The sequence below is a fragment of the Azolla caroliniana genome, unplaced genomic scaffold, assembly GCF_043228905.1.
Source record: "Azolla caroliniana isolate FFs.n. ecotype wild unplaced genomic scaffold, voAzoCaro1.0.p SCAF_16, whole genome shotgun sequence".
NCBI classification, from domain to species: domain Eukaryota; kingdom Viridiplantae; phylum Streptophyta; class Polypodiopsida; order Salviniales; family Salviniaceae; genus Azolla; species Azolla caroliniana.
Window position 1 is genome coordinate 3218227 of NW_028230451.1, and position 144179 is coordinate 3362405.

The following is a 144179-nucleotide window of genomic DNA, read 5'->3' on the forward strand; positions in this document are numbered from 1 at the left end:
ATGGCAAACTTCAACCGCATTTGCCAAACGAGTTCGGTGAGCTCTCTGGCATGCCGACCGGAGAGTAGCATGTTGTCCACGTAGATGATGAGGAAGACGGGAGACCCGACTTGAGTTGTTTTGGTGAAGAGACAGTGGTCCTCATCGCTCTTGGAGAAGCCGACCGATTGGATGAAGTCGTCGAACTTCTTGTACCACATGTCGGGGTGCCTGTTTCAGGCCGTATAAACTCTTCATGAGTCGGCAGACTAGATGTTCCTGGCCGGATACCACAAAGCCTTTCGGCTGCTCCATATAGATTTCCTCCTGTAGGTCACCATGGAGGAATTCCATTTTTACATCTAGCTAAATCAGCTCTAAGTCGTCGGCAGCCACGACGCCGAGCGTGAAACGGAGGGTCATCATTTTCACCACTAGTGAAAAGATTTCGTCGAAGTCGACGCCATATTCTTGTCTAAATCCCTTCGCAACTAATCTGGCCTTGTACTTTGGGGTGGTCGAGTCGGAAGTCTCTTTTAGTCAATAGACCCACTTACATGGAAGAGCACGTCGATTCTTCGGTAATTCGACCAAGTCCCAAGTCTTGTTTGCCCGAATGGAGTGCATTTCTGACTCCATCGCCAGATGCCATGTGGCTAAATCGGCAGATGCCGATGCTTCTTCGTAAGACGTCGGTTCGCCGACTTTGGTAAAGAAAATTCCGGGAGAATACCTCTCCGGAGGTTGCGACAGTCTCTCAGATTTGCGAGGTATGACTGGACTAGTCGCACCGGGTAGATGGTCGGGAGCCGAGCCATTCGGTTGTGCCGAATTGGTGGATTCGGTGCGAGAGTTGTCGGTTACTCGTGAAACCGATCTCGTGTTGTGGGTTGGGCCGTCATGAAGGGTTGGCACTTCAGAAAATATTACCCTTCGGACTTCAATAGGCCTTTTGGCCGTTTTATGCATAGTTGACTCGTTGAACACGACGTCCGAACTTCGGATGATTTGTCTGTGCACGGGGTCCCAGAGTCGGTATCCGATCTCGTTGTCGGGTCCATATCCAAGAAAAACACATTTCCTTGACCTTGGTTCGAGTTTCCAGCGGTCGTCTTTCGGTATGAGAGCATACGCCTCGCAACCGAAGATCCTCAGTTTGTCATAATTCGGCTTACTACCGGTCCATATTTCCTGAGGTATTTGAAGTCCTAGAGGTCTACTTGGCGACATATTTATTATGTGTACTGTCGTAAGTAGAGCCTCCGCCTAGAAGCCATCCAACAGTCCAGAGTGTTGGAGCATGGATACTACGCGTTCTTGAATCGTCTAATTCATGCGTTCAACAATTCCATTTTGCTCCAGACTATAGGGTGCCGTATATTCACATCGAATGCCGCATTCCCGGTAGAATTTGACGAATTCTTCAGACTTGAATTCTCCTCCATTGTCAGTTCAGAGACATTTCAGTTTCCGACCGGTCTGATTTTCGATCATTGCAAGCCATTCGGAGAAGATCGAGAACACCCGATCTTTGGTTCGGATGGGATAAGCCCACACCTTCCGAGTCGAGTCGTCAATGAAATTGACAAAGTACGAAGCACCACCGAGAGACTGATGTGGCATCGGGCCACAAACGTCCGAGTGGACTAAATCAAGGAGGCTCGATTCTCTTGGTGTTGATGTCGGGTGTGATGTGGCTACCTGTTTGCCGTATTGGCAATGCTTCAGAATTGGTGATCTGAGAAGGAGAGCTTGGGGATGTAACCGGCTCTGGATAGGTGCGTTATGCCGGCCTTGCTAAGGTGTCCAAGTCGTCCATGCCATAACGATGACACGGGGATATCAACCAGAAATAAGTCACCCTCTTTGAGCGTGACATATAAAGGATACAAAGAGTGTACCTTGGGTCCTCGAGCAAGTAGGAGGTTCCCTTTATGGAGTGTTCACCCTCCTGATGAGAACCAAGCACGGATGCCGGCTTCGTCAAGTTGTCTGACAGAGATCAAGGGGCTTGACAGCTCAGGAACGTGTCGGACGTTGTGTAGTACGAGTGTAGAGCAACCCGGAAGGTTGAACTCTACGGTGCCGATTCCGATTATGGCACAGTGTTGCGCGTTTCCGACTCGAACTGAGTCAGAGTGCCGGTCCGAGTATTGCCGAAACTGAGATCGGTGAGGTGTCACATGATACGATGCGCCCGAGTCCAGGAGCCATGTGCTCGATTCCTTAGTCGTATGCAGAACTTCTGATTCGATTGGGTTCTCTATGGACAGTATGTTCGGTTCGGTCATCAAAATTTCGGCTGAAGAGCCGACGTAGTTGACCTCCTCATGTCGGCTACTCTTCTGATCCGCTCTCTGAGCTTTGTCAAGTTTTTGCTTTGAGTGCCTAGCAGTCGGCTTTGATGTGTCTCGGTTTCTTGCAGTAGTTGCAGATTTGGTTGTCCCGGGACTTGCTCCGGCGTTGGATCAGATACATCTTCGTTGCAGCAACCTTCTTTTCATAAGTTTCCGACAATGTTTTCCAAAGTTCAAACGATGTCGTGCATGATTGCACTGTGAAGTACACTGACCCCGACAAGTGCATCTGAATCGTGGCACGGACGATTTTGTCCAGCTTTAGCCACTTGTTTCCCTTGTATGCTTCTGGAGGATTTTCATTCTCAATCGGGTCTATTTGACCCTTAACTATGAGATAGTCCTGCATTTGTTCCTTCTAGAAGTTGAAGTTCAAACCATCGAACCTCCTTAGACTCATCTCCAATGAGCCGGATGTTGATGCCATCTGCTTCAGTTTCGGTTGGTAAGACTCGGTTCGGAGTTGACCACGAACCTTAGTGGGGTGCAGCCGGTCGGCTCACCGGATATCGTTCTAGTCGGTTTTGAACCCGAGTCGGTTTGGTTTCGGATACTTGTTGTTGAACTTGCTCGAAGTGACTCCGGTAACTTGAGGGACAGAACTGGCTAGTCTTCCCAAATGTTGCCGAGTCGGAGTGAGCCCGGTTAGCTTCCGATTGTATGCCGAATACCGATTACACGAAACCGATTGTTTGGGCCAATTCTGGTTCGGATGACTGCAGCGATGAGAGGGACGGATCCAACTGATCCTCCCGAATGTCGATCAACCGATTGAAGCACGAAGTGGTTGTTGCCAAGAGACCAATCTGCAGCGGGTGGTTACAGCAAGCGGATGAATAGCGTTGGGTGACCTATTCGGATGTTGTTTAACCGAATGAAGCACGATTGGGTCGGTTGTTGCTCAAGGAGCTCCCCTCAAGCGGTTACAATCACAGGAATAGAGTACAACCGACTAGCTTACTCCAATTTGTGATTTAACACAGTGAGATGCGAGTTTTTTGTTTTTCTTCTCCCTTCTTTGTTCTTCAAAGAAAACGAAAACAGAATGTTGTGTTGTACGATGACGGTCGGCAGCGGGTTGAAGAACCTCCAACGCTCTGATACCAAATGTTGGGGACAAGGCCATCAATGCGGAAGTGCAAGCAACATTCGTGATGAAGAAGAACCTGTGTATGCATGAGCAAGATAGACACAGAGGGGGAGAGAGAGAGAGAGAGAGAGAGAGGCACAAAGGAAACGATATATTCTAATAGCAACAGTTACAAATGACAACCAACCTTCACTAAAGGTTACAAAGTCACTTTATATAGTGACTATCCTAGGGCAACTGCCCTTTATGCTATTTACAGAAATGGCCCAAACTTGGGTTGTCCAAAGGGACAATGTGAATTCGGCCATTATATATTCGTATTCGACATCTACGGTTTACGTTAATAAAGTGATGAAACAGAATGACAGAGGGAAAGAGATGGATACCTGGAGGAGTGGATGTTGCAGGTCGATGATGACACGAAGAGAGGCGAAAAGAAAGAAATATCGGAACCGAGTATGTAGTATGTACATACATGTTTGAGAGCCTCTACATGGAGGAGGGTATTTTGGAAATCAAGGGGGGGGGGGGGGGGGGGGGGGGTCGGTACATATAAATGCTAGAGAAATTGCTACCAGTTTCTGCACTAGTAATAGGGCCAACATCCTAATAATAATGCGAAGATGCAATAGTCTTCAATCAACTAGAGGCAACGTGTATTTAGCTATGAGTTGTCTCGATTGAAACACACATACATACACATATCAAATATATCCAAAGGCTATCCACACATGCATCAAACATATTTAAAGGCTCATGCCACACATCCATTACAAGTTGAAGACACAGGCATGGAAGCCGGCACCAAAATGCTTTATAATATATAACAAAGAAAGGTATCCCAATTGTATACGAGGTGTGTACATTAGGATGCTTTATACATGACAAAAGGTATCCCAGATGTATACGAGATGTATACAGGAGGATACGAACCAACAAGGTATGTGGTAACTAACCCACGAGATACAACAATACGATAGCAAGCCGAGACGGTATACGGTCCGTGTATATACCTTGGGCAAATATATTTTATTATGGAGTGGCCCTCCCCCTTTGAGAAGAAGTGTATGTGTAAGGGAGGGTATAAATGCTAGGAGTGAGTGAGGATAGTGTGAGGGTATAAATACTCTAGTACCGTATGGTATAGTATACGGAAGTATAGTATATATATGTATATATACTAGACGCTAGACGGTGGCTATGGTGGGAGCAGGTGCAGGAGGGGGTCCGCGGCGGAAGATGGAGCGTATCTTGTCTGAGACAGACTTGGGCGTGATGTCAGGGAGGCAGAAGAGGATGTGAATCCCCAGCGAGAAGAGGAAGCCGATGGCAGCGCTGGAGGTAGCGATGGACATGGCGGCGGAGGAGATGACGACGAAGGAATCGGCTCTGTTGGTCTGGTCGCGGCAAGCCATGGCCAGCTCCAGGCCGGCGTAGAAGAGCAGGACCCCAAGGATCCCCACAGGGTATGCCTCCAAGAGGCGTACCATGGAGCTACCCAGGAGGAGGCCCAGGAAGAGCTTGAAGCCGCCCAGGAAGACGACGGCCGCCCCGCTCCGGGCGCCGAACCTCCATTGGCCGGCCAGGCCACCGGCGCCATGGCAGGCGGGCATGCCGCCGAACCAGCAGCCCACCAGATTCATGAGCCCCACCGACACCGACACCTTGGTGGGGCTCACCAAGCCGCTCTTCTCCGGGTAAAGATCGCCCGCGAGCTTGCACACGGCCACCACGGAGTTGAGCACGGAGAGCGGGATCTGGGGGATGGCCGCCCTCACGAACCCCTTCCGCCACTCGTGGGCACTAATATGAGAATACACGTGCGGCGTGGCCGGCCCGAATTTGAAGGACTTGAAGACGCTAGGTTTCCGGATGAAGGCGAGCACAAGGCCGATGATGAAGACGATGAAGGCGGTCGGCACACGTTGGAACCATCGCCTCCATTTCGACTCCCGTTGTTGTCCTTGTCCTTGTCCTTGTACTTGTCCGACCTCATCCTCGCCCGGCGGGGGAGGGCCCGACCCCCCGACCACCACGATGAAGCAGAAGGTGAGGAGCGCAACCAACATCCCATCCAACCCCATCCACTCCCTATTCCCCTTTGTCTTCCCCGTCGTGAAGTTCTGGATCTTGAGCACGTACTTCACCCCCGTGACCGCGAACGACAGCCCCTGCGAGAGCTGGATGCCCCTCACCACGGGCAGCGGCACGAGCTTCTGGACCACGTGCATGAGCCCCGTGATGCCGAGCCCCGTGAGGATCGCGGACGTCGTGATCCCCGCGGCCATGATCTCGGCCAGCGTGAGGCGCTCCGAGATGGCCACGGCCGCGATCGTCTTCATGGGCTGGACGGGCATCGGCACCCCGAAGCCAATGCCGGTGATGATGTTGTAGGCGCCCGTGAAGATGAGGGTGGTGCCAAGGTCGAGGTCGTTGGCGAGTGCCAGGGCCACCACGATGGGGATGAAGGTACCCAAATCACCCAATGCCCCGCTCATTTCCATCCACACCGACTTATACTTCATGTTAGTGCGCGCCTCAGCCACTATCGCCTTCTTGTCCCACCCCATGATGCTCAAAATAGGCCTATACCGTGGTTGGCTTGATTGATTTAACAAGAAGATCCAAGTCTACAAAGGCACTTCCTCTACTATCTTCTTCTTATGATTATCTACAAGGAGATCCTCACGCTTAAATAGATCCATCCATCTAGAGTTGACATTTTGTTAATAGATTTGTATATCAAGGGGAGGCCTATATCGGGGAAGGCTTACTTGGGATGTATCCTTCTTTATTTGTAGTACCATTGTCTCACGTCACTATTCACAACTCAGTATCTTGTACTACCATTCCTCTTAATCCTCCATCATGTGTATACCGAGTTACGACCACACAATTATAGGGTGGAACCATTGGCTTTGTCGTCGTCCATCATCTCACCCTTGGCTTTACCTAACAGATGACACATATTGAGCCTACATCTAATTGTGTCGTTGATAGTAAAATAGTAGGCTCTTATAATCAACAAGCACACCATGGAAAATGAGATACAATTACTTGCCCTAATGATTGCCTTGATCTTGTAATATAGAAGTATGTTTGCACGAATATGATACATGCATGGTTCGCCAGCTTTTTATTGTTACTAGCAAGACGACACAGATTGATATAATGCATATGCATGAGCTATAATTTCCATGCATACGGTTAGAGACCACATATAATTAGGTTTTATATAGTACTAGGATATTTTGAGGTGACAAAGGTTTGCATTAACCTAGTTATCTCTTTGTCTTAGTGTTTGAAAAAGCTTGCAACATCACAACACCAAATCTCCCTAATCATCTACCTCTTCGGAGCGCATTCCTTGCTACAAATTCCCTTAAGATTCCTAAGAGTTGCCACTACTTTTACTCGTGCAATAAACAACATAATGGACATGATATCATTGTCATCATATTCCTCACAAAATGATCATGAACATTGCACATTCGTCACTTTGTTTTGAGATTTTAAGACCCTTGCAAGCAAGTTAGACTATGAATATTCTAATAAGGAAGTGTGATGAGATTTTGAGGCTTCCCATTAAGAAAGTCAAACGAAGAATATTCCAAGAAGTAGGGTCCAATCAAAATGCTTTGTGTTTCTTACATTTGAATACTAGAATCATGTATGCGTGCATTCATGTTTCACCAACTTTTTATCGTTACTAGCAAGATGGCATGCCACAATAGTTACAATTTCCATGATGATGACACTATAACTAGGATATATATATTCCAAAACAACATTGCTTCTATAGGTAGGATATCGATTGGTAGGTGAGAAAGGTTTGCATTAACCTAGTAAAATGAATATCACGAGTCTATCTACTCGAGTACACTCCTTGTTATATTTTCCCACTACTCTTACACATGCAATATCTGCATCAAACAACAAAATTATGGACAAAGATTATTACATCATCTTCTTCATTGTATCCTCATGACGACAATCGTGGAGTTATCCATCAAGCACTTATTTTTGAGACCTCGCCATCACGTCAAACTAGGAATATACCAAGAAGGAGGGTTCAATCACACCACCTTATGTTTATTACATTTGAATATTCCAAAAATGAGGGAGTCACACCCTGGCTTTGACTTTCTTTCCACTAGAATATTCATGACCACTAAAATTATAAACATTTGAAATACATGTCCTCCACATTCCTATAAAAGAGCCCAACTTTATTCTTCAACTTGCCCTTTTCCCTCTAATTTAGCAAACTAATCTATAAAATATTCACATTATATAATGCTAATTATTCATATCCTATTAATGTTGTCACATGATTCTAGGGGAAGGGTGTGTAAGTCTTGAGCGGAACCACGTGGGTTCTTAACTAGGGAAGATAGTTTTTCATGGCATTGCCCTTGTATTTAGTTGTGGGAGATGAGTGTTGTAAGTGCAAACATGAGCATCCTCCCGACAAACCTTCCTCTGCAATGTGCGCGAGGATCTACCACGATAAATTCACGGGTTTTACTACATTTTGGAGCAACAACTTGTTTCATTGACATTGGCTTTTCCTAAAAACATAAAATCTTGGTGGTCTGAATATTGAAACCAATCAATCGAAAATATCAATGGGCAAATGTTTTCATCAGGTGTAGTTATAGAAGCGATTATGTATCATGTATCATGTATCATGTATCATGTATCATGTATCATGTATCATGTATCATGTATCATGTATGTCAATATATATTGTTTATTCTAATATGTATCATGTATCATGTATCATGTATCATGTATGTCAATATATATCGTTTATTCTAATATGTGCTTGTGTCTAACTATTACCAAATAATAAAGAGCACTGGCGAGGGAATCGCGACCATGGATAGTGCAGAGCGTTGGGTTGAGGGCACATGCGATCTACACCATCCGATGTGGATAAAAAAAGTGTGCCAGTGAAAAAGTTGTCACCAGCCACCCGACCCGTCATTATTCAAACACCGTGCTCTATTTTTAGACACCTTGCTAATAATTTTCAGATACACTGCTCTATTTTTAGACACCCTACTCAAATCAGGTGCCCTCGGCCAAGCGCCATGCACCGTCCATGGTCGTGATTCCCTTGCCAAGCTTCTTTATTATTTGTTAGTGGTACTAATATGTATATATCATGTATGCATCAGTATATATGGATATGTGTGCATGTATGTATATCTGTAATATGTAATGTACTTATGTATGTGTATGTATGTACGTATTTACATATGGTAACATATATTTGTACATATATTTATGGTTAGTCAATATGCATGTATGTATATGCATATTGATGGATGTAATGTTTGAACGCAAGTATATATGCATGCATGTATGAATGTATGTATGTATATATGATACTCTAAATTTGAATCATGTTTGCATAATATATTCTTTACTATCTCATTGAAATATATTATGGATGCATGTATGAATGAATGTATGTATATATGATACTCTAAATTTGAATCATGTTTGCATAATATATTCTTTACTATCACCAGACCCAGACTCGCTGAAATCGGCCAAGTGAAGTCCCAATTGTCGGATGCATTTGAAATGAAGGACTTGGGGGACCTTCATTACTTCCTCGGGATTGAAGTGATCCACACTCCCGATGGCATATTGTTGTCTTAGCAACATTATGTGTTGAATATGTTGTACAAGTTCGGCATGACCGATTGCCAACTAGTGTCCACACCCCTGGACCGAAACCTGAAGGTTCTTCCCGACTCCAGACTGGCCTGCAACGAGAAACAGTTCCAACAAATTGTCAGGAGCCTTATTTACTTAACGATCACCTGACCTGACTGTTGGAAGCGAGGTCGTCTTTGCGGAAGATCAAGTAGCATTCTTTCCTTTCCTGTACCTGCGTATGACAGTCTCTAGGTCGTTGCACAGAGAGAGAGAGAGAGAGAGAGAGAGAGAGAGGCACAAAAAAACTTCTTATTTCATAAAGCAATAATACAACATCCAACCTTACAAAGAGGTTACAAGGTCACTATATATAGTGACCGACTTAGGGCAACTACCCTTTATGCTAATTACATAAATGGCCAAAGACGAGATAGTGTGAATACGTCCATTATACACATGTATTCGACACTCCCCCGTAATGGGCGTATACATGGGTTATCTAAGATTACAGGTATAGACTTAGGTTCTCGGACATATCAGCTTTGTTCGGGTCGGCAGGGTCCGAAGGCAGAAGACCGAACTGGTCGGGTCGGAACAGTTGAAGCCGATCATTAAGGAACTGATGTCGGTTGTCGGGAACCATCCTGCTCTGTGTCCGGCTCTAACCGGACTGGTTTGTCGTTACGCCCATCTGATGCCGAAGAGACCGAAAACGGTCTGCCGAAAGACACTTGGTCATTCCATCTGCGACATTGTCGGTTGTGGATATTTTCTCTAGACCGATTTTCCCTGAAATGACGCAGTCCCGAACGAAGTGATATCGAACGTCGATATGTTTGGAGGCGTTGTGGTGAACCGGATTTTTTGACAAGGCAACAGCACCTTGACTGTCGCTGTAGACAACTGGAGCCGAGTCATGGTCGACTTGTCGAAACGTGTGCGCCAGCCGACCGAGCCACAAAGCTTCTTTTGCTGCGTCGGACGCAGCTACATATTCTGCTTCGGTCGTTGAGGTCGCTGTGCACTCCTGAAGTTTCGACTTCCACGAGATTGCTCCATTGCCGAATTTGAAGCAGTATCCGGTTGTTGATTTCCGACTGTCTATACAGTCGGCGAAGTCCGAGTCGGTGTAACCGACTACGCCTGAGGTTCGGTTCGGACCGAAAAGAATGCCGTGGTCTTTTGTGCCAACCAGATATCTGAACACATGCTTGACTGCGTTCCAATGCGATCGGCCAGGTTTGTGCATAAATCTGCTAACGACTCCTACGGCGTGAGAAATATCAGGCCGTGTCGCGACCATCAGGTACATAAGGGAGCCGACTGCCGGTGCATACGGTACCGACTTCATATCTTCCCCCTCCGGGCCGGATGTCGGGCAGTCTCGCTGAGAGAGCCGAAGATTCATTGGGAGCGGGGTTGAAGTAGATTTGGCGGATTGCATGTTGAAGCGTTCCAAGACACGTCCGATATAGTCGGTCTGAGACAAAAAAAGATGTCGTTTATCGCGATGCCGACTAATTTTCATGCCAAGGATGTGTCGTGCCGGACCGAGGTCCTTCATGGCAAACTTCAACCGCAGTTGCCGAACGAGATCGGCAAGTTCGCCCGCGTGGCGTCCAGAAATTAGCATGTCGTCCACGTAAATGATGAGGAAGATGGGTGATCCATCTTGAGCTGTGTTGGTGAAGAGACAATGGTCCTCATCGCTTTTGGAGAAGCCGATCGATTGGATGAAGTCGTCGAACTTCTTGTACCATTGTCGTGGTGCCTGTTTGAGGCCGTATAGACTCTTCCTGAGTCGGCAGACTAGATGTTCTTGGCCAGTTGCCACAAAGCCTTTTGGCTGCTCCATATAAATTTCCTCCTCGAGATCACCATGGAGGAAGGCTGTTTTGACATCTAGCTGAATCAGCTCCAAGTTGTCGGCTGCCACTACGCCGAGCAGAAAACGAAGGGTTGTCATTTTCACCACTGGTGAAAAAATCTCGTCGAAGTCGACGCCATATTCTTGTCGGAAGCCCTTCGCAACTAATCTGGCCTTGTACTTTGGGGTGGTCGAATCAGACGTCTCTTTTAGTCGATAAACCCACTTGCAAGGAAGAGCACGTCGGTTCCTAGGTAATTCGACCAGATCCCAAGTCTTGTTTGCTCGAATGGAGTGCATTTCCGACTCCATCGCCAGATGCCAGGTGGCTGAATCGACAGATGTCGATGCTTCTTCGTAAGACGTTGGTTCGCCGGCGTCGGTGAAGAAAATTCCAGGAGAATACCTCTCCGGAGGTTGCGACAGTCTCTCGGATCGTCGAGGTATGATTGGACTGGTTGCATCGGGTATCGTGGTCGGATGGTCCGAAAGCGGATTGTTCTGTTGTGCCGAGTCGGGGTTGTCCGAGTCGGTAGTGTAAGGTTCAGCTACCCGTGAAGCTGACCGTGTGTTGAGAGCGGGGCCTTCTTGAAGGGTCGGCACGTCGGAGAATGTTACCCTTCGGACTTCGATCGGTTTGTCGACTGATGGATTCATAGCCGACTCGTTGAACACAACGTCCGAACTTCGAACGATTTGTCTGCGTTCGGGGTCCCAGAGTCGGTATCCCATTTCGCCGTCTGATCCATATCCAAGGAAAATGCATTTCCTGGACCGAGGTGCAAGTTTTCGGCGATCATCTTTCGGAATAAGGGCGTACGCCTCGCATCCGAAGATCCTCAGCTTGTCGTAATTCGGCTTACTGCCGATCCATAGTTCCTGAGGAATTTGAAGTCCTAGAGGTCTACTTGGCGACATATTGATTATGTGTACTGCCGTGAGTAGAGCCTCTGCCCAGAAGCCATCCGACAGTCCGGAGTGTTGGAGCATGGAAACTATCCGTTCTTGGATCGTCCGATTCATTCGCTCTGCGATCCCGTTTTGCTCCGGACTGTGTGGTGCCGTAAATTCACGTCGGATGCCGCGTTGTCGGCAGAATTTGACGAATTCATCGGATTTGAACTCTCCCCCGTTGTCGGTCCGAAAGCATTTCAGCTTTCGATCGGTTTGAGTTTCTACCATAGCGAGCCAGTCTGAGAAGATCGAGAAGACCCGATCTTTGGTGCGAATCGGATAAGCCCACACCTTTCGAGTCGAATCGTCAATAAAAGTGACGAAGTAAGAGGCACCGCCGAGAGACTGATGCGGCATTGGGCCACAGACGTCCGAGTGGACTAAGTCGAGAGGTCTCGTGTCTCTTGGTGCTGATGTCGGGTGTGATGCGGCTGCTTGTTTGCCATACTGACAATGCTCGCAGAATTGATGGTCCGAGAAGGAGAGTTTGGGGATGTATCCGGCTCTAGATAGATGCGTGATGCCGGCCTTGCTGAGGTGTCCTAATCTTCTGTGCCATAGTGATGACACAGGAATATCCACCAAAAACAGGTTACCCTCTCTGAGCGTAACATGTAACGGATACAGTGAGTGTATCTTGGGTCCCCTAGCAAGCAGGAGGTTCCCCCTGTGGAGTGTCCACCCTCCCGAAGAAAAACCGGCACGAATGCCGTCTTCATCTAGTTGTCCGACTGAGATCAATGGCCTTGAGAGCTCGGGTACATGTCGGACATTGTGGAGTACAAGTGTAGAGCCACCTGCAAGGTTGAGCTCTACTGTGCCGATTCCGATGATGTCACAGTGTTGTGAGTTGCCGACCCGAACTGAGTCGGAGTGACGGATCGTATATTGCCGAAATTGGGACCGATGAGGAGTCACATGAAATGACGCGCCCGAATCCAAGAGCCATGTGCTCGATTCTTCAGTCGTGAGTAGAACTTCTGATCCGACTGGATTTTCGATTGATAGTATATTCGGGTCGTCTGGGAGCACATCGGCTGAGAAGCTGACGTAATTGATCTCCTCATGCCGGCCACTCTTCTTGTTGTTCTTGTTCTTGAGTGCGCGGCAGTCGGCTTTGATGTGTCCGGGTTTCTTGCAATAGTTGCAGATTCGGTTATCCCGTGACTGGCTCCGTCTTCGCTGATTGTTCGGCGGCCGTGAGGAATCTCTTCCTCGTATGTTCGATCGGTCTGTCGAACCTTGTACTACATAAGCGTCGTCTGTTGAGTCTTTGGCGAAAGACTTTCTCCGAGCTGCTTCGGTCAGGATTGCGCTCGTGACTTCGGAGTATTTAACAGTCGTGGTTGACGCGTTGCACACGGTTGTGACAAAAGTTTCCCATGATGAGGGAAGGCTACTCATGAGTATCATTGCTCTGAGTTCATCCTCGATTTCCGTCCCCTGAGATGAGATTTGGGAGCTTATGCTTTCGTACTCATTAAGGTGTGCTTGGACCGAATCGGATTCTTTCATCCGCAAGTTGTAGAGGCGCCGGATCAGAAACATCTTCGTTGCGGCTACCTTCTTTTCGTAAGTGTCCGACAGTGTTTTCCACAGTTCGAATGCTGTCGTACACGATTGCACCGTAAAATATACCGATTCCGATAGGTGCATCCGAATCGTGGCGCGGACGATTCTGTCCAGCTTCTGCCACTCAATTGGTTTGTATCCTTCTGGAGGTTCTTCATTTTCGATGGGATCGATTTGCCCCTTGACTATGAGATAGTCTTGCATTTGCTCCTTCCAGAAGTTAAAGTTCGATCCATCGAACTTTCGTAGACTCATTTCTGACGAGCCGGATGTTGATGCCATCAAATTCGGTTTCGGTTGACGAAGCTCGGTTCGGAGTTGACTACGAACCTTGTTGGAGTGCAGCCGGTTGGCTCACCCGATATCGTTCTAGTCGGATTTGAACCCGAGTCGGTTCGGCTTCGGATATATGTATTGTTGAACTTGCTCGAATTGACTCCGGTAACTTGAGGGACAGAACCGACTGGTCTTCCCGGATGTTGCCGAGTCGGAGTGAGCCCGGTTCGCTTCGGATATATATGCCGAATACCGATTATTGAAACCGATTATCTGGACCGATTCTGCTTCGGGTGGCTGCAGCGACGAGAGAGACAGATCCAACTGATCCTCTCGAATGTCGATCAGCCGGATGAAGCACGAATTGGGGTTGTTGTCTTGAGACCGATCTGCATCGAGTGGTTACAACGAGCGGCGAGCAGCGTTTGTTGACTACTTCGGATGCCGTTTAACCGAATGGAGCACGATCGTGTCAATGATACACAAGGGGATTTCACCTCGAGCGGTTACGATCACAAGGAACAGAGTACAACCTGATGGCTTACTCCAAGCAAGAGGATCTAACGCGATGAGGTGCAAAACCTCGTTTTTTTTTTCTTTTTGTTCTTCTTCTCTCTTTTTCGAATGACGCAGAAAACCGAATGCTGAGACGACGGCCGACAGCGGATTGAAGGACCGACTACTGTGCAGGCTCTGATACCAGATGTTGGAAGCGAGGTCGTCTTTGCGGAAGATCAAGTAGCATTCTTTCCTTTCCTGTACCTGCGTATGACAGTCTCTAGGTCGTTGCACAGAGAGAGAGAGAGAGAGAGAGAGAGGCACAAAAAAACTTCTTATTTCATAAAGCAATAATACAACATCCAACCTTACAAAGAGGTTACAAGGTCACTATATATAGTGACCGACTTAGGGCAACTACCCTTTATGCTAATTACATAAATGGCCAAAGACGAGATAGTGTGAATACGTCCATTATACACATGTATTCGACACCGACATCAGCTATCCGGTCGGGATGATAAGTCAATTTATATCGAAGCCGACCGTGGAGCACCTTCAATGCGCGCACTGAATACTAAGGTATGGTAGCGGCACTAAGGATCAAGGATTGTTATACCGACACAATATAACTGAAAAGCTAGTCAAATATACGGATGCCGATTGGGCCGGTGATGCGTTGGATCGTCGGTCCACTTCCGGTTACATGTTCTCTCTAGGTAGCGTGGTTGTTGCATGGAGCAGCAAAAAGCAGCCGACTATGGCTCTATCGAGCACTGAGGCTGAGTATCAGGGCGCTAATGTTGCCACCTGTGAAGCCATCTGGCTTTGGCAACTGCTACAAGACCTGGGAATCGAAGTCCCGACTCCGATCTCAATCTACGACGACAACATGAGCAGCATACAACTGGCCAAGAACGTCGTGTTCCATGCTCGGACAAAGCACATAGAAGTGCATTACCACTTTGGTGAAGTCGAATTCTGGTATGTTCTTACAAATCAACAGGTTGCTAACATCTTCTCCAAGGCACTTGGAACCGACAAGTTGCAACACTTTTTCGGAGATGTGTGGTCTTCAGCATCTTGACATCCTGCACTTAAGGGGGAGAAAGGAGGAAACCAGAACAAAAACCGGAAAGGCAGGTAATGGCACCGAACAAGGAGTCAGAGATAAGGAAACCGAAACAGGGGAGACAAGAAGAAAAACAGAGCCGAGTCAGCTGAAGAAGTCGGCACATCCGAACAAGTCGGAACAAGCGACGACGACGGCAGACTCAAGAAGGATAGAGCCGACCAAAAGGAGAAGGCCAAGACCTGAACGTGGTTTGATGTTGTGAAGGGCCTGAAGACTGAGGACGAATTGGAGACAACCAATTATGATAAGAGCTGGAACGAATCAGAGGCACCCTATTTGGAAGAGGTGTTTGATTCAGAGGAGCTAGATCAACTGAAGGCCAAATGGATTAGGAGGTAGCGGATGTCGACACCGATGCAGAGGAACTGACGGTTCAAGAATTGTCGGAGTCGCAACAATGAAGGAGCTGAGATGGGCCTTATGATCAGACAAGCCAACCAAGAAGGTCAAGGTGGGCGGGATCAGACGGGTCATGGAAAGCAAAACCAGACGGGTCAAGGAGCGCGAGCAAGGCGAGAAGAAGCCAGAAGAAGCCGACTGCAAGGCTTGACGGACACTAACACAATGATCCAACCTCAAGTTGAGCTTGAGGGGGAGTGTTGAGCGGACATGCTCAACCAGATCCACATCGGCTAAATAAGACGGAGACGGATTGGTATCCGGATCGGAGAGACAGATTCGTATCCGGATTGGAGAGATGGATCGCATTTTAGTCGGTACGTCGTTAGAGGCCTACAATCTCAGCCTAGTACGTAGGCATATTCCGTGGAGTTAGTGTTAGTCTCCCGTATGAGCATTGAAGTACTTGTCAGTACTTTTGTAGTCCTTTTAAGGACTTGTAAAAAAGTGTTCAGTAGGACATTTGTATACACAGAGTGTTATTATTTTGAGTTAAGTTTTACTGTTCTGCTCTCTCTGTCTATCCCGCGTACTGTGTATTCTCAAGCTTCCATTAAACCTTCATTCTCTATTTTACTGTTGTTATCCCGCTAAGCCAGTTTGTCTACAAGCTTTCGCACGCATTTCTTTACAAAAAGCAATCTACAACGTAATCACTCACACAAGATTAAGTAAAAACTTAACTTATCTAAGTTTGTATCGGGATTCCAGCACTTGATCGAAGATTAACACAACAAGAAATCACCAACATGGCTCTGCTCCCATTAATCCACATTTAGAATAATTACAAAGTTATGAGGATACAAAAGTACAAAAAATGCAAGTTTTACAATAAGTTGAGACTCTAGTTAAAGTGACGAGATTAGCGTGTCACAAGAGAGAGATTTCAATAACATAACAAGTTAGCGAGAGAGAAGTTTTAGAAACTCAAGAAGCTTACTCAATAAATGTGAAGGGAACACAAATTGTTATGAAGCGTGGAATGGTCCAATTAGACCATCATCTTTGTCATGGTAAGCTAGCACATAAAAGGCTATGTATGGGCAATTAATTTAGGGGAAAATAGAATGACATAAGAGAGGTTGAAGGTATGCCACATTAAGCAATAACCTAGCTACATTAGGATATTTATAACAATAGCTTGTAAAATATTTAAGGGCTTGAACTCCATTATGATATGATTGTATCATCCATTCCATATTCTGAATAAAGAATGAATGTATTTTCCATTTCATATTGTGAATATAATATTGGTGTTGTGGTATATGTTGTGTCAACTATATGTTTGTTTGAGAGTGTGAGGGAGGTATCATCTTGGGGAGCTTCATGAATATCCAATTTGTAAGGAGAGTGCACCATTCATGTCCATAGAGAGGCTTGTTAGTGATATCTCCTATCAAAGCCCCATAAGTGATCTGAAGTTGAAAGTGTTGGGTGATCAAGGAGACCAACACAAACCTTTAATTGGCGGCCTTTTCATGTCATATCTACATGAGTTCGAAATAAGTCACCATCATCAATATTTGATTTGAAGGATGCAACAGAATCAATTTGCCAAGTTTGAATAAAGCACCATTTATTTATTTTTTTCCAAAACAAAAGCACCACCTATTTTGAGTGATAATGACTATACTAACTCCGTTATATATATCGTTTTTCGTTTGAATTTTCAAATGATTGGTGTTGATATGCTTGTACACCAACAATACTTCTTTTTTTATTAAATATCATATGTTATTCATATATTTTAAGACTCAAGTTCATCGAGACATTTTGCTTTTATTAGCCAATCTCAAAGTAAAGAAAGGATTCAAAATCAATTACCGTAACAAGTGGTGATCAAATATTTAGGGATTGAAAATTGATCCATTGTTGATCCCATGCAAAACAAAACAAAATGTTGGTCCCTCAACATAAATTTCTATCAGATGGAAAATGTATGAAATTGAGTTATGGAATGCATCATATATGATGTTTTAGCCAATGATAACACCCTTCTTAAAGTTTTTTTTTTCATATCCATTTAAAGCAAGTTATGATCAATGTGAACGCAAACTTGTTGACATTACGTTTGTGGCCTAATGTCAACAGGTGAATGTGAATCCAACATGTGTGATAATGACGTTTATAAAGAATCAAGTATCTCGTCTTACACATTTGCTTTCATTGTTGTAATCTTAAAGCTCAAGATAAAGCACAGAAATTATGTGGACGCGTTATCTCACCAACCTCCTAATTTTAGTAGGATTCATTTAAATTGTCTTGTTTTTCCTTAAATGTGCTGAGAAAATATCGAAATTGAAGTATCCACATTGCACCAGCTCTTCCTTACTTAAAAGAGACCTCATGAATGAAGTGAGAAAAGGCATCACTCGTTCAAGTAGTCACTTTACACTAATTAGAAAATGAGAAAAAGTTGAAAGGGAAGAGAAGATTTTAATCAATCATTGTTTGAGTATCACAAACCAAAAGAAACCAAGAATATTAAAACTTTTAATTGTGGTTGCAATCATAGAATGAACCATACGTAACATACGTGCATTCGCGTTCAAGAATGATTCAATCAAATGTGTATGGTAAATCATCTCAAAGTTGGATTGGATTTATAAGTTGGAAAAAAATAAAGGTTGGAATTTCAAAAAATGACTATGGTCTATATTATATATTGATTGAATCAAATGTCAACACAATTGAAAGTTCAAAACTTAGGAATTACTTTACTAAACATTAGAAAGCACGAACATAAAAATCAAATAATTCAAAGCCATAATTGTATTGATGATGAGCTCATCTTGCAATTATCGATGTTCTCATCTCGCAACTAGTGAAGGTATCAATTTCTTCACTTTAGAACTTTAAAAAAAAATGAGTATGAACTATAGATATTGAATCAAAATATGTCATTATAAATTATAATCAAACGTTCAAAACCTCATAAAATGTATATTCGAGAATATGAAGAAAACATGACACTAAAATAAAATTTTACTATGACATGACACTAAAGAAAGAGAGCGAGAGAGGGAGGGAGGGAGGGAGGGAGAGAGAGGGAGAGAGAGAGAAAGAGGGAGAGGGAGAAGTGAGACAATTCAAATTCGAACCCAAGACATAAGCAATAGCACACAACAACTTCAACTAGGGTGAGCTAATTTCCAACAATAAAAAAAGAAAAAAAAAGAAAGGAAAACATATTTTTCCCTTTTCAAACGTATTTGTTTCCAAACATTTGCATACTTGCACAAACGCATTTATTACAATTCCGTTCAACTTGCAATATAGCACCATTGGTTTTTTGGATATAGGGTATGGTGTCAAACAAGTAAACAAATTGTCATTAAAGGCTTACCCTCTTAGAGCGAAGATAATAATGGTAAAATGTTCACATAACCCCCCAACCATGACATGCATTTCTAACAACAAAACAATACATTGCATTGCCTCTTATAATAGTTTAGTTTAAGGAGGGTATTTCCTCGACAAACTGTTCACATGAAAATATTGTATCAAAATGCAATACTTTCGTTTACAATTTCTGTATTGTAGAAATTGTGTCAAATTTCAATGTGGTAAAATAAAGTCTTTTTTATAGAGGTGAATTATTAGTCTATATACTCTCCCAAACTAAAAGTAGTGTTTATCTAGAGAACACAACATAAACCCATTTCCTGATGCTTGAGCCCCACAATCTTCAAGTTGCAAAATAAGTGCTTTATAATGTTATTAAGGTGACGTCATGAGCTTACAAGTAATCACGTCTAAGAGTTCTAAAGTCTCATAAATAATGTAGAAACGCTTTGCTTTCCAACTAGGTTGTAACAAGTCTTGTCTTGTTATAATTGTCTTTTTATATGTAGCAACATCATACCCCACCATTGGATTTTGGAAATCGATATTTCTAGGTGAAACGTGTCAATTAATAATCAATATGATGATATTAACACGAAAATAATTATAATAAACATAATTAGAGTCATTGTTTCATATTCGAACCCATAACCTAATGCTAATAATCATCTAGATGCTTCAACATTCTTATAATGTAATATATTATCACATGCAAGCACCTACTTTTGCTCCCTCATCGAACCTATGGAAGTATCTTCATTTGAAGCTAAGAAATAGTAATAACAATGGACTTAGAGTGACATATATATGTTATGGTTTTGATTTTGGAGCTTTTTGTTGACATATTACTTTATTGAAAGTGATCCTAGACAAGGGTTTTAATTAAAGACTACGACAAGGATCGGCATAGAAGTGCATGCTATTTGTTGATGAGGTACACCTATCCACGACGTGGAGTTATGTTATTGATGTAGTTGTTATTGTTTTGATGATGACGTGCATGGCATAAATGCAATACAAAAGTTGCCAAATTAGAAAATTCTCATCGGGATTAAATTACACCAATATGGACTTTTATAATGAGCTTCGTATTATTCCAAAAATAAGGTAACAATGACATAACGTAAATGTTGATGTTTATGATCTTTTAATTATTCATCTTTCAACACATTTTTCATTAAACTAAATTATGGAACATCTTTTGAATGGATTCATGCATGTTAAACGAAATAAGCATTGGCTAAAATATCATGATTAAGTTTAAATGATCTCATCATCGACTTATAGCCTCGTGCACTGAACAATTTTTAGTTAATTGGACAAAAGGTGATGGATTGAAGGCTTAAACAATGGGCCTAATGTGGCATGCATAATGGAAAATCATACAATTAGTTTATGTACACACTCACAATTTTCTCAAAAAATGTGGATAACTTCTTGAACCCGATGGTTTAATGCAAAGTCATTGCCGCTTTAGGATTGATAAACTCTTAAAGTCAAATATTAAGTTGGAGGTGCTCATTGGAACACTTCATGTAGACAAAGACGAGTGAAGGAATGACCTCTTCTCCAACCATATGTCTATGGTTGGGCTCCAACCTAAGGTTATAGGGTAAGAACCAAGAACCCCACCATTTACCAAGCAATTATTTCCAAGCGAGACAAATATTTTGAGTGATGAATGATAAAAAGGTGAAAACATTTAAATATCATCAATGTCTTCACATGTATACTTATAAGAAAAACTATGACGCCCATTTTGCTAGAAAAGCAATCCAATCTCTCTCTACAAGGAATTCATCTTGTCCGGTCCTCCTGAATTTCGGTTTCCAACTCCTATATGGCTTATATTTACCACAAAGGAGTAATTCATGATTCTATAATTAAAGATACTTTGTATTCTTTGCTTGACATAACGTCTCACTTATAAAAACTCACTCAATGAATGAGCATGATTCTTCAAGATATGCTCCACTAAGTATGTCACATTTACCATCACAAATGAATGAATTCTTGTAGTTGTAAAGACAAGTGCATTTTCACATGTGGAGATTAGGTGGTTTCTGGCAATTTCAATAGTGTTATCTAATGGTTAGATGACCAAGAGGCCTCCTCTACAAGCTACATGTTGTCTGATGAGATTGAACATCTCGTATCACCCGACACTTGGCTATCAATCTTAGAATTCAGGCACACTTGCTCATTGGAGACATAATGTGCCTAGGACGGTAAAGCCATGCATGGTTTGGACTTTGATGCCACTATAGATGGGGACGCATACAACTCTGCACATTTGCTAACGAGTTCGTGGAAATTGGTACAGTTGTAGGACCACCACACAAGCACTATCAAACAAAGGTTATCAATTCACATTAAAGTAGGACCCACAATAAGGACATAAAGCAGTAACACGTTGTGGGTTCGAACCAATACTTTCCACACATATTTTCTTACACCCATGTATTTGTTTATTTCTTTCTTGAATGGCATACCAACGTTGAGTCCTTACTTTCCACACATTTATCGCTTTTCCCGAACTACACATATCGAATCCTTCTCTTGAGCTACATCTACGGAATGGGGTGTATTGACCCGATGGCGTCTGGCCGGCCCGATACGCGCTTGCGCCCGGACACACCTAAAGAGAAGCATTTCAATAATAGCCTTTTTCTCTAGTAATCTCTTCTCATTCTTCTTCTTCTTCTTCTTCTTCTTCTTTTTACATGAACAAAAAATAAAATAAACAGCAGCTCTCCATGCTCAATTCTTCACAATATTTCATTGATAATGATCTAATATGGCCCCTGTCCCTGAAACGCATCAGGCGTCGAACCTCCAATCCGCCCTTCAGATTTCCATCGGCACCGATTTGATCTCTAATGCCAAATATCTTCTCGCTTTTCTAAAGAAAGCATCAAACCTGCAAGATGAAAGCTTTCTACTCCAAGCTATTAGAAGGTTAGTGCAATTTACGGTTATTTATCCATTTTCTCTCAGCTCTAAGAATTGAACAAGACTTTATTTCTACTGTTAAACAAACAGATAGAATTGTATGGCATTGCGATGATAGATATTGCGGTGATAGATATTCCATTTTTTATTTGATAGATTGTTGTATTTCTAAAAATCAATGAATAAAAATTTACTACCTCTCTATAATTTCACCGTTTTATACTTTTGTTGGATTTATGTGACATTTTGTGTGGGAAATAACATAGTCCTGTTGGTTTTATGAGAGAAATAGCATAGTCTTGCTGGATATTGTATGAAAAATAATGTAGTCATATTGGAATCGTGTGAGAAATAGCATAGCGTTGTCAGATTTTGAGAATTATAGAATTTTTAAAAGAAATAGGATACTCATGTTGGATTTTGTGTGAAATATGCCATAATCCTGATGGGTTTTGTATGATAAATAGACTTATTGAATTTGAGTGAAAAAGAGGACCAGGGGGAGAAACATTATAGATTTTGGTGGTTTCATTAGTAACTTTAGCATAGATTCAGAATGTTTGAATCTGTACATAACCTGTGTATTCATTGCGTTTACAGCATTAAATCATTGCTATGCATCTTACTAGTTGATTAGTTGATCACATTTCAAATAATAATCCTAAGCTAGAAAAAGTCTATTGGTTTGAAACTCAAGTATTTACTATGTGCATGATTGGATGCTACAGGTACAAAGTTTATTGGCTGCCACTTGCTGCAAGATCTCAAGATTTGTTGCCACCTTTTGATGTGCACTGGGTGTGGCTATGTCATTGTTTGAACCCGGTTAATTCCTCACTCTTGTTGTGTAATAAATTACGCATATCTACTTCCTGTTCACGTTGAACCGTTCTCCACTTTGGTCTCCAAAGTTCTCATTCAATATTATTTTCACTGGTAGAGAGAGAGAGAGAGCAGATATATAATAATTATTTCTGATCAACATAATTTTTTTTTCACAGAAGACTTATCAACGTTTTTGTGAACGTCATTACTCCAAAATCATAGATCTTCCCATACTCAATGATACTGCAAGCGAGTTTTCTGCTCATGAAAGATGCAGATTAGCTTGGAAGGAACGTTATCCAAATGAACCTTTTGACATAGAGATGCCAGAGATAAAAAGCCCAGCTAGGCATAGGAGACATGTCCGCCAAGCACATGCATCATATCTACCAGAAGAGAAAGAGCTCGTGGAAATTGTTTTGCAAGAGAGTAGATTCTATAAAAAGGTCTGACAAAACATTGGGTAATTCTTTTTTTTATGATTTGTGGTCTTACATCCCCTTGGTTTTCATCTTTTGGGGCCTAGTGATGATATTATCTACAGGCAAAACATTATAATTCTTTCTTTTATGTTTTATGCTCATATGTTCCCTTGATTTTCTTCTTTTGGGGTCTAGTAACGATCTCATCTATAAGTGAACTGTCACTCTCCAATGGTACTCTAAGCCATCACCACATCATTGAACAAGTTGTTTGTATAGGACCAACTTATATGCTTGGCAAGTTTAGCTATACCTGTGCAATAAACCAAAGAAAAGTGTGTCCTATGTGCTCAAAATAGGATTCTAGATAATAAACCCACTTTGCATTCATTTTCCTGTTAGTCACAGAAGATTGGTACATCACCATGCAGCAATATGTAGGTACATAAAGTATTTTTCATTCTTTCTATTCGAAATTTCGTATTAAATTTCATGGAGAGGCGATGTGAAAATTTGAAAGAAAATTCGTGATAAATTGTAAAATTTAAGCTTTCAGATTTGTTATGTGTGCAGGTTTCACGGCCATACATGTATCACGATGGTTTCCTAAAGGTTGCAGAAGAAAGATACAAGTGTTTTTTGTACATGTTATTCAAGCACAAAGGGAGGATAAATTATATGCCAACCTTTGACATTCAGCTGATGTGGAAAAGCCATCAGGTAAAATGATATAAAAAGTATGTCATTATTTTCATATTCAATGACATTATAGTGTTCTTAGTGGTGATTACCTACCCAGACAGTGAGTCTCAATTATTTCTTGATCATACAATTCCACAAAACTCTCTTTGGGTTTAGTTTCATATATATCATTGAGTTAAGCAACGACAGACATTATATAGATCTAGCTCCTCCAAACCTGAGATAGGATAGAGGATATATAGTCAAAATAGCACTCATCTCAATAGTACGAGGAATCACAAACTTCACAACATTAATCAAAGATGAAACCACTATCAAAGCCAGCTGTCATGTTATTACGAATTTGCCAAGAATTCAAACAAATTACAATCATTAACTTACTTCCTGGTACATTGTTTTTGTTCGGCACAAATTTTTTGTGGCTGGGCTAAGGAATTGAGCAGATCATAAAATACTTAAGCTGAACAAAATCAGTTTGTAGGGAAGTGCAGTTGTGAGTGTATTTTTTTATATTCTTGGTAAATAGTAGAAGACTTTAACAGAATTTGGCGAAATATATATATGTAGACATTCCATGCTCTTGTGAAAATGTGAAAATGTTTGCTAGCTCAGCATATAACGTCATGAACTTAGATGAACTGAAACCTCAATATTGATAAATAAGTCTGCTCAGAGTTCATGTAGACAATGGGGATGGGATTTCACATTCCAGGCCTCAGTTCCTCGTGATTGCGTTCACTTTCTATGTGAAAAATTTAACATTATGCATATAAGTTTAAAATCTATGGCATATTAAGCAATTTCATTGTGCATTTCAAGTTTTAACCAAAATAACCAACCCCAGATTATTTACGCTATCAGAAAACTAGTTTACAAGGTGAGTGAGGAATTCTTATGACACAAGCACTTGATTGTTAAAATGTCTCAAGGTGTAACATGCCTAAACAGACGAACTATTTGAAACAGGGAAGCTTGTGGGTGGCGTAAGTAAAGCAGAGTGATATAGCTTTAGAGAGAGAGAGAGAGAGAGAGAGAGAGAGAGAGAGAGAATTTGATTTTCTTTTGCAGATCTATCCTGCAGTGTACATCCTTGATATATCAAGACTGCATGGATATCCAGAAGAGATTGATGTTCAATCTCAGGAAGAAGAAAACACACTGCACAAGATTGAACACACATCAAGAACTTGGGAAGTATTGTTTGGGCAACCTTATGAAAGGGCAGGTGCAATGTGTCGAAGAACTAATATTGCTGGAAATGTAGACTCTGTGGATGCATTGCCTGAAATTATACCCCTGTCGATTAATTGGTATCATCAGACTATGGATATAAACTCCAAGCATAAGTCACTAACTCCCAGGTTCATTGTGGAGGTAGGTTCTGTTTTCTAACATACAATAAGTAGTTAGTTCCATGAGTGGCAGTAGGAAATGGCAAATAGTCATAACTTTTAATGTTATACAAAGACTTGAGAATAAAGTATAAAAAATAACAGAAAACAATTCAGAGCTTACATTGGGAAGTATGTTAGAAGGCATTATGAGAACTGAAAAAGAGAATAAAACTGATAACAATATACCATTTTGATATGTGCTGCAAAGAATTAAAAAAACGGATTCACAAAATGCAGTACGCTCAGATTGCATATCTGAAGTTTTGTCACTTATGCATGGATTATTAATTAACCTGTCATTGTAGAAAAGAGCATTTTACCTTGCTAGAAAGTATTCATTGGATCTTGTATGGGTGGTGTCTCTGACTAATATTTGCACATTGACTAGCATGGTCTGCTCTTTAATATTATTCTCTTTTGTTTTGAACCTACAGGTATGCATTCATGTGAAGGGTGCAAAAGCTCAGGCCAAGCTAGAGGCAGGTGCACATGAATTGGTTTTACGGTTGCGGATGATGGAAGCATGCAAATCATTGCAACAATGTGTGCCAGTCTCAAGCTACATGTTTGACAATGTGTGGCATCAAGCATTCTTGATGCAGTGTGAAGTTTCGTCCAATGGTTTGATCTTAGAGCTTCGTTCACATAGAGTAGCATGTCTTAAAGGAGTTTCTCAGCTATTAGGAAAAGTTGCATTGACTTGGAAAGAATTAGAAACTGAAGTGCTTTTTGCAAAGAAAAACTCCCTTTCTATCAAGAGGACTGGTATTATGGAGTCATTGATTACCTTGACTTCTATCACTCCTCCAGTGCAGGCACCATATCTCCTCAAGGCCTTGAATGATAGGGTTACTGATGATACAGGTGCCATGTTGTCAAAGAGGATAGGGAGATTGAACAAGTATAAACCACAATGTGGCCGCTGGATATCTTGGACAGTCTTGGATCATACTGGAAACGAATGCTTCATTATTCGTATCTGGTAAATGCATAAACTTATTATATTATGTCCTCGAGCTACTTCAATGCATGTAATATTAACAAGTAAATCTGACTGACATACCCTACATGCATTCATAATAGATTAATCATGAAATTCTGTGAGTTCCATTGACCAAATAGGAATCCATAAGCATGTAATATTTAGCATTGGTACAAGCATCTTCTTAGAGTCTACCTTTCTATGGTCGCATGCATGTCAGAGAGTCTCTCTAGGATTTCGTTTCACATCTATATTCTCTTGCATTTGTGTATGTAAGAGTTTAAAGGTCATAAGACAGATATTGCTCATAAGTCATGTGGGTGTATTAGTGACTTTCATAGCTGCTTTAAGGTTTCCTTATACCAGATTGATACAAAAAAATATACATTGTGCGTGACACATATGCAACTGTGTATTGTATTTTGGGTTATATCCTCCCCTCCCTAGCCATGTAAGGAAGCTCTGCGTGACTAAGCACATGTTAAATGCAATTTTTTTAGTTCGTTTCTTTTTCTTTTTCTTTTTATGGACATCTCATAAGCAGAACTTATTTATGCACATGCCTAATTATTATGCATACAGTGTTCATATGGCTCAAGATGGTGTATAGAGATAGGACTTGAAAGCACTTGCATACTGATGTATGAGACAGAGGCACATACTTCTCCACAGAACTGGTGAAAGTTTTCTTGCATTTGAGAAATAGTAGTAACACATTAAGCATTATATTCAAGTGGTTAACTTTCAAGAACATTTATTACTCTACGGGATCAACAGTGTAGCTGCTGGTGTATGGAGAAAAAATGAAAGACCTGTAGGGGTTGATTGGAATGAGAGGATAATTCAAGTCCATGGAGGAGGATGGAATTACATCAGGCGTTCTGTTGGAATCGCTCCAGGTAATTTTAAGATTTCCCTTTTTCCTTTGATTTTCTCTCTCCCAGATGTGATCATATCGTTCATGTATGCATACACACATACATAATGTTTGTCTGTAACAAACATGTATGCATTGATACATACATACATACATACATACATACATACATACATACATACATATATATATACAAGTGCTGACCTGTACTTGATGTATTGTATCAGAAAATATCCTGGCCACAGCTACACCTGTGGGTGATGAGCTGGAACAATATAAAATGAAATGGTCATTGTCAACTGGAGAGACATTAACAATACAGATGCCCATAGAGAATTCTCAATGGGAGAGAAACTTGGGATTCTCAGTGAAAGGGAGTTCACTTGGAATGGTAAGCATTTGCTGAATAATGGGTCATACTATGGTAGGGTCAATTAGTTTTCTTAACCTTCAGTAGAAATAATCAAAATTTGAATGTATACCATAGTTGGTATCATTTGCAGTTCTTTAACCTTCAATTGAAATCAAAATATTAACATAAAAGTTAGGACACGACATAGGTAGTATAAGTGCATGATAAGAGGAAACCTTCAATTCAAATAATAATCATGAATATTTGTTTCTCATCACATTTTTTGAAACATTCATTATATGGCCTAGCTGAAACTTAATAAAAGGTGAACTTTGAGTGGTCTTTATTGCCAACTGACGAGAAAAAGACTTTATCATTTGCATTGGTTGTTTAATAAACTGTTGCAAACAAACATGTATGTTGTCAGCCAAATTTGTTCTATGGATTATCTGGCATAGGAATGTATATACATTGGAAGCATAACTAACTGTGTGCCATAGAAATTTAAATGTTGTGAGCATAATTATAGTGGCATAAGAATGTATATCTTGTGAGCAAACTATAAGTTTATTTATGGCATAGAGATGTATACGTTGGGAGCAAAACTAACTGTATGTAGCATAGAAATGTATATGTTGTGAGCATAACAAACTATATGTGGCATAGAAATGTATATGCTATCTGATAAAAAGGTGCATACAAATATTTTAGGTCCGACTTCTTAATGGGCGTTGCATGCAATATGAGGTGCCATGTGCAGCTCCAGAGGAGGAAGAAGGTTATGTGACACTGGTAAGGTACACTACTGAATCACCACAAGGCCAAGCTACAGCTCTCTTTAACTGGAAGATGTCAGTTATGGAGATTCTACCAGAGGAGGATGTTGTTTTTGTCATACTTATATGCATAGCAACACAAAGGAGTGTGGGGGACCTTGGTGGGAAGATATTACACAATCTTTACAAGAGGAGAAAAGTGAGGCAACATCTGGGAAAGAGGGATTGGGGCTCAGTAGTGATGGGAGAAGGGAAAGGCGCACCTCCAGAGTATATGAGGTGGTATGTCAATCCAGAGGATGTATTAGGTGTGAACTTGGCAGATGCCAATAATGACGAGGTTTTGCCGAAAGGTGCAAGCTACCAAATGTATAGAGGTACAAGTTGGCTCTATGGGGGGAGCTCTAAAGGTCTTTATAACCTTCCTAGTAAGGGATCATTTGAATCCTTTGGGGTTGATGGAAGTGACCATTTTTTTGGTTTGCAGCACTTTGGCAGCCAAACAAAGTTTCCTGCATTCTCTCGCTAGTTACAGATTTTCAGCTGTATATTTTGTTTCATCACACTGTTACAGTTGTACATTTATAGAAGCTTGTATGCACATATTCATTATTCATATAAACTGTAGATTAAATGGTGAGAGGCTTGACTAGAAGCTTGTTACAATCTTTAACTGACATCATGTAATAATATAAAGGTTTTATATTTATTCATAGAACATCCAAATTTGCGATAATTTTTATTTATTGGCTCCAAACATTACAAATGTATTACAGTTTAAACTTGTCACAAAAAGTACAGTTTATTACAGGATAGTTAAGTCCCTCCTGATTTTTTCTATGATCCAAAATGTGACTACTTCTATCAAAGAGACTCTTCTTGGGTATTGATTGTAATATGAAATTTACCTTACACATTCGTACTTGTCTAGGTGTACCTATAGTCTGGATTTCCCCTTGAGTTACCTGTCTTCTAGGTGTACTCATAATAGAACTTACGTTTTCAAGGAAGGATTTGTAATTGTAATATTGGAAATTTTATGACGTTTTCCAATGAATTGCAAAATAGTCATCAATATTGGGAGGGCAATATCTTTGAGCAGATATCCAAGATTTTCTATGAAGTATATAACATGTCCTTAGTTTCTACACGAGGACTGAAATGTTTACATGCTATGGAACATTAGGTGAATGGCAATGTAAGCAACAAGACAATCTCTTGTCGCAGCATCATATAAGGTTCAAAATAGCACTCGAGTGCTTAAGAAAGCATTTAACTTCATTGATATTGTTTGCAAAATTTTAAAGAAATGATGTGTTGAGATATCATCCAAGATCATTGGTCCAATTGTTTGAATGTATACAGCCTATACAATCCATGTCATGTAACATCATAGCTAAGATATTTTATGATACAACCAAAGCATGTCAAGTGGTTGCAAGGTTCAAAAAAATTATATAGTATTTACAGCTTCAATCAAAGAATATTAATTTGGTTTGCATGATGGCGAGACACTCTGTAGGGAGAGTAAGGAAGGCATTCATGAACACGTCATTGACACGAACAATAGGGGCTACTCCAACAAGTTTGCAATTGCCATGTGAATCTAACCTTCTACCCTCTCCTTGTCGCATGCGACCCTTGGCTACCTCTGTAGTTAACAAAGTGTCAACCACAAGGGGAGGTGCTCTATACAAAGATCCAATTGAAAACATGAAATCAGCTGAGAACTCAAGTTCAACCTGCAGAACATCACCCACAAGCAAAAGTCTTCAATTAATATTCATAGAAACTCTAATATGCCATCCCATGCACATCTTAGGGTGCAAACTCCTCTAGGTTTTTCTTCTTGTGCCCTTGGTCAACCATCCCCTTAAATGTGCTATTTGCATAATTATATCGTCAATTTATGCCCTCATTGTTTGCGCAATTATATGGTCAATAAATAACCTTTCTTTGGAGTATTTTCAGAACTCCGTGAAAAATGAGGGACTTTTTGACAAATATGCCCATGTATATGAATATATATATTATCCCATGATTGTTGTTCATATAACATAAGCACATCATAGACAACAATATAATAATACCTTGCCTTCAGCCTTATCGATGAACCCCTTGAAATGCCGGGGAACAATTTGAATACAGATGAAAGGAGGCAATGGCAACCCCAAGAACCGTGTGGTTTTTGACTCCACTGGTGGTATATACAGGCTGGGTGTATCAAAAACCACTGCTAATTTATTACCACCCTCACACTTCTCTATAGTTCCAAGACCACCACCGCCATCTGCATTATAAACAAAATCAGGATACATGGCAATGCCCAATCTGCAGTCTTTTAGAGTCCTTATCTCAATGCGCGACACCTCATTTTTAAGAGAATTGATTCTTTTCCCTTCATCTTTTAGGCTTTCAGTTAGAGAAAATGTCATTCCAGATTTTAGGCAATGAGGCACGTTGCTCAATTTGTGTTTCTTTTGGACATGAAGAGAAAAAGGTTTATTCCCCCTTATTGCCATTTGTTTCCCTTGCCACACTTTATTATAAACTGGAAGACAAGGTTGAAGATGAAGAGTCAGCATTGTCTGTAATAAGAAGAAAGAGGTTCAAATTTCAGTTTTCAGGATTTTTTTTATTTTAAATAATGGTTTTTGACCTACTTATGGAGTTGCACAACTTCTTTCATACTTATGAGGCAATCTGAAATGGTTCTTTCAGAGAAGAGAACTATGTCTGTGCATATATATAAAAAATGGACAAATGCCAGAAGAAGCATTAAAGAAGAAATAAAATGATAACAATAACAACAGACAAACCAATACGGTACTTGCAAACTATTTCAACCATAACATACTCAATACAAGGACGAATTTCTGCTGCATAAGACTTCTCTGGTGGTGAAATTTAGCTAGATTGAGGTTTCACCATCTTCTAGAAGTTCCTCGGGCCAGTTTCAGGATGCCTATATGCCACATAAGTGGACATATAAAATTTACGACAACATTGATTGTAGACCTGACACATCGCTTTTGGCATTTTACACCTATAATTTCAACATCACGAGATTTTGTCGCGATATGCGGATCATCTTTACTTTTTTCAAAGTTATTATGCTGTACAAAGTCTCAAAAAATTTACCTGTCTAACAAAGAAACCAAAGAGATGGCACAAGTCCAAGGAGCCAAATCATCGTTGGTCATAAAACCCACAAGCATTAGAAGATTATTAAATAAAAACCAATGATGGATCATCACAAATACAACCTCGGCACGTGTGTGCATGTGTCTGTTATATACATCGTTGTATAAGAGAAATGCAACATGCTTGACAAAATCAACGGCAGTAGCAACATCTAACGCACATAAGCATTATATCATTACATGAGAAAAAAGGATCTAAATCATTGCATGTATAACTAGCCAGCAAAAAAAGACAATTTCTGACATCCTCGAATATAAATATTATCCAATGGACATAAATCTTAGACACTATAAACAAAAACAAGAGCATCACCATCTAATTGGATTAAGGTTGGATGGTTACATAAACCTAATATCAACAGCAAGAAAAACAGAAATAACAAAAACATTATCATCATCTAATGGACATAAGCTTATATGGGTTGATATAAGGTTATTGATGATGTTGCATCAGAAACACAACCTCTCTCTCTCTCACACACACACTCTCTCCCTCATTCCCATACCCTCATCGAATGTGGAAGAACTCCATACCTGAATACAAACGAGACGGTGGCTCCACGCTTCAATACCTGTTTATGGAGTGAAATTTGTCAGCCTAAGGGGAACAGGGGGAGCCAGGGGTCTATCTCTGGAGAGAATGTGAACCATTCAAAAACCTACAAACACAACAAACCACAAAAAAAAAGAGGTTCCCAAAGGACTCACGTGTGGTGGTCGAGACTTCCGAGACAACACTCTTGTGCGAGTTTCGTCGATCACAACACGAACCATTCTTCTTCTTCTTCTTGTTTGTCATTGATCATATGCATATGCGCCCACCCAATAATGCACATATGATGTATATGGATGCCTTCCCGAGACCACTTGCGGCAAGTGTTATCGTTCTTCTTCTTCTTGTTGTTTGTCTTCGTGTGTAGGCCATGATCTAGAAACCTATAATGGAAGGGAGCAAGCATTGACAGCCTCTGGCTCAAACAATCCAATCGCATCTTCGTGCTCTTCAATTGAAGATGAGGAGAATCTCGATGCTGGATGTTAACACTTTGCCACTATCACACGCCCAATGCACCAAATTCACACAACTTCTTCGAGTGTAACACGCACCACACCCAACACGCGCATATTCTCCACTCAAACATATGAACAACCTTAAGAACTGTATGCATTTGCCTACACCTTCTGGTTCATATCTATTGTAACACACATGTATGTTTTGGGCTTCGAGAGAAAGTTAACATTGAACTCACCCATGCTCTTGGGTTCAAATCTCACCAATTTACTACATACCATTCTAAAAACGTGAAATACATCATCATTTGGTCTCAACAAACAATTATATCAACTAAGCTACATCACTCCCTTTCTTGGTGTTATATAGTGATTATACAAAAAAAAACATTAGAAACGTTGGTGTGACCTAATTACGAGTCACACCAATTAGAATGGTGTGGGTTTAATTCTTGATGATGAAGCCATAGGTTTTAATGGATTAAATGGAATGATAATGACTCTAACAATTGAGGCTAAATAGTGAGATGGAATTGTATGAGATGATTATATACATACATACATAAAATACATCTATAGATAGAGAAAGGGAAAAGTAACACAATGAACGTCCTACTCAAAAGAGAGCTAAAATTCTAGCCTTTTTTTGAGCAATCAAGTTTCTATTAAACTCCTAATGTGCTTATGATTAAGTTTGTGTCTAGAAAGAATTCATGTGACAATGTTGAACATTTGATGCGCAATTTGGCTTGGGTTACACTCACTAAAGGATAAACTTTAATGCCACAATGATCATTGAACTTGCTACTAAAGTTACCAATACCTAATTTAATGACAAATTTCATAAGCTTTATTAAGGTATGCATCATATGGGCTGCTACCATAAGAAATGACAATGACATGTCATTTTATCTACTAAAGGGGATCCTCCATCCAACACTCAACAATATCATGTTCAAAATGAACCACTAAGGGCGACACCTTCACATTAAGTATATCCCAACTTATGAAGTCGTCATCAATCTCAACACCAAAGGTGAACCACCACATGTTTTTGTGCCTCCTTGACACTCAAACACAAAGTTGACATACTCAAGAAGATGCACCGAGTTTGCAAAAAGAGAAAATGGGTGATTTTTCATAACAATCATGTAATCATTCTACCTAAAATTCGTCATTCTTGGGTCTTACTTTTGTTTTTTTCCTTACTTTTTTTGTAGCCTTAGCTATCTTATGCCAACTAAACGAAGAAGTATACATTACTAATTCAAAATCAACATTGTTTTTTTGCATTCATGAGAAACATTGATTGACAACAAAATATGTAAAGTTTGTTCAGGATAAGAGTGATGAAAATTTCATAAAGCAAATCAATACAATGCACATGATAAGAACCTAATTGACATCAAAGTTGATGAATGTTAATAAAGTATGTGGAACGATGAATCCTTAAAGAGTGAGTCAAAATTCATGATTTGGACAAGTGATGTATGCATAGTACGTAAAATTCGTGTTCGTCTAGTATAACATTCGTTTTCCTACGTTGGAAAACGAATGCGAATGGTATCCAAACATTCTTGTGTTTTTTTTTTTGGTTTTTTTCCCATTATTTTAATATTTTTTTTTTTTCATATTTAGGCTTATCTACCTCATAATAAATAGTTAATCGAAAAGTATGGTATTTATCATTCTTTGAGGGTGTTTTCCTTTCGCGAATGATTGAACCATTCGCGAATGCGAATGCACGTATGGTACGTATGGTTCATACTATGGATGTATGTACATGCTTATTTGTTTTTAGTATCAAGTCTTAATGAGCAACAATAATTGTTAATATAAATATGTTTGAACTGTCGATTCCAGTTATGCAGATCAAGATGTTGATTGTGAGTGTACACATCGCACGACGTCCGTCGATAATACTATGGGGGTGCAATGTTGATATAAACCCCTAGTACAAGTTATATTGGGATAAAAAATTCCTCTCCCAAGAGAAAGCTACTTGGATTTTGTTATCACAAAGAATAATATTCGCCAAATTGCAAGGGGTGCTTGCGATAGATATTACAAGGGGAATTCGAAATCTTGGAGAAAACAAGAATGCATGTTAATGAAATCATAACATAACATAACATAACATAACATAACACAACACAACATAACATAACATAACATAACATAACATAACAAAAACATAGCATAGCATAACATACCATAACAAAAACATAGCATAACACAACATAACACAACACAACACAACATAACATAACATAACATAACATAACATAACATAACATAACATAACATAACATAACATAACATAACATAAACATAACATAACATAACATATGTATCATAGTATGAGCCATACGTATCATACGTGCATTCGCATTCGTCAACCATTCGAGCATTGTAAACACCCTCGAAGAATGGTAAATACCAACTATTTATTATGAGGTGTAAATAAAAACCTAAAAAAAGGGGAAAAAAAACTATAAAAAAGGGGGGAAGAAAACACAAGAATGTTGGATATAACATACGCATTCGTCTCCCAACGTAGGGAAACGAATGTTATGCTAGACGAACACGAAGTTTACGTACTACATTATACATATGATATGTATGTATGTAATATGTATACAGTACATATATATATGTATTGAGACGACGGCAGCTGGCGCCGTTGGATGGAGGAGAACGTGATCCGACGGTCAGGAGCGGCAGCATCATTTTTCTGTCCGTTAAATTAAAACAACACACGCAGAAAAAAAAAACCAAGCGGGAATTTGAAAACCCTACTCTCTCTCTCTCTCTCTCTCTCTCTCTCACTCAGAGACAGAGACAGAGAAACAGAGAAACAGAGACAGAAGCTCTCTCCGCCATAGCTCCCCCCCCCCCCCCCCCCCCACAAACACAGAAACCTTCTCGAATGGCTGACTTCGACTTCCACATCTCCCCCAAACCTTCTCGAATGCCTTCGTTCAAAGCCCCCATGGATCCCCCCCCTGCCTCCCCTTCCCCTTCCATCTCCCCTGCTTCTTCTTCTTCTTCCCCCAACCCTAAACCCATTCGCTGGCGGAAGGGCGAGCTCATCGGAGCAGGCGCGTTTGGTCGTGTGTACATGGGCATGAACCTCGACTCCGGCGAGCTTCTTGCCGTTAAACAGGTCCCTGCTTTTCCTTTCTTTTTGTTCAATTCCCAAAGTTCCGCACAAGGTCCTGGATTGGATTGGGGAATTCCACGGTACTCGATCGGCGCTAGGATCTTCAGATGATTAAGGTTAGGGATATGCTCAGGAAATTCCATAGAAGCAGTCCAAGTCTATGCTTTTCACACATCATTAGGGTTAAGTCTTGACCATTCTAGAGAAGAGGTCACGTACGTTTTCGGAGAAAATGTATCACATTATTAGGATTAGAGTTTAGCCATACCGCGTAAGGGTTAGGATTTTCACACTATTAAGGTCAGGTTTAGGTTTAATCATTTCCATAATTTAGGGCTAGGATAAATTCTGTGAAGATTTAAGGCAGACAGAATGAATTTTGGCTCCAAAGTACCGGAATACTTAATCCAGATTTGTGTTATGCCGGTGACAATTTCGACAGATTAATGTCAGGCTATTCCTTCGGAATATTAGGTTTAGATATACTATGGGTTGATGAATTCCTGAAAAATAATGCGAATGTTGATTGGTGGTTGTCTTGTGAGATGCTATTCCTGATTAAACACAACTTCACCAGATTAACGTCAGGCTAGTCCTTCGGAATATTAGGTGTAAACATACTGTGAGTGTTGAATACCTGCAAAATGATGCGAATGTTTCTTGGAGTTTGTCTTGTGATATGCTAATCCTGATTAATGATCTGTGCTCAGTGCTTCAAATCGAGAATTTCAATCATCAAATGCATTATATAATTCTTTTTTATTTGTTTATATATGTTTGTATGGTGTATCACTGCCCTTTAAATTTTAGGGACTGTCCTGTCAATCATTGACCGTTAATAAGAATCTGTTCAATCTAGGAAATGCTTTCAAGATATTTAAGCAGTCAAATATATATGAAAACGCCCTAGTTACGGTGTTGTGTTGGAAGTAGCTGAAGATAGTTTGCCGAGATTTTAGTGATGCATAGGAAGATTATCAAAATTGCATTTTTGTGCATGGAATAGTGTCACAAGATAACATTCTTGTGATTGATGTCCCTAGACATCCGGATGGGAGTGATGCCTATAGTATTTTGCCAGCTGCGAGGGACCTGTAATCAGAGACCTGTACATCATGAAGGCAGAAATCCCCAAGGGTTAGTCCATAATATCTTCAGTCATCGATTTGCTTTGTGAATTAAAATCGGTAGGAGAGAGGCCAAATATTAGATCGGCGTATCTTTTTATGATCATAATGATGGATAAGGAAAATTGTTTTAGAACATATTATAAAGCAAGATTAGTGACTTAGTTACAAACTGATCCTTGTTGGTGCTGAAAATGCCAGAAGATGAGATTCTCATGCCACATGACCAGTTTACTTGCCCAAAGACATTACACTAAACATTTAACTCACAAAGGAATTCTTTCCTTTTCCTGCTCAGGTTCTTATTGCAGCCAACAGTGTCACCAAGGAAAAAGCTCAGGTAATGCTCTCATTGTACTGAATTTGTCAGTTTTCACATCAATTGGACATCACTGACTCTCTCTTCTTGGCTTCAATCCAAGGCCCATGTGAAGGAACTCGAAGAAGAAGTAAAGCTTCTGCAGAACCTTTCACATCCTAACATTGTGGTGAGTATCATGATTCAGCTCATGCTTATTCGATTTGAATTGGATTGAATATTTTAACTTCAAATAGCTTACTTTAATATTTGCTCAAAATCAGAGATACTTGGGCACTGCAAGGGAAGATGATGCTCTTAACATTTTTTTGGAGTTTGTACCTGGAGGATCCATTGCTTCACTGCTTGGAAAGTTTGGGTCTTTTCCAGAGGCAGTAAGCATACTAAGTACACAAGCAAGATTCACAACGTATAGACTATAATAGAAGAATTATACATAACATTTGTATTCTCCATAGGTGATCCGGATGTATACAAGACAATTATTGCAAGGGCTTCAGTATCTTCACAACAATGGTATCATGCACAGGGATATCAAGGTTGGTTCACATGTTTGTTCATTTGAGTGTTTTTAAGTGGCCAGGAGTTTGTTCATTTGTAAATCATCATTTCATTGAGATTTTTCTTACTCCTGAATGCTTTGCAGGGTGCAAACATTTTGGTTGACAACAAAGGCTGCATCAAGCTTGCTGATTTTGGTGCTTCGAAACAAGTTGTCGAGCTGGTGAGTCTCTCTGACATATATGGTTTACATACTGATGGTTGATGTTTTAGTCACCTTTTCCCATAACTGCATTGTTTTCTGTAGGTCACACTATCAGGAGCAAAATCAATGAAGGGGACACCGTATTGGATGGCTCCTGAGGTTATCAGGCAAACAGGGCACAGTTTGTATGTAATCAATTTATGTTTTCCTTTTCTCTGCTGTTTCAGTTTCAATCATCATCATCATCATCAGGTGTGCTATATGGTATTCTGTGGCTTTCAGACCAGCAGATATTTGGAGTGTTGGTTGCACAATCATTGAAATGGCTACTGGGAAGCCACCTTGGAGTCAACAGTTTCAAGAGGTAACCACTTTATAAGCCCGCCTGAAATTTCTTTAGGTCTACTTGTGATTATTAAACGTACATTCATCTAAGACCAATCTGCTATGGATATTAAGGTATCTTATCTTTGCACGACTTCATATAATTGAAATGTATACACTACTTTGTCAATAGAAAATAATAAAGCTAGCTATGCATTTGTGTCCTCTCAGGTGGCAGCTCTGTTTCACATTGGGACAACCAAATCACATCCACCCATACCAGAGCATCTTTCACCTGAGGCAAAGGATTTCCTCTTGAAATGTCTAAAAAAGTAAGAATCTTTGTTATAAAATGTGGAATTGTTGTTATAGAGAATGCCAATCTCAATTAAGCTTCGAGTTTCGTGCTTTACCTCAGGGAACCCCACCTCCGCCCAACTGCAGTGGAACTTCTGAAGGTATGAATGTTTATAATCCTGTTTGGATGAGTTCAGATATTTTTGAAGATCGCTTCTGATAAATGAGCTTGAGTAATTGCAGCATCCATTTGCCAACCTTGATGAGTATCCTACCACTTCAGCTTCTGCCCTGGTAAATAAATCTGCCTTTTCATTGCAATTCATCACAGATAATCCACACTAGACTGACACTTAAATGGTCAGCACAGACCTCTCATGGTACAAGGGCATCTCAAACGATAGATTGCAGCAAGAGGCGACATCTGTGCGTATTTTTCCTTGCTGTAGTGACAGTTATTAATGCGACTACATATTTGTAGAAAATTTAACACTAAATGTTGTTCAGGGACGTTGGAAGCAAGCTTAATCCACTGGAGGACACAGATATCAGGCACTCACAAGCTTTTTTCCCCAAATCGTTTGAACCAGATCTTAATTGTTCAGTTGTACTAGATACAGACAGTTTCTCGGTAGACCTGTCTTCTTTGTTGTTGTGAATTAAATATTTTAAACCTTAAACATAAACCCTAAATTGGATCTTGTTTTGCTGATATTTCAGAGTTTCAAATCAACAACTGAACCCCCTAAATTCTATGATCCTGGATGGGAGCATTGCAATTTCAATCCAATGGCAGAGCCTACAAGTTATAACCCAATGTCCGAGCCATCGTATTTGAAAGACAGCTGGTGTAACATTGAAAGTAGTACCGAACAGATGAAGAATTCGGGCAATGCAAACGAGCTCGATGTGAAGGATGACTCTGGTTTCTCTTTTCATTGTGGATCTGCTGACGATGATGACGAGGTTACTGAGTCGAAGATAAAGGCATTTTTGGATGACAAGGTATGGAATGCTTCCACACCAAATTTGTTTTCATATCATACATCTGATGAAGCCTAACAGAGAAACTCATGTACATAATTGAAGGCCTTGGAACTTAAGAGATTGCAAACACCATTATACAAGGAGTACCAGAGCATTAGGAATGTGGCTACAGATATGACTAGTCTCAGAAGTGTGATGCAACCAAAAGGGTGCGGAGGCAATGACAGTTGCCTTGCACCTCTTAGTCCAGCAGCTGGGCGGCAGTTACTAACTGCTCCAACTAGCAGGTCACCAAGCAAAGTGAGTAGTCATAGTGTGGCCTCAATAGCTTGTAGCCGCGAAAGTGAAGCTGCTGTCAGCTTTGATAGCCCTGGCAGTGTGAACTTCTGCCCTCATACCGAGTCTCCAAGAGTGAATGAGTGGAAGGGGCTCCTGCTAGAAACTCAGCAGCCACTACCTAGTCCAAGGTAACTCAAAAGTCTCACACAATGTTTTTTTTGTGATCACACACAAATATATATTCATATCTTAATAGCAGCAATATATTGATGTTTTCCACCAATAATATATTGTGCCAGAAAAACAAAAGGATGATTTGTACATGCATGGATGCATTTGATTTTGATTTTCTTCTTGCTAATGCTAAGGACATTGCATGCTTGCTCGCAAATATAAAGGACCCTGCATGCGTTCATGCATGTATTTATATGTATGGCCCTCATCTTTTTCCCGTTGGAAAAATGTAGGACACTGAGTTCATCAGAACAGCAGAGGCTTTGGAAAGAAGAGCTTCAGAAAGAGCTTGAAATGAGAAGAGGTATACATATTTTTCTACAACGGAATGGATACTCATATACCCATTATGAAATATGTGTGTAATCTTCCATTGATACTTGCAGAGGAGAAAAAGATGCTATCACGACTTGCCGGAGGCAGTGCAAAGTCTTCACCAGTGAGCAAATCTGCATCACCTAGAGGAGCCATCAGCCATGCAGAATGTGGGGCATCATGAATATGAATGCCCATTATTCAAGTAGTAATTTGATGCAGTGCATTAATTACCAATTTACTATATATATATATATATATAAATACATATATATAGGAAATGTTTTTTTCATGTTGGATCAATTATGTTTGTATAAATAATTTTAGAGCCATCCATTCCATCTTAAAAGGGTTTGTTTGCTTTCTTTTATTCCCAACTTTTTTCTTTATCCAGATACTGTTCTTCACATACATTGTGACATAATTTCTATGTCCAGAGCTTGTTGAGATGCCACGAAAGCCACTTTTCTTCCCGAGAGAAATAAAATAAAGGAGCCACTTTTTTAATGTTGTGTTCTTCTTGTAAGAGTTGGGGGCTGCACAAGGCGTTTTTATGTTGTAAAAGAAAGGGCAAGAAAAGCATGTGGTAGCAAATTCATGGCTGGCCCTCGATTCCATCCATTCTGTAAAGAGGTCTCTGTATTTTTCCATTGATTGATTGATTCGTCATTGAATCCATTTGCAAAAATTTACGACATTAAATGGGGCTAATTCTACATCAGTGAATTATGAGCTATATTTGTCATGGGTGAACATTTATCTCAATTGCAAGATATATTAGTTATGTATGTATGTGTTACAATGCTAGTTGGGCTACTTTATCTCTTAATCGATTCTCAGTTTGATGCTTGCATCAAGAGTATGAGGTTTCCCACAGTGAGTTTGATTTTCCAAACTCTCTCAAAATGGGAGAAATACAACTAAGGCAAGGGAGCAAGACAGGCAAACTTGCCCCATTCCTGTTATATTGAAGATATGTTGGTAGGTGAGGTACAATTGAGATCTGATAGTAGGGTTATGACCCATGTTCAGCTTCTTCTTGAGTTTATACATTGCTTGGATAATCTCATCTTGGAGCAATCATGGTTCCAAGATCATCACACCTTGTGGTACACACTACAATTAAGGCATGGAATCAAGACAAGCAAGACTACCCCATTCTTGTTATATTGAAGATATGTTGGTATGGGAGGTACAAACGAGATCGTAGGGCTATGACTCATGGTCAGTTTCTTCTTGAGGCTATACATTGCTTGGATTATCTTATCTTTGATCAATCATGGTTCCAAGATCATCACACCTTGTGGTACATTGTTTTCTTTAGATATATGTATCCATGTCCACACCAAGAGTTTCCAAATACACTCTAAGAGCCATACCACCAGCACTCTTTTTACTTCTTATGTGGTCACGATTTTATTATTAATGGTTTTGAACCAATTAAATTGTTTTTGTACACACGCACACACGCACATGCATGCCCACATAATTGTTATATGAACATTTGTACACCACCCTTGCCATTTTAAGAGAATTTCCTCGGAAATTCTTTGACCTATCCATTTTCGTAAGTGCATAATTTTTTACTACATGTTTGAATTTACTTAGGTACCTTGTGTGTGAGCTTTTATTTGATCTTTGTACGTGTTTTACAACATGTTGCTTTAAATATATCTGCACACATTGCCATCTTAATAATGGTTTGAAATTCCCTTGATGAAGTTTGTTCTTGCATATTGCAAAATATCCATAAAGTGTAACCTAGTCAAGATTATGATTAGTTTCTTGAGTGTCTCCAAATTCAACCACTCTTAATTTTACATTAATTCAATCCTAGGAAAAAGTAACAATGCTCCATCAAACTTAAATGTATTACATCATCCACATACCTCTTTGCATATACAAATTGCATATTAGGCACATTTCTAACCTTAGAATTGGAGCAACATCTATTCGATAGTGTTGGAATCTATTTCTTAAAGATCATTGAAATGATAATAGGTACTATTTCACATTGGATACATATGACCTATGAACCAACACAAAACATTTCAAGTTGTATGTGTAACTATTAAGCAACTCTTGATGCTTGAGAGTATTACTAATGAACGCGACAATTGAGACTACTGATCTTAACCAAGAAATGGGTGCATGGATAGGTTAGGGTTAAAAAGGAGAAGAAACTAAGCTCCAATGTGACTGAAGGGGAGATCATGAAATATTATGTGTTACACATTCTCACAAACTTGTCCCAAGGAAACATCCATAATCAAGAGAGATATTGACATTTTAGCATCCTTGGGAGGGAAAAAATGTGGCAATACAAGAGAATATTCTAAACTCATAGAAAATGTGTACCTGTATGTGCGGCTCATGTATTTTCTTACGGTCACTCCTATTCGTAAGTAGAACGTATACATATGTGCCTAATAGGAAGTAGCTACTGTGCTTCATTGGAGAAGTTGTGTGAGGTTAGTGGATACGGTAATTGAAAGCATAAATGGTTGTATATCCTTGACATTGTAGTTTGGGATGATCTTTCAAATCGTGCTACTTCCTAATTGGTATATGCATAAACTAAATATAGGAACCACCCTTACTTTACCTCGAGATTGCTTCGAAACATACGATACCCTTGGTCAAAAAGTCGAACTACATCAAATTTGTATTTGTTGTGTATACAAAAGTTTTGCCATTTGTTTGCCAAGTTCCTTTTCAGGTAATGTCTTTGAAATCCACGTAGCAACAATAAATGGGTTCTCTTTTTTATTTGATTCTATTCCATTATGATGTAGATCGTAATGATATTCAAAGTCTTTATAGGTCTCATTTAAATGTTAAAACATTTAATTCTACCTATAAATATTATAACGTCAACATTACATTCTTAAGGTTTTCGATGAAACATGCATAACCTTTATATAAATGCTTCATAGCATCTGTCATTTTAATAAATTTAACGAAAACAACATGAACTTTAAGAAAATGAAAGAAATCATTTAGATCAATGTCATAATGTCTTGATAGAACTGCAAGGATGTTTACCCTTAACGAGTGAAGATAGAAGAGTGTATTTTTACAAGTAACCTCAATGGATACATTTATTATGACTTTGCTACATTTACGTATGAATAATTAGAAATAGAAGTGGCGACATCAGACTAATATTGATGTGTAATTTACACCCTTCTCACCAACTTCATTTTTCATTTAAGTTAATGAGAAGAGGCAATGCGATATATAACACGTTGCTTTCTAGTAGAAAAAGAAGCCAAAGATTGATGTAAAAAACCAAACAATAGACATCCTACACTAGTATAACTCCTGAACTTTAATATTCAAACAAAACCGTTGTAGCTTTTCCTTGATTTAGCCACAACTAAGTATGTATTCCTTTGATCTTCCTTCATCTCTACAAGAGAGAACGAGAAGGTCATGTGTTCAAACTACACATTCCACAATGGCATTTCGTAAACTTAAGAGAATATGTATGGAGTAAATTGTAATCGAGACGTGAGAAAGTCAAGTATTGAGAGTCGACGACCTACGAATATTAGTCTAACAACTTCACGATATTTACCACTAGGGCAAGCTACTATGGAAATGATTTTGAAATCATTTCCAAGAGGAAGAGGAAGAGGAAGAGGAATAGAGGAATAGCAGGGGTATATTTGAGAATTACAGAAAGCCAACACTCGAAAGGCTAAGCTATTATGGAAATGTTTTTGAAATCGTTTCCAAGAGGAAGAGGAATAGCAGGGGGTATATCAGAGAATTACAGAAACCCAATACTCGAAAGCACCCAAGTTTGCTCTTTTTATGGGCTTTTTTTTCGCTCCTTTTAATCTTTCATTTTCCTGGGGATTCTTGCTCCCATCTTTTGTCGCAGTTAATCCCTGAAACAGAAAAGGACAGAAAATAAAGAAGAACAATTCAAAAAGACTTGTTATTATTGTGTTTTGGGTTAAGGATTGCCACTAAAAGATTTATCAGCGAAGAATTTATTTTTGAACAGGATTATTTGTAAAGGATTTCTGACAGATTTGTGCAGAGATTATTCGTGAAAGATTATTGAGGAAAGGAGTTTTGGCCATGTCAGACGCTCTTGTCAATGGCCTTGCTGGAGCTGGTGGTGGTATTATCGCCCAAACCCTAACTTATCCACTACAAGCTGTAAGCACAAAAAAACCCCGTACTTTTATAAATATTTTTCAGTTCTAGTTTTCAAGCGTTTCTCAATATCTTGTTCTGGTTAAGTGTTAATTAAAAAAATTGATTAGTGAAACTTGAGTCATTGTTGACATTATACTCTGCCACTAACGAAAGTCCCAACCCTGCAGTTCGAGCTTTGAAGATGCGTTTCAAGAGACCAATGATAAAATATTCCTAAAACATGGATATCTTATAGGATTTTATAAGATTATTAATAAGAGGCTAATTATAAATATTGTTAATAAATTGATATTGTGTAAAATTCAAGAGCCTTATAATTTACAAGATACTGTTACTTCATTGGTGTTGTATCAACTTGAATAAGACTGTCAATAAGAGCCTGATCGGAAATCATAATAAGGCAATGTATTTCTAATGCATTGCTATTGTACGAGATTCAAGTATTTTAAGGATGGAGTAATTGTTAAAATTAATTTTAATGTATTAATAATGTTTTATCATATTTGTATTTGCAATAATGTATCAATAGGGATCTTGAATCTTCATCTCCAAACTCAAGCACTAAGGTGAAAGTTCAAGAGACTACTGATAAATTATTGTGAATGCAGTAACAATAAAATTTTGTTAATTACATTCCAGAGCCTACTTTTTGTGTAAAGGGAATGAATAATCATACGGTTTTGTAATGCTCTTGTTGGTGCTAGGTTAACACTAGACAACAAACTGAAAGGAAGGCCAAAAGTTCAGCTTTGCAACTTGCTGAAGGAAAACAATCTGCCGATTCAACACATAAGCAATCACTGAGTACATATAATGAGTTATGTAAGGTAAGCAAAATTGTGACTAAAAATCTCTCAATAATATTAACCTTCATGAAAAAATTAGGAAGCTTAATGCTCGTTCAGTGCGTTTTTCTATGATTCCTTAATTTGTTTTTTGTTATTGATGTGTTTCAATGAATTTGTTCAGTTTCTTGGATGATTTTTTTTCATTAGGTTCTTCAAGAAGAAGGATGGAAGGGTCTTTTCAGAGGTCTAACCCCATCATTAGTAGGAACAGCTGCCTCTCAGGTGCAGTTCTTCTTCTTCTTTGAATTATGATTTCTTGTCAAAATCTAATGAATTTGTAAGACATGGCAGGGAGTGTATTATTACTTCTATCAGCTCTTCAAGGATGAGGCGGATGCTGCAGCATTGCGAAGAAAAGATAGAGGCTTTGGAGACGGGACAACAGGGATGCTTTCTTCTCTGATTGTGGCATCTATGGCGGGGTATGAACCTTCTTGAGTATCACTGAGATCTGTTAATCCCTTTTTGCTGTAATCCATTGTACACACACAAACAAATAAAAGATACCAGTTTTTAGTTTTATGTGGGTACATGTCTGCCTACAAAATATATAACCAGATTTATGATATTTCTACTTCTCTATTGATTAGTCATTGGTTGAGGAAATATCTACTTATGCTCATAGACACAACTCTTAAAGAAGAAAAACTGCCGTTGTGGATATGGGTATATGTATATATTAATGTGTGATGTGCATATGTACGAGATGCTAGTTTTCAGAATTATGTGGTGATATGACCACTTAAAAAATATGTAAAATGTTTTTCAATATTTCTACTGCTCCATTGATTAGTAGTTGGCTGAAAAAATCTGGATGTACCTTATATACATTGTCCATATGTAAATATCGTCATGAAAAGAAAATAACCATGAAGAAACTAGAATGTGGTTATGGAGGGCTAGCCAGGTTGCAGTTGTAACATTTTTAGCTTATTCACAGTAAACCCATGTTGTTTATACATATGCAGATGCTTGAATGTGTTGTTGACAAATCCTATCTGGGTTGTGGTGACAAGGATGCAGGTAATTGATAGAAAGATAGCAGATGTACATCAAATCTTTTTCCAAATGTTTCTTAGGAAATGAGATTGTTTGATGAGAAATTCTAATGTCACATTATATTTTCTTGTCTCAGACTTACTCACAAGCAGCAGATGAAGTTGCTGAAAAGACAGAAAGCAGCACGGATGAAGAAAAAATCTCTTCTGAACATTCTCTTTGTCGTGGCAATATTTGTGGCAATAAATATGGCACCATAACTGCTGTAGGTGAAACAACGTGTTTTCCTTGAGTATTTTATCTAATTTTTGAAGTTGGAGTTTGAACTATTGATCACAAAATCTATTTCAATCAAAGAGTTTCTTTCGTATGATATGCCACTATTCATTTGATCACAAGAATCATAATGTGATATTCCCATAGCACATTCAATGACAAATAGACATGATAGTTTTAATAATTTCCATAGAGTATCCATCCATCCACCCTATCCTTTTCGTATGTTCAATTCAAAATATGTATACTTTGAATGATTCTGATATTTGGATCAAATATATGCAGATACATGATCTTTACAGCGAAGCAGGAATAAGGGGTTTCTGGAAGGGTGTTTTGCCAACATTGATTATGGTAAAGTAATTCTCACAGAACTAAAAGTTAATGTTATAGAATATGAGAAAAGAAGAGAATTTGCAATGTGATGTAATCAGATTTTGGCATTAGGTAAGCAACCCCTCGATACAGTTCATGTTGTATGAGGGAATGCTTAAATGATCAAAGAAAAGACATGCATCGAATAAGGAAGGCTCGGCAAATGTTACTGCTTCAGAGGTTAGGCACTCTGTTCTTCTCTTTATACAAATGTTATGAGGATTACTTTACTTAAATTGACATCTTATAGAACATGATAGGTATAGAGACTGAAACAAAAGTATGACATATGAAGTGCTAAACATTGCCAGCAAGGAGAATCAAAATACAATCAATATATTTTATGTTTGATACCGTATATAGCCGTTTTCTTTTTATGTGGGTATCTAGGTGTTTATATTGGGAGCTATTGCAAAACTTGGAGCTACAATTGCGACATATCCATTGCTTGTAGTGAAGGTGAAAATGACAAATTTCTCATTCACGCATGTGTCTTATAATCTGGTTAGAATTGTGGTATTTTTTTTGGCATTTAAAATCCAAAGCTTTTATGATTACCAGTCACGACTCCAAGCAAAGCAAGTATCAGGCGGAGATAACATCCACCAATATGCAGGTATTTATAGTATCGTATTTGCCCATACATCCCTATACATCATGGTGTGAAAATGGGCCAAAATAGTAAGTAACTAACACCAAATTAACAAAGGATTATTGGTGAAGTAGAGCCCAATGTGGATAAAATGAGGGCCCAAAACCCGTACAACTGGGGTTGTATTCCTCAGTAAAAATGGGTTAAATTGGAGTTTTTTCCTCAAGAGATCAAGTATCTGTGCTAAAGTTGTCCAATGGAAATACCAAGGTCTTACATTCAATCCCAAAATTATTCACTGTTGATAGCCTTGTAAATTTTGGTAGTGTTTGATAGCAATGGGCATGGTTTGGTTTCGGTTCGGTTCGGTTTCAAGGCAAAGAAACCAAACCAAACCGAAACCAAACCGTTTATGAACTCTCAGTATTTAAACCAAACCATTTAAGAAAAAGTTAAAACCAAACTGTTTAGGGAAAAGTTGAAACTAAACCGAACCATTTAATAAAAAATTTAAACCTAACCACTTAAGGCAAACTAGTTAAACATCTAAAGAAACAAAAATACATTAAATTAAATAAGTATTTAAGTTAAATTTATTAAATCAATGAAGGAAACTTTAATTGAACCATTAAATTAAATAAACATTTAAGTTAAATTAATGAAATCAATAAAAAACCATTACATCAATAAACTATTAAGGTAAAAAAAAAGTTAACCAAAAACCTATAAACCTTTAAACCAAACCTGTAAACCTATAAACCCGAGTTTTAAAACCGAACCGAACCAAAACCGAACCGTTTATCGAGAATCCAAACTAAACCAAACCATTAAATTTTTTTGGAGCCAATAAACCGTTAAACCATGGCTTAACGGTTCGGTTCGGTTCGAGCCGAAACCATGCCCATTGCTAGTGTTTGAGCTTATTTGTCAAATAGGTAGATGAATCTCCATTAGGGTATATAATCAAGGAACAAGGAAAGAGAGTGGAAGAAGATATATATTGCTATTACTTTGTAGGTACTATGGATGCCATCTTGAAGATGATCAGGTTTGAAGGTATAGGTGGCTTCTACAAGGGAATGGGAACCAAAATCTTGCAAAGTGTGTTTGCTGCTGCTGTTCTTTTTATGGTGAAAGAAGAGCTTGTCAAGGCTGCTCGGCTTCTGGTGTCTAGGAAGGTCCCGTTGCGGTATCTATCCAATGCGAAATGAATCTCTTACAGTACCTAGCCGGCATGACATGAATATGTTAGTGCTACATTGTCAATGTCTTTAGTCCATCACTTTAGTTCATTCATTGGTCTCACTCAAATTCATACCAATACAAATTGATCAATATAGAAAAGAAACTTCACTCTCGACATGGCTGATTTGAACTTTGTATAAAAGATTCTATATGAGAACATTTTCTTTTTACACAACCGTCATAATTTAAAAATTTGTTATTCTATTATTTTGAGTATCACAATTCTGATATTTTCAATGTTTGAGAATCAGCCACATGGTTGTATGATATAGTTTTGAAATTTGTCTGTATATTATGGCTTTCTTTTATTCGTAATTTAGATTGTATTCAAGTAATGATTTTGTTTCAATATTTAGTCACTATTAGGATGAGGTCAATGCCATAATTGACCAGCTTACTTATATTTCTATCGATTAGCAAGGATTTGATATAGCTGAGGAATTGGATTTGGGGCTTATTGAAGCTTGATGAGAGTGACTTATACAAGGAGGTGGATAAGAATATTGCTAGGAACAAAGCATATTTTTGTGGGACTTGACCAAATTAACCACATGGGTGAAGCTTGAACCTTTCTAACACAAGGGCAACCTATCTTAATTCTTTATATTGCACATATCCAGAGTTTTCTTAGGATTTGTCACATTGTGATGGAATGGGCATCAATGCCTAAGATGGAACAAGGGCCGTTGTGATGGAAGGGGTATTAAGGGTTTCGACGTCGATAATGTGAGAAACTAGAGATCTTGAATGTAAATGTACCTTGAAGCTTAGATATGATAAACAAGCCAAAAGCTTAGAATGCAAGTTTTGTCTAGGGAGGAAGAGAGCCTACTTTATTTTGATTGGTTGTTTATTATTGAGAGGAGGGTGAACAAAGTGAAGAAAGAATTCCCCATCTCTTTTGAGGTACAATCAACTTCTCAAGGAAAAGGTTAAAAAAGGTGATGTCCTCCTCTTCTATATTCCTCTGCATATGCCAATTCCTTCGATTTTCATTTCAAATTACCTAAATTTGGATGTACTGGCAACTTATGTGACACTTTCCTCGATTGCTTGAAGTTGCATACTTGTAAAACCAACAAAATTGGCCTCACTTTTCATCTCTCATGCAATTTATTATGACATACATTTGGGGAAAAAAAACTTAGGGTATAATACATTCAAAAAATGATGAACGCCGATGACACATCAAATTAATATATCCAATTCGTATGTTTTCAAATAGTAGTTGAATCGCCACTTACATATGAAATGAACAACAACGAGGTTCCACCATGGTGGAGACAAAGTAACGATGCAACGTGTCAAAAGGTGTGTATTAAAGGGAGATTGATCCAAAGGAAAGTGTATGATGTGAATGATGAAAAGGATTAGTCATGATGAAGTCGAAGTATAAACATCACCATCCGTATCCTCTTTTAGGGAAGCAATTGTGTCGAAGTGTGTGTATGCGTGGTGGGGGCATGTTACCAAGGGTCACTTAGAATGGTATACATACGTGGACGGAATAGAAGGGATGCGAATGATGAAAGGCGAAGGGTCGCAATGATGGCACATGCCCGAGCATGGTGGCAAGCAACACCATCTCTCTCTCTCTCTCTCTCTCTCTCTCTCTCTCTCTCTCTCTCTCTTTGTACATACAATATATGAATGAATCTCTCACCCACAAAGAAGAGGTGTAAAGTGATGGTGATGGTGGTGGTGTTGGGTGAGGGAATGGGGTTTGGTGGGCTCTAAATAATCAATCAATCACTCAATCCATCCATCCATCCATCTCCCTCCTTTCTTTTTTGTTTCTAAGATTTTGGTGGATGAAGCAACAAAGCATATACATAGCATGTCCCCACACCCACAACCCCCCCCCCCCCCCCCCACCCAAACAAAAGAAAAGTATTGTTGGGACAAAGTGAGCCTCATTATATGTGTATATATATATATATATATCCTTTTGTTTGGTGATGAGAAAGTTTAAGTAGATAGAAATCTTTGGACCTACCAATTTTTGCTAATTGCCTGCCTTATGCTTACTACATATTTGCTAAAACTACCCACTAAAACCACCACCAAAACTACCCACTAAAACTACCCACTAAAACCATCATCACTAAAATCATCACTAATTCTCATGCTTTTACAATTAGAAATTTAGAACTATCTATCTTCGTATATCATACAACCTAATCAATCCAATCACCCTCCCCTTCTTCCTCTCTCTCTCTCTCTCTCTCTCTCTCTCTCTCTCTCAAGATTTTGCATTAAAAAAAACTCCCCTTCTTCCTCTCTTCTCAATCAAACCTTCACTCCACTTCTCCCACCTTTCTTTCTTTCTTTCCTAAGTCTGCTTCTCTTCCATCATCACCTCATCACTCACTCCAAATCCAATCCCATCCCATTCCATCCAACTTAAAAGTTCTTTTAAAAGCTCAATTAATCCATCTCCTGCTTTCCTTCATAGCAAAGAGATCAATCAATCACGACAACACCCATCTCTTTTGCTTCCTCTGTAAACTTCACTTCCCTTCATTGTGTGCCTTCCAAACTACTCTGCCCTGCCCCTTCTTCACTAATCCCTTCCTCTTTATTAATTTAATCTCCTCTTCAATAGCTTCTACGCCTTCCCTGCTCCAATTCCCGCTCCTTTTACCCAACGATTAATCCCCTGCTCACTTGGTTCTTCATCTTCAACTTCGTCAAATCCATCTCCGATCCTTGCATTATATCCTGTAAGTCGTCGACCCACAAACCTGGCAATCTTAATCCCTCAAAAAGAACCCAACACCTTTCGCTTTCTTTTCTTCATCAACGCTCACTTGCTTCGTCCATTAATCGCCCATTAGTGTAGTTAATGACGCCCCTAATCTCCCATTAATCTAGTTACTGACGTGTCCCCAACAGCCCATTAATGTAGTTACTGACGTGTCCCTAACAGCCCATTAATGTAGTCACTTACGAGCCTCCTAATCACATATTGATCTAGTTAACGACGTCTCGAATCGCCCATCAATCTAGTCAATCATGTCTCTAATCGCCCATTAACATCGTTAACGACGTCCCTAAATCGCCCATAAACATCTTTAACGGCACCCCTAATCGCCCATTAATCTAGTCAAGCACATCTCTAATCTCCCATTAATCTAGTGAAAGACGTCTCTAAATCTCCCATTACTCGAGTGACTTAGGTGTCCTTGAAAGCTTGTTGTTGTTGTTGTTTTGTTATGTGTATTCGGTTAATAATGTGTTTAGGGTTTGGCATGATAAGCAGCGGCGGCAGGAGAAGGATGGCCCCAAGCGTTGTTGAGAGTGGCCACGAGGAGGAGGAGGTGGGTCGTGTGGACAAGAGCAGCTCCAAGGACAAGGCGCATGGCCATAGCCATAGCCATAGCCATAGCCATGGCCAAGAGAAAGGGAGACACGCGGGTGTACTTGGCCACAAGACCATCCTGCAGTCCGAGGCCCTGTGCCAAGTATGTGTCTCCCATTCCTTAACATTCCTTAACATTCATTCTGCTCTCTTCTTTTGTCTACTGCATATATTCTGATTCGAACCCTAACTGATCCAACTATACATGCATACATACATATACATCCATCCATCCATCCATCCATATACATCCATATACATACATACATATGCATCCATACAGATATACACGAAAAAACATACATCATACATGAGATCATGCAGATAAAGAAATACACACACATGCATGCATACATACTAGATATATACATACATGAGTGCATGCTTATAAAGACATACATACACATACCCACACACACACACACATTCAGACATACATACATGAGCGCATGCTCATATAGATACACATACACACATACATTCAGACATACATACATGAGTGCATGCTCATATTGACACACATACACACATACATTCAGACATACATACATGAGTGCATGCTCATATTGACACACATACACACATGCATTCAGACATACATACATGAGTGCATGCTCATATTGACACACATACAGATACATACTGTACATACATGAGTTCATGTTCATAAAGACACAGATACATACATACATACACACATGCATAAAGATACATACTGTACATACATGAGTTCATGTTAATAAAGACACAGATACATACATACATACACACATGCATAAAGATACATACTGTACATACATGAGTTCATGTTAATAAAGACACAGATACATACATACATACACACATGCATACATATGTACATGCATGCATGTATATGTAATTAAGTCAACCCATTAGAGAGTCTACATGCATCCATCCATACATGAATATATGGTGAATGCTGAAAATAGAAAGGAATTTTCTCATTGATTGATTGGTTGGAAAGTAAGACACGGCTCCAGCCTCCACTACATTATATGGAAGTGTTTCTTGTAGCATTTGGAGTGTTTCTTGTGTGAAGCTAAAAGTATCAGGTATTCTAGTTTTAGTGACTACCTTTAAGTGCACATGTGACGCCTAAGTCATGACTGAGAGGAGGGGAGGGTCCTGGGGACGTTCCTCGAACCAATTCCATGATTAAAGTAAAGAAAAGATATTGTAATGCTTCTCTCGTAGAGACATAATAGAGTGTCTCGCTTGATTCGTGCTTCACAAAGTGTGTCGGACAAAAAAGCTTTGGACCTAGTGTTGGGCATTCCTCAAATTACATTGCTTTGACAAAATCTCTCTTCTTTTTGTTCCTCAAAGATCACTTGAACATATTGCCATCTTTTACTTAGAGCATACTCAAACCTGAGCTAACTTCTTGAATTCCAAATGAGTAAACTTTAACATTAGCAGCGAGGTAAAAGTAGTGTATAACCATTGGGATGTCCTAAACAGTGTTAGTTCAAGGTTGGTTATGAATGTGCCACCTTTGTTGAATGAATGTGTATGCTTAACAAAGATGAATCTCTCTTCTAAAGTTGCAAGCCTTTTAAACTTTTTTCCAGTACATTTTGGAGACTAGTGTTTATCCACGCGAGCCTACACCTCTCAAGGAGCTCAGAGAGATGACTGCTAATCATCCATGGTATCTCTACTAGTTACTACCTCATGTTGGTTTCTCTATTTTGTTCATATCCTACATATAAAACATGGCCCTTTCATGTAGGAACTTGATGATTACTCCACCGGACGAAGGCCAATTCTTAATGCTACTCATAAAGTTAATCAATGCGAAAAACACCATCGAGCTCGGTGTTTATACCGGTTATTCTCTCCTTAGCACCGCGTTGGCACTTCCCGCCGATGGAAAAGTTCGTGTCTTCACATGTTTTTTTGTCCCTTGATTATGTTGTATATTTCTTGGAATATTGACTTTGTAGTATCTATCAAAATTTTCAAAAAACAATTCATTGCCATTGATGCTAGATCATCGCCATGGATATCAATCGACAAAATTATGAGCTTGGAGTTCCTTTCATGAAGAAAGCAGGGGTGCATCACAAAATCGATTTTCGAGAAGGAAAGGGGGTTTCTCTACTAGAAGATTTGTTGAGTGATGTAAGTAGAGATACACAAATTCAATTGAGTTTGTCATAAGGACATGTAGAGTGCCTTCTTCTTATTGAGTTAAAGGCGATTTTATTTTGCATTTCATATAATGTTCAAAACTTTAGCTTTGGGATAGCTAACTATCGAGATTCTATTCCTTATGGCTGGCTGCAGGAGAAGAATATTGATTTCTTCGACTTTGTGTTTGTGGATGCGGATAAGGACAACTATCTAAATTACCATGAAATCTTAATGAAGTTGGTTAAAGTGGGTGGTCTAATTGGTTATGACAACACGCTTTGGAATGGTGCAGTTGCGACCCCCGATGATACCCCATATCCAAAGTATGTGAAATATTACAAACCATTTGTTGTTGAGTTGAACAAAGCCCTTGCCATCGATCCACGCATTGAGATAAGCATGGTGCCTGTTGGAGATGGCATTACTCTTTGCCGTCGAATTCAATAACTTGGGTCTTGATTTATTGTCTTTTCCAATATAGTTTCTACATCTAGACACAATTGTACCACATAACCTAACCATTGGTGGACAAAACATTTTCAATATTGCCGTTCTATTATGTTTGATGACATCGGAGTGATGATAATACACCATATATTCAAGGATACAAGCCCTTTTATTTCCAATTCACCAAACACCCCACATATATATAATGTTAAGTGTATGTCGAAACACATTGTGTGCACTTTGTTTTCTTCTCTTTTCGTAAATTATCTTATCATAAGTTTCTTTGCATGAAATGTTTTTTTTAACATGAGTGTTTCATCAAGTATTCAACATTTTTGGGATTTCATTGGTTATGAAGCTAACATTACTTTCTTAAACACAAGTTTACTCTCTCATTTATATATAATTCACACATTTTTGATTCCTCACTCAATTTTTTGCTCCACAACAATCTCACTCTAATTTTTACCAAATGCCAACACCATTCACCAAATATCACACTAGAAAAACTCAAAACGGTACGTATGTATGTGTATTTTTCCAAAATTTTGGATAAATACACACATATGTAACATTAATATACATACATACATACATACATATACATATACATATACATATATATATATATATGTACGCAGACCTATATCAATATGCATATACATAGATGATAGACATATACGTATAACTATAGACATATGCATAAATAGCCATATATACACATATAATACATCGAAATGTTTTCACATGGTGCTTTAGCACGCAATGTCATGTTTAATAACATATGTTAATGTCAAGATTGTATTCATTACATTATTCGGACAAATCAAAATTAATGTATACTAATGCAACAACAAGAGTTTAGGTATATTTCGTCTTCATTATTTGAATCATACATGTTAGATTGATGATTGATCTCAACATGATCACACACATACATTGTGCTACGAACATTGTTTTTGTCTTTTAGAATATATATAGAGAGAATATGTGGTATAATCATGCAACTCAAAGTTATCATTTTAACGAAAACATCACTTGCTAAAGCAATTGTGTCAATTCTAGCCTATTGTACGTAATTAAATCACAGCTCAAGGAAAATTGCCATAAGCAATCCTTCTTATACTCTTCAAGAAAACTAATTAGTGAACAAAATAGAAACTTTGACATTTAGTGTCGCTTGAGAAATAAATATTCTAGAATATGCAACTTTCATGAGAAACATATAGCAGGAAGTTAATATTATTTCTTCTTGTCATGATTAAAAATTGAAACCCAACTTACCATCGATGTCCCATATCGACGGATATTAGGATGACTAGTACCTTCGAAGATGATGTTTCATACCTTCGGTGTCTTAAGACAACAACCTTCCGACATAATGTGTTTTATGAGGGTAGCTAGACATCATATTTATACCTCTTCATTATAGTGTATCATTCCTTCTATCTAATTACATTAGTCCATTTCTAAAATTAGTGAACATACCCTTCACTTATATAAACATTAGTGAGATATCCTAACCTAAGTTATGTGTGCATAACATACTCCCCTAGTTCAAAAGATTGCACTCTTGCAATATAAAGTGAGGAAATTGGGCCTTAAGAGTATGCTCTCGTTCCCATGCGACATCATCAATAAGTTGATCCTTCCATTTGATATTGATTTGGCAAATCTCTTTATAATGTAAACGTTTAGTTTGAGAATCAAGAATTGGATCTGGAACATGAGGTTTGTAAGACAAATCCTCTAATGTTACAAGATCTTTTACTGTGGTGGTGTTATCACCAGAGCCAAAAAATGGTTTTAGATGATTGACGTTTGTTAGGAGTATCGTTAGATTGCTTGCGTTTCCCAATGAACTTGACATTCACAGTTGTGGGGAACTAAAGTTTTTTGTGGTTTGTCTTGGAAGTCCTATGGAACCAACGTATAATGTTGAGAGCTTCATCAAAAGTTGTGGGGTCCTTGTCATGGACAATCCAATGGTAATCCCAATTGGGAATACCATTCAAAAAACAATTGACAAACCATTTCTCACCCATAAGTCTTGATATTTGGATTTGGATGCAAGTAGGATGCACATAATCCTCAAGAGAGATAAATGGCTTGTGCGACAACGTGAGCAAGTGTTGCGCTTGTTCAGTCTGAGAAGGCGTTTACAAGAACTGTTCTTTAAAAATATCAACAAAACCTTCCCAAATTATTGGTAGGTTTTTTGCAATCCTAAAGCTTGCCACCATGCAACAACTCCACCACCTAACTCACAACCCACATAACCATTTTTTAAACCATTTGGCTTTGGATGGATCTCAAAGTGAGACTCCCAACAACCAAGCCATGTTAATGACCTCCTCGTTGCTTTCTTTTCTTATCTCCCTTGAATGGTGTTATTATGAAAGAAGGTTCACCTTCGTTCTTTGAATCAATAGTTAGTTCTTGGAAATGCTTTTCCAAAGCTGTATTATCTTGCCACACTTTGGCCAATTGATTCAAGGTAATACTCCTTTAATACTTCTAAAACACTTAAATGTTTATTAGACTCTACCCAATCCATGAAAGTTCGCCCCGTCATCCTTGACATATCATTGATAGTGTATTCATCCAATATTACTTCTTGCCTTCCTATCATCATATGTAAGAAGAAACATATGCTCCTAATTTATTTATTTTCCAAAAAACAAACTACTTCCATTAGTTAAGCAATGTACAAAGGATAATTTACAACTCATATGCTCCAAATTATGAGACTTTGATATACTATAATTTGCATTAGTGGCAACGTTGCGATGAGCCAAATATTGGGTACAATAAATTCAATTGTTTTCAATTATTGTCCATAGGAACTTATGATGAACCACTAATACTTTAGTTTTTCATGCAAATCTAAAATATGTGTTTGTTCATGTAGTAAATATTTGATGAGACAATAACCTTATCAAGTGCACCAAAGTCCTAGAACAAATGAGAGCCAAGGAGGAGAGCGAATAAAAGGAAATCTCTTAGGGATTTTTTGGTTTTCTTTTTTCATCTTATTGAAATTTACTAGTCAATCCTACGATCAATCTATTGTCATCGGCATTCTACTACAAAATTTACTATCAAAATTCTTGCACACAATTGTCCACTAATTTCCGTGGTACCTTGTTTCTCAATTATTCTTCAACAATTCTTGTCATAGTTTTGAGACATTACCCCCAAACAATGATCAAATAGTAGGAATTAGTTGCAAGTAAATAAAACAACTTTCATTATATTAATACAGTGACATGAAGTGCAAATGCATGAATGTAGTTTACCAAGCAATATACAATATGTACTTGAAGTGCTTGGTGCTAAATCAACTTTTCAACCTACCACTACCATGTTGTTGCATCCACCGGCTAGGCTAGTGCTCTAATAAAAGAAAAGGAAACAATTTCTTCTTCTTTATTTAAAGGTCCTATGGATACATCATATCACAATAAATGGAATTGTGCATTATAGAGACAAATTTTACAATATGTACATCATTCTTCCATAAACTCACATCATTGTCCATGTATGAAAGCACTCCACGATCTTCATGATGTATTTGTATTTTAATAGCCATCATAATGTGTCTTCCTGCCTTCATGGCAAATGCCTTAGGGTAGTCTTGAAAGCATCAACTTCACATTTGTTTGGAACTAACTATATGTATGCTATCCGCATATACAATCTTGAACCATCTCCGTCTAAATGATATGTGTCTTTATTATCACCGCGAGAGTAATCCTACAAAGTGGATGAAGCGGTCAAAACTTGATGTATCATTCTTGATATGCTTGTTTGAGCCCATAAATAATCTTTTGCAACCTACGTACCAAATGTTCTTGTCCAAGAAACGTCAAAACAATGTAGCTAGATTTGAATATAGATTTCTACATGGACATAACCTTGAACAAAGACAAATTTTGCATCCAATGGAGTACATCTTGTTAGAGCAGGGATGATGATAGCAACGATAGATTTCTCTTCAATTTGTTCATGTTTTCCAACGTAGGAAAACGAATGTTATGCTAGACGAACACGAATTTTACGTACTATCGCTGGGAATATATACCCTTCCCCTCCCCTCCCCAATCCGGTTCTGGTTTCTGATCCACAGGCACCATCAAAGAGACCCACAGTGTCCTACAATGGTACTTCAACTCCACTAGCTTCCCCAAGAAAAACAACAAACCCGTAATCATAGGCCTCTGTGTGGGCTTATCCATACCACTCCTTCTCATAGCTTCCATGTTGACGCTCTGCACTATCAAACAGAGGAAAGTGCAATCAGATCTACTTAAGCATTTAAAAGATCTAAATTATGGTCCCACAGAGAGATCTGAAGCCAAGCAACGTGATGTTGGATGAGGATTTTCAATGCGAGGTTAGGCGATTTCAGCCTAGCCAAACGCATCAGAATCGATCCAAATGCAGGACGTGTTGGTTCCCAAATTGAAGAGATTCTGATTCAATGTGATGTTATGTGCATCGAGGTCTTGGGTGACCACAGACTTGACACTGTTGACATCAATGCCGACATGGTTGGCATTGTGGGGGTCGATGCCGGGGTCATAAAAGGTATCGAATTCGATAGCCACAAAGTGAGAATCATTGGTGGGTGAGGGGCTTGAAGGAGTGATGAGGTCGAGCCCCGCCCCATAGCTATCGGGCACATCGTGGGCAGGATGCGAGCTCAATATGAAGGCCATTCCGTCACCGGTGATCTTCCTTCTGCCATCTTGGGTTGGCCCCCATATTGATCAAGAAGGATGTGTTGAAGGATGCTGTGTAATTGTGTTATTTTGTCCTAGAGACGGAGGGGAGTTTGATATGTGATTTGGCCCCCGATGCATTGAGGATAGCAAGATCACGAGACCCAGTGTCATACATCGCCTGCAACGCGTCCAGTTGTACAGTAGAGTCTGGATTTAAGTTGCAGGAATAGATATCTGTATTATTGAAGACAGTGAAATTGGATTGAACATCGCTTCCATGTGCAGAAGAAGAAGAAGAAGAAGAAGAAGAAGTTGTATTGAGACCAAAGATTGTCTACGAAAGCACGAAGATGCGGCGGATGAAGGAAGAAGAAGCAGCCATTGCCATAAGAACCTTAGGAGATATGGTGAATGCAAGAAATCTGGTTTGGCTACAGACAGAGCAACCTCCTTTACATCGGAGATTATTTCAAAATGGCATGGCAAAAAGGAACAACAGTGAAGTGGCATTCACACTATGTCCTTGTGTGTATGCTTGGATTCATATAGACTCGCATTCGATTGTTCTTTGTTCTTTTCATAACCCTTGCCATCATGTTTGGGTTGAAACCCTTGGGATGAACCTTCTCTGCTCTTTTGACATGCTTAGCCTTGAGCATGCGAAACTTCTCGAATCCAGGGCTACCTCCTAATTAATTAAGTCAAGCATGTATCCAGTAGTTTAAAGAACAACTCAAAATCTGTTTGTCTTTCACCTGCTGATTGATATTTAGAGAATGAGAGGGCCCATCAGACCTTCAGCTTGTGAGCTAGAGATTCTGAAATTCAACTGTGATCTCCTTGTATTGAGGGAGTTAATTGTGAATATTTTTTTTGTTTCCCCTCAAAGTCTGTCGAATGTATATATATTATTCCTCCCCAATGTTTGCACCTTGTGGACCAGGCAAGGTCCACTGAGGAGGTGACCAGATGAAGTGCATATAAATGGTAATTCTCCTTGATTCCTTAATGTGGGCTTTAACATTCCATGGCTTACTGTTCCTCTCATTTGCATTGCAGCGAGGCATCCGTTCCTTGGGCATTCATAATCAACATCAGAAGTCAAAAGAAGTCATAATCACATATAAAATACAATGAAAAATCATATCTACTCTTTAGCTAAGGAAATTGAACGAAAGAAATTGCCGAAATTTGGATGGTACAATCATCAGCATCATTAGACCCCTGCTAAAAATAAAACCCCACTCAAAGATTGGGACTTGGAATATGGATTTCTTGGCATTTTGAGAACTGGTAATGTTTCTGCCAGAGTCTACAAACTTCATTGATCAAGAAATGCGTTACTAATGGATTTCTTGGCATTTTGAGAACTGGTAATGTAAAGTTTGGAAATGAGGGGGGGAGATGTCAGAGTATATGCTTTCAATTAGTAATGCATTTCTGTTATACGATCAGGCGATACTTCTGGATGAGGCACAGGGCTATAAAATTCAAAACCTTTCTCTAGGTTTTGGATCCAGGTTTTAATTTGCATATGATATTGTATATATCATATGCAAAAATAAAACTAGGATCATCATCAACACTAATTATTAGCTGCCCCCCATGACAATGTATATATAGCATCTGCTTTCTGTTCTTTCCAAGCTTGCAATTCCCATTTCTCACACCGGCTGAACATGAAGAACAAAAAATTGGAAATGATCACATCAAGACAACTTCTAGGGTCACATCAAGTAGTGTAAATTCATCTCCTCATACTGAACTAGACACATTCAGAAGGTCGCCAATTTTGCAAAAAAGAGCCTATCATGCCATCCATTGGCTACAGAGGGACTTCAATCATATTTAACGTTTCAAAATCACACTCATAGCATATCTAATGCATTGGTGCATGCACATTAGTAACTACCACATAGAAAGAATGTTGGCCACTGAGAAACATTGAATATTTATTGACAGACATGAAAGGACACCATAAGATACTAATATGGCCATGACTTTCTCACTAAAGCTTCAGCATCATTTGATTCTTTGATTTTGTGCAATATCCTATAACATCCAGGTAATAATAATCCAATGTGGTATCTCGACGAAAAGAAAAGAAAGATACACATTACATGTCGGATTGCTGTCTTTTTTAAAGTCTGGATTACCCCATATTCATGAAACCTTACTTTTGCTTCTCGTCCAACAAAAGATTCAAGTCGACATTACTAGGCCTCTTACTTTAACACATATTGTGAAGAACAGATTCAACATACTTTAATATTTGTGTTGGTATCATAATCATCATGTAGCCATTATACCTTCTCATAGATATTGCATTCTGAATCAGTAAATGGCATATGAATAAGATCTGAATCTCTCCCATGACACGTTATGAGCCTAAAAACTTCATTGATCCGGAAATCTATACCTTGGATCTAAAAAGAAAAAACCTATTGAAACTCCTAAAGATAGATTTCGTCAACCATCAATACTAAGTAAAAGCACCCAATTCTTCTTTACTTTGGCGAAAATCACTACAAAAAGTATCGACAATTATGTATATGAAAAATCAAAAGAAATGGATTGAGTATGGACGACAAATTCAATTCAAGGCTCCATATATAAGAGATCGCTACGATATTGTGGTATGTAGCACGACTTTCCTGACTCTCCAATTTATATTCATTTTAAATTTTTGTGTAGAAAACAAATTAGCTGGGAGGTGACATTTTAATAATAAACATGCTTGATGAGCATTGCATCAAATTTGTTGTTTGTGTGTGATCAATTTGTATGGAAGATTTTCCTATTCCATCGAAATCCATTACAAACTGGCACATACATGGCTTTCAAATCAATGGAAGCATACATAACCAACTCCGCGTTTCTGTTTCATTAGGATTTAAAGTGATAATGTACGGTCAAACGAACTTTAAACAATTAGCACGAAATGCAATATATATGAAACTAATATGGCCTTTGAGAGATATAATATGAAGTATGAATCCAATTTGTCCCTACAGAGATATCGCCACTAGAAACGGAAAGGAAAATTGAAATGTCCTATCTTCCAATTTGATATGCTTTTTAAAATCTCTCTTGCTAATAAGTTTTAGACTCACATTTCCAAAGTGTCATGGAAAATTAGTTCATGTCTTTCGATTTGAACATAATTAATAGAGACAAATGGTGCCGTAAAACGATGTGATGAATCTTCAATGACCGCTACAAGTCATTTCTTCTGATGTCTCAATAGCCTTCAATCATAATGTGGTTTATGTAACTCACGGGAACTTGTTCGTAGATACGATAATTGTGATATAAGTGATTCAATCATGCCAAAACTTAGGATCTTTTCTAATCTCCTTGAGCATGTTCGTTGATGCATCCCAAGCCGCATGAGATGCCAAGGGTATTGTTGTCACTTGATGCTTCCTAATGATCACTCATATTTATTTGTGGAGAGGGTGTCTCATATCTTGTTCCAAGTGTATGTAGAGTCTAAGGTGATAACTTTTAGGGTGGCAAGTTCACTTCTTTTGGGTGTGAGTTATGGTGCATGTGGTAATTTATGATCTATAGCCCCAAGGCAAATCTTCTCATGGGTGTAGGGTCAACCAATGGGGGAAAATAAGTATTTTTCGCAAGATATAGAAGCTAAAGTAGTGATGTGAAGAAATACATAAACTTTCATTGGTTGTATATGAGTTACATCTTGTGAGATGTTTTAACATGTATAAATCATACCAACAAAAATACGGCATCCACCAATAATTTTTTATGCTCGAGTAAGCTCTCATTACCTTGTGAACTCGGACAAGGTGCACATGCAAATGTCTTTTTGTTATATATATAAAGTTGTTATTTATCTCAAGGGGCTCACGTTTCTCTAATTTTTCTATTATTAGGTTTCCTATTTTCTCCAAGGGGTGTGTTTGTATTGTCATGATAGACCGACCATATTAGAGGATTATGTTTATGGGTCACTTGACTATGTCTTCTTATGTGGGGTAATTGGTTTGTGATCGCATGCATGCTAGGCTGGGAAAAGGTTGATAAAGTGTATGCTCTAGAGTCTAAATATCAAGGTTGTGTTTAGCATTCTTAATCATGTGCTTAATCCGGCTAGGCTGGGAAAAGGTTGATAAAGTGTATGCTCTAGACTCTAGAGTCTAAATATCAAGGTTGTGTTTAGCATTCTTAATCTTGTGCTTAATCTTGAATTTTAAGTGATTACAAAACTCCACCTTTGAAAAAGTATACATATGAAGCATGCAAACTTTGTTATATTATTACAACTGTCGAATATACATAATTTCTTTGGAAGCTGTTATGTATGAATTGGTCAAAATTCACCTTATCCCTTGCCATCCACATTCGAGGTGAGTTTATAATTATGGAATGCCCGTGTTCTTTATGAACATTACCTACCTAATGTTGGGGAAAATAACATAGCCTAGCTCTCACAACAATGTTTTCGCTATGTCGCACAAACAATGTAAATAAGGATGGTGGGTCACCGTGCACAAAATGTGGGTCAAATTAGAATGAATCATCATTGTGGATGAGTCGATGTAGCCTATCCATTTGGTATTCTAATTGTTCTAGGTTCAATGGTCAACAAATTTCTCTTTAATTTATTTTTGTTCAGACAATTGGTGCTTCTTGACATTTAGGACGGTAAATCCCAAAAGACTTAGGGATTTTAATAGGAAGAAATTGAGCTTAATTTTTTTTACTTGTCTCTCTTTTCAAACATTGGACTTTACATTGTTGATAAGAAACTAATGATTGTATGGAGAAATCTTCCATCTAGAAACAGTTCTAGTTGCTTGGGTACAAATTGGCCGATGCACCATATGTCCCCATTTAGAAAAGCTACCAAGGAATCAACTTTAGCTTCGCATAACAATGGACCTCGGCCGGTCCACATGGTGCAAACTTGGGGAGGAATATATATATATATATATATATATATATATATATATACTTCCCATTAGTAACCCATTTTTGTTATATGATCAGGCGACACTTATAGACGAGGCACAAGGCTATAAAATTCAAACCATTCTCTAGGTTTTGGATCCTGGTTTTAATTTGCATATGATATTGTATATATCATATGCAAAATAAAACTAGGATCATCATCAACACTAGCATCTACTTTCTATTCTTTCCAAGCTTGCAATTTCCATTTCTCACACCGGCTAAGCATGAAGAATACAAAATTGGAAATGTCATTAACCTATGCAAAATGACCACATCAAGACAACTTCTAGGGTCACATCAATTGGTGTAAATTCATCTCCTCATACTGGACTAGACAAATTCAGCAAGTCACCAAATTTGCAAGAAAGAGCCTATCATGCCATTGTCATTTATCTAAATCAATGATTTTCCTCTCCATTGGTTATAGAAAGAGTGCCCAAATTTGGGGCTTCAATCATATTTGAAGCTTCAAAATCACACGACCACATAGAAAGAATGTTGGCCATTGAGAAACATTGAATCTTTACTGATAGACATGAAAGGGACACCATAAGATAGTAATATGGCCATGACTTTCTCACTAAAGCTTCAACATAATTTGATTCTTCCATTTTGTGCAATATCTTGTAAGTTTGTAACATTCAGATAATAATAATCCGATCCGGTATCTCATAGAAAAGAAAGGAAAGACACACAGTACATGCCGAATTGATCTCTTTAAATTTTGGATTACCCCACATCTAACAATCAGCAACGGTTCAGTTCGGTTCGTTTCAGTTTGAGCGGGTCCAAACCGAACCGTTTAAAGATTTTGAAACCTGAATCAAACCAAACCAAACCGTAAAAACTATGGTTTTGTGGTTCGGTTTTGGTTTTCAACATAGGTCAAATTTTTAATTTTAATTTTTTAAAAATTTATAATATTTCATTTTTAAAAATTTTTAAATTTTTAAAGATGTTCCTAAAATGTGATAATAAGGTCTAAAAATGGAAAGATTGTTAAAAAAACAATTTTTAAAATTTTTAAAATAAAAAATAAAAAATCGTTATACCGTTTAAACCGCGGTTTCTGGTTGTTAAAACCGAACATTTTTTAAAAACCTAAACCTGAACCGAACCGAACCGTTGAAACCGTTAAGCCTTTAAGTTGTGGTTCGGTTAGGTTCAAATCGAACCGTTGCCGATTGTTACCCACATTTATGAAACCTTACTTTTGCTTCTCGTTAGATATTATTAGGTCTCTTACTTTATCTCATACGGTGAAGAACAGATTCAACATCTTGTATTTGTGTTGGTATCATAATCATCATGTACCCATTAAACCTTCTCATAGACATTGCACTCTAAAAGAGTAAATGCCATATGAATAAGATTCGAATCTCTCCCATGACACGTTACGAGCCTAGAGACTTCATTGATTAGGAAATCTATGCCTTGGATCTAAAAAAAATAACCCTATTGAAACTCCGAAAGATAGATTTCGTCAACCATCGATAGTAAGTAAAAGCACCCAATTCTTTAGCCATAGGTATCTACTTACATTAAGTAGTCAGTCCGAAAGGCTATGTAAACAATTTCATTTTCTTGAACTTGATCGGAGGGAGATTCCCTGATTTGTGTATAAGCCTCCTTGTACAGTCTTTTTGTAATAATCCGTCCTAACTAATGGGAAAGTAGTTTCATTTTGGGAAAAAAAAAGTACCCAATTCTTCCTTACTTTGGCAAAAATCACTACAAAAAGTATCGACAAGATGTACATGAAAATCAAAGGAAATGAATTGAGTATGGACGACAAATTCAAGGCTCCTTATATAAGAGATCACTATGATATTGTGGTATGCATACACAATTTTTCTGACTCTCCAATATATATTCATTTTAAATTTTGTATAGAAAAAAAAAAGTGTTGTGTAGTGACATCTTAAAGTAAACATGCTTTGATGAGCATTGCATCAAATTTGTTGATTGTGTCTAATCAATTCAGATGGAAGATTTTCCTGTTTAATTGAAATCCATTAGAAATGGACACATAAATTGATTTCAAATCAATGGAAGCATACATAACCAACTCCGCATTTCTATTTTATTAGGATTTAAAGTGATAATGTAAGGTCAAACAAACGTTAAACAATTAGTATGAAATACAATATATATATATATATATTAACTAGTATGGCCTTAGACAGATTTCCCTTTATTCCCGTTCCTCGTTCTCTCTACTACATTTTAGAGAGCTTTAGTCAAGTTTAGCTTGAGAACTTCTATTACAAGCAAGTGAGTGCAAGTAACGACAATGTCACTCGTAAAGGAAAAGTGTAAAGACTCTTATATGCATTTTGTGCCTATGGACATGTTTTAAATATTCACGTGACATATTTGTATTTTGTACATGCGCACATGTCATAACTTGATCTTTCCAAAATTAGAACAGTGAGAAATCTATATGGCTATTTCTATGGATAGGTAGGAAATTACTCCTTAGAATGTAATAGAGATGGAGGAATAATAACTTCCATATCAGTAGACAATTGAAGAATAATATAGATTATCCAACTAGGATAAAACTCTTGGACTTTATTATTGTTAATAATTAGTTAATTAGTATCTAATTATGTGAGTAGTTAATCACGTATGTGGTTAAGCAACGAAAGGATGTGTTTGTATGTGTGTGCGTGAGAAAGAAAGGAAGTTATACATATGAACAATTACACAATGGGGGATGATTAACAAGAATGTAGCTAAAGAACTATATTGGGAAAAAAAAGAATGTAGCTTAAGAACTATATATTGTATTAAAAGAAATCAAGTTACAAAAATACCCATAATGAGGTATATATAAATTTCATGTGCAAGGGTGCACATGTGAGAAGGGAATATAGTTACAAGGGTGTAAGTCTTATAGTAAATGAACTTGATACTTGGGATCTAGAATGTATCCCACTTAAGTATGGGAACAAAATCCTATTTAAGACTTTAGAGGCAACACACTAACTAGATTCTATTTATGTAACGACGAAGTTACATGATTGACAAAATAATTAAACCTAGTTGAGCTTGATATCTCAACAATTATGAATAATCTATATGTTTCCTTGTTGGCTTAGTCATATCGCCTGAATGAGTTCTACACTACTCTTTCATAGGTTGACATTTTGATGACTTGGTAGTGTAGGAATCACACTAATCCACCTTAACTTTGTGGTGAAACTCGAATGTGCTTACACTACTACAAGGCGAGAGTCTATGGTAAAGTAACTTGATTCTAAGATGAAAGAAAATATCAAGCAACCTTTGTTGTAATGAACCCAAATCTTATTTTACTCACTAGAAAATGTAAACATCCTTTGCTAATGAAAGACAATATCGTTTGGGAGGCATTCTTGAAGGCTATTTGATCTAGAAGTGAACGCACATAGGACCCTTCTCTAGTACCCTATTTTACAAGGAAGTATATGACAAAGAGAGTGAACCTTTCTGGCTTTGGTTATTTAACATGGAACTTCGCTTCTCAAAAAACCATGCTACCACAAATATAAAGTTAAACATGTATCTAAGTTCCATAGATAATGTGTTGGCATTACAAAAAAGTTCAAAGTATAGGCCTAGTATGCACTAATTGGGGCTTATCTTGGATGTGATATTGTTAGAACACCACACACCTTAACATATAGAGAAAGAGTCATGGGCCATGACAACAATCATGTTGAGATTTGAACTCTTGACCACTTGTGTTATAGTCAAGTGTTATGTTCTAACCAATACATCCAAATACATATTATATCTTAGTAGATTATTAATAGATTATCTATTTTAAATTCTAGGAGTTTTTAGAAAGTTCTAGAACGAGAAGGTTCTAGAGGAATCAAGAATATTCTCTTGAATATTCTAATGCATGTACTTCGACTCACATTATAAAACTTGTAACCTTTGTGGTCCCTTTTAAGGGATTCAATACCAGTCATTGACACATCAATACAATATTCTCGTTTTGCCTCATCTTGTCTCCTTGATCTTCATCTTTGTCTTTGCGCTCTCCATAGCTTGTCTTGTCATCTTGCACTAGCCTGGTCACTTCCTATTCCACATTCTTAGCCTTATCAATCATAGCCGCGTCATCTATGCTACGTCATAGTCCGCGGTTGGTGTGTCCGTGACAGTTTGAATCCCTTGCAACTGGAAGCATCACCCGTCTTTGTCATTGCCCTTGCTTTTAGAGTTACCATTAGAGATACCGTCATCAACATTCCTTCGTTTTCTATCCTTCTCGCCATAGCTATCTCTTAGTTTCTTTTCATCGTTGTCATTGTCTTTTAGTTTCTCCTCATCATCGTCTCGGTTTTTTGGTTTCTTCTCATCCTCCACATATCTATATCCGTGTTTCTTATCACTATCTCTTTGCGTTTCTTCTCATCCTCCACATCCCTATCTCTGTTGTCATTGTCATCCTTCTCCCTTTGTTTAAAAACCATTTTCATTTCTATGTGTTTCTTATCATCTTCATCCCTATCACTATGTTTTCTATCATCCTCTATATCCATGCCTTCGTGTTTTTTTTTATCCTCTATTTCTCTGCTTCCATCATAACTATGTTTTCTATCATCCTCTATATCCATGTCTTCGTGTGTTTTTTATCCTCTATTTCCATCATTGCCATACTCATAGTAATGCCACGACACAATAACGTCAAATACGTAGTTAGCGAGGATTGAACCTGCAACCTCACATCTACAAGACGTCATGCTCAACCATCTAGATATGAGTATGTATTTGTATATGATAAAGTATTGTCATTATTCTAGTATATATACATTCCAAAATATTTGATTGTCATCTTCATCTTCACGCTCTCCATAGCTTTCTAACTTTATAGTCTCATCTTGCACAACTTCTAGAGTTCCTAGCCTTGTCACTTCCTATTCCACATTCTTAGCCTTATCAATCATAGCCTCGTCATCTATGCTCCATCATAGTCCGCGGTTGGTGTGTCCGTGACAGTCACCTGAAGATACTTGAGAGTAATGACATGTTGCAAGAATCTATAGTTTATTGAACTATTGTGTTTGACATCCAAAAGTCATCAAACCATTCATAGTTGCCTATATACAAATGGTTCACACCACGAATATACAAAGACTATTCACATAGAGAAGTGGCATGGCGCACCATTGTGAATGATTGAAAGTTGTATACTTGTATGCTCACACACGCATATATTTGGATTTTGCATCGAAAACTAAAGCATTATTACTGGTTCATCGTAAGTACGAAGTAAAGCCGAACCGTTTTATTACTAATCCAATCCAACCCAAACCATTAAATCTTCTCTCGAACCGTTAAACCGTGGTCCGTTTCGAGCCGAAACCCAGCCCATAGGTAGTCTCAGACATGGAAGATGCAGACATATGTATATAGAGAGAGAGTCGGAAGGTCTCAGAACCGTCAATCAATGAGACCTCCAAAAGGCTTCAATGTATCTCGTGTCACATTCCTCTGTTTCATAATGCAGATCGTTACCATGCAAGCTATGAGAAGGAGTGGTATGGATAAGCCCACAGAGAGGCCTATGATTAGGCTTTTGTTGGTTTTCTTGGGTGGGAAGCCAGTAGAGTTGAATTTCCATTCTAAGACAGAGTGGGTCTCTTTGATGGTCCCTGTGGATGAAGAGAAGCCCAAATATACGTTCTCCGGAAGAATCCGGTCGAGTTCTAAGTGATATTGAGAAATGACAGGAACCTCAGGTTTTGGGACAGTGCTGTCCGAGACCTGGTTAGCAAGGAAAATGGTGAAGGCCTTGGCATGGCCATCATAATCGATCCAAACGCAAGTGTTGGTTCCCATATTGAAGAGATTCTGATTCAAAGTGATGTTATATGCATCGAGGTCTTGGGTGACCACGGACTTGACAGTGTCGACATCAATGCCGACATGGTTTGCATTGTGGGGGTCGATGCCGGGGTCATAAAAGCTGTCAAATTCAATAGCCACAAAGTGAGAATCATTGGTGGGCGAGGGGCTTGAAGGATTCGATGAGGCCGAGCCCTGCCCCATAGCTATTGGGCACATCCTGTGCAGGATGGGAGCTCAATACGAAGGCCATTCCGCCTCCGGTGATGTTCTTTCCGGAATCCTGGGTTAGCCCCATGTTGATCAAGAAGGTGGTGTTGAAGGAAGCCGTGTAGTTGTATTTTTTGTCCCAGAGATGAAGGGGAGTTTGATATGTGATTTGGCCCGATGTATTGATGATGGCAAGATCACGAGACCCGGTGTCGTATGTCACCTGCAATGCGTCCAGTTGTACGGCGGAGTTCTGGCTGAAGTTGAAGTAATAGATATTCGTATTATTGAAGGCAGTGAAATGGAATTGGACGTTGCTTCCATATGCTGAAGAAAAAGTTGCATTGAGATCAGAGATTATCCACAAAGCCACAAAGATGAGGAAGATGAAGGAAGAAGAAGAAGAAGAAGAAGAAGAAGCCATAGCCATAAGGAACCTGGGAGATATGGTGAATGCAAGAAATCTGGTTTTTGGAAGCAAAGATGAAGAAGAGTTTAAAAACTCAAAAATGACATAGCTGTTAACTCCCATGGGCCTACAGGCAGAACATCTTCCTTGGAATAGGAGATTGTTTCAAAATGGCACGGAAAAAAGGAACAATAGTGAATTGGCATTCACACTATGTCTGCGGTTGCATGCTTGGGTCCATATAGACTCGCATTCAAGAGTGTTCTTTGTTTTCTTTCATAGCATACTTGGCATCCTGCTCGGGTCGAAACCCTTGCGATGAACGTTCACCATATGTTGGACATGCTTAGCCTTCAGCAAGCGAGACTGCTCGAATCCGACACTACCTCCAAACTTTGTCAAGAGTTCAAAGAACAACTCAAAATCTATGTGTCATTTACTGCTGATATTTAAAGAATGGAAGGTCCCATCAGATGTTTAGCCCATGGGCTGGAGATGGTGAAACTCAACTGTGGATCTAGTTGTATTCTGGGAGTTAATTGTGAGTTTTCTTTTTGTTGTTGCTCCTCAGTCTGTGAAATATGTATATATTTTTTGCACCTTGTGGACCAGATGAAGCGCCTATAGACAGTTTTGTGTAATCAAACACTTTTAAATGATAATTCGCCTTGGTTCCTTCACATTCCATGGCGTACTGTTCCTCTCATTTGACGTAAGCTCTGTTGCTTGTGCATTTTCGACAATATAGGAAATGAAAAGAAGCCATGATCAAATATTTCTCATTCTTGTTAAAACCCCATGAAGTTTTGCTCTTTAGCGAAGAAAATTGAACGGAAGGAATTACGAAGATCTGGAAGGTACAATGCACATTATTAGACCTCTACTATGAAAAATAAAAACTCAAACATTCATACTTGGATTACGGATTTCTTGACATTTTGAGAACTGGTAATGTTTCTGCTTAAGTTTTGAAATGCAGGGGAAGAAAATGTCAGAATATATACTTTCCATTGTACAATTAGGTAACACTTCTAGATGAGGCATAGGGCTATTAAAACCAGGATCCTGGTTTTGGATCCTGGTTTTATTAATAATCAGATGCAAAATAAAACCAGGATCATCATCATCAACATTAAATTAGTTGCCATCACAAATGCAATTGCGTATATTGCATCTGCATTCTGGTTTTTCTCAAAGCTTGCAATCCCATTTCTCACACCGGCTCAATGTGAAGAATACAAATTTGGAAACATCATTAACTAGGCAAAATGTCCGTATCAAGACAACTTTTAGGGTTGCATCAATCTTTCTAAATTCATCTCCTCATAGTAAACTAGACAAATTGGCAAGGTTGCCAATTTTGCAAAAAAGAGCCTATCATGCCATTGTCTTTGATCTAAATCAATGATTTCCCTCGCCATTGATTACAGAATTGGGACTTCAATTATATTTGACACTTCAAAATCACACTCATTGGATATTTAGCGCAAGGGTGCATGCACACGAGCACATAGAAAGACTGTTCGTCACTGAGAAACATTGAATTTATTGACGGACAAGAAAGGGACACCATTAGATAGTAATATGGCCATGGCCTTCTCACTAAAGCATCAGCATCATTTGATTCTTCGATTTTGTGCAATATCCGATAATATACAGATAATAATAATCTGATCCAGTATCTCAAAGAAAGAAAACAAAACAAAACAAAACAAAAAAAGATAACACATTACATGGCGGATTGATCTCTTTTTAAGTCTGGATTACCCCACATCCGTAAAACCTTACTTTTGCTTCTCGTTCAGCAAAAGATTCCAAATCAACGTTATTAGGTCTCTTAATTTAGCATATATGGTGAAGAACAGTTTCAACATCCTGTATTCGTGTTGGTATCATAATCATCATGTAGCCATTAAACCTTCTCATAGATATTGCATTCTGAAAGAGTAAATGGCATATGAATAAGATCCGAATCTCTCCCATGACACGTTAGGAAGCAACAAACTTTATTGATCAAGAAATCTATGCCTTAGATCTAAAAAAAAAAAAACTATTGAGACTCCTAAAGGTAGATTTCGTCAACCATCGATACTAAGTAAAAGCACCCAATTCTTCTTTACTTTGGCTAAAATCACTACAAAAAGTATCTATAACCATGTTATTAAGAATTAAAAGAAATGGATGGACGGCAAATTCAAGGCTCCTTAAGGTCTTTACGATATTACGGTATGTAGCACAACTTTTTTGACTCTCCAATTTATATTCATTTTAAATTTTTATAGAAAACAAATTAGCTCATCGGTGACATTTTATTAGTAAACATGCTTTGATGAGCATTGCATCATATTTGTTGATTATCTTTGATCAATTCGGATGGAAGATTTTCCTATTCCATCGAAGTCAATTACAAATTGTCAAATACATAAATGGACACATACATAACCAACTCTACGTAACTTTCTGTTTCATTAGGATTTAACGTGATAATGTATGGTCAAACAAACATTAAACAATTTGCACGAAATGCAATATATATATATATATGAAACTAATCTGGCCTTAGAGAGATAAAATATGAAGTATGAATCCAATTCGCCCCTGCACAGATGTCGCCACTAGAAAATGAGAGGAAAATTGAAATTTCCTATCTTCCAAATTCACAACTGATGTTCCATGAAAGTTCCCATTAGAGAAATTTGATATGTTTTAAAATCTCTTTTGCCAATAAGTTTTAGACTCACATTATTAAAGTGTAGTGGAAAATTAGTTCGCGTCTTTCGATTTGGATATAATTAAGAGAGATAAACGGTAACCGATGTGATGAATCTTCAATGATCGCTACAAGTAATTTCTTCTAATGTCTTAATAGCCTTCAATCATAATGTTGTTTGTGTAACTTGAGCAAACTTTATCGTACGACTTGATGCCAAAATTTAGGAACTTTTCTAATCTCCTTGAGCGTGTTCATTTGATCGCTACAAGTAATTTCTTCTAATGTCTTAATAGCCTTCAATCATAATGTTGTTTGTGTAACTTGAGCAAACTTTATCGTACGACTTGATGCCAAAATTTAGGAACTTTTCTAATCTCCTTGAGCGTGTTCATTTGATCGCTACAAGTAATTTCTTCTAATGTCTTAATAGCCTTCAATCATAATGTTGTTTGTGTAACTTGAGCAAACTTTATCGTAGGACTTGATGCCAAAATTTAGGAACTTTTCTAATCTCCTTGAGCGTGTTCATTGTGGATGCATCCCAAGCCCCATGAGATGCCAAGGGTATTGTTGTCACTTGATGCTTCCTAATGATTGCTCGTATTTATTTGTGGAGAGGGTGTCTCATATCTCGTCCAAGTGTATGCGGAGGAGGCTAAGGTGATATCTTTTACTGTGGCAAGTTCACTTTATTTGGGTGTGAGTTATGGGAAATGTTTCAATGAGGTATGTGAATGTGGTAAGTTATGATTTATGGCCCATAGGCCAATCTTCTCAAGCGTGTGGGGTTAGCCAATGGGGGAAAATAAGTATTGTTCACAAGATACAGAAGCTAAAGTAATGACATGAAGAAACACGTAAACTTTCATTGGTCCTATTCGAATTAAATCTTGTGCGATGTTTAACATGTATACACCATACCAACAAAAATACGACATCCTCCGATAATTGTTTCCGCCCGAGTAAGGTCTCATCCCCTTGTGCACTCAAACAAGATGCACATGCAAATGTCCTTTTCTTTATATAAAGCTGTTATTTATCTAGAGGGGCGCGCATTTCTCAACATTTTTGTATTATTAGGTTTCTTATTTTCAATTTTCTTTTGGCCTATTTCTTCCATGGGGCGCATTTGTATTGTCATGAATCATGATGGACTGACCATACTTGAGGATTATGTTTATGGGTCACTTGACTGAGTCTTCTTGTGTGGGGTAATTGGTTTGTGAGCACATGCATGCTAGGCTGGAAAAAGGTTGATAAAGTGTATGCTCTAGAGTCTAAATATCAAGGTTGTGTTTAGCATTCTTAATCATGTGCTTAATCCGGCTAGGCTGGGAAAAGGTTGATAAAATGTACGCTCTAGAGTCTAAATATCAAGGTTGTGTTTGGCATTCTTAATCATGTGCTTAATCTAGAATTTTAAGTGATTACAAAACTCTAGCTTTGAAAAAGTATACAGATGAAGCATGCAAAATTTATTATGTTATTACAACTGTCGAATACAATTCCTTTGGAAGCTGTTGTGTATGAATTGGTCAAAATTCACCTTATCCCTTGCCATCCACATTGGAGGTGAGTTTATAATTATGGGATGCTCGTGTTCTTTATGAACATTACCTACCTAATGTTGATGAACATAACATAGCCTAGCTCTCACAACAATGTTTTCCCTATGTCACACAAACAATGTAAATAACAATGGTGGGTCACCATGCACAAAATGTGGGTCAAATTAGAATGAATCATCATTGTGGATGAGTCGGTGTAGCCTATCCATTTGGTATTCTAATTTATCTAAGTTCAATGGTCAACAAATTTCTCTTTAATTTATTTTTGTTTGGACAATTGGTGCTTCTTGACATTTAGGACAGTAAATCCCAAAAGACTTAGGAATTTTAATAGGAAGAAATCAAGCTTAATTTTTTTTTACTTGTCTCTCTTTTCAAACACTGGACTTTAGATTGTTGCTAAGAAACTAATGATTGCATGGAGAAATCTTCCATCTAGAAACATTTCTAGTTGCTTGGGTACAAATTGGCCGATGCACTGTATGTCCCCATTTAGAAAAGCTACCAAGGAATCAATTTGAGCTTAGCATAACAGGGAACCTTGGCCGGTCCACAAGGTGCAAACTTGGGGAGGAATATATATATATGTATATGTACACTTGACAGACTGAGGGGCAATAAATAAAAACCACAAATTAACTTCCCGGATACAATGAGAGCTACAGTCGAATTTCACCATCTCCCTTTCATCTTTCGTTCTTTAAATGGATCAGCAGTGTAAGACATGTAGATTTTGACTTGATCTTTAAACTACTGGGTGCTTGACTTGGTTAGGAGGTAGACCCCGATGTGACAACTCTTGCTTGCAAAAAGCTAAGCATGTCCAAATAACGGAGAAGGTTCATCGCAAAGGTTTCAAACCCGAGCGAGATGCCAAGGGAACCATGAAAGAAAACAAAGAACACTCTCGAATGCGTGTCTATATGGACCCAAGCATGCAAACGCGGACATAGTGTGAATGGCACTTCACTACTATTCCATTTTGCCATTTTCAAACTATCTACTATGCCAACCAAGATATTCTGCCTGTAGGCCCATGGGAGTTGACAACTATGTCATTTTGAGATCTTCAACTCTTCTTCATCTTTCGCTGCCAAAAACCAGATTTCTTGCATTCACCATATCTCCTAGGCTCCTTATGGCTATGGCTTCTTCTTCTTCTTCTTCTTCCTTCATCTTCATCATCTTCGTGGTTTCGTGGACAATCTCTGGTCTCAATACAACTTCTTCTTCTTCAGCACATGGAAGCAATGTCCAATTCAATTTCACTGGCTTCAATAGTGAATTTTCTAACATCTTCAAATTTAGCAATCAGTCCACTGTACAACTGAACGCGTTGCAGGTGACGTATGACACCGGGTCTCGTGCCAATGCCAGCATCAATGCATCTGGCCAAATCACATATCAAAATCCCCTCCGTCTCTGGGACCAAAAACACAACTACACAGCATCCTTCAACACCTCCTTCTTGATCAATATGGGGCCAACCCTAGATGGCGGAACGAACATCACCGGTGGCGGGATGGCCTTCATATTGAGCTCGAGTCGTGCACAGGATGTGCCCAATAGCTATGGGGCAGGGCTCGGCCTTGTCAATAAATCCAGCCTCTCACCCACCAGTGGTTCTAACTTTGTGGCTATCGAATTCGACACCTTTTATGACCCCGGTATCGACCCCCACACTGCCAACCATGTCGGCATCGATGTCAACACTGTCATGTCTGTGGTCACCCGAGACCTCGATGCATATAACATCACTTTGAATCAGAATCTCAAAGACAAGGGAACTAACTCATGCGTTTGGATCGATTATGATGGCCATGCCAAGGCCTTTGACATTTTCCTCGCTAACCAGGTCTCGGACTGCAATGTCCCAAAACCTGAGGTGCCTGTCATTTCTCAGCATTGGTTAGAGCTCAACAGGGTCCTTCCGGAGAATGTCTACTTGGGCTTCTCTGCATCCACAGGCACCATCAAAGAGACCCACTGTGTCCTACAATGGTACTTCAACTCCACTGGCTTCCCCAAGGAAAACAACAAACCCCTAATCATAGGCCTCTCTGTGGGCTTATCCATAGCTCTCCTTCTCATAGCTTCCATGGTTATCCTCTGCATTATCAAAAAGAGGAAAGTGAAACCAGATCTACTCGAGGATTTGCGAGGTCTAAACTATGGTCCCAGGAGATTCTCTTACAAGGAGCTGAAGAAGGCCACCGGAGGGTTCAGTGAAGAGAACAAGCTTGGGGAAGGAGGGTTTGGCTCGGTGTACAGGGGGAAACTAGCCTCCATCAACACAGAGATCGCAGTGAAGCGCATGTCATCGAAATCCACACAAGGGAAGAGAGAGTTCATAGCAGAGATACGAAGCATCGGGAGGATGAGACACAAGAACCTGGTCCAGCTCCTTGGGTGGAGCTATGACAACTGGAACAGAAAGCTCCTCTTGGTCTACGAGTACATGCCCAATGGAAGCTTAGACAGATGGCTGTCTACAGGAGGCAGAAATTCTCGGCATAGCTCCTCAAATCCACAATTTTTCGGTTGGAAGAGACGATACAACGTGTTGCGAGGGGTAGCAGCAGGCCTTCATTACCTGCATGAAGAATGGGAGATGGTGGTCATACACAGAGATCTGAAGCCAAGCAACGTGATGCTGGATGAGGATTTCAATGCGAGGTTAGGCGATTTCGGGCTAGCCAAACTCATCAGAAACCAGAACCGTAGGGCTGAGGGAGATGGACAGAGTATTCTGACGACTTCGATTGCTGGGACGTTAGGTTATATGGCACCAGAGTGCTTGGAGGCAGGAGTCATAACAAAGGAGTCGGATGTGTACAGCTTTGGAGCCGTGGCGATGGAGGTTGTAACAGGAAAGAAACTGTCCGCACAGAACCTGCATCGGCTATGGAAGATTAAGGCAGAAGGCGGTAATCTTCTGAACAGGGAGTTTGCAGAGGAGAACGATATCATCGGTTATAGCTCCCATGGAAGCTTAGAAGAGAGGGAGCAGATGGAGATGGTGCTAGAGATGAGCTTAGCTTGCTGCCATCCTGATCCTTCCTGTAGACCTACGGCGCGTCAGATCGTCCATGCCCTTTCGTCTTCTAATGGTGATGATGGTGATGGAGACCCTAACCTCGCCACCGCAGTAACCTCGGAACAAATTCATCGCTACATGAACTATCTGTCTGAATCTACCCAATCTAACAGCACCCCGGATCCTTCTGCTGCTTATTCTTATTCTTCTGCTTATTCTTTTGCAGCTGCCATGGATTCTTCCATATCTCTACCATCGCTGGCAGCGAGGTGAGAGAGGTCATCCACATTCTTTACCAAGGATAATAATGCAGGGGAGAGGAGGGGTATTCCCAAATATTTGGAAAAGTACACGTATATGTAACATATATACGTATACACATACACACATACATACATATATGATATATGTATGTATGTATGTATGTAGATATGTATATGTATATCATATATGTATATGTATATGCATATGTAAATATGTAAACTTATCATACCATGTCGCACTCATCATATACATGTCCTCCTCACCACCCATCGCCCATGACCTAACATGACCCTAGAGCCATGTTTGGAGACATTACGCCCGCCCATCCGACTCTCTCCACATGTCAATGCATGATGATTTGCATGACCATGAATGAATGGAAAGCAAGCCCGCCTCCTTGAATGAATTCCATCGGTGTTTTGGAATGCAAACAACAATCTCTCGTTTATCAACTTTGTTTTCACAACTCTCATGGGTGTCAATGCTGCATTGATGCAACATCATTGGGTGGATCTCTTGCCCACAAACTATCAAGCATCTTCATCTCTCCTTGTTTACAATGTATCACAAACCCTTGCTTCCGAGAAAAACAATCTACGGTAAATATTTATCCATGGCCAATTTATCAATGTGTGTTTGGCATGAATTCAAAACTAAACTGAGAATAACTCTTTACGGTACACTCAATCCCATTGTAGAACATTCTAAACCTTGCAACGTAAAGTTTGTAGAAGCGCTTGTTACTATATTCTCTTACATGTCTAAAAGGCAATGTTTTCACGTGGTGCTTTAGCACATAATGTCATGTGTAATAACATCTGTTAATTTCAAGATTGTATTCATTTCGTTATTCCGACAAATCAAAATTAATGTATGCTAATGTAATGCTAAGATTTTATGTATATTTCTTCTTCAATATTTGAAGCATACATATTAGATTGATGATTGATCTCAACATAATCACACATACACACATTATATATTGTGCTGCCAACATTGATTTCACCCACACCTTTTTGACATTTATGAATACATTTATAGAGAATATGTGGTATAATCATGTAGCTCAACATGATCATATCTACTATATATATATGTATGTATGTATGTATAATCCCCCTTGAAGTATCATTTTGGCGAAAACAATACTCACCAAAAAATATGTGTTGATTCTAGCCTATTGTAATTATATCACACCTCTCAAGGAAAATTGCCATAAGCAATCCTTCTTACATATGGAAAACTAGTTAGTGAACAAAATAGAAACTTTAACATGTAGTTTGTCAGAAATAAATTTTCCAAAATAAGCAACTTTCATGAGAAACATGTAGTCAGAAGTTGTACTTTTCTATGTACATATATCTTGGAAAGGCTTCTACTTGTCATGTTGTTTGAAATGTGAAAATGACATCATTATTAGCTTGTGCCCATGGCCATGCAATGTTGTGCAAGTGTGAAAATCACATAGTGACCCATCCAATGATACTAGCTTGCCATGTTATGCATCTAGAGAGGTTTGCATTCCTCAAAAGCTCATGTTTTGAAAAAGATAAAGATATAAAGTGTTTGTTTTATGTGATCTCTTTGGATTAAGGTTATTGGATTAAGCTCATAGACTTATTTGATTATTCAACCATATCCACCATCTAAGAACAACCAATGATAATCCCGAGTCAAGATATCTAGGGGAAGAAGGATAATAGAAAATAGACCTCATCTACATCTCAATTACACATATTGAGGAAATTTTCCTTTGCACAAATTCGAGGAACAATCCCAAAATCCTTGACAGAAATATTCCACATATGAGCAAGGGTAAATCATTTCTCAATGAGCAACCATGAAATATGGACAAGATTCCCATATCCTTATGCAATGGAAGCATACTCCCATTTATTCTTTTACTTCACCCATTTTTTTGACATTCGTAACAAAAAAAATTCATTGAGAGTACCTAAACATACCCTTTATCAATCATAGTACGATATTTGAAATTTGGTTGTTTATGCTTTATGCTAACTAAGAAGTTGTGAACTACAAAAAAGTTTGGATAATGACATCGTTGAAAATACATGTGCATCTAGATTTACAAGCATCTTGATTGATAGATGCCATTTGTAACTTTTTACATAGCCCCCTTTACATAAAAGATTGTGGATGCATTTCCTTTTTAGTGATTGTTTTAACTTTTCCAAACCACGTTAGCTATTTACTTGTGGAACTTTAAATCGTATTGTACAAATTGAACCAATATATTCATCATGAGTTCATAGTTATGTTTCTGTTTATTCCATTTGCAAAGGAGAAAGGTAAAATATAAATCGATAAGGTAAATGACATGCTTGCCCATGATGTGATAACGTTGACATATCGTTAGTTACCAAAACACAAGCTGCAAATGCTTATCCTTTACTATCAAATATTTCTTAATGTTATACCTTGGATATTGAGATGTATGGATCCAAATGAAGAGACTTTTTCTTCTTCTTTTTTCCCCCTAAAAAGATACGCCTTGGTATTATTAAATCATAAGAAATACAAAAGTTGTGCATAACCGATTCCCTTGTACCCTCATCATAACGATTTGTTGGGCATAGCCAACAATAAGGGGTGATCAAGCAATAAGAAGAGATGCCCTCGTTTTGTATCTTTTTGAAGCTTTTAAAGCTTCATAAACTCAGCCTTCTTGTGCATAACCTTATCAATGACTGTTTTTTCCGAATTACTGCTTGATAAAACTGACATAGAAACATTATCATTGTAACAACATCTGTAAGAAGTGCTTCACTTGAATGCCAGAAAGTATAAATGTTTTTAGCTAAACTTCAAGCAATTTGTTGTTTTTGTTTCTGGATTTCTGCTTTTCAAACTCTGACTGATGCCTCTCTTTCATAATCCATCTTGCAACTTGTGCAACAATAACAACTTTCTAGTGCCATTCCTCATAGTCAATTTGATGTGTATATGCAAGAACTACACATATTTGCACACCATATCTCCAAGATTTTTATCATCTTCTCCTCCCAAACTGCAATTGAGAATTCAATGTAACAACAGAATGTCCATAAACAAAGTTAGAAGACATTGTTTCCCAAAATGACGAGAACAGTATACATCCAAATTATGTGATCTCCATCTTCCCTAAAAATGAGCATAGAGGTCCATATCCTTTTAAAATGCATTTGTTTCCTGAAAATGGCATCAACATTGCCTGTAAAACTTTCATACTGACCTCGTAATGTATGAACAAGTAACAACCATAACTCGGCAATTATAACTGAAGCATCTCGAGTGACATTATCAAATATTGATGTGCATCGCGTGCCTTCCAAATTACCCACATTAGAATAGATGAAATTGTCTTCCATATAATATCATCCCTAAATTGCAAATTGTCACTTATAAAAGGTTGAACCATTTGTATATGAGGAAGAACTATGTGAAAAGCTTCCACTATATCCACCTTTTCATATAACAAGAGTTGTCCCTCTAGAATTCCCCACCTAACCACACCCCAAGTGACCACACAATTAGCATGTATCAATATCAACAACCTTAATACTCTCTGCCATATTTGCATAATTTTAGGACAAGACCACAATACATGCTTAATTGATTCTATCATACATCCACAACTAAAACCACGTGACTTACTATCTACTTGTCGCAACCAAGCCCGAATTGGTAGTGCATAATGGATCAATAACCAACGAAAAAGGAAAATCTACCTGGGAATCTACATACTCCATAACCACTTCCAATATTTAGATGCATCCATTAAAGAGGCCCCATTCGCCAACCACACTTTCATAGCGGATGGCGGATGAAATTTCCTACTTAAGAGCAAATTTCATCCCAACTTCACAGAATATTGAAAAAATGTAGTATGAGACGAAGGATTTGTATGTTTCCAAAGATAATCTGATGGATCCCAATGCAAGTCCAACAATGATTTTTTTTTAAAAACCCATAGTTGGCAAAATAACATACTATCAGAAGGAGAAGGATCTAAAATCCATCTTTTACTCGATTTACCAATCACTCTCACTGGATGTTGCAATGCCGTTTGCCAAATTGACGATTCCACATCAGTCTGCCATAATCTTCCTTCCTCGGACACATCAAAATAGTAACAGTCTCCTTGAGATGTTGTTCCTTTTACTCCTATAATAACACCAACCAGAGTAAAATATCCAAACCAAACATGCTCAAAAGAAGGTGACCAATTAGAGACAAAATTCCCTAAAGATAATTGAATTTCATCAAACATAAGTCTAAAATCTCTACACATGGTAGCATCTAGCTGTGAATTATTAAGATGAAAAACATAATTTCCCCAAGAGGCTATCGTGGCGGCTATACCATTATCCAACGTAGCCCACTGTAATTGTGGTCTACTACCAAGCAACCCCTTTCATCAGAAAAATTAAAATTCCAAATCAAAGGTTGCTGCAACAATTCTTCATTCGAAGAGGGCCATCTACGAATCAAAAAATACTTAACATCATCCTATGCTTTACAAATGCCAACCATAAAACCATCTATCGGACCATGTATTGGTCTCATCTTAAAATTTGACAAGAATGCCCATCTTAGAGATGGTTTCCAACCCCCCCCACCCCCCCTAGATGATTTAATATCAAGAAATCGGTTTAAAAGCAACTCTGACCATATACCTTGAGCAGGCAACATAGCCCTAACAACAAATTTTGCTAAAAGAGCCTTACATTGGCTATCTAGGTCTACTAACCCTAAACCACCATCAGAAATTTGCAACACAAGTGTCGAATAAGCTACCTTCGCACGAGCATCATTATTACTTCGTCCTATCCAAATAAAGTTTCGAACCATTCGTTGAATCTATAATAAACAGGATCTAGAGAACAAACATGTAGATGCAATATACCACATCGATGAGAGGAGAACCTTATTAGCTACCATTACTTTGCTTGCTAAAGACAACACTATAGTGTCCCAAATCAATAATTTTTTCCTAAGTGATAACATTAGAGGAGCTAACAATCGCTCCTTATGCATATTTATACCAACCTGACATCCTAACTAACGAACTAAAACTCCTTCTTGAATCCAACAAAAAAACTTAGATGATCTCCATGATGACAATGGCCGCATAGAAACCCAAAAACCCACTGATTTACACCAATTAACTTTTGCACCAGAGGTGACACAAAATGTTTCCAATGCAGCTTGTGCTTTATACAAATTACCTTCTTCAGCGCGCATGTATAGTGTTGTATCATCTACAAAATCCACATCTAGAATCATCTTGTTAGATATCGGTTCAACCAGCCCTTGGATCCCAGCACCTGCTGAATTTAAAAATGCTGAAAATACCTCCGTAACAATCAGAAATAAGAAAGGGGCTAAAGGACACCCTTGGTGAATAGATCGTGACATTTGAAACCTTCGTCCTCTACCTCCCGCTACTAAGATAGAACTATAAGCTAATCTATACAAAGCTGACACTACAATAATCCAAGCTTCTAGAAACCCTAATCTTCTCATCACCTCTTCTAAAAAGTCCTAATTCACTCTATCATAGGCCTTTTCAAAATCTAACAATAAAATTACTAAGTTCTCTTTCTTTGCCATAGCTGAAGCAGACAACTCCCAAAACAAAAAAATATTATCAAATATACTCCTATCTTGCATGAAACTTGTTTGAAAAGTATGAATAATATTAGGCAATAAAGGTTGCAAACGCAATGCCAACACCTTAGCATAAATTTTGTAAATTGTATTGAGTAATGTGATCGGTCGCCATGCTCCTAATGTCCTCCGAGGCTCCATCCCCTTTAGGGATAAGGCAAATCAGCCCCTCCTTCCATTCCTCTGGCATAGCTCCTGAATAAAAAATTATTTGAAAAGCATTAGTTAAATCATCAGCTATAATGTCCCAATACTATAAGAAAACATCTCTTATTAGTTCATCCTCTCCCGAGTAAACCTCGGAACCCTAAGATTTTAATGCTTGCAGAACCTTAGAAGAAGAAAAAGGGCATAAAAGAGTTTGAACCATTCGATCTGTAACACATGGTTTTGTTGTACTGAAAACTATACCCCTCATTGCCAATACATTTTGATTCACCTCATCAGCAGAAAACAATTGTTCATAATACCGCGATGCCAACTCATACTATCAGAAGGGTCTTCAAGCATATTAAAGTCCCCAGCAAAGCACCAATGATCAATTACAGGGAGATTATTCCACAATTGGCACCAAAATTGTGCCCTTCCCCTTGTTGAATTCGGTGCATAAACATTCAAGAAGCCAACTTTTTTTTCTAATATCTTTAAGACTATAAATTGGGCACGACCACCTTGTAAAAAACCCTTGTCTACAATCAAAGAGGCCCATTTTTCAGAACATGCAATAGCAAGCGCCCCTTGCGTTCTAGATGGCCCATAAGCCGGAATCCAATCATAAAACCACCTTCCCTTCAAGAATTTACGAATTTTAGCTACCCTATTCTGTGATAAATGATGTTCTTGTATCAATAAAATGTCAAATTTATGCATATACTGGGATGATAGTTTCTGATTAAACAAGTCTTTCACTTTATGAAATTTATCACCTCCTAACCCTTGTACATTCCAAGAGAGTAAAGTCAACAAATCCATATCACAAGGAGGGAGGTAACAACCTTTTATCCTTCAAGATATCACTTCGTTCCTTCTTAGTTGAAGAAACAGCTCTAGTAATTCTTTTTTCCATATTAGAATTTCCATTATCCTTGTATACTCTATTTTTGCTATTCCCTACAGCCTCAACGACACTATTAGATGCTGAAAATTTATACGGAATGGGAACATTTTCAACATGCAGCACCATCTTCTTCAAGTGATCCTCTACATTCTTTCTCACAATCTTAGCATAAGAAAATGGCACAATATCCTTAGATATAGAAATTTGCTGAAATGAAGAGAGCTTTGCCTTCACAAAATCTCAAGATGTTGTAATGAAAGGGGTAGTTAATCCCATTAATATAGTCAAATACTTTAGGCTCCAAAAACACATCTTCCCACATGTCATATGTCCTCATAGGCTCTTCAACAGGTAACCTTTTTACTTTCCAAAAAGAACTCCTTTCATTGGTTATAAACTTTTATAGATGAGGCTATTATATACAAATACCAATAGGGATGGAACAATTCAATCTTATGTGGAGGCCCACTGACTCAAGAAAGGGAGGGGACAACCATTGTTCGATGAAAGCTAATCATTGTCTTTCAGCTCCATCGGCTTTGTCCATGAGGCCATCCATCGTATTGGCTTTTTAGTGTGGCTCAACTTCACTCTATAAAGCTAAACAAGCAACAATCTCCGAGATAATATGTTGGCATTCCAAAAATGTATGTGTCATATGTATGATTGGGGCTTCTTGGCCTTGGTTTTTGTCAAAGTAGTTATAAACCATCACATACTGGATTCAAGATAGTATCCAAAAGCACTGAGTGTATCAATTATGTAATATAGTAAGAATCCACACACCTCAACATTTGTTACAAGGTGGCTCTAACCATTGTATACATTGGAATTTGGTACATTGACTTTGCTAATGCTAGAATGAAATCATGATGTTGATAGATCTATATTGACCTACTTCACACTAGGAGGGGAGCAATATTTCAAGATGTGCTCTTGATTACTAAAGTAGAATTTTTTTGGTAACTTGTAGCTACAAACAAGCTACATTTCTTCACAAATTGTAGGATCTTTTGAGCAATAACCTTGAGATTACATTGTGTTCATGTCCTAACTTGACCACTTTGCTTGATTGGATACATATTTTTGGTTGGGATAGATATTGGGATAAACCATGAAGCACATCAGTTTTTTCATTAATGGCAAATTTGTCTTCAAATGGAAGATAATCACCCGAATCCCTAGAATAGGGCATTATTCCATGCATAAAATGTTGTTTCATAGTATCTTATGGTTTTTCTTGAACTATAATGAAGAGCCTACATAAAACCATAAAGACTGATACATTCACCATCACTTGAGTGAGAATACAATATCTTATTTACTCTTCCTCCCACTTTTCACACATGTTTTTTTTTTCTTGCTATTCCAAAATACTATAGAGTATACATATATTAACACATTGCAAGAATCAATAGTTTCTAGGACTCTTTTGTTTGATATACAAACATCATCAAACTATTCGTGATAGCCTATATACAAATGGTTCATGCCATGATATGCAACGATGTTTTACACAACGAATGATGTGGCACAATAGGATTTGATAAAAGAACTTGGCACCCATCAATGTTTCAAGTTAAAGGTATATGTTATACACCCATATCTAGAATAAGTGAGTGAAATATAATAACACTTCCTATTCCTTGGTTTCTTCTTTCCTTTTGTATATCAAAAGTTATGGGTCTCATAAAATCAAACCACAAAATGGGGCAAATGGGCATACAAAGTGCTCATCACTTGAAAATCCAAGAGTCAATAAAAGGTAATGTGAAGAATATAAATATAAATGACCCGCATCGTCGTTAAAGCTTTGTGTATTTTTGCAACATGAAGGTACAAAGGTTAGAGCCTCAAGCAAATATGTAATGATGACGATGATCTTATGATCAGAGAGATTTTCCCAAAAGATGAATGTTGATGAATCATCTTAAGCATTGTCCAAGGTAAATGCAATGCTTCCTATTGTTCACAAAAGCTTCATAATATTCCATTGTATTGCAATAACGTGATTTGAGGGGATCTGCTTTGTAGCTTCACTCCACTACTAACCTCTCCAACTATGTATAATTATTAAAGCCCCACCCCATTATCATCATCACCTTCAGAGGAAGACGGAAAAGATTGTGCGATCTGACTCAGAGTATGTCCACAAAAGCATCAGGATCACTGCAAGCCAAGCTCATTTCCTCCATATCCGCCTCTTCTCCCAAGCTTCCATGGAAGCAATTGCTGATTATTATTCAAGAATAAGTCAAGTAGTTGTCTATAATTTTAATTTGTTACTATTAGTGTCCATTGACATTTAGGAAGGAATTAACAATGGACCCAGTTCAGTTTCTTTGCCTTTGAAACCAAACCATCTAGGTATGTATGTAAAACAAAAACCAAACCAAACTGTTTCATGAATTCTCAAACCATTTAAACCAAACAATTTAAGAAAAGGTAAACGAAACCATTTAGGGAAAAGTTTAAACCAAGCTAATCATTTAAGTCAAACTAAATAAACAAAACTGTATTAACTTAAATAAGAATTTATGTTAAATTTATTAAATTAATAAAAAAACATTAATTAAACCATTAAATAAATAAACCATAAGTGGGGAAAAAGTGAACAAAAAACCTTTAAACCATACTACTTAAACCTTTAAACAGAACAAAACCAAACTGTTTATAAATAATCTGAACCCAACCAAACCATTATTTTCAGAATCAACAAACTGTTAAGTGGTTCGGTTTGAGCTGAAATTGGGCCCACAACTAGAAGGAATGAAGTTCCACATATTTCTTTTCAAATGAAATGTTGGACTTTAGATTATTTCTAAGAAATTAATGATTGGGTGGAGCAATCTTCCAACTCTAAACAATTCTAGTTCTTGGGGTACAAATTGACCAATGCACAATTTGGAAAATAAATAGATAAATAAAAATGTACAATTCATCGTAAGTTTACTGGGTACTCAATTCCAGCGGGAGGACAACTTGACAATATATTATTGACAAACTGAGGGGCAACCAAAAAAACATGATGCGATCTCCGGCTAGAGTTGAATTTCACCATGAGCTAGAGTTCCAACAAATCCTTTTGTTGGTCAAATGTAGGTTTGCCAAATAACATAGCTTTTGAGTTAGGAGGGTAGGGTAGTACACACAATTTTGAGAAATCTCACTTGATAAAAAGCCAAGCATGTACAAAGAACAAATATGGGTTTCAAGCCGACCGAAATGCCCAAGGGTTATGATAGAAAAATAAAATAAAATACTTCAATGTGCGTCTATATGAACCCAAGTGTGGAAAGGCAGACATAAGTGTGAATGCCACCATATACATTGTTGCTCTTTTATACCAGTTTTGAAATAATATCCAATCCAAAGGCCCATGCTAGCATATCATTATAGAGATTTCAACTCTTCTTTGCTTCTGGTTGCGAACCGTATCTATCACAATCACCATTATCTCCGAGGAACCTTATTTGCTATGGCCTCTTCTTCTTCCATCATCATCCTCATCTTCTTGGTTTTCTGGGCAATCTCTGCTCTTCATGCCTCATCATCTTCTTCTTCTTCTTCTTCACATCAAACTAATGTCGAATTCAATTTCAATAGTTTCTCCCTCACATATGTCTCCCACTTCAACTTCACCCAAGACTCCAACATACAATTCACTGCATTGCAGGTGACATATGATGCCGGGTCTCGTGACGTTGCCATCCTCAATGCATCAGGCCAAATCACATATACCACTCCCCTCCGTCTCTGAGCCAAAAAACACAACTACCTGGCTTCCTACAACACCTCCTTCTTGATCAACTGCATTAGCCTCCGTTTTCACTTTAGACCAAGCATTACCCTCCGTTTTACCGAACCGCAAGAAATTGTGAATCAATCTCCTTAGTTTTAAGATTCATGAATTGGAGAATATCCAACAAGACGAGAATATCCAACAAGACAAAACATATCATGTTGTAGTCAATAAGACCTAATTAGCAACTACAATCCATCCAACAAAAGACAGCTTGGCTGAACTCCATAATAACAACTATTTCCGTAATGACAATAGGAGGGGTGCCACTTGATTTTCTACTGATAGATCAATACGTATTTTACATCCTAGGTACCGAACTAGGGAACTTGGCGGTATCCATCGAAATTGCAGATGTGGATTCCAGAAGGAGGATCTACATCCCCCAAGCCAAAATGCAAAGGATTTGTTACAAGTGCATCTAAAGCCTTACAAAATGTGGATAGGGCCAATTTCGTTTTTTGGACATTCTCCAAATCAACTTTTAAGTATAGGGCAGTGTCATCCGCAAATTCAGCGTCCCGTACTTCAACATTTGAGAGTGGGATGCATAATCCATGTACACCACTATCATCGGCATTCAAAAAAGAAATCATTACATCAACAAAAAACAGAAATAGGAAAGGAGCCAAATGACAACCTTGTCAAACTGATCGAGAAATGGAAAATAAAGGGCCATAATTCCCAGCCAATAAGACTCAGCAGCTTTGAGCAGAAGTATATAATGATACCTTTCCACTAAAAATATAGCCAAAACCAGATGCATGATGGAATGTACATGTGCCATACATGCTAGACATATGCATGCATGCATCTATGTATGTATATACGTATGTAGGCATGCATATACATACGTATAGGCATATATGTATGTATGCAATAATGCATATATGCATACATATAATGATATAACTTTATAAGTATGTAAATGAATGTATGTATGTATGTATGTATAATATGTAACATATTTCCAAAATTACAAGAATAGCCCTGTCCAGTACCTGATTCTCGTCGATTAAAGCGATGGCGATGGCGATGCTTCTTCTTTCTCACGTACTTCCTGTCAGTGATGGAGTAGAAGAAATCGGAGGACAATCGATGAAAAGGACGAAAGGAAGAGGAAGAGAAAGACTGTAGGAGGCGGAGGAGCTCAAGAAGCAGGATAATTGGATCGGCGAGGAAGATGCAGACAGGAGAGTTATCAAGAGGAACATGATCAGATCTCATGGATGTGAAGAAGGAAAACAGCATCCTTACCTTCAGAAGGAGAAGGAAAGGTATGCGTTATCTGACTCACAGTATGTGGACAGAAAGCATCAGGATCACGGCAAGCCCAAGCTCATCTCCTCCATCTCCGCCTCTTCTCCCAAGCTTCCATGGAAGCGATAGCTGATTATTATTAATCCTCTGTAAACTCAGTACTCGCCAGAGAGCAATTATGTGCAGAGAGCTTTGTCTTTGTCAGAACCTCGATGACATATAGTGTATGTACATTGTCCCTTTCTTCTTCTTACTTTGCAGTAAATTAATTATTACGAAAACTGTCAAATAATGGAATTACAGTACTACAATCTAATGATCTTATTGAAATTATGAAAGAAATGGGTTGCACAGTTCAGTTTGGTTCAGATCGGGAGTGTCAAACTCAAGCCGATCAAAACCAAACCGTTTAACAAAATTGAAACTTAAACCGAACCGAACCACGAAACCATTTCAAAGTGAAATCGTTCGAAGTGGAACCTTTAAAAAAAATTCAAACCGTTATAACTGTTTTGCAGCATGGTACGATTTGAAGTCAGGTCAAAATTCAAATTTACAATTTTACAATTTTATATTTCTATTATATTTATAAGTATTAATAAAATTAAACATTAGAAAGCATGAAATGCAATGGATATGAATCTAATATTCCCCTAGAGACATAGCAATCTCCTAAACATTAAAGGTGGAATAAGCAATTAAACATTAAAAAGCATGGAATTCAATGGTAATGAAAATAATATTCCCTTGGAGAAATCTCACCACTCACAAAAGGGAGGAAAATAGAAAATTCCTAATTCTCCTATTCACAAATGCTGTTCAGTGTTCATTAACAGTCCACTTTTGAGAAATTGAATAAGTCTAAGACTCACATCACACTTAAAACATGCCATGGATGTCACAGATGTACATTTCGCAAAACAATTCATAGATAGTCAAATTGACTTGTCCCAAGACCCTTAAGACAGCTCATCTTTGATTGTTTTGTTGACATTTGAGGATTAACCCTAATTTATCATCAGTTAAGTAGTTTTCCATATTTTTAGTTTTTTTTATTATTAGCATCGCTCAACGTTTAAGAAGGAATTCGCAATGGGCCCAGTTCAGTTTCTTTGCCTTGAAATGATACCGAACTGAACCGAACCATTTATATCAAACAAAAACCAAACCAGAATCAAGCCATTTAAGAAAAGGTAAACAAACCATTTAGGGAAAAGTTCAAACCAAAAACCGAACCATTTTAAGTTAAATGAATTAAAAATCTAATTAAACAAAAATATTTTTGTTGGAGTTAAGGGTCGTGTGAGTTTTTGCTGTTTTTGTTTGATCGCACTGAGGATTCAGGTATTTGCTAACTAATGCGAAGTAATGTTTTTTGGAAAAATATATAAATAAACAAAAATAATTTTAAATTAAATTAGCACTTAAGTTAAATTTATTAAATTAATAAAAAAACTTGATTAAACCATTAATTTGATAAGCATTTAAGTTACATTAGTTAAATGAATAAAAAGCATTAATTAAATCATTAAATCAATGAACCATTAAGGGAATTAAATGTAACAAAAAACCGTGTAACCAAACCACTTCGACCTATAAAAAGATAAAAGCAAAGTTTTAGAACCAAACCACTAAACTTTTTTCGGAACCGATAAACTGTTAATCGTATCGGTTCAGTTTGAGCCGACACCAGGCCCACAGCTAGAAGGAATGAAGTTCCACTTATTTCTTTTCAAACAAAATGTTGGACTTTTGATTCTTCCTAAGAAATTAATGATTAGGTGAAGAAATCTTCCAGCTCTAAAGAGTTTGACCAATGCACCCATTGGAAAATAAATATGTACAATGCATCAAAAGTTTATTGAGTAATTGCTTTAAATTTGCTTTACTCAAACTCCAGCACGAGGACAACTTGACAATATATGATTGACAGATCAATAATACATGGTGCTATCTATGACTAGAGTTGAATTTTACCATCTACATACATACAGACCATGAGCTAAAGTTCCAAGCATGTCCAAAGAACAAATATGTATGTGTTTCAAGCTGCCCCAAAATGCCCAAAGGGTTATGAAAAAATAAAAACATAAAAGAATACTTAGAATGTGTGTCTATATGAACTCAAGTGTGCAAATAAGTGTGACTGCCACCATACATACTGTTGCTCTTTTATACCATTTTTGAAATGATCTCCAATCCAAAGGCCCAGACTAGTAGTATATCACTAATATTATAGAGTTTTCAATTCTTCTTTACTTCTGGTTGCAAACGCACCATTATCTCCGAGGAACCTTATTGTTATGGCCTCTTCTTCTTCCTTCATCATCCCCATCTTCCTGGTTTTCTGGGCAATCTCTGTTCTTAATGCCTCATCATCATCTTCTTCTTCATTTAACACTAATGTCCAATTCCATTTCAATGGCTTCTCCCTCACAGATGTCTCCCACTTCAACTTCACCCAGTACTCCAACATACAATTCACTGCATTGCAGGTGACGTATGACACCGGCTCTCGTGATATTGCTATCCTCAATGCATCTGGCCAAATCACATATCAAACTCCCCTCCGTCTCAGGGACAAAACACACAACTACACAGCATCCTTCAACACCTCCTTCTTGATCAATATGGGGCCAACCCAGGATACCGGCAAGAACATCTCCGGTGGCGGAATGGCCTTTATATTGAGCTCGCATCCTGCACAGGATGTGCCCCGTAGCTACGGGGCAGGACTCGGACTCGTTGATCCTTCAAACCCCTCGTCTACCAATGATTCTAACTTTGTGGCTATCGAATTCGACACCTTTTATGACCCCGGCATCGACCCCCACAACGCCAACCATGTCGGCATCGATGTCAACACTGTCAAGTCTGCGGTCACCCAAGACCTCGATGCATATAACATCACTTTGAATCAGAATCTCTTGAACGTGGGAACCTACACATGGGTTTGGATCGATTATGATAGCCATGCCAAGGGCTTCGACATTTTCCTCGCTACCAAGGTCTCGAACAGCACCATCCCAAAACCTAAGGTGCCTGTTATTCAGTATTGGTTAGAACTTGATCAGATCCTTCCGGAGAATGTCTACTTGGGCTTCTCTGCATCCACAGGCACCATCAAAGAGACCCACTGTGTCCTACAATGGTACTTCAACTCCACTAGCTTCCCCAAGGAAAACAACAAAACCCTAATCATAGGCCTCTCTGTGGGCTTATCCATACCACTCCTTCTCATAGCTTCCATGGTGACGCTCTGCATTATCAAACAGAGGAAAGTGCAATCAGATCTACTTAAGCATTTAGGAGATCTAAACTATGGTCCCAGGAGATTCTCTCATAGGGAGCTGAAGAGGGCCACTGGCAAGTTCAGTGAAGGGAACAAGCTTGGGGAGGGAGGTTTTGGCTCGGTGTACAGGGGGAGGCTAGCCTCCATCAATACAGAGATAGCAGTGAAGTGCCTGTCGTCCAAATCCGCACAAGGAGAGAGGGAGTTCAAAGCAGAGATACGAAGCATGGGGAGGATGAGGCACAAGAACCTGGTCCAGCTCCTTGGGTGGAGCTATGAGAACTGCAACAGAAAGCTCATGCTGGTCTATGAGTACATGCCCAATGGAAGCTTAGACAGATGGTTGTCTACAGGAGGCAGAAATTCTCGGCATAGCTCCACAGATCCACATCCTTTCAGTTGGGAGAGACGATACAACGTGTTGCGAGGGGTAGCAGCAGGCCTTCACTACCTCCATGAAGAATGGGAGATGGTGGTCATACACAGAGATCTGAAGCCAAGCAACGTGATGCTGGATGAGGATTTCAATGCGAGGCTAGGCGATTTCGGCCTGGCCAAACTCATCAGAAACCGTAACCGTAAGCCTGATGGAGATGGACAGAGTATTCAGACGACTTCGATTGCTGGGACGTTAGGTTATATGGCACCAGAGTGTTTGGAGGCCGCAGTCATAACAAAGCAGTCGGATGTGTATAGCTTTGGAGCCGTGGCTATGGAGGTTGTCACAGGAAAGAAACTCTCCACACAGAATCTGCATCGGCTATGGATGATTAAGGCAGAAAGTGGTAATATTCTGAACAGTGAGTTTGCAGAGGAGAACGGTATCATCGGTTATAGCTCCCATGGAAGCTTAGAAGAGAGGGAGCAGATGGAGATGGTGCTAGAGATGAGCTTAGCTTGCTGCCATCCTGATCCTTCCTGTAGACCTACGGTGCGTCAGATCGTACACGCCCTTTCGTCTTCTAATGGTGATGATGGTGATGGAGACCCTAACCTGTCCACAGCCGTAACCTGGGAACACATTCATCGTTACATGAACTATCTGTCTGAATCTACCCAATGTAACAGGACCCCGGATCCTTCTGCTTCTTCTTCTCCAGCTGCCATGGATTCTTCCATATCTCTACCATCACAGACAGGGAGGTGAGAGAGGTCATCCATCTTCTTCTTCTTCTTCTTCGTGCTTCATCCCTGATCTTGTTTAAGTAGTTAGTTTAGCAGGATAATGTAGGGGGAGGGGAGGGGTATTCCCAAAATATTTGAGAAAATACACACACATACGTAACATTGATATACATGTACACATACATGTACATATACATACAATATACATATACATATACATATATGTGCATCAATAGCCATATGCATATGAATATATAGATACATAGAGATATGCTTAAGCATATGCATATAAGTACATACATACATATATGTATGTGTATGTATGGATGGATGGATGGATGGATGGATGGATGGATGGATGGATGTAAACTTATCATACCATGTTGCACACATATACATGTCCTCACCACCCATCAACCATCACGTAACATGACATACGAGTCATATTTGGAGACAATACCCCCCACGAGTCTAACTCTCTCCATATGTCAATGCATGATGATTTGTATGACCATGAACGAGTGGGACGCAATCTCACCTCGTGAATTCCATCAGTGTTCTGGAATGCAAACAACAATCTCTCATTTATCAACTTTGTTTTCGCTACTCTCCTAGTGTCGATGCAACACTAATGAAGCATCCATCATTGGGTGTTTCTCTTGCTCACAAACGATCAAGCATCTTGATCTCTCCTAGTTTACAATGTATCGCAAACCCTTGCTTGCGAGAAAATGATCGGAGGTAAATATTTATCCGTGGCCAAATTATCAATTTTGTGTTTGGCATGAATTCAGAATAACTCTTTACAATACAGTCAATCCCATCGTACAACATGTTAAAGTTGCTACGTAAATTGGTGTCATCAACTTTCTTCTTCTTCTTCTTCTCTCTTCTCGACATCCCCCTCATACACATCGATCCCCGTCATCCCTCGCATACACCCCTCTTTTGTATCACACGAGACTACATATTGTAGCCGTGAAATCTTTACTTAAGCTTTAATTTTTGTTTTTCGGTAGGACATGCTTGGGACTACTTTTTTTAGTAGCCGTCATTTTTGTACTTTTCAAAACTCTACCCCCCTTCATTTTCCTAAACTACCCTCCCACTCAATTTTCATTAATTACCACCCTACCCTTCCCCTCATTTTTCCCTAATTTCCACCTTACCCCTCCATTACCCTTTAGTTTAATACCCTCCTACCCCTCCCATAGTACCATCCTACCCCTACCCTCACTTTTGAAAATACTCTCCTCACCCTCCCCTACTTTTCATATTTTTACCTCTAGCCCTCCCCTCATCTAAACAATACTTTATCCCTATCCCTCATCTCTGTTAAAACTCTACCTTCCCCTTCTCTCTTACTTTTTAACCCCACACGTGTGCCCACATCACCATGCCCTTTTCCCTAGCTTATAACAACCTTACCCCTCCTTCCTTAAACATGCACATGCACGTGTGCACATATACATACACATCCCTTCCCCACATCTAGCCCTATCCCTCCCCTCATCTAAACCCATACTTTATCCCTATCCCTACCCCTCATCTCTCTTAAAACTCTACCTTCCCCTTCTCTCTTAAGGGTGGCTCTTTGACTCATTAATGACCCCCTCCCTCATGTATGCATCAGCGGTTTGGGCTCCAGGATTACCATCCTTCATGTGGACGCAATTAGAGAGACCATTGGTGATGATGTTATCACACCAACTCCGAAGCAAATCGACTATACCACATGACATTATTAGGGCCGAGTTCACGTTACCCCCAATGCTAGTAGAGGCACTTTTTCAACTTGTAGTCTTTATTGATAGGATACATAGCCAACCACATGATAGAATATCTCATCAAGCCTTTAAGGCCTCTCGATCATTGTATGAGTCCGGCTATACTAGCTCATGGTATGGCATGATGGTGACTTGGCTTCTTGCGAATGGTCTAGACATTAATAACCTACCTCCCCTCAGGTACAACCACACGAGTGATAACACCCTAATCTCTCATGAGAATCGTAATAAAGTAATACGCCAAGAAATATGGCAAATTTACACTCGGTGTAAATGGATCACCCCACTAGAGCCACTCCCATCTAAAATGTCGTACTATAAGAAACACTTCATGCACTTCTCTGAGTTAGGTTTTATCACGCGGCCAAAATATCTAGATGTATTCTTACCACATGCACTAAGGGTTGCCATTGGACAACTTAGAATATCATCTCACCAACTTGAGATTGAAAATGGTCGTACTAGTGGAGTCCCTAGGGAGGAAAGGATATGTAGGTTATGTCACATAGAGATAGAGGATGAGTACCACTTTACATGCAAGTGTCCAACCTATGCCGAGATAAGGGCAAAATACCAAGACATACTTGGTCCGTCTCCCACCCTCCCCAAACTATTAGATACTCTAGATATAAAGAAATTAGGCAAATACATTCTAGAGCTAAAACAACACAGAGAGAATAAATTACAAAATGTTGACAATAATGTTGCTAATGATCACGAACATGTAACAAATGCAGTTTTTCAGGAACCTGAGGAGACAACGAATGCCGACACACTTGCACCACTCGCCTTTCCATTGATGAGGCAGAAAACCAGAGAAGAACCAGACGTCCTCGGGTGCCGGGTTTCAAAGCAACTCAACGTGATGTGGAAGCAATATTGAAAATAAGGGAACGTGAGCTACACCGCCTAGAAGCCATGGCTAGGGCACTCTCTACATTGGATCCCACATCAAGACCCTTTGACCCCCCACTTCTTTTCGAGAGGCTTGGGTGGAAATAAAATTAGGCTTAGTGTATAGTCACTTTCGAGTATACTACATATTGTACACTACTAGAACTCTTTTAGTTTTAGTTCTATTTTTTTTACTTAATTTTATTTTAGTTATGATGACTAGATAAATACTCTATTGTTGTAAACCAATTGTCTCATGGGCCAAATTTGGCCTTAGAAGACGTTAATACATCTTTCTTTCTTTCTTTCTTTCTTACATTTTACCCCATACCTTCCCCTCTCTCTTACTTTTTAACCCCACACGTGTGCCCACATCACCATTCCCTTTTCCCTAGCTTATAACAACTTTACCCCTCCTTCCTTAAACATGCACATGCACGTGTGCACGTATACATGCACATCCTTTCCCCCTATCTCTCACTTCTCCCTACACTCTTTCCCATACCCTCTCACTCCTTCCCTCTTACTATTTCCTTTTCCCTATCCTTAAAAAACCTTAAACCTTACACATCCCACTATCTTTTTCTCCTCTTAAATGTGCACATATGCACATAGCACACCCCTACCCCCCCAATTCCCAACTTTGATCACACACCCTCACTCTACCCCTCTCCTAAATTCCTATATAAACCCCCTCCCTCACCCTCATGGTCTTATGTTGGCACTGATGAGCCCTTGATGGGCGAAACTAGTTTGCCATAAGACCATACCTCAAACCCCATGTAATTTTTCATTTATAATGTTAATTACATGTTTTTAATTATGTTTCTCTCCCTCTCCCTCTCTCTTTTAATCATGTTTTAATTTTGTTTTGTTTTTGTAGTTCGTAATAGCACCTCTCTCTTTCATTTTTATTAGTATGGTAATCCTCTCCCCTCCCCTTACCCCTCGTTTTTAAATTTTAATTATGTTTTTAATCTCATTTTTTAGTTTTAATCTTAGGTTTATTTATGTTTTAATCTCTCTCTCTCTCTCTCTCTCACTTTATTTTAATTAGTATGTTAATCCCCCTCCCTTTAACCCTATCTTTTAATTTCTTTCTAATTACCTCACCCTTTACTTTGTTTTTAGGTTCATGTTTCTAGATTTAGATTTATGTTTGTTAGTTTTCGGATTATGTTTTTTGTTTTAGTGTTTATGTTTTTAACCTTAGTGTTTAACCCCCCACCCCTCTTCCTTTTTGTTATTCCTAATCATGCGGGCTCCCTCTCCTTTCTTCTACCTCGTCTTCGATTCAGGTGCGCTCAAATCGAGCGTGGTGTTCCTCTTCGCTTACCTCTACCTACCGATGATCCACCATTCCGCACTCCTTGTTCCGACCGCAAGGTCCATAACCCACAACTTCTCTTTGACATTTATGAAAACATATATAGATAATATGTGGTATAATCACGTAGCTCAACATGACCATACCTGCAATATATATAATCCCCTTGAAGTATCATTTTGGCGAAAACAACACTCACCAAAACAATTGTGTTGATTCTAATCTATTGTGATTGAATCACCCCTCAAGGAAAATTGCCATAAGTAATCCTTCATAGATTTGTATGGAAAACTAGGTAGTGAACAAAATTGAAACTTTCGCATGTAGTTTCGTTCGAGAAATAAATCTTCTAAAATAAACAACTTCCACGAGAAACATGTAGTTAGAACTTGTACTTTTCCATGTATTTCTTGGAAAGGCTTCTGCTTGTCACGTTGTTTATTAGGTTGTGCCCCATGGCCATGTGATGTTGTGCAAGCGTGAAAATGACATAGTGATTACGTTAGGTAGCAACCCGTCCAATGATCATAGATGACCATCTTATGCTTTTGGAGAGGTTTTCATTCGTCAAAAGCGTATGTTTTGAAAAAAAGAAGGATATAAAGATTTTGTTTTATGTGACCTCTTTGGATTAAGTTCATTGGGATCACTACCAAATACTCATTTGACTATTCAACCATTCAAGCCATCTAAGAAGAACCAATGATAATCCCGAGTCAAGATATCTAAGGGAATAGAACTCATCTAGTAATCTGCATCTCAATTACACATGTCGTGGAAATTTTCCTTCACACAAATTCGTGGAAGGATCCCAAAATCATCATTAAGTCTTGACATATTTATCCACATATGAGCAAGGCTATATCAACATCATTAAATAATGAACAACCATGAAATAAGGACAATTCCCATGTCCTTATGCAATGGAAGCATATGCCCATTTGTTTTTTTACTTCAATTATTTATTTGAAACTCGAACAAAAAACTTTACCCATCGAGAAATTTGATTAAGAGTACCTGTAACCTAAACATACCCTTCAATGAAGGTACGTAATATTTGTGTTCTTAGCCCAAACATTCGTTTTCATACTGATACAAACGAATGCGTATGTTATAAAAACATTCTTTTGTTTTTTTTAACACTTTTACCTTAATTTTCTTACCCTAAAAAAAATTTACCTTATAAAAAATAATGAGTGCAAAAGTATGGTATTTACCATACTTCGAGGGTGTTTTTCTTACACGAATGATTAGAATGTTTGCAAATGCGAATGCACGAATGGTATGCTATGATTCATACTATGGCCTTCATCAATCATAGTATGATATTTGAATTTTGCTTGTTTATATTTTATGTTCACTAAGGAGCTGTGAACTACAAAAAAGTTTGGTAATGATGTCATTGAAAATACATGTGCATCTAGATTTATAATGATAGATGCTATTTGTAACTTTTTACATAGTCCCTTTGCATAAAAGACTTTTTTTTTTTCCAAAAAAAAACTCCTTCCATTAGTCTTTGCATAAAAGACTTCAAATCATGTTGTACAAATTGAACCAATACGTTCTATCATGAGTTCATAGTTATGTTTATGTTTATTCAGTTTGCGAAGGAGAAAGGTAAAATAAAAAGCGATGAGGTAAATGACATGCTTGCTCATGATGGTGATAATGTTGACATATCATCAATTACCAACACATAAGCCACAAATGCTTATCCTATACTATCAAATATTTCCTCATGTTATACCTTGGATATTGAGACATATGGATCCGAAGGAAAACAACCTTGCCTTCGCAAAATCTCAAGATGTCGTAATGAAAGGGGTAGTCAATCCTGTTTATGTAGTCAAATACTTTAGACCCCAAAACCACATCTTCCCATATGTCATGTCCTTATAGGATCTTTCAACATGTAACCTGGTTACAAAAACTAGACAACGACGCATATAAAGCTAAACAAGGAATGAAGTCCAAGATCATATGTTGGCATTCCAAAATTGTTCAACATGTCATACATATAATTGGGGCTTATCTTGGACTTGATTTTGTCAAAGTAGTTATAAGTCATCACATATTCGATCCAAGTGAGTATCTAAAAGCACTTATGGGTATCAATTATGTAATCTTGTAAGAATCCACACACCTTAACAGATGTTGCAAGGTGGCTCTTAGCTATGGGCCTGGTTTTGGCTCGAACCGAACCGAACCGTTAAGCCATGGTTGATCAGTTTCAAAAACATTTAATGGTTTGGTTTGGCTTGGGTTATAAATAAACGGTTCAAATTTAGTTCGGTTTGGTTCTACAACTCAAGTTTAGCAGTTTATAAGTTTGGTTTAAAGGTTTATGGTGAACTTTTTTTTATCCCTTAATAGTTTACTAATTTAATGGTTTAATTAATGATTTTTTATTGATTTAATTCATTTAACTTAAATGCTTATTTAATTTAATGGTTTAATTAATGCTTTTTTTATTGATTTAACTTAAACGTTTATTTAATTTAATGATTTAATTAATGCTTTTTTATTGATTTAACTTAAATGTATTTTTGTTTATTTAGTTTTAATTAGTTTGACTTAAGTGATTAGGTTTAAATTCTTTATTCAATGGTTCACTTTGGTTTCAACTTTTCCATAAATGGTTTGGTTTATCACTTGTTAAATAGTTTCGTTTAAATAACTTACAAGCTCCTAAACAATTTGGTTTGGTTTTTAATTTTATATAAAGGGTTCGGTTTAGTTCAATTTCAAGGCACAGAAACCGAACCGGGCCTATTGCTAGTGGCTCTAACCATTATATAAATTGGTACATTGACTTTACTAATGCTAGGATGAAATCGTGATGTTGATAGATCTATATTGACCTATGGGAGCAATTTTTCAAAATGCCCTCTTGATTATTGAAGTAGAATATTTGGTGGTAACTCATAGCTACAATCTACAAACAAACAACATTTCTCCACAACTAGTGGGATCTTTTAAGCAATAACCTCGAGATTCCACTGTGTTCATGTGCTAACTTGACCACTTTGCTTGATTGGCTACATATTATCAGTTATATATATATATAGAAACTACCCTATATAGCCTTTCTCCAAAAATATCTCCTAACTAATGGGAAAGTAGCTCCTTTTTTGGATTAAAAAACAAACACCTCCTATTCCTTGGTCTCTTCTTTCCTTTTGTATATCAAAAGTTTTGGGCCTCATAAAATCAAACCACAAAATGGGGCAAATGGGCATATACAAAGTGCTCACCACTTGTAAATTCAAGAGTCAAGAAAAGGTAACGTGGAAGAATAGCAATTACATGCTTTGTTGTTAAAGCTTCGTGTATTTTTACAAACACGTGCTAATAGAAACGTGAATTACATCAATATGTTATTCCATACATCAATAGATTTGCACGTGCTAATACAAGCTAGTAACCCATGAATATTCACGTGGTGTTGTGCATATAACTTACATGAATCTATTGGGTTAATATTCTTTTTTGAAACCTTTCCACTAAAAATATAGCCAAAACTAGATGCATGATGGAATGTACATGTGCATACATGCTTGTAAGTTGTATGCATGCATGCATCTATGTATGTATATACGTATGTAATAGGCATATATGTATGTATGCAAATATACATACATACACGTATGTAAATGTATGTATGTATAATACGTATTTCAAATTATTCAAGATTTCAATTTTCAGTTTTAAAATTTTATACTTTTTAATATTTCAAATTATTAAAGAAATTAAACATTAAAAGGCATGAAATGCAATGGATATGAATCTAATATTCCCCTCCACATAGAGCAATCTCCTAAACATTAAAGGTAGAATAAACCACTAAACATTAAAAGGCATGGAATTCAGTGTATATGAATCTAAGTTTCCCTTGGAGAAATCTCGCCACTCACAAAAGGAAGGAAAATAGAAATTTCCTAATTCTCATATTAAATAAGTCTAAGAGTCACATTAAAAACGTGTTGTTAAAGCTTCGTGTATTTTTACAAACACGTGCTAATAGAAACGTGAATTACAGCAATATGTTATTCCGTACATCGATAGATTTGCACGTGCTAATACAAGCTAGTAACCCATGGAAAATCACGTGGTGTTGTGCATATAACTTACGTGACTCTATTGGCTTAATATTCTTTATCGATACCTTTCCACTAAAAATATAGCCAAAACTAGATGCATGATGGAATGTACATGTGCATACATGCTTGTAAGTTGTATGCATGCATGCATCTATGTATGTATATACGTATGTAATAGGCATATATGTATGTATGCAAATATACATACATACACGTATGTAAATGTATGTATGTATAATACGTATTTCAAATTATTCAAGATTTCAATTTTCAGTTTTAAAATTTTATACTTTTTAATATTTCAAATTATTAAAGAAATTAAACATTAAAAGGCATGAAATGCAATGGATATGAATCTAATATTCCCCTCCACATAGAGCAATCTCCTAAACATTAAAGGTAGAATAAACCACTAAACATTAAAAGGCATGGAATTCAGTGTATATGAATCTAAGTTTCCCTTGGAGAAATCTCGCCACTCACAAAAGGAAGGAAAATAGAAATTTCCTAATTCTCATATTAAATAAGTCTAAGAGTCACATTAAAAACGTGTTGTTAAAGCTTCGTGTATTTTTACAAACACGTGCTAATAGAAACGTGAATTACAGCAATATGTTATTCCGTACATCGATAGATTTGCACGTGCTAATACAAGCTAGTAACCCATGGAAAATCACGTGGTGTTGTGCATATAACTTACGTGACTCTATTGGCTTAATATTCTTTATCGATACCTTTCCACTAAAAATATAGCCAAAACTAGATGCATGATGGAATGTACATGTGCATACATGCTTGTAACTTGTAAGTTGTATGCATGCATGCATCTATGTATGTATATACGTATGTAGGCATGCATATACATACGTATAGGCACATATGTATGTATGCAAATATACATACATACACGTATGTAAATGTATGTATGTATAATATGTATTTCAAATTATTCAAGATTTCAATTTTCAGTTTTAAAATTTTATACTTTTTAATATTTCAAATTATTAAAGAAATTAAACATTAAAAGGCATGAAATGCAATGGATATGAGTCTAATATTCCCCTCCACATAGAGCAATCTCCTAAACATTAAAGGTAGAATAAACCACTAAACATTAAAAGGCATGGAATTCAGTGGATATGAATCTAAGTTTCCCTTGGAGAAATCTCGCCACTCACAAAAGGAAGGAAAATAGAAATTTCCTAATTCTCATATTCACTGTTCAATGACCGTCCACTTTTGGGAAATTAAATAAGTCTAAGAGTCACATTAAAAACGTGCCATGGATGTCACATATGTACATTTCCCAAATAATTCGTAGATGGTCAAAATTGACTTATAACAAAATACATTAAATTAAATAAATATTTAAATTAATAAAAAAAACATTAATCAAACCATTAAAAGGAAAAAAGAAGTGAACCAAAAACCTTTAAACCAAACAAGTTAAACCTATAAACAGATAAAGTCAAGTTTTAGAACCAAACCAAGCCAGTAATTTTTTTGGGAAATAATAAACTGTTAAGCGGTTCGGTTTAGTTTGAGCCTACAGTGGGCCCATAGCTAGAAGGAACGAAGTTTCACTTATTTCTTTTCAATTGAAATGTTGGATTTTAGATTCTTTCTAAGAAATAAATGATTGGGTGGCAAAATCTTCCAACTCGAAAAAGAGTTTCAGTTCTAGTTCGTGGGGTACAAATTGACCAATGTACAATACATCATAGAGTTTACTAAGTAATTGCGTTAACTTTGTAATAACTTCCAAAGCCAAAGTTGGGCATTGTGAGCCCAACATGGTCAACGTGATGCGCATTTTGTACTCGATTCCAGAATGCGGACAAGTTGACAATATATGATTGACAGATATCAATAATGCATGGTGCAAACTATGACAAGAGTTGAATTTCACCATCTACATACATACAGACCATAAGCTAAAAGTTCGAACAAACCCTTTTGTTTGTCGATTTGTAGGCTGCCAAAGACACGGAGCTTTTTGAGTTAGGAGGGTAGGTGGTAGTAAACACGATTTTGATAAAAAGCCAAGCATTGTCCAATGAGCAAATATGTATGGGTTTCAAGCCGACCAAAATGCCCTAGGGTAATAATGTATGACCCCCCCAAAAAAAACAACATTAAAGAATACTTTGAATGCGTGTCTATACATATGTCTATATGAACCCAAATGTGGTAAGGTGGACATAAGGGTGACAGCCACCATACATACAGTTCCTGAAATAATCCCCAATCCAAAGGCCCAGACTAGCATATCATTAATATTATAGAGATTTCAATTCTTCTTTACTTCTGGTTGCAATCCAGATATATCGCATGCACCATTATCTCCGAGGAACCTTATTGCTATGGCATCTTCTTCTTCTTCTTCTTCCATCATTATCCTCATCTTCTTGGTTTTCTGGGCAATCTCTAGTCTGGATACCTCATCATCATCATCATCATCATCATCATCATCATCATCTTCTTCTTCTTCTTCTTCTTCTTCACATCAAACTAATGTCCAATTCAATTTCAATGGCTTCTCCGTCACAGATGTCTCCCGCTTCAACTTCACCCAAGACTCCAACATACAATTCACTGCATTGCAGGTGACATATGATACCGGTTGTTGTGACAATGCCATCCTCAATGCGTCGGGCCAAATCACATATACCACTCCCCTCCGTCTCTGGGATACTGAATACAACTACACAGCTTCCTTCAATACCTCCTTCTTGATCAACATAGGGCCGACCCAAAATGCCGGAAAGAACAACTCCGGTGGCGGAATGGCCTTCATACTTAGCTCGCATCCTGCACAGGATGTGCCCAATAGCTATGGGGCAGGGCTCGGCCTCATCGATCCTTCAAGCCCCTCACCCACCAATGATTCTCACTTTGTTGCTATCGAATTCGACACCTTTTATGACCCCGGCATTGACCCCCACAATGCCAACCATGTTGGCATCAATGTCGACACTGTCAAGTCCGTGGTCACCCGAGACCTCGATGCATATAACATCACTTTGAATCAGAATCTCAAAGACAAGGGAACCTACACATGGGTTTGGATCGATTATGATGGCCATGCCAAGGCCTTCCACATTTTCCTCGCTAACCAGGTCTCGGACAGCACGGTCCCAAAACCTAAGGTGCCTGTGATTTCTCGATATCACTTAGAACTCGAGCGGATCCTTCCGGAGAATGTCTACTTGGGCTTCTCTGGATCCACAGGCACCACCAGAGAGACCCACTGTGTCCGACAATGGCACTTCAGCTCCACTAGCTTCCCCAAGAAAAACAACAAAACCCTAATCAAAACCCTAATCATAGGCCTCTCTGTGGGCTTATCCATAGTTATCCTTCTCATAGCTTCCATGGTGACGCTCTGCATTATCAAAAAGAGGAAAGTGAAACCAGATCTACTTGAGGATTTGCGAGGTCTAAACTATGGCCCCAGGAGATTCTCTTACAGGGAGCTGAAGAAGGCCACCGGAGGGTTCAGTGAAGAGAACAAGCTTGGGGAAGGAGGGTTTGGCTCAGTGTACAGGGGGAAGCTAGCCTCCGTCAGCACAGAGATCGCAGTGAAGTGCCTGTCGTCCAAATCCGCACAAGGCAAGAGGGAGTTCAAAGCAGAGATACGAAGCATGGGGAGGATGAGACACAAGAACCTGGTCCAGCTCCTTGGGTGGAGCTATGACAACTGCAAAGGAAAGCTCCTCTTGGTGTATGAGTACATGCCCAATGGAAGCTTAGACAGATGGCTGTCTACAGGAGGCAGGAATTCTCGGCATAGCTCCACAGATCCACATCTTTTCAGTTGGGAGAGAAGATACAACGTGTTGAGAGGAGTTGCGGCAGGCCTTCTCTACCTCCACGAAGAATGGGAGATGGTGGTCATACACAGAGATCTGAAGCCTAGCAACGTGATGCTGGATGAGGATTTCAATGCGAGATTAGGCGATTTCGGGCTAGCCAAACTCATCAGAAACCAGGACCGTAACTGTAACCCTGATGGATATGAACAGAGTACTCGGAGGTTTTCAATCGCTGGGACTCCAGGTTATATAGCACCCGAATGTTATGAGGCAGGATCCGCAACAAAGGAGTCGGATGTGTACAGTTTCGGAACCATGGCTATGGAGGTTGTCACAGGAACGAAACTGTGTCCACAGATTTTGCATTGGCTATGGAAGATTAAGGAAGAGGGCGGTAACATTCTGAATAGTGAGTTTGCAGCGGAGAACGGTATCTGCTACAGCTCCCATGGAAGCTCAGAAGAGAGGGAGCAGATGGAGATGGTGCTAGAGATGAGCTTGGCGTGCTGCCATCCTGATCCATCCTGTAGACCCACTGTAAGCCAGATCGTCCATGCCCTTTCTTCTGCTAATGGTGATGGAGACCCAATGTTCGCCATCACCGTGACCTCGGAAATGATGGATCGTTATAACAGAATGTCTGCATATACCTACTCTGAGGAATTCTGGGATCCTCCACCTCCTCCTCCTCCTACTACTGCTACGTCTTCTTCTTCTTCTTCTTCTTCTTCTTCTTCTTCTGATTTTGCCACTGGCATGGATTCTTCCATCTCTGCGCCATCGCTGACAGGGAGGTAAGAGGAAGGAGCTCCATCCCCATCTGAGTTACCTGCAGGCTCCATACACACACTCCCAGTAGGGGTATTCCAATAATTTTGGGAAAATACACACGTATATACATACGGTGCTTGTACGATTCACAATTGAGGTACACTAATGTAACTCTTAAGATTTTTCATGCACATATATATTTCTTCTTCGTGAGTCGATTCCTACATGTTAGATGGTGGATTCCATCTCACACAAACCCATCTCCTTCTGGATGAAAAATAGAGTTATCTCCCTCCAAACACACACTCTGGGGCGGAGGGGTATTTCCATCATTTTTGCAAAACACACACAAATATACATACGGTGTTTGTACGATTCAGATTTGTACATTAATGCAACACTTAAGATTTTTCATGCATATATTTCTTCTTCACGAGTTGATTCCTACAAGTTGGATGGTGAATTCGATCTCACAAAGACCCACACCATATATATTCTAGTGTTGGATGACCTACTTTCAAGTGAAACATACAATGAGAGAGAGAGAGAGAGAGAGAGAGAGAGAGAGAGAGAGAGAGCCCAAATGGATGTAGCTCAGTTGGTAAGGTTGCCCAATGGAGACCAGGTGGTCATGGCCTACATTCCACAGTGGCATCTAATGAATTAAGAGATATATAAGAAGTATATAATAGAGAGGTGAAGAAGTTGAGAGAGAGAGAGAGAGAGAGAAATATTAACGTCTTCTAAGACCAAAATTGGCCCATGAGACAATTGGTTTACAATAAAAATGGGGTATTTACCCATTCATCAAAAGTAAAAAAGAAAAAGAAACAAAAGAATAGAACTTAAGCTAAAGGGTTCTAACAAAAAAAGAAAAACATGTTCTATAAGGAAATGACTTTATACTAGGCCTAATTTAATTTCCATCCAAGTCTCTCGAAAAGAAGCGGGAGGTCAAAGGGTTTCGATGTGGAGGTGGCTTGTGGTCCCAATGGAAAAGATACCACAACCATAGCTGCTAGGCAATAGCTCACATTCCCTTATCTTGTTAATTGTTTCTACTCCACGTCGAGTTGCTTTGAAGCCCGACATCCGAGGGCGTTTGGTTGTTCTTTGCATTTCTACTTCAGAGAGAGAGAGAGAGAGAGAGAGAGAGAGAGAGAGACCAGGTGGTCATGGGTTCAACCCCTACATTCCACAGTGGCATCTAATGAAATAAAGATATATATGAAGTATATAATAGAGAGGTGAGGAAATTGGGTTTCAAACCCAAGACACAGTGCTTGTAGTGTTATCGACTTACCACTAGGGTAAGCTAATTACAATAAAGAGAGAAAGGTTGTAATGGCTTCCATTTCATTCAGTTTGGTTAAATCTGGAATAGACATAGTTAATAGATTGCGCCCCCCTTGGCCATATTGTCATGTAGTTTTTGTTGTGTAGGTGTGAGAATGACCTAGTGATTACATTAGGTTGTGTGTTGCGCTTCCTCTGACGATACTCGATGACCGTGTTATGCTTTGGGAGAGGTGTGCATTCATCCAAAGCTAATGTTTTGACAAAAAAAAGCAACCGAGTTTGGATTTAGTTGATTGAGGCTCATTAGACTATTCAACCATATCCACCATCGAAGAAGCACCATTTAAGAGCTGATGTGTTTAGGGCAAGTAGGAGAATCCAAAAACACATAGCAAATGGAACTCCTCTACGTCACAATTACTCATGTCAAGGAAAGTTTCCTTCTACACAATTTCGTGGATGTGACCCCATGATCATCATTAAGTCTCAACATAATTCTGCACATATGATCAAGGGTATACCACTGTCTTAAATTAAGTTTTTACTTTACAAACATGAAACCAGATGAGGAATAAAGATTCTTGTATAAATTATAAGGTAAAGATTACCATATTCTTATGACGCAAACATTTTGAGCCCTTCTATTCTATTACTTCAACAATTTATTTGAAACTCGAACAAAACACCTTATCCATAAAGAATTTCCACCCTTCATCAATGGTAATACAACTCCTTAGTTTACATTTTTCATTGCCTAAGAAGTTATGACGTACCAAAAAGGTTGGACAGTGATATCATTGAAAATACTTGTTTGTCCCCATTCACAAGCAACATGTGACTTTTTACATTGTCCCTTTGTAGAAAGTTGCTTTCGAGACTAGGAATGAATCATCAATGATGTACTTGTGGAACTCCAAATTGTGTAGTGCAAATAGAACCAATGAGCCATTATGCTTATGTTTATACTCCTTTCTAGCTCCTAGTTATGTCTAGGGCCTGAATTTGAATTCTAGCTCCTAGTTATGTCAAGCCATGCCGCAACACTCCACGATGCTGTTCCTTCCACTTCACATGCCGCAAGGAGGTGAGTCACTCTATCCCATACCTTTTGAGCTTGAGGGCAATCCCACATACAATGCCTCAGAGTCTCAATAGGTGAATGGCAAAGTGGGCAGCCTAACGGGCCGCCATGTTTACCTAGCCATTTGCCAACAGGAACCACATTATGACCGATTTGCCACCAAAATAACTTTATCGTTTCCGGCATGTGGAGACGCCAGAGATCCTTCCAAAAGGTAATGAGCACCTCATCAGGGATGCCCAATGTATGCTAGCCATTGCGTAAGGGGCCGTCTAGCTGCAGTTGAAAAGTCCGGCCCAATTTAGTGTTGTGCTCAAAGAAATGATGAAATCTGCCATCATGTTTCCACCTGAAATCCCTTGGGTTCCATTCTAGTTCGACGAGGGGACGACAACCATATACCCATAACTTCCAATGGGGTTCCACCTTAGCAACATCCGGGTCTGTCTTCCAGATGTTACCAACCTACGCCACCACGAGGATTGGGTGCCAAGAGCCCCTACTCTGACTCTCCCCAAACATTGTATCTCTTCCTGATCTGCTCATGCCCTTCAACAACCTAACCCTTCCAGCCTCATCAAAGTGACCAAACCAAGCATCTTCTCTCACCTCACCCAATCGGAACCCTATCAACTGCCTCAACTATCAATCTCCGCATTTTCATGGCTCCCTTGAGGGGAGGGAATGGGACCTCCTAGGCTCCTCCTAAAGCCACCGTGTGTCTCCAATCATCTATAGAGTGGAGCCCTGTTTGTGCTAGCGTTCCCCATGCTAAGCCCTTAAGCTGGCCTAACATCATGTCGTCACTTGTTCGCACCTGAGGGTTCCAAAATAATGGTTGTCTAGACCACTCGATTAGTGTCTCCGGCGTGTGCTTGACCAAATGATGTCGTACATGACACCATGCCTGCAAGATGGAATTCGTGACCCTCTCCTCCGGAAGACAAGCCAACTTGGGTGGGACTCCGCTCGTGCAACACCAATTCAAGGAGTCGGGCCAAAGCCTACCATACTTGGGAGTCCTTGCCTGCAACCCATTGCAAAGTAGAACCTTCCAACACCCCTTACTTGGCAGGAGGCGTCGAACCACCATTTTGGCTAGCAATGCTCGACTTTGCATTAAGGGTTCTATGAGGCCAAGCCCCCCTGGCGGCAGCCATCGGGTTATCCTTACATGACCATATAAACCCCCTAATGGCAGCCTTAAACACGTGCAAACCTGAAGGGTCCATAATCCAGCATGAGACGGAGTGCCACATGGTGGCGAGCATCACTTGGTTCGCAATAAGAAACCTAACAACAAAGGATAGTTTAGACCCGCTCCATTGTTTCAACTTCTTGCTTAGTTTGGCTTGCACATGGGACAATTGTGCTCCCTTGGGGATTGCCCTCCCCATCGTAAATCCGAGGTACTTGAATGTTGTCCCATCAGGGACCCATGCAAAATTAGCATGGGTATGCCACCTTGGCTTCTCTTGTTTGCTGAATGAGAGGCCTTGGGTTTTATCCCAATTGACCTTGGCACTAACAACCTAACAAAAGTCCTGAACAAGATGTTCAACTCCCTGCAAATTTGCATCATCGCCCTCCAAGAAAAGGACCGTATCGTCAGCATATTTAGATAACAGAAGATCCTAAGTCAGATTGGGGATGGGCAATCCCCTCAGTCCTTTGCTTGGTGCTTGTAAGTAGGCAGAGAAAGCATTGATTACAAATAGATAGAGATATGGGGCTAGGGGACAACCTTGCCTCACTGAGCGATGTAGTTGGAAGGTGGGGCCCCTAGCACCAGATACCAACATGCTACTGGTAGCAGTCCGATAGAGTGCAGAAGTGCAATTCCTCCATTATTGGGGAAGGCCCATAGCTCTCATCACTCTTTCCAAAAAGGGTCATAACACCCTGTCGTAGGCCTTCTCAAAGTCTAACATCAGAATAGCCGAGCTCGATATGGCGCAATCTGCCAATGCCATAACTTCCCAGAGAAGCAACACATTATCAAAGATACACCTACCCCTAATAAACCCTATTTGATTCTCATGTATGATGTCCGGTAGGAAGCTTGCTATTTGTCTAGCTAGGACTTTTGCGAGTATCTTGTATATCGTGTTAAGGATCGTGATTGGATGCCACTGGCGTAGCTCGACGCTTTGCCCTGCCGCTTTAGGGATGGGATAGATCATCCCCTCAGCCAAGCCAGTTGGCATCGCTCCTGAGGTCCAAATCTCCCGAATCCCGGCTTCCAATGACGGGATAACAGTTTCCTAATGAATCTCAAAAAAATCTCGTGAGAGACCATCGGGGCCGGGGCATGCTCCTCTCCACAAATCCCTAAGTGCCTTTGAGAGTTCTAATTGAGAAATGGGGCCATCGAGCACAACTTCCATCTCATGGGTTACCTTGGGGTGAATTCAAGCCAACACCCTCTTAGCCAGCTCCATGTTTTGCCGCATATGCATAGGTGCGAGTAGGTCGCGATAGTATTGTGTTGCCATATGTAGAATCTCATCCTTGTCCTCCGTTATTGAGCCGTCTGGTTTGCACAACCCTTCTATATGTCCACCACCACCCTTGGGTGCCCTGGAGAGAAAGAAATGATGGTTGACCTTGTCGTCTGTTCTAGCCCACCATGCTGCGGTCCTTCGAAATAGCATTCAGTTCTTCTCCAACGTCCTTTCCCGCAGCTTTATCTTTGTTGGAGGGTGGCAGCTCCAACCCTGAACTCTCTTTCATCTTTATTATCTTTGTACTATATTCTCTCCCTTCCCAGATTCTTCCCTCTCTAGAATCTGCAACTCCTTTAATGTCGTCTCTCTCTAGAATTTGTAATGCTTTAAATGCCTTTTTTCTCTTCTACTTTTTCCAAGATATTCCCTTTTATTCCTAGTTTTTTGTACCTGTTTGGTAGTACAAGAGCCACTTTACTACCAAACAACCATTTCACCCACTTTCCCCAATTTTGTATAAATAGGTTATACCAGCCTCTTTTGAAAAGACTTTTTTTACTTTGGTTGCTACTTAAAAACAAGCTCTATTCCTTGGCGGTGTCTTTGCTCTTTGCAACCATTTTTTCTACTGCTGTCTAACAACCTTCTCACAGCTTGGCTGTGCCTATTTTGTTTTAAGTCTTCCGCTGCTGCTATTAACAGATTTTCTCACATGGTATCAGAGCAGTGAGGTCTCCATATCCTCAGCCTGATTTTTTTTGCCAAAGAGCACACAGACCTATCTTCTTTTATCCCTCCCTCCCAACCCTGTAGCTCAAGAGGAGGATATCCATGGCCTCACATGCCACCATTGTTTCATCAACCATTCCCCAACTCCCCAAAGAATCCATCTTGGATGGGAACAATTACTTGGATTGGGAGCTACAAATAAAGACCTTGCTACAATACCATCGTTTATGGAATGTAGTCAATGGTAGTGACAAGAAACCACCATTAACTTCATCCTCTTCAACCAAATCAGTTGCTGGCTCATCTAACGCTGAGATTGAAGCTTGGCTAGATAAGGATTCTCATGCTCATGCTTTCCTCATGTTTAATATTAAACCGAGCATCGCTCGTCAATTTCAAGATAAAGATGACGAGACAGCCAATGAACTATGGACAACCATCAAAAGGAGGTATCATCGAGCTAATCATGCTCAAATGATAGCTATTGAAAGACAACTAGCAAATCTCAAGATTCATGACACTCCCAACATCATGGATCAAATAACGGAATTTGTCACTCTCCAAAAGGAACTAGTTTCTTTGGGAAGCAAGTCCACTGAAGTTGAGTTTGTGCATCGTCTAATGATAAAGTTGTCTGAGTCATTCTCAGCCTTTTGTGACACCATTTCTCTTCTTCCCAACACACCTGACATGAATACATTTCTTGGTATGCTACAAGATAGGGCAACAAGGAAGAAAAGTGCTCAAACTTCCAATGAGACGCTTCTACATGCGACAAGTAAAGGCAAGTGGAAGCAAAATGGTAACTCCTACAACAAACCCAATCCAAGACCGCCAAACAACCCAGCTTACAAGGAGCTCACTTGTCATTATTGTGGCTACAAAGGTCACATTCAGCCAGATTGTCGGAAAAAGAAAAGGGACAATACTAAGAACTCTTCTTCTACCAGAAATCAACCTACACCGAAATCCAACTCGGCCCACTCAGCCAAAGAAACAGTTTTCCTTGGCATTGAGGAACATACTTCACATTTGGCTGGACCAACTACTTCAACCATCGATGAGTGGTTAGTAGATAGTGGTGCCACTTCACACATGACCTATGACAAATCCATTTTGCATGATGTGAAGCCTAGCTCTTCCCAAATCTCTATAGGAGATGCCTCAAGCATTGAGGCTTCATGTGTGGGTAATGTGGTTCTTGACAATTCTTCAAGTGAAGAACCTGTCGTTCTTCAAGATGTACTACATGTGCCTCGCATCTCTACCAACCTACTTTCGGTTTACAAAATCACCAAGCAAGGTTATGGAGTCTACTTTGATAGCTCAGTTTTGGAAGTGATTGACACCAATAGCCTACAAATTGTAGCTAGTGGCACACAAGAAGGGGGTTTATATCGGCTAAAAAGCTCCCATAGCCCCTTGGAAAACTCCAAATCTCATCATCTTCATCTTCTTCAAGGCTCTCATGCCTTGGTGGCACAAGAAGATCCCACATTGTGGCATGCTAGGTTTGGTCATCTCAACTATGATTCTCTTCAAAAGCTCTCCTCCTCCCAACTAGTTGAGGGTCTTCCTATTTTCAAATCTCCCAATACCCCATGTGTTGCTTGTCTTCATGGCAAGCAACATCAAGAGCCTTTCCCTCATGAAGCCACTCACCGGGCAACATCTATCTTGGAGTTAGTGCACATGGATCTTTGTGGTCCCATGAAAACCACTACTCTTGGTGGTGCACGCTACTTCATGCTTATAATTGATGATTTCTCCCGCAAGGTTTGGGTTTATTTTCTTGTAGAAAAATCCCAAGCCTTCACAAAATTTCAAGAATGGGTAGCTCTCGTGGAGAACGAGACATTGAAGAAAGTTCGAAAGATCAGGTCGGACAATGGTGGAGAGTTTATCTCCAAAGCTTTCCACCATTTCTGCTCTCAACGAGGCATTGCTCGCCAATTTTCTACACCCAATAATCCTCAACAAAATGGAGTCGTAGAAAGGAAGAACCGGACAGTCCAAGAGATGGCTCGTATGATGCTATCTCAATCTGATCTTCCTCTCTCATTTTGGGGTGAAGATGTCAACACAGCAGTCTACACCATCAACTACTGCCCAACAAAAGCAGTTGCTAGAATGACGCCTGAAGAAGCATTTATAGGTGTAAAGCCCTCAGTATCTCATTTTAAAGTCTTTGGTTGTGATGCTTATGTTCACATTTCAGATCATAAAAGGACGAAATTTGAGTCCAAAACCAAGAAATGCAAATTTCTTGGTTACAGCACACAATCTAAAGCATACAGGTTATGGGATTTAGAGTCAAAGTCCCTAGTCATATCTAGGGATGTTCATTTTGTGGAGTCTCAGCCGGATGACTCTAGGATTTCACCTGAGTTCATGGTTGAAATCCAAGCTCCTCCGGAATCTCCTATTTTAGACGAAGATGTCTCATCTTCAAGCCCCCCATCTCCTCCTACTAAATCTCTAACTTCGCCAACAATTCAAACCTCTCCCTCAACTCCATTTGTTTCCACTCCCTCTACAAACCAGCTTCCACCACTTCCCAAGTGGCTTCAAGCCACCATTCGTGATTCTCATCTCTCCGATGCTGAACTTCATGAGTATACATATGGTTCTCGAACACGTAAGTCACAACGGCCTCTTCACTCATGCAACTTTGCCTTATTGTGCACTGTTGTGCAATCAAAAGAACCCACAACAGCAAAAGAGGCCCTTGTTCTTCCAAAGTGGACAACAGCAATGGAAGTTGAACTTGATTCCATTGAGCGGAATCATACATGGGAGCTGGTCCCACGACCTCCACATCGACAAGTCATTGGATTGAAATGGATTTTCAAGACCAAATACCATGCTGATGGTACTTTGGATAAGCACAAGGCACGTTTAATGGCAAAAGGCTACTCACAAGTTGAAGGAGTGGATTATGAGGAAACTTTTGCTCCAACAGTAAGGTACACATCTATCCGATATGCGCTTGCACTTGCTGCTCACAACAAATGGGCCATTTTTCAAATGGATGTCAAGTCAGCCTTCCTTAACGGTGACTTAAAAGAGGAGGTTTATGTTGAACAGCCTCTAGGTTTCGAGATTTTAGAGTGGAAAAACATGGTCTACAGGTTACACAAAGCCTTGTATGGCTTAAAGCAAGCTCCCAAAGCTTGGCATGACAAAATTGATAGCTTCTTTCTTTCTCTTGGGTTTCAAAACTGTAATGCTGACAACAATCTCTATGTTTTTTCCCAAGATAATTTGCTTTGCTTGATCATATTATATGTTGACGACCTTCTAATTACAGGGTCCCTTGCATCTAAAATCGAGGAGGTCCGCATTGACCTCAAAACAACCTTTGAAATGACTGATCTAGGACTTCTCCATTATTTCATAGGTATGGAGGTCTATCAATCACATGGTGGTATCTTTCTCAGCCAACATAGGTATCTCAGGCAGCTCCTTGAGACCTATAACATGACAAATTGCAAGCCATTGTCCTGTCCAATGGATCCAAACTCAAAGCTATCTCGTGAAGAAGATTCTCCCATATTTGAGGATATCACGAAATATAGGAGATTAATCGGGTCCCTTCTTCACTTAACTTATACCAGGCTTGATTTGTCCTATAGTGTGAGTATTCTCAGCCAATTCTCAACTGCTCCAAGACAAAGTCATTGGCAAGCAGCTATTCGAGTTCTTCGGTATTTGGCCAACACACTCGACTATGGTCTATCTTTTAGAGGCGGCATTGAGCTTGTTGGCTACTCATATGCTGATTGGGCAGGTGATATTGATTCTAGAAGGTCCACATCTGGCTATTGTTTTATGTTAGGTTCAGGCTTGATTTCTTGGAAATCGAAGAAGCAAAACTCAGTTTCTACTTCATCGACGGAAGCTGAATATCGCGCCTACTTGGATACTTGTTGTGAGTTGCTATGGTTGATGCAATTGTTTTCTCACATTGGTGTTTTGCAAGCCTCTCCTATTGCAGTTTTCACCGACAGCCAAAGTGCACGTTGTCGTGAAGGATTTGCTTCACGATATAAAAATAAATTTAAATATTGAATTCAGTAATATTTCAAACACTTGAACCTACAACCTTATAAGCCAAGCACAATGTATATACCAATAGGGTAGGCTATTTGTTTTTAGAAATGTTGTCAAGAATGTGCTTCACTATATAAGAATAAACTTAAATATTGTATTAAGTAAAATTGACGGACTTGAACCCTCAACCTTGTATATCAAGCACAAAGCATACACCACTAAGCTAGGCTATTTGTTTTAGGGTTATATCCATCATTATACTTATCCCAATACATGGGAGCTCAAATGAGCATGATGGCTATCATGCATCACATGGAATGCATGTGCGCCAAATGGCGATCATGCATAAGATGTAACTCATGCATTACATGAATGCCATTACCATATGCATGGAAATACTTATAAAAAGAGGGGCAAGGAAAACAAGAAAGGAATCAAGAGAGGGTGAGAAAATAATACAATTAATTAAAGAAGACTAGCTCATTGGGTGGAGAACCTCTCGTTTCGAAGTTGAGGTCGTGAGTTCGAATCAAGGGTCGGTAGAGAAAGGGTTCATCTTGCTACCAAACATTGTAAAGTTGGTAAAATCTTGTATTCGTAATACATATCATATACTTTTTTGTCTTAAATCATACTTTGTCTCTATCTTGCGTCTTGAATCATACATTGCCTCTATCTTTTATCTATACTAGTCTCTCTCTCACACATATTACTTTAAACTATTATTCTTCATATCCTTTATCTTCCTAACATTTGCGCGCAAGCCTTATAAAAGTTCCTTCAACTCCCCTTAACCTTAGTCCCTGCGACTTCGCCGCAACAACCACAACTACCCCGACAACGTGCCTTGGCACATAGCTCAGCATTTCATGGTAGAACAAAACACATCGAAGTGCACTACCATTTTGTTCGTGACTTAGTGAAATCACAAGTCATCAACTTGGCATATTGCCCTACTCAAGAAAATGTGGCTGATTTATTTACTAAGCCACTTCCAAGGCAAGCCATTGATCAACTCCTTGATTGACTCAATGTTGGACCACCGTTCTAGAGCTGAGAGGAGGTGTTGGAGGGTGGCAGCTCCAGCCCTGAACCCTCTTTCATCTTTATTATCTTTGTACTATATTCTCTCCCTTCCCAGATTATTCCCTCTCTAGAATCTACAACTCCTTTAATGCCGTCTCTCTCTAGAATTTGTAATGCTTTAAATGCCTTTTTTCTCTTCTACTTTTTCCAAGATATTCCCTTTTATTCCTAGTTTTTTGTACCTATTTGGTAGTACAAGAGCCACTTTACTACCAAACAACCATTTCACCCACTTTCCCCAATTTTGTATAAATAGGCTATACCAGCCTCTTTTGAAAAGACTTTTTTTACTTTGGTTGCTACTTAAAAACAAGCTCTATTCCTTGGCGGTGTCTTTGCTCTTTGCAACCATTTTTTCTACTGCTGTCTAACAGCCTTCTCACAGCTTGGTTGTGCCTATTTTGTTTTAAGTCTTCAGCTGCTGCTATTAACAGCTTTTCTCACAATCTTTGCTTCGTCTAGCTTAGCTCTAGACCAATTGCAGCTAGGGTCTGCTTGTAGCAACCGTTGCGCGGCCGCAACGAACTTCTGTAATTTTGTTTCAATGGCTCGAACCTACTGGAGGGCCATCTTGGTTTCCTGTTGTAAAAAGGAGGAGAGGGCCAATTTCTTCAGCAAATCCTCACTGGCCGATTCACTTACAATGGTCTCCTGCCAGATGCTTTGCAACCCTGCTTTCACCTTTGCACTCTTCATGATCTTTGTGGGGATTTTCACATTGAGACTTCCCTTGCTACCGCGGGGTGGGTTAAGGTCTAGTCTCATAGGCTGGTGATCCGAGAAGGGAAGACCTGCCAAGATAGCGAAGGAGCCCCCCAGCTCTTCGAGGGACGAGCTGATGTATATGCGGTTTAGCCGTGCAAGACTACCACCCCTAGCATTCACGACAACTAGGGAGAAGTGTAGTGAATGTGAGCATCTCCTAAGGGAAGAGCTCCATGTATCCTTCACCCCAATTTTGCCAATTAGGAAAGCCCATGCGTCCAACTACGCACCATGAAGCGGTCTTTGGGTCCCCCCTTTCCTATCTCCCAAGTGCTCAGTCATATTGAAATCACCGGCCATTACCCATGCCTCTACATCAGGCAATGTTGTCGCTAACATCCTCCAAAAGATTGCTCTCTCGGGGGAAGAGTTAGGGGCATAAATGTTTAGCACCCCAATCTGAAGGTGATTCCATTTCAAAAGCACATATAAGGCTCTACCTGCCACCAGCGTGCCATGTGATGTTACTTCGTAACAAGCCTGATCGCTAATCAAGATGTAGACCCCTCCTCTTCGGTGGAGGTCACCGTGTGCAGCTGACCACCACGTGGTCCATCCACCCGACAAGGGGTTTACTAGGCTCTATGTTCTCTCTTGAGAGAGGTGGTGTTCCTACAAAAGCAATATGTCAATGTTGCCCCCTATATTAAGGGGATTCAACTCCTCCCGAAGTCTTTTGCACTCATGTTGTTGCCGGCCTCCACCAAGGCCCTGCACATTCCATGTTAGGATCCTCATCTGAAGGCGGTGAGGTTGACACCCATGTTGGGGCCGACCCCCATGTCAAGGGGAAAACTATCATCTACTTCTGGGGGTAGGGACTCCATAATAGATTGGAGAGCCTCTAAGGGATTCCCAACTTGTCGTTCCTGGCCTGCTTCAAATAGTTCCCGCGATACAGTTTGGCTCCTAAGCGGTTGCATATCCTACACCCCTCTAGCTCAGAGAGACGTCGCCAAACAAGGTGATGGTCTGCCTATTTTGCCCTTGATCGTGCCCGTCCGGATCCATGACTTCATTAATCTGAGGTCACCACCACATTCATGTTCCATCATGAGGGGGGCCTTTGTCAACATCTCCTCTGGGGTGGACGGTACCAGTTGTGGTTGCATCTCCATCGGGGTGGAGAACACGAGCTTGGGGGACAAGGATTCGCATGGGGACAATGTTGCTGCCAACGCTTCTGGGTCGCCATCCCCTAGCCCTTGGAGCAATGTAAATCTGTTGGACGCTCTCACCTGTAGGGTGTGCACCTCCGCACTCCCCAAGAGGATCTTCACCCGTTTCAAGGGTTGTTCGTCCACACTTGCTAGTGACAAGGTAGGAGAATTTCTTTCTACGGGACAGTCTTGAAAGAGGGGGGGAGAGGTTGCACCTAGGTTTCAAAGTTTCCCTTGCTTCTTAACGGGGTGCCAAGGAGCCTCGCTGCCCTTGGGTGGCGCAACCTTCCCTGAGGTTCGAGGTCCCAAGCTTCCCTTTCCAATCTTACAAGGACATTCCTTAGCTAGGTGCCCTTTCTGTTTGCAGATGAAACACTGCCCAGGGAGTCCCTCATAAACCACATTCACCATTGTGAGACCTAACTCCTTAGAGTAGAGCCTAATTCTTGTTGGAAGTCCATGGAGGGAAGGCAGTAAGATGCGTAGCTTGGGCACCTCCGCTACTGTATCTGCCATGGACATTGTTTTAGGGAAAATCGTCCCTATTTGTTCGCCAAAAAAAAGGAGCAGATGACACAAATGGGGAGGGAGGCCAGGAAATGTCCCTACCACTGGTTGCGCCAACGTGCCATCACCCAATTTAATGTGGAAGAAAGTTTTCCCTAAACCTTGGATGCTCTTGATCGGAGGAATGTTTTCCATCACAACCACTTGGAGCATGTCCCGAACCATGCCACGACATGGTCTACCTGCAAGGAACCTACATACAAAGGAAGTACGACGTTGTCGCATTGTTATGCGCGTGCGTGGAGAACAAGGCGGGACCGCTGGGGTCTTGGACCGAGGAATAAGTGAGGAAAGGGGGAGAGAGAGAGAGAGAGAGAGAGAGAGAGACGCTCACTCACGTATAGACAAAGAAGCACACGGGGACGCGGCCCAACAACACAGGAGACACGAGTTGAGAACACTAGAGTATGTATGTAAATATATGCATGTATTTGTAGGTATGCAAATGACTCGAACGGTTACAACCGATCAGGTCGGCGAGATGGATGCCGACGCCTGATCACCCACGCACACAGGGGAGCAAGATGGAGATTTTGCCGGAAGCACACGGGCGTTCCACGGAGCAGAATCAGCCTCCTGAGAACCTGCGCAAAAGAAAGCTATGGAGAGAAGAAGAGCTCGGTCCCAGTCCGACAACACTTCGTCCCCTCCAGCGCGCCCTACCTTCTCTCCCGTCTCCCTCTCTTTTATAGCTCAAGGAGGGAGGCCGTTTCACCCGTTTACATTACATTAATTCTCTGTCCTTTCGGACAGAGATTCTCCACGATTCTCCCTATAGAATTTTGCTACCTAGTATTTGACTTTTGTGCCTACCTATCTACTATAAATCAAGGGGCGTGCCTAGTGTAAGGGCCGGTTCACACACGCTATACACGGTTTGCACCTAAGGACAGTTTTCTTCACGACAACGTAGGCGTTCGATTTCCTCCGCTAAGAGCCGATTGGCCTCTAGGGACAGGGTGATGTCAAGATTTGTTCCGCTTTCTTCATGTAGCACAGTGGGTTCTAATGGAAGTTCAGTTTCTCCCACCATTGCACTCTATGGTTCTGTTTTTTGTTTTTTCCCCTTCCCTTTTGTCGTGTTTCGTTTTCTTTCTTTTTTTCCCCGTTTTTAAAAAAAATATTTTAAATATAAAATTTTGAGTTTTTAATAAATTTTTTAATTTTATTTTTTAATTTTATCTTTTTTATTTATATATACTTTTTTTTGGGGGGGGGGGGGAGGGGGGGGGTATAGGTTTGGAGAGAGGGAGGCCCACTCTTCGAATTGTGGGTTTGGAGGGGGCCACTCTTCGTTACATTACTATATGATGCTTCATTGTTATACATTTCATTATTATAGAAAGTACACAAAGATGCACAAATAAACATAACTACCTCACAAAGATAATGAAACACATAAAATAAATATCGTGTTAATGTTTTTACTAATAAGTATGAAAAAAAAAGGTTAGTAAAACATTTAGTTTTAACTTAAAACTTAAAACATTAAAATCAAACCTAGAGTTTACACTCTTAAAGTATTTAAAAGGTTATTGTTTAAAATTTCAATCAAATTTCAACTAATATTATTAGTAAAAAATAAATATTTGAGAGTATATGTATATCATATTACATGATGATGATATTATTTTAAGCGTGTTATAAAAAACATATAGTATAAATATATATATATATTTTTTTCCAAAAAAAACACTACTTCCCATTAGTTAGCAAAAGAATTACATCGAAGAACAGCCATAATCAAAACAGCATAATCCTCACCTAACTATTTACAACAAGAGTAACCCACTGCCTCTTTTTACATAGTGACCACCATGGTGACCACATATTCACAACGAAGCCAGTGGCGGAAACAACCATCTTGGTGCTTGGTAATTCCATTTAGGACCAGACGCTGAATTAACCATCATAGGAGAGCGACCCCATTTCAGCAAAAACTTTGAGCGAGCCCTGTCTGCTGCATCCGAGTTCCCTTCAATTGAGTTGTACTGTCCGCGCAACCAAGATACCAGCTCGAACCAAATGTTTAGCAACACCTCACCGCTTGGGAGTTTTCGTTGCTGAAAAACAAACATACATCGTCTGGTCCAAATGTGCCAGACCGAGAAGCATGCCACCAACATCCATATCTCCTCAAAAAAACCAGAGTTTGTACCAGGTTCTACTCCAACACTTTTGAATACACTGCCGCCCTGCAATATAAAACCATGACCATGTGGATTTAATTGTTCCGCCCAACCTTCCTTAGTTAGTTTCAAACCCTGTAAGGACCCCCACACAACTCTCCCATTCACCCCGCATGCTGCCACTATCCTGAGACTTCGACCCCAAATGCTGATTGCCTCTGCACAATTCCAAAAACAGTGAGGTATCGATTCCAAAGAGTGACCACATAACAGGCAACCAGCCTCCCCACCACGAGACCTCATCCACTCCCCTACCGGTAACGCCTTATGACTAAGAAGCCAAAACCACACCTTGATTTTTTCTGGCATATCAGATGCCCATAGTCTCCGCCAAAACGACTTCAACAAGTCATCTGATATGCCTTTATCCCTCCAACTATTGCGAGTTTGAGCAGCACCCACTGATTTGGAGCCAATGATTTGCCTTCCGAGCTTAGTACTATAATCAAAAAACCCCACCAGTTTGTTCGTTCCCGGTTTTTGCCACCATACCTCTAGTGGATCCCACTCCAAATCATGTAGAGGCTTGTTGTCCAATAGCCATAGTTTACAATCATTATCTAGCTTCCCTGGGTCTGGGTTTAATTGCCACTTCTTACCTTCCAACACTGCCACCCGCACTGCCAACCACTGACCATTGTCGGACAAAGCACTTAGGTTTCCCCACAAACGATATTCATTAGATGGACACTTGCCACGGATAATTTGTCCATCACTCTCACCTACAAACCACCCAGACCAGACCCCCTCTTCCTTATCCAACCTATCTAGACCATCAACAGCCTTATTTATCAGTTGGGTCACCTTCTCAAGCCTACAAGAAATGCTACCAAACTGACCCTCCCTCCTCTTCATTTTGAAAACATCCCACTCTCTTACTGAACTAACATTGTACCTAACATGCGGCCCCATGGCAAATATTTTTTCTGTCCAAGCATCATGCCGTCCTCGTTTCTAATCCTAGGGTTCCAAAATAACGGTTGTCAGAGTTGTTCCTCCAATGTTTTCGGTTGCATTAAGACCAACCCATCTCTTACACTTGACCAAGCCATCATTATGGCACGGGCCACCCTGTCCTCCATGCTATTTGGTTGTTTCAGCTTTAAATCTGGACTGAACAACCACCACATCTTTGCCTTCCAAGGGCCGCCATTCCTTGGACACCAAAGGTAAGCTCTATCCCTAAGAAGCAACTTCCACAATTCAGGACCAAGTTGTAAACTTCGCACAAGTAGCTTACCTAGTAAAGCTTTACTTTGGTGAACTGGATCCACCAACCCAAGTCCACCTTGGTTTTTCGCCTTGATCAAACAACTCCACGCCACTTTAGCTGATGCCCTCTCATGGTCTCTACCCGACCATAGGAACCCTCTCACCATTGCCTTAATATTTTTTATGCAAGTTTTGTCTAACACCCAACATGCCACCGAGTGCCACATGGTGGCTAACAAAATGTGGTTTACCACGACCACCCTACCTGCAAGAGAGAGCTTTACTGATGCCCACACCCGAAGCTTTTTTCTGATTTTGTCTTTCACTTGCTCAAGTTGCTGATTTTTGGGTGTCTCAACGCCCACCAAAAAACCCAAATATTTAACAGCCATTCCAGTGGGGACCCATTGAAAATCAGCATTAGGGCACCAAAGAGGCCATGGGTTTGAACTTACCCAAAATCCCTTGCTTTTGTTCCAATTGATTTTCCCTCCTGATGCTCTACAAAACAACTCAATTCGACTTTCAGCAAGCTGTAAATTATCATCATTGCCTTGTAGATAGAGCATAGTGTCATCTGCGTATGATGAGTCCAACAACTCCTTGCCCGCTTGTGGGACAACTAACCCCCTTATTCCTGCATCTGGTTTGTTTAAAAAGAAAGAGAATGCCTCTGCAATAAATAAATAAAGGTAGGGGGCCAACGGGCACCCTTGCCTGACAGACTTGCATAATGGAATTCGTGGGCCCCGATGCCCTGACACCATCACCCTACTCAAACTTCCTTCGTAAAGGGCTAACGCAGCCGATCTCCATTTGGAGGGTAGTCCCAACCTCTCCATCACTTTATCTAAGAAAGGCCATTGTACTCTGTCATACGCCTTCTCGAAGTCAAGCATGAGACATGCAATATGTTGATTGGTTTTCTTTGCCAAGGCAATCGCCTCCCAAAAGGTCAACACATTATCAATTATGCATCTGTTTGCCATGAATCCTGTTTGTCCAACATTAATTAGTGCATTCAAGTGGGGTTTGACCCGCTTGGCCAATATATTGGCAAAAATCTTATATATTGTGTTGAGCAATGTAATCGGTCTCCATTGCCTTGCATCAGCTATTAGGCCTTGTACCTTTGGAATTAGAAATATCAGCCCCTCTTTAAAATGCTCAGGTAAACGGCCAAGAGCCCATGCCTCATTAAGACCATCAACCAAGTCAACCTTAATCACTTCCCAAAAGTTTTCAAAAAAATCTCTTGATAATCCGTCGATGCCTGGACAAGACGTTCTACATATACCCGCCAAAGCATCTGACACCTCCTCTTCCAAGATTGGCCTTGACAAATGAACTTGTGCAACCTCTGAAATTCTTTGTTGCATACCCTCCAATACAAATTCTGTTAGATTAGGCTATTCGGGGATAATAGAACTGTATGAGAGTAACCCACGATAGTGAGTTGTGATTGCCTCCATGATCTCTGACACATCCTCCGATGCTGATCCATCCTCCTTAATCAGCTTAGGATTGCAACTACAGTTTGATCTCGGCTTTTTATACTTAAAAAATTGATGATTTACCTTATCCCCATTCTTGCTCCACCATGCCGCGGAACTCCTGAATAACATCGTGTTTCTAGACGTAATCAATCGTTGTAACGTTTCTCTAGCAGCCTCAAGACCGGCTCTAGACCATTGACACGTGGGATCTTTCTGAAGCATTCTTTGGGCAGCTGCTATTGATCTTCTTAATCCCACTTCTCTTTCTTTAGACTTTGCAATTCTATTTTTAGTCTCTACGTGCAAATATAGTGAAGTTTCGATAATCTTTCTACTAAGTGACTCAAGTGCACCACAACCAGCTGGCTTAGTTGCCCATATGCACCTTATCTTACTTCCCACTTCCGCATCCTCAAAAAGCTTACTATTGATCCTCATGTTGCGGTCTCTATTTGGCCTCCTCTGATTGACTAATGTAATCTGAACCGGCATATGATCAGAGTAAGCTGAACCAACGATTATTTCAACATTATTACCATATTTTTCAAGTTCTGAGCTTATGTAAATTCTATCTATGCGAGACATGCAAAAGCCATTTATACTACAACCTGCTCTTGAAAAGCTTAGTGAACTCCGAGGCTTTTCTAGAACATACCATGCATCTTTCACTCCTAATCGTCCCATCAACAGATCCCAAGCAACTAAATCTGACCCTTGGACCACTGTATGAGTGCCACCCACCTTGTCCTCTGTGTGCAAAGTCATGTTAAAATCCCCTGCAAGGATCCACGCATCTGCAAATGGCAAGCCATCAGCCAATTGCCTCCAAAAAACAGCCCGCAAAGCGGACGAATTGGGGGCATACACGTTTACTATCCCAACTATACATTGATGCCATCTTACCGACACACAAATGGCTTGTCCCTCCACTATGGTGTCCTGACCCACGACCACAATATCCGGATTGTGCCTAATAGATGTACAAACACCTCCTTTTCTACCATGCTCACCCTGAGCTGGAGACCAAAATGTATGCCAATCCCCCTCAAGAGGATTGCCAATACTCAAGATTCTGTCCGCACACAAATGATGCTCTTGCAAGAGAAAAATGTCCGGGATCCCCTTAAAGCACGGGGATTTGAACTCCTGACAAAAGTTCTTCCTTTCCATCATGCACTTGCTTCCACCAAGACCTTGTATGTTCCACGTGAATAACTTCAAGAACATAATTGAGAGGTCTCCCAAGAAGGACAAAGTCCCTCCCCATGAATCCATGCCCAACCTCCCGCATTGATCTTCTCCCATCCTAACACCACATCCTGCCTTATATCTTCTTCCAGTTCCTCCTCATGGAAGTGTAGCACCTCATAGAGGGAGTCTACCTTCTCCTCTAGGCAAAATAATAGCTGCTTTTTAATGCAAGCATCATCGAAACTCCCACATGACATTCCAACGGTCATCCACATCGACATCCACTTATCCCCACTCAAGGTGACTGGCAGGCTGTTGAAGTATTTGTGTGCCTTGACTTCTATGGAGCTAGAGATAGGTGCCATGTTACTAGCCGAAACCTCCAGGTCCAACAAATCAAATGAGAAGCCTAATTTCAGCAACTTGTTACGTTCAGCAATAATGACATAAACCCTCAGCCCTAAGGCCTCCTCATGACAAAAATCAGTTAATCTCGTGAGAGCCTGCTGGCTAAACTTACACCCCATGCCTAGAGTGCCCCTTTCTGAACTTTTGGCCCTAACAAATTTGACGAGAACTCTGACCGGTGCTTCACTACTTTCATGACGTGTCACTTGTGGCTTCTGAAATTCGGAAGTGGTGGAAGAGCTTTCTTGACCTCTCCCCTTACGTAACCATTCTTTCATTGCTCTCAATCCAATACTTCCACTTTTACCAATGGAGGAGGGTGAGCTCATGACATTTTCTTGGCTAAGGTGTGTATTGTTTAGTAAAACATCGGGTGTGCATGCTACCACCTCTTCCACATTAGTTGTCCTTTGATCTTGTAGTGTGACACCCTCTTCTTGCAACACTGCAAAACGATTCCTCAAAACTACCTGAGGTGTAGCTGTGTTTCCTTCTTCTTGCAATCCATTTTTACGTCCCAAAACAAGAGACCAGACATTAGCATTAGCCTTCACATTCTCAGCCTCATCGAGAGTATTTTGTCTTGCCACCCTTGTCTTCTCTTGCTTACCTAACGGCCCCTTAAGCTTCTCCCTTTTTACGCTATTATTGATCTTCCTAGGGCATTCTTTAGCCATGTGACCGTTTTTTTTACAGTAGAAACATTGACCAGGTAGACCCTCATATTCCACTTCCACATCTATCAGTCTTGCCTCCACATCATGCACCCTGATGATAGAGGGGAGAGAGGACAAACTTTGCACAAGCACCCTAATCTTAGGGGAGTCTCTGATTTTGTCTGCCATGGTTTCCTTTAAAGGACAAACTGTGCCAATCTTTGCCCCAATCTTTGGCATCAAGGGGTATAAATGTCGCGGAAGATTGGGAAATACCATAGATACCACCATGGGGTTACCAAGTTTTTTTGCTTCCTCCATAACATTGAAATTAGGATGCCATTCCAATAAGAGAGCTCTTCCATATTTCAGCTCTACAAATTTCATATCAAGAATTTGTGATAGATTACTCCCCTCCGCCACTTCAATGTGAAAGAAATTACGTCCCATATTATCCACATTCTTTATATGTGGGATCCTATCCATTAGAGCTACCTGTAACATGTCACGAACCATACCCCTACTAGGCCTACCACCAAGTAATTTGCAAATGAACGAACACTTCGTTAATCTTCTAATCTCCGCATTTAAGATTTCACTTTCTTCCTCGGACAGAAAAACATCAAGTATCTCAGAGCTTTCCTTCGATTCCAATTGCTTATCATAGTCCCCTATCCGACATGCATTATGTGCTTGACCACATTCATTCAAAAGGTTCTCCACCTGCATCATGTCCTCGGTGGCCTCCATTTCCACAACATCTAGCCCCTTATACGGCCCACCTTGTGGTCCCCGTTGCCTCTCTTCTACTTCCATATGCCATAATGCATGGTTGGGGAGGTCTCCCCCACCCTCTTGCGTCCCTACCTCTTTATTCCAAGCTTCTGACTCTCCCCACACCCGTGAGTCCTCCCTACAATAAACTATGAAGGCAGCCGCTGCCATACCGCTGGCGGGAGCCCTAACCTCCTCTCCCAACAATCCCCCATTATTAGTTTGATGCACTACTTCCTTGCATATCTTACTAATATCTCCACTGATGTGTTTCCCTACATCTTTCCACATGTTGTTTCCTTTCCTTTGTCCCAAAATCACTGCCTGTTGCTTCTCCCAATTCTTACTCATCCCTTGCAATGCATACCTCGACTCCACCCATCGTCCAGCTGGCCCCCTTGCCGCCGATGCTTTAGCTGCCACCATTGATGCTTTATTGCCCACTGTTGGCTCATTCACCACCATGTTTCGTTGCCCCTGTGTAGTCCTACTACTAACCTTACACCCTAGTTGAAGAGACTTACCTGATTCATGAGGAGTAGGGAAACTCGATACCGCTCGGCTGCGTTCGGGGCACTCTCTGCAACCAGAAACCCCGCCATCTCTTGGTTACAGAAATTTGGTTGTTTTAGATGTATAAATATATTATTATACACAGTTCATAGTATCTATTGTAAGTGACATATGTATGTATATATAATATATATGACATGGAAAATAGAATTTTGCATAATTTGTAGGGCCCTTTCACATGAAAAATAGAAATTTAAACTTTATATGTCACTTGACGGGCATTTTTATTATGTGTATGTTTTTTTTCCATAAAAAATATCCTCCATTGGTATTAAAAATAAAGTAAACAATATACATATATTGTCTTGCATATGTTCAAAACCCTCCTCGGCATATATTATGTGTATGTTTTCGACAAGCAAAATGGCCTTTTACGGGCATGACACTCGTCAAATTCTTGCCTTTGTTATATCGTCCATTACATTCATGGCAAGGAAAAAGGTAAAACAAAAATCAATGAGATAAATGGCATGCTTGCTCAAGATGTCATTAAGCACGAAAACACAAGCAACAAATGCCTATCATTATGGTATGATTATCCATGTCACGTAATAATGTAACAATCAAAGATCATGAGTTTTGTAATATTTTAGAGATCCATTTATAACAGAAGTTTAAAATAACATACCTCTTAATACCAATATCTTTTTTATAGCAATTCATTTTAAATGCCCTTACAAAGATTTTCGCCTTTATGTATGATTCACAAATCATATGACCCAGAAACAAAACAATAATACTAAAGTTGAAAATACTAATATTATGAAACACATATTTAGATATTTAAGAAAAGAATGGATTAAGGGTGTTAAACACACTGACTGCCCCCAGTAAGGAAGGATAAGAGACGAACATAATATATAATCAGTATCCCCTACTACGAAGTATTTCCCAATGTTATACCTTGGATGTTGAGACGGATGGATCCAAAGGAACACAACTTTGTCCCACTAATAGAGTATTGATAGCATCTCAAGAGGTTGTAATGAAAGGGATACCCAATCCCCTTTATATAACCCTGTTGAGAATCGAACTCAACTTCCCTTAGAGATAGTGTTCACACTAGTCAGTGAACATCAGACTAAGCTAGTTTTGTAATTAGTAGAAAGGGCACTTGCCCTAGATCAACTGGTATTTAAACCAACATTTTGTAACTTAGTTATTGTTGGATGTAATTCTATTTTTTATTAATACATCTCCTTGTTCAAGCTCTCTCTCTCTCTCCCTCTCTCACACCTTACGTGTACTCACACACAAACACACAAAGTTCGCTCCCGTTGCATAGCACCACCTACGTCTCACCTTCTTCACATGGTATCAAAGCGTGTGGTTATCTAATCAAACTTGCTCAACTATGTTGTGATCACAACACTGACGACCATCAGAACCGATTCAATCAACAGAGAAAGAAATCGACATTATGAATACTCAGATGGGAAGCACTCTTCTTACGGAGAAGCTCGACAAGACAAACTTTGCATATTGGGAATACAAGATGCATCAATACCTTGTTGGAAAAGGTTACTAGAGCTATATCGAAGGAGCTCACGAAACGCAACCCAACCCAACCCAACACACGCCGACTACCTAATGTGGGAGCAACCCGCAACCTATGTGTTGTATTGCCTTGCATCATGTGTTCATGATTACATGCTTGGTTATATTCGAGAGTCGAAAACGCCGAAAGAAGCTTGGGGCAATCTCAAGAAGATTTTTGCGGCCAATACGGCTACACAAAAGCTCCAACTCCGACAGGAGTTGAATAACCTACAATCGAGGGATATGTCGATCACTAGCTATACCTTGAAGATCAAGGAGTTGTGTGACGTCCTCGAATCGATCAACGTCATCATGGATGATGACGAGATGGTGCAAATATGCCTCGACGGCTTGGCACCTCAATTTAGCACAATTATATCGGTCATTCTCGCAAGGGAGAATTTGCCTTCGTTTTTCGACCTTCAGTCGATAGTATTGATGGAAGAAAATCATACCCGACAAAGGAGCAATGCACTCGATGGTCAGATGCGCTACTCCCAGTCGGATGATAGAAGAGGATTCGACCAAGGAAATAGAGGTTGATTTGGCTGAGGGTGACAGAGTCACCGACTAGCCACGCTTGAGGGGGAGTACTGAAAGAACATCAGTAATCGCAGAAGTCAATCGAAGCCGACTAGAGGAGTTGAAGTACGATGATAATCAAGCCAAACAAAGACGTAGCAATCGAACAATCGAAATTGTAGGCCATGTCGACTAACCTTTCGAAAGCCGATTCAACCGAATTGAAGATTCTCGAGGAGCGAACTGAACTAGCTTTTCGACATCTGGAAGTTCTGTTCGAAGGGGTGTGTTGAGAATCGAATTCAACTTCCCTTAGAGATAGTGTTCACATAAGTTAGTGGACATCATACTAGGCTAATTTTGTAATTAATAGAAAGGGCACTTGCCCTAATTAGTTGGTATTTAAACCAACGTTTTGTAATTTATTTATTGTTGGATGTAATTCTATTTTTTACTAATACATCTCCTTGTTCAAGCTCTCTCTCTCTCTCTCTCTCTCTCTCTCTCTCTCTCTCTCTCTCTCTCTCTCACACACACACACACACACACACACACACACACACACAGTTCACTTACGTTGCATAGCACCACCTACCTCTCACCTTCTTCACAAACCCAATACTTTAAATCCCCAAACCACCACAACCTTTAATGTTATGCAACCTCGTTGTAAAAGGCTAGATGACGTCACATATAAAGCTAAACAAGCAACAAAGTCCTAGATAATATGTTGGCATTACGAAAACGTCCAAAGTACCTTACGTATGCTCCAATTGGGGTTTATCTTGGCCTTGGTCTTTGTCAAAGTAGTTATAAGTAATCACATATAGGTTTCAAAATAGTATCCAAAAGCACTTAAGAGTATAAATGATGTAATATTGTAAGAACACTACAAACCTCAACATTTGTTATAAGTTGTCTCTAACAATTGCATAGGTTGGCTTTACTTAATCTAGATATAACAATGTTGATAAATCTATATTGACCTATTTCTTCATGTTAAGGTTAATTTTGGGAAGATGTTCCAAAAACTAAAGACACGATGCCCTCTTGATTACTAAAGTACAATATGTGGTGGCAACTGATAGCTACAAATAAGCAACATTTCATCACAATTTTCAGGTCCCTTTTAAGCAATAACAGTAACCTGAAGACTTTGTGGGGGTCATGCACTAATGTTAATCACTATGCTTGGTTGGATACATATTTTTTATTGAAAGATAGATCTTGGCATAAACCATGAAGCCCATCATTTTTTTCACTAATGGCACTTTTGTCTTCGAATGGGAGGTTATCAAAACTAGTGTTCTATAACATTTCGGTGCCAGAACAACTCAAAGGAGTTCAGAGGAGATGCGGATCAAATGTCAACAAACACTCAAACACACACATATTACTCTTATGCCAACATACAAATACACGCTCTTATACTTACGAGTACACATACACTTAAAACATGTATGAAACATATTGTGCCCACACTTGTATTTAAATAGGCCCATTAAACATATATAAGCACATACACACAATTACACTTAACCCAAAGGCACATATTATGAACACACAATTACATGTTTCATACCATATGTATACATATACACACATATTAGCACAACTACCATCTCCTATGACCCCATATCAACAAATCATCTTCCTTGGTCCATGGCACAATGGGTCTGCTCAAAATTTCACACACACAAGTACTGCCACACCTTAGTTTGTGGTCTTGAAGAATTAGAGGGAAGGGGAGAGACAAAGGTTGACATGTGTAGGGAGAGAATGGAAGATGTTGAAGGCATTGTTGGTGGGATGTGCAAGGGGTGAAAATGAGAAGGGTGTTTCTAGGATGGGTGTTGACACATTGACAAGCGGGCAACAATGGACATTGGAGGCCTTTGTATGTTGAGGGGGGAAGTGGGACATCCTGCATGAGTGTAGGGAGTGCAAAGATTTCTTTCACATTCCCTTAGCAACCATTGAAGGGAGCATAACGAGTGAACATGGACGGTAGGCTCCATCCATAGCTAGTGTATTGTGGAACAAACCGCATATAGTGTAAAGTCTTCGTGGTAGGACACGAGTAAGATGGTTATGTGCTTCAAGCGGCTAAGCTAGGAATTTAGTAGGGCATTTAAAATGAATACTAAGGTTAAAGGCAAGGGCCCAACTAGGGTGGTCGTAGTGATTGAAGTGGAACAAATCAATTGGTCTAAATTCATCTCCTCATACTGTATTAAACTAGTAAAAAATTACATGTTTGCTAATTTTCCATAGCGTCCAACGTTATTGCAATTAACCTAAATCAATTATTTCTTCCTTCCATGATTAACGAAGAGTCCTCAACCTTGGGATTCCAATCATATTGGACGCTTCATTGAAAACTATATGCCTTGTAAAACTCTCGTAGAAGTTTAAATGCATTGGTGCATGCACACACACACTAAGAACAAGCACATGGAAAGAATATCTATCATCGGAGAAATGTACAATTCATAGACAGACATGAAAAGGACACCATAACATACTAATATGGCCGCGTCATGCTCGTGACTTTGTCACTAAAGCTTTAGCCTCATTTGATCCTTCAATTTTATGCAATATGTAAAGAATCAAGAGATGGATTCTGTGCATCGGAATAGATATGAGTTGTGTGTGTGTATGAGAGAGAGAGAGAGAGAGAATATGCAAGCTAAAGTATATTAACAAAGGAGAAAGACTCGACAACATACAAGGTGGGAGGAGGGTGCTTTATATAGTCACCCTCTCTCTTCATTAACTACAAGACTCATGGAGCATGGGGAATGTGAAAGCTCATAATTTATGTGTCATAGAATATGATTCTATGACTCATCCTAAATGCTAGAATATAAAGTGGTGACATAATGGTGACTCTTGACCGTTGGAGTGTCTATTCACTCTCAAGGTGAGTTCACACACTAGACCAAGTTGAGCTTGATTCTCAACACGCCCCCTCAAGCTCAAGTCGGGTCGGTTTCAGACGGTATCCGAAATCCGCTTCGACTCATGTTCTGGAGTCCGCGTCGACTCGCATTTATGCGGAGTTGCGGAATTCGTGCTCCAGATTGCATTGTGCGTAGTTACGAAGTTTGTGCTTCGGCTTGCGTCTCTCTTCGCGACTTTGCGCGGTATATCGGTTCTTCGCGGTAGATTAGCTCTGATACCATGTAAAGAATCAAGAGATGGATTCTGTGCAGCGAAATAGATATGCGCTGTGTGTGTGTATGAGAGAGAGAGAGAGTGAGTGAGAGAGACAAGGAGTAAGACACAGAGAATACGCAAGCTAAAGTATATTCACAAAGGAGAAAGACTCGACAACATACAAGGTGGGAGCAGGGCAGGAATTTGACGGGTGTCATGCCCATCAAAGGCCATTTTGCCTGTCAAAAACACACACCCAATAAAAATGTCCGTCAACTAACATATAAACTTACAATTTTCATTTTTCATGTGAAAGGAGCCCAAAATTTATACAAGTCAAATGACATGCTAAAATTTTATTTTCCATGTCATATACATACATATATATATATATATATATATATATATATGACATTGTATAATGTCATAATACATATTATATATAGTATATTTAATATTGTAATATGTACTATGTACTATGTATATTGTAGATTGTAGTATATGTACATACTATAAAATGTACATCCATGATACTACAAAGACATATACTATTATAATGTACATTGTAGTATGTACATTTTATAATAGTATAAGTTATAACTGTATATGTATTATGTATAATGTGAGTCGTAACTTATAAGTCATGACTCGTGACTAATAACTATGCTTTCAACGTTTCATTTCTGAAGTCCTGAATCCCCCCTCTTTCTCTTTTCCCACTCTTTTCTCTTTTCCCCCTATTTTCTCTTTTCTTGCTTTCCTTCTTCCTGCTCCTTCTTCTCACTTCCTACTCCCTGTTCCTTGGTCGTTGCCCATTGCTCCCAACACACTCACTACTCGTTGCTCCCTGTCGCTTCTCAGTGATTGCACATCTGCTATTTGCCACCACTCTGAGGTATGTATTTGTCTTTTTTTTTTCTATTTCTCTCTATTTTCTCGCTCGAATGCATTCCTCGCTTATTTGACTCGGGTTCGATCCCCACTTATTTGAAGGGTGGCCATAGTCATGGGGGTCATCATGGGCGGAAATAATATGACAAATCAATCTATCTGTCTCTCCTCCTGCCCTCCCCTATTCTTGTCTTAACAAACGGTGAGAGATCACAAATTATTACAAGAAACTAATATCATGTTTGGATGTATTTTGTGCTTGGGCATTGGCCAGCCCCCCCAATAATTCTCTTAATATCGAGTATAAATGCAGTTGGAATAACACTTAAATTTAGATCTATGACTGGCTTATCTCCATTTCATATGAACTCTCGTAGAGTAAAACATGGTCTCACATTCTACATTGAGGATACAATCTCATGTTGTCATCCTTACTTTCGATATTTTCTTGGAATAACCCCTTTGAAGTTCACACCACTTGATTGGCTTTCTTCCTGTTTCTAGATGTATTGGGGTTGTGCTCTTAACTCCCTAAATGAAGGCAGTGAAATCTCTTTTATACTTTCATTGTTTCATTCCACAAGCTTGCTGAAATGCTTCCTCCCATACCTTTTTTGTAAAGCAGAATTTGTGTGATGCATGCATACGAATGACATTGTTGTAATCTCCCATCTTTGGGTTGTGCTCAACTGCCACATGCTCTCAAATTCCTAGTATGAATCTGTGTGGTTTCATTCACCATGTATTCCAAGTGTGCTGACTAGGTATGGCAACACTAAGGTGTTTGAAACTGTGAACCACTTCAATTGCCTCCTCTTCATGATACTCTACAGGCTATTGACTGTTAGATTAGACATTGCTTCTCACCATGAACTTGATCTTAGGCACTTTGATTGCTAGGCCACTATTCTCAAAAAAGGAATGATCATATCTAGAAGCGTTTGCAGTCATAGTTGATAACATGTCTCAAAATACAACATTGTCTGCATAAATGTGTGTAAGAGCATGCTTGGTTTATGTGATGCATGCATACAAATGACATTGTTGGAATCTCCCATCTTTGGGTTGTGCGCAAGTGCCACATGCTCTCAAATTCCTAGTATGAATCTATGTGGTTTCCATTCACCATGTATTCCAAGTGTGCTGACTAGGTATGGCAACACTGAGGTGTTTGAAACTGTGAACCACTTCAATTGCCTCCTCTTCATGATACTCTGCAGGCTACTGACTTTCAGATTAGACATTTCTTCATAGTCTTGCAATTCGAGGACCAAAAGTGTTTCTGTGTAGACTTCTATACCATGGAACTTCAAAGGCACAAATAGTACAACAACTCCCCACACCCATCCTAAGAACTCTTACCGTAACTTCAGATTTGCATGTGCATGTAAGCTAATGTGAGCCTTCATCTTTCTTCGTTTTTTTTTTATAGATTGGAAGATCTAGAGTGGAAACTATCCTTTATTGCCCATCTCATCTTTGTTTTTTTTCTTGGTTTGTGAATTCTCTCAGTTTCAAGAGTATGTCCTGCCCCAAAAAACATAGATCACACCAACCTTCCATTAAGAGTGTGTTTTGCAAGAAAGCACATCTTAATGATACTCCAAATAATGATGAAGAGGTTGTCACAAATGTAAATGTGTCAACATCGTCTTCTAATAAAACAAAAAGAAAGTGGAGAAACCAGTGGACTTTGCTCCACCCATGGGCATATTTGACAAAGTCCTTATTAGGTGATGAAAAAATAAAATGCATGTTGTGTGAAGATGCGAGAAGGAATAATGTTTTTACAGATGGTGGATCGCTTAGCATGCAATTGTCATCATTGAATGAGCATTCTAAGTCATCCGACCATGTAATAGCAAGTGCTATATATCATGTAAAGATACAAAAGGAAAATGCAAATGTGAAAGGCCCAGTGGATGACAAAATTTAAGAAATCATGCATTTAGAAAATGAGAGGATAATCTTATGCATGAAGTTGGTTCATTTTTATGCTTGTAATGATATTCCATTAGAGAAATATGTAAAACAATGTCAGTTACAAAGAGAACTTGGTACTCCAAATGCCCCTGCCTCAAATGAATATGGTGCTTATGCTAATGTTAAATCTGCAAGAGAATTCTTAATGGCTATTAAGAACCACACAAGAAAACTCTTGTATGATGAAATTTGTGGTAGTCCATTTTTCTCCATCTTGACTGATGAAGGCATCGATCGGACATTGGAAAAACACCTCATTATCTATGTCTTGTTCTTAATGAAGGTGGCAAAGGGGAGCCACAATGTAAATTTGTGCGTCTTCTTTCGGTGGAAAATGGGAAAGCTGAAGGTATCTATAATACTATCAATGAATTCATTTTGAAGAGCAATTTAGATTTTAAAAAACTAGTGGCTTTTGCAAGTGATGGGGCATCATCTATGGTAGGTAAGAACAATGGAGCAATTTCTAAGTTTCAATTCATGATGCCTAATATTTTGGGAGTGCATTGCATTGCACATCGTGAAGCACTTGCCATAAAAGATGCATATATAATGTCTCATGCACATGTGTTTAGCTTCCTTGATGCATTTGCAAATAAAGTATACTCTTGGTTGGGAAAGTCAACTAATAGACACAAGGAGCTAAAAGAAATAATGAAACGACATGGTAAGGGTGATTTGAAGGTGCTTAAAATTCACTCCATAAGATGGTTATCTTGAGGCCAAGTAATGGAGAGACTAGTTACACTTATGCCTGCAATTTTAGAACAATGGGAAAAACATGAGAAAAAATGGTACGAGTATGCTACTATATTCCAAGTGCAATTTATGTTACACCTATTGGCAGATATTCTTGTGGAATTAAATAAATTAAATGAGCAATTCCAAAGGGAATTAATGGATGTAACTATGCTTGGTGTTCACTTGGATATCATCCATGAGAAACTTCGAAGACAATATTTATCTTGTGAAACATTTGGCACCGGGTCTATGTTTCTTGCAAACTTTCTAGATAATGGGAAAGATGGCATACTCACATATATTGGATGTGATAATGTTACTCATTCATATCCGTTGAAGTTTATACCAATTCCAAACCCAAAAGAGGTAACAAAACGATCAAGAAGACTAGTAAGTGGTCTTGATAGTGAGAATGAAGATAGTGATTTCAACTTGAATATGTTTCATGGTAATGTGGAAAATGGTAGTTTGGATGAATGCATTAACATTGGAAAGGACTTTGTCCAACATGTTATTGATGCCTTAAACAATCGTTTCCCGGATGTTACATTTTTCAATGTTGTAAAGTTGTTTAATCCGTCTTCATATCCCATTGAGGAAAATGAAAGAGAGAGAAAGACAACGGAATGGTTGCACAAACTTATTGGGAAGTTTAATATTGATAGGCAAATTGTTGACATGAAAAGATGCTTCAGTGAACGAGAAGATTTTGTTGGTATGCTTGATAGAATTGCTAAAGGAAGAGGAATGCATGATGCATGGGATATTTGTTGCAAAGCACAATCTTGGTGGCAATTATTTCCGGGTATTATGCAATTGTGGCAACTATGTATGACTATTCCTATTAGTACAACAACATGTGAACGAGGTTTTTCACGTCAAAATATCATAAAAAATGATATTAGAAACGGTTTATCTTTGGAAACTTTAGATGCTTTGATGTTTATATCCTTGAATGCTCAAGATACATCAAACATTTGTTGGAGGGATATATTTAACCTTTGTTATGAAGAAAAAGAGAGAAGGATATTATCATTAAAGTAGACACATATTTTACAATGCTTAATATGAGTCACTGTATGATAAACATTTTTTTGGGTTTTTTGGGTTTTAAGAAATATATGATGATTTAAATATTCAATTTGTATGATTTCATTATCTTTGTGAGGTAGTTACATTTATTTTTGTATCTTTGTATACTTTCTATAGTTCAAGCATTATATGTTTTTCATTATTAAAACTTGTATGTCAAATGACATGTTAGTTTTGGCACTCTCGTGTCATATGACATACATCTTTAAAAAGTGCTCATCAAAAAACGTAAAGACCAACCTGTCAAATTCAGGCCCTGGGTGGGAGGAGGGTGCTTTATATAGTCACCCTCTCTCTTCATTAACTACAAGACTCATGGAGCATGGGGAATGTGAAAGCTCATAATTTATGTGTCATAAAATATGATTCTATGACTCATACTAAATGCTAGAATACAAGGTGGTGACATAATGGTGACTCTTGACCGTTGGAGTGTCTATTTACTCTCAAGGTGAGTTCACACACTAGACCAAGTTGAGCTTGATTCTCAACACAATATATACTACCTATAACGACCAAATAATAATCTAAAGGAAAGGAGAAGAAAAGAAAGATGCACATCACATGGCAAATTGATCCCCTAGAAATGTCTATTATACCACATCTTGCTTCTCCTTGAGGAAAGATTCAAGTCAACATCATTAAGAGTCTTGCTTTTGCACATCTCGTGAAGAAAAGGTTCAACGCCCTTTATTCTTCGTGGTATAACAATCGTCCCATTGTTATTTAACGTTCTCCTAGATATTACATGTTTAAATAGTAAATGACATCTGAACGATAATCGAATTTCCTCAATCGTACATCATGAGCCTAAAACTTCATTGACAAGAAATATATGCCTTGGTCTAGAAACCCCCATTGTAACTCCCAAAGTTAAATTATGTCAACCATGAGTAACATAGTTCATTTTCACCTTCTACTTTGTAGTAAATAATCACAATAAGGGTTGACAATCATGTTATACAAAATTCAAATAGAAGAAATCAATTGCACACAAAAGACAAATTCAACTTTCAAGGCCTCTTGTATGAGAGGCTAGCTACGATGTGGTCTATAGCATGACTTCTTGGACTCTCCAATAAATTCATTTTAATTTATTTATTTTTGAAAAAGGGCTAGTTGTGTGGCAAATTGTAATAATAAACATACCTTGATGAACATTGCATCAGTTATATTCAATGTGTTCCTACTATGTGGTATGTAGCATGACTTCTTGGACTTTGAAATAAATTCATTTTAGTTTTCTTTAGAAAAAGAGCTAGTTGTGTGGCAAAATTATAAATTTATAATAATAAACATACTTTGATGAACATAGTTCTGTTCAATGTGTTCCATCGATTCGGATAGAGTATTTTCCTACTGCATTGAAGTTCATTGAATAACCATTCAGTTAAGTGCGCCCTTGAATGCAAGGAAGAAGTGCGCACTTAGAGCTTTTTTACTCGATTTTGTTTTTTCCAAACTTTTTGTTTCTTCTCCTACAAAACTTGTTCACAAAAACCATTCTTTCGTTTTTTTTCTTCTATAGCAGAACTTTAACTCGTAGGAAGAGAAAAAGATCTAAAATTTGCGTGCCAAACTTTCGTTCTCACTTGTTGTGGTAGAAACTATTCGTTGTTCTCTTCTCTAGTAAAACTAGAGCACTTTGTATGCTGAAGATTGTTCTAATTTGTTTACAAAAAAGTTTTCACTAATGGGAGTGATTTTCATAATTCCTTTTCTTTAACGTGAAATTGCAAGTTTTTCTTCTTATGGATGAGTAGTTTGCACTATCATCTCAAATGCAGCTATTTTTTGCTCGACAATCCAATTTATGGAGCTTTACAAGCACAAATATATAATGCAATATATATTTTCTCGCATGGACTAGAACTTTGCAAGAAATAAGAAGAAGACGAAGCGGAAAGGAGAGGGAGCAAGGAGAAGGAAGTACAAAAAGGAAACATAAGAAGGAAGTAGAAGAAGATGAAGAGGGGAAGGGGAAGTAGAAGGAATAATAAGAATCAAGAAGAAGATGCAATAGTAGGGAGAAACATTATGAAAAGGAAGTAGTGTAAAAGAAGAAGAATCAAGAAGAAGATGCAATGGAAGAAGAAGAACAAAACAAATCACTAGGACTAATAAGAATCCAGAAAAGGAAGTGGTATAGGACAAAATAAGGAAAGGACGGAAGAACAATAAGAAGCATAAGAAAAAGAATCAATAACACGAAGCAATAGAAAGAGCATTGGTGTAATTTCATCATGAAACAACGTAATTTTTTTTTTTTGGATTTTGACCTCTATAAAAAAAAGCGCACTTAATAGAATAGCACACTTAACCAAATGTTTTTCTTTTTCTTTTTGTTAAAGGATTTTCTTCAATAGTATTAAGAAAAAATGCCCAAAGGCTATACAACTTGAACCTCTTAACCAAATGGTTATTGTATAAGCATCGCTTCTAAATCAATAGAAGCATGCATAACGCAACATTTTTTTCTTTCATCGTGATAAAGCAACATGCATTAGTATAAAATTCACACGATGTGTAACTAATATGCCCTTAGAAATGTAGTATGAAGTATGAACCTTACATGCTTCTAGAGGAATATCATCACTGAAAAAAGAAAGGAAAATATAAATTTCCTATTTTCCAGATTCATAAATGATGATCGATGAAAGTTCCCCTTAGGGAAATTTAATATGTTCTAAAATCTTTCTTGCCAATGCCTATTAGAGTCATAGTTAAACGTGCAATGGATGTATGACATTTACATTTCATAAAATAATTCATAGATGGCCAAAAATTGATCCAGCCTAAACCACCCCCCAATGGGACGGAGCATCTTCTATGAAATCATAGATGGTCAAATTCATACACGGCTAAATATGCTAGTACTCCTTATTTATTGTTGTTTGGACTATTGCTGTTTCTCAACATTTAGGACCATAAATCCCAAAAGATGATGGATTTAAGACGAAGAAATCTAAGTTTAATTTTGTCATGTTTCTTTTCAAGACAAAATGTTGGACTTTAGAATGTTCCTACGAAATTAATGATTGGGTAGACATATCATCCAACTTGAAATCGGCTAACCGATCTTAGATTTGTTGGGCACGATGGGGCATCACACTCTAGAGGAAGGGAAACCTAACATTATATACGTCAGCGATTGATGAGCAACAAAAAACACGTAATTGTTAACTCCTTCAAAACTTTGGCTTGATTGGCAACCAGGGCTAGAGTTGAATTCCACCGTCTACACCTCACAAGCAAAAACCGTCCACCACCCAATTTCATGCTTTAAAACTTAAGTCATGAAAGCCCCATAGATTTCGAGCTTTCTTCAATTTAATTTATGTTCTTCTTCATCTTAACTCCTAGATGCTTGGCTTAGTTAAGAGTGAATCCATGATCGGAAAAGTCTCACTTGTTGCAAGGCCAAGCATATATATATATATATATATATATATATATATCCAAAGAACGGGTTTCGACGCGAGCGAGTTGCCAAGGGATATTACGGACAAATAAAAATAAAATAAAAGAATCCTGGAATGTTTGTGTAAGTGTGAATGCCACTTTGTTGTTGTTCCTTTATGCCATTGTGAATGAAGAAGGCCCATGGGAAGTTGACTATTATGTCACCTGATCAGCAGCTTTTTAACTCTTTCTTCTTCATCTTGGCTGGCAAACCACATTCCTTGCATTCACCATTTCTCCTATGCTCCTTCTGACTATGGCTATGGCTTCTTCTTCTTCTTCTTCTTCTTCTTCTTACTTCATCATCCTCATCTTCGTGGTTTTGTGGGCAATCTCTGGTCTCGATGTATCATCTTCTTCTTCAGCACATCAAAATAATGTCCAATTCGATTTCAATGGTTTCCTTCTCACCGATGTCGCCTACTTCAACTTCACCCAGTACTCCAACATACAATTCACTGCGTTGCAGGTGACGTTTGACACCGGGTCTCATGATATTACCATCCTCAATGCGTCCGGCCAAATCACATATACCACCCCCCTCCGTCTCTGGGATACCGAATACAACTACACCGCATCCTTCAACACCTCCTTCTTCATAACCATGGGACCAAACCTAGATGGCGGAACGAACATCTCCGGTGGTGGAATGGCCTTCATATTGAGCTCGCATCCTGCACAGGATGTGCCCAATAGCTATGGGGCAGGGCTCGGCCTCATCGATCCTTCAAGACCCTCGCCCACCAATGATTCTCACTTTGTGGCTATCGAATTTGACACCTTTTATGACCCCGGCATCGACCCCCACAATGCAAACCATGTCGGCATTGATGTCGACACTGTCAAGTCCGTGGTCACCCAAGACCTCGATGCATATAACATCACTTTGAATCAGAATCTCTTCAATATGGGAACCAACACTTGCGTTTGGATCGATTATGATGGCCATGCCAAGGCCTTCACCATTTTCCTTGCTAACCAGGTCTCGGACAGCACGGTCCCAAAACCTGAGGTTCCTGTCATTTCTCAATATCACTTAGAACTCGACCGGATTCTTCCAGCTGATGTCTACTTTGGCTTCTCTGCATCCACAGGCACCATCAGAGAGACCCACTGTATCCTACAATGGCAATTCAACTCCACTAGCTTCCCCAAGAAAAATAACAAAATCCTAATCATATGCCTCTCTGTAGGCTTATCCATAGCTCTTCTTCTCATAGCTTCCATGGTGACGCTCTGCATTATCAAACAGAGGAAAGTGCAATCAGATCTACTTAAGCATTTAGGAGATCTAAACTATGGTCCCAGGAGATTCTCTTACAAGGAGCTGAAGAAGGCCACAGGAGGGTTCAGCGAAGAGAACAAGCTTGGGGAAGGAGGATTTGGCTCGGTGTACAGGGGGAGGCTAGCCTCCATCAACACAGAGATAGCAGTGAAGTGCCTGTCGTCCAAATCCGCACAAGGCGAGAGGGAGTTCAAAGCAGAGATACGAAGTATGGGGAGGATGAGACACAAGAACCTGGTCAAGCTCCTTGGGTGGAGCTATGACAACTGGAACAGAAAGCTCCTCTTGGTCTATGAGTT

At 39.2% G+C, this 144179-nt stretch overlaps 11 protein-coding genes and 2 pseudogenes across 14 annotated transcripts in view; 9 read left to right on the forward strand and 4 right to left on the reverse strand.

The window, feature by feature from the left end:
- Positions 1 to 4470: 4470 nt before the first annotated feature.
- LOC147853608 (molybdate transporter 1 pseudogene) lies at positions 4471 to 6094 on the reverse strand (annotated as a pseudogene).
- A 15735-nt stretch (positions 6095 to 21829) lies between these two features.
- On the forward strand, positions 21830 to 29145 carry LOC147853609 (enolase (DUF1399)). The gene is made up of 9 exons (XM_087332059.1): positions 21830 to 22103; positions 22826 to 22922; positions 23099 to 23368; positions 23918 to 24064; positions 25115 to 25420; positions 25875 to 26422; positions 27200 to 27321; positions 27527 to 27690; positions 28363 to 29145. The coding sequence occupies exons 1-9, from the start codon at positions 21943 to 21945 to the stop codon at positions 28954 to 28956; spliced, it is 2409 nt and encodes an 802-aa protein (XP_087188185.1). The 5' UTR covers positions 21830 to 21942; the 3' UTR covers positions 28957 to 29145.
- A 581-nt stretch (positions 29146 to 29726) lies between these two features.
- LOC147853610 (ATP-dependent Clp protease ATP-binding subunit) lies at positions 29727 to 32302 on the reverse strand. 2 transcript variants are annotated; one of them, XM_087332682.1, is made up of 3 exons: positions 32165 to 32302; positions 30518 to 31015; positions 29727 to 30169 (listed from the first exon to the last, which is right to left on the reverse strand). In XM_087332682.1, exons 2-3 carry the CDS (start codon positions 31010 to 31012, stop codon positions 29900 to 29902), a joined length of 765 nt encoding a protein of 254 aa, XP_087188808.1. In that variant the 5' UTR covers positions 31013 to 31015; positions 32165 to 32302; the 3' UTR covers positions 29727 to 29899. The 2 variants fall into 2 exon arrangements, with proteins under 2 accessions (XP_087188808.1, XP_087188807.1); XM_087332681.1 differs by lacking the exon at positions 32165 to 32302 and having other exon boundaries at positions 30518 to 31051.
- Positions 32303 to 35574: 3272 nt separating this feature from the next.
- LOC147853611 (mitogen-activated protein kinase kinase kinase NPK1-like) lies at positions 35575 to 40899 on the forward strand. The gene is made up of 17 exons (XM_087332376.1): positions 35575 to 35807; positions 37230 to 37271; positions 37354 to 37419; positions 37514 to 37624; positions 37709 to 37789; positions 37897 to 37974; positions 38059 to 38141; positions 38239 to 38320; positions 38512 to 38612; positions 38699 to 38738; positions 38821 to 38871; positions 38948 to 39003; positions 39085 to 39208; positions 39298 to 39582; positions 39667 to 40031; positions 40311 to 40381; positions 40464 to 40899. The coding sequence occupies exons 1-17, from the start codon at positions 35613 to 35615 to the stop codon at positions 40574 to 40576; spliced, it is 1944 nt and encodes a 647-aa protein (XP_087188502.1). The 5' UTR covers positions 35575 to 35612; the 3' UTR covers positions 40577 to 40899.
- A 3534-nt stretch (positions 40900 to 44433) lies between these two features.
- LOC147853612 (peroxisomal nicotinamide adenine dinucleotide carrier-like) lies at positions 44434 to 49167 on the forward strand (annotated as a pseudogene). Its single transcript, XR_015531157.1, has 12 exons — positions 44434 to 44565; positions 45270 to 45392; positions 45561 to 45635; positions 45705 to 45835; positions 46382 to 46436; positions 46549 to 46677; positions 46974 to 47042; positions 47136 to 47243; positions 47454 to 47522; positions 47625 to 47679; positions 47790 to 47925; positions 48591 to 49167. The product of XR_015531157.1 is annotated as a peroxisomal nicotinamide adenine dinucleotide carrier-like (transcript).
- Positions 49168 to 52147: 2980 nt separating this feature from the next.
- On the forward strand, positions 52148 to 55092 carry LOC147853613 (caffeoyl-CoA O-methyltransferase 5-like). The gene is made up of 5 exons (XM_087331993.1): positions 52148 to 52364; positions 53854 to 53933; positions 54015 to 54159; positions 54275 to 54406; positions 54572 to 55092. The coding sequence occupies exons 1-5, from the start codon at positions 52152 to 52154 to the stop codon at positions 54863 to 54865; spliced, it is 864 nt and encodes a 287-aa protein (XP_087188119.1). The 5' UTR covers positions 52148 to 52151; the 3' UTR covers positions 54866 to 55092.
- Positions 55093 to 70011: 14919 nt separating this feature from the next.
- Positions 70012 to 71050, reverse strand: LOC147853614 (2-acetamido-2-deoxy-D-galactose-binding seed lectin 2-like). Its single transcript, XM_087332419.1, is given in 2 exon segments — positions 70012 to 70569; positions 70571 to 71050. Coding segments are annotated over 2 exon segments (1038 nt in total).
- Positions 71051 to 76411: 5361 nt separating this feature from the next.
- On the forward strand, positions 76412 to 94875 carry LOC147853615 (putative L-type lectin-domain containing receptor kinase S.5). 2 transcript variants are annotated; one of them, XM_087331846.1, is made up of 2 exons: positions 76412 to 76585; positions 92829 to 94875. In XM_087331846.1, the coding sequence occupies exons 1-2, from the start codon at positions 76455 to 76457 to the stop codon at positions 94843 to 94845; spliced, it is 2148 nt and encodes a 715-aa protein (XP_087187972.1). In that variant the 5' UTR covers positions 76412 to 76454; the 3' UTR covers positions 94846 to 94875. The 2 variants fall into 2 exon arrangements, with proteins under 2 accessions (XP_087187972.1, XP_087187971.1); XM_087331845.1 differs by lacking the exon at positions 92829 to 94875 and having other exon boundaries at positions 76419 to 78725.
- Positions 94876 to 105297: 10422 nt separating this feature from the next.
- On the forward strand, positions 105298 to 107574 carry LOC147853616 (putative L-type lectin-domain containing receptor kinase S.5). The gene has a single exon (XM_087332420.1). The coding sequence runs from the start codon at positions 105298 to 105300 to the stop codon at positions 107545 to 107547; it is 2250 nt and encodes a 749-aa protein (XP_087188546.1). The 3' UTR covers positions 107548 to 107574.
- A 14847-nt stretch (positions 107575 to 122421) lies between these two features.
- On the reverse strand, positions 122422 to 129235 carry LOC147853617 (uncharacterized). Its single transcript, XM_087331848.1, has 2 exons — positions 129158 to 129235; positions 122422 to 122902 (listed from the first exon to the last, which is right to left on the reverse strand). The coding sequence occupies exons 1-2, from the start codon at positions 129233 to 129235 to the stop codon at positions 122540 to 122542; spliced, it is 441 nt and encodes a 146-aa protein (XP_087187974.1). The 3' UTR covers positions 122422 to 122539.
- A 1561-nt stretch (positions 129236 to 130796) lies between these two features.
- On the forward strand, positions 130797 to 131288 carry LOC147853618 (uncharacterized). Its single transcript, XM_087332421.1, has one exon. The coding sequence runs from the start codon at positions 130797 to 130799 to the stop codon at positions 131286 to 131288; it is 492 nt and encodes a 163-aa protein (XP_087188547.1).
- Positions 131289 to 137630: 6342 nt separating this feature from the next.
- LOC147853619 (uncharacterized) lies at positions 137631 to 139085 on the forward strand. Its single transcript, XM_087332422.1, has one exon. The coding sequence runs from the start codon at positions 138030 to 138032 to the stop codon at positions 139083 to 139085; it is 1056 nt and encodes a 351-aa protein (XP_087188548.1). The 5' UTR covers positions 137631 to 138029.
- A 3745-nt stretch (positions 139086 to 142830) lies between these two features.
- The window catches only part of LOC147853620 (L-type lectin-domain containing receptor kinase S.4-like), a 2232-nt gene continuing 883 nt past the window's right edge, over positions 142831 to 144179 (forward strand). Inside the window, exon 1 of the mRNA XM_087332423.1 lies at positions 142831 to 144179. This exon is cut by the window's right edge and continues 883 nt beyond it. Coding sequence (XP_087188549.1) covers positions 142837 to 144179 — 1343 coding nt within the window. The 5' untranslated portion in view covers positions 142831 to 142836.

Bases quoted from the DNA above. Each gene is read 5' to 3' on its own strand.
- LOC147853609 (XM_087332059.1), top strand. From the start codon at position 21,943: ATGGCCCCTGTCCCTGAAACGCATCAGGCGTCGAACCTCCAATCCGCC. The intron at 26,423-27,199 runs GTAAATGCATAA...CGGGATCAACAG, and splicing joins TGCTTCATTATTCGTATCTG to TGTAGCTGCTGGTGTATGGA. The intron at 27,691-28,362 runs GTAAGCATTTGC...CAAATATTTTAG, and splicing joins AAGGGAGTTCACTTGGAATG to GTCCGACTTCTTAATGGGCG.
- LOC147853610 (XM_087332682.1), bottom strand. From the start codon at position 31,012: ATGCTGACTCTTCATCTTCAACCTTGTCTTCCAGTTTATAATAAAGTG. The intron at 30,170-30,517 runs GTATTATTATAT...GATGTTCTGCAG, and splicing joins TCGATAAGGCTGAAGGCAAG to GTTGAACTTGAGTTCTCAGC.
- LOC147853611 (XM_087332376.1), top strand. From the start codon at position 35,613: ATGCCTTCGTTCAAAGCCCCCATGGATCCCCCCCCTGCCTCCCCTTCC. The intron at 37,272-37,353 runs GTAATGCTCTCA...CTTCAATCCAAG, and splicing joins TCACCAAGGAAAAAGCTCAG to GCCCATGTGAAGGAACTCGA. The intron at 38,613-38,698 runs GTAAGAATCTTT...GCTTTACCTCAG, and splicing joins CTCTTGAAATGTCTAAAAAA to GGAACCCCACCTCCGCCCAA.
- LOC147853613 (XM_087331993.1), top strand. From the start codon at position 52,152: ATGATAAGCAGCGGCGGCAGGAGAAGGATGGCCCCAAGCGTTGTTGAG. The intron at 54,160-54,274 runs GTTCGTGTCTTC...CATTGATGCTAG, and splicing joins CACTTCCCGCCGATGGAAAA to ATCATCGCCATGGATATCAA. The intron at 54,407-54,571 runs GTAAGTAGAGAT...GGCTGGCTGCAG, and splicing joins TAGAAGATTTGTTGAGTGAT to GAGAAGAATATTGATTTCTT.
- LOC147853615 (XM_087331845.1), top strand. From the start codon at position 76,455: ATGGCTATGGCTTCTTCTTCTTCTTCTTCTTCCTTCATCTTCATCATC.
- LOC147853616 (XM_087332420.1), top strand. From the start codon at position 105,298: ATGGCATCTTCTTCTTCTTCTTCTTCCATCATTATCCTCATCTTCTTG.
- LOC147853617 (XM_087331848.1), bottom strand. From the start codon at position 129,235: ATGGCGGGGTTTCTGGTTGCAGAGAGTGCCCCGAACGCAGCCGAGCGG. The intron at 122,903-129,157 runs GTAAGTCTCTTC...TTTATATTGCAG, and splicing joins CCCTACTCCTCATGAATCAG to GGCGGCAGTGTATTCAAAAG.
- LOC147853618 (XM_087332421.1), top strand. From the start codon at position 130,797: ATGTGGGAGCAACCCGCAACCTATGTGTTGTATTGCCTTGCATCATGT.
- LOC147853619 (XM_087332422.1), top strand. From the start codon at position 138,030: ATGGAGAGACTAGTTACACTTATGCCTGCAATTTTAGAACAATGGGAA.